At 36.8% G+C, this 134,849-nt stretch overlaps 13 protein-coding genes and 1 non-coding gene across 17 annotated transcripts; 7 read left to right on the forward strand and 7 right to left on the reverse strand.

Moving 5' to 3' along the window:
• The first annotated feature begins 3,565 nt into the window (after positions 1-3,565).
• On the forward strand, positions 3,566-8,055 carry LOC137748815 (mitogen-activated protein kinase kinase kinase 5-like). Its single transcript, XM_068489004.1, has 10 exons — positions 3,566-4,194; positions 4,518-5,144; positions 5,226-5,313; positions 5,694-5,756; positions 5,858-6,021; positions 6,176-6,251; positions 6,525-6,584; positions 6,663-6,788; positions 7,130-7,339; positions 7,413-8,055. Exons 1-10 carry the CDS (start codon positions 3,764-3,766, stop codon positions 7,512-7,514), a joined length of 1,947 nt encoding a protein of 648 aa, XP_068345105.1. The 5' UTR covers positions 3,566-3,763; the 3' UTR covers positions 7,515-8,055.
• An 8,861-nt stretch (positions 8,056-16,916) lies between these two features.
• Positions 16,917-20,464, forward strand: LOC137747180 (peptidyl-prolyl cis-trans isomerase CYP40-like). 3 transcript variants are annotated; one of them, XM_068487228.1, is made up of 9 exons: positions 16,920-17,461; positions 17,651-18,151; positions 18,248-18,335; positions 18,415-18,467; positions 18,914-19,018; positions 19,103-19,178; positions 19,569-19,606; positions 19,709-19,777; positions 19,853-20,085. In XM_068487228.1, the coding sequence occupies exons 1-8, from the start codon at positions 17,291-17,293 to the stop codon at positions 19,760-19,762; spliced, it is 1,086 nt and encodes a 361-aa protein (XP_068343329.1). In that variant the 5' UTR covers positions 16,920-17,290; the 3' UTR covers positions 19,763-19,777; positions 19,853-20,085. The 3 variants fall into 3 exon arrangements, 2 of the variants coding, with proteins under 2 accessions (XP_068343329.1, XP_068343328.1); XM_068487227.1 differs by lacking the exon at positions 19,853-20,085 and adding an exon at positions 20,226-20,464 and having other exon boundaries at positions 16,921-17,461; XR_011069926.1 differs by lacking the exons at positions 18,415-18,467; positions 19,853-20,085 and adding an exon at positions 20,226-20,464 and having other exon boundaries at positions 16,917-17,461.
• Positions 20,391-21,380, reverse strand: LOC137747841 (protein WEAK CHLOROPLAST MOVEMENT UNDER BLUE LIGHT-like 1). The gene has a single exon (XM_068487982.1). It carries the CDS (start codon positions 21,378-21,380, stop codon positions 20,391-20,393), a length of 990 nt encoding a protein of 329 aa, XP_068344083.1.
• Positions 21,381-27,439: 6,059 nt separating this feature from the next.
• Positions 27,440-29,499, reverse strand: LOC137747842 (patatin-like protein 3). The gene is made up of 6 exons (XM_068487983.1): positions 29,386-29,499; positions 28,965-29,146; positions 28,571-28,763; positions 28,268-28,429; positions 27,834-28,121; positions 27,440-27,694 (listed from the first exon to the last, which is right to left on the reverse strand). The coding sequence occupies exons 1-6, from the start codon at positions 29,497-29,499 to the stop codon at positions 27,440-27,442; spliced, it is 1,194 nt and encodes a 397-aa protein (XP_068344084.1).
• Positions 29,500-33,699: 4,200 nt separating this feature from the next.
• On the reverse strand, positions 33,700-36,014 carry LOC137747843 (patatin-like protein 2). The gene is made up of 6 exons (XM_068487984.1): positions 35,859-36,014; positions 35,585-35,766; positions 34,957-35,149; positions 34,550-34,711; positions 34,075-34,362; positions 33,700-33,921 (listed from the first exon to the last, which is right to left on the reverse strand). Exons 1-6 carry the CDS (start codon positions 35,970-35,972, stop codon positions 33,700-33,702), a joined length of 1,161 nt encoding a protein of 386 aa, XP_068344085.1. The 5' UTR covers positions 35,973-36,014.
• Positions 36,015-39,444: 3,430 nt separating this feature from the next.
• On the reverse strand, positions 39,445-41,782 carry LOC137748379 (patatin-like protein 2). The gene is made up of 6 exons (XM_068488526.1): positions 41,449-41,782; positions 41,164-41,345; positions 40,667-40,859; positions 40,402-40,563; positions 39,970-40,257; positions 39,445-39,830 (listed from the first exon to the last, which is right to left on the reverse strand). Exons 1-6 carry the CDS (start codon positions 41,560-41,562, stop codon positions 39,606-39,608), a joined length of 1,164 nt encoding a protein of 387 aa, XP_068344627.1. The 5' UTR covers positions 41,563-41,782; the 3' UTR covers positions 39,445-39,605.
• A 5,148-nt stretch (positions 41,783-46,930) lies between these two features.
• Positions 46,931-50,564, forward strand: LOC137747583 (phosphoglycerate mutase-like protein 4). The gene is made up of 7 exons (XM_068487715.1): positions 46,931-47,103; positions 47,278-47,356; positions 48,355-48,405; positions 48,515-48,625; positions 48,986-49,117; positions 49,713-49,788; positions 50,140-50,564. The coding sequence occupies exons 1-7, from the start codon at positions 47,084-47,086 to the stop codon at positions 50,361-50,363; spliced, it is 693 nt and encodes a 230-aa protein (XP_068343816.1). The 5' UTR covers positions 46,931-47,083; the 3' UTR covers positions 50,364-50,564.
• Positions 50,565-59,568: 9,004 nt separating this feature from the next.
• LOC137747159 (CDPK-related kinase 5-like) lies at positions 59,569-63,844 on the forward strand. Its single transcript, XM_068487190.1, has 11 exons — positions 59,569-60,435; positions 60,942-61,072; positions 61,170-61,211; positions 61,348-61,456; positions 61,715-61,793; positions 61,879-62,175; positions 62,254-62,366; positions 62,549-62,656; positions 62,737-62,799; positions 62,894-63,061; positions 63,264-63,844. The coding sequence occupies exons 1-11, from the start codon at positions 59,878-59,880 to the stop codon at positions 63,402-63,404; spliced, it is 1,809 nt and encodes a 602-aa protein (XP_068343291.1). The 5' UTR covers positions 59,569-59,877; the 3' UTR covers positions 63,405-63,844.
• An 820-nt stretch (positions 63,845-64,664) lies between these two features.
• Positions 64,665-68,602, forward strand: LOC137748571 (zinc finger CCCH domain-containing protein 62-like). Its single transcript, XM_068488740.1, has 10 exons — positions 64,665-64,945; positions 65,170-65,287; positions 65,457-65,518; positions 65,607-65,658; positions 65,760-65,865; positions 66,096-66,194; positions 66,286-66,400; positions 66,548-67,103; positions 67,189-67,265; positions 68,050-68,602. The coding sequence occupies exons 1-9, from the start codon at positions 64,705-64,707 to the stop codon at positions 67,202-67,204; spliced, it is 1,365 nt and encodes a 454-aa protein (XP_068344841.1). The 5' UTR covers positions 64,665-64,704; the 3' UTR covers positions 67,205-67,265; positions 68,050-68,602.
• Positions 68,603-73,724: 5,122 nt separating this feature from the next.
• On the reverse strand, positions 73,725-75,693 carry LOC137748553 (uncharacterized). The gene is made up of 3 exons (XM_068488722.1): positions 75,152-75,693; positions 74,708-74,801; positions 73,725-74,592 (listed from the first exon to the last, which is right to left on the reverse strand). Exons 1-3 carry the CDS (start codon positions 75,545-75,547, stop codon positions 74,294-74,296), a joined length of 789 nt encoding a protein of 262 aa, XP_068344823.1. The 5' UTR covers positions 75,548-75,693; the 3' UTR covers positions 73,725-74,293.
• A 3,946-nt stretch (positions 75,694-79,639) lies between these two features.
• Positions 79,640-79,838, forward strand: LOC137749077 (U2 spliceosomal RNA). The gene has a single exon (XR_011070154.1). It is a non-coding gene; the product is annotated as a U2 spliceosomal RNA (small nuclear RNA).
• Positions 79,839-84,627: 4,789 nt separating this feature from the next.
• On the forward strand, positions 84,628-97,957 carry LOC137746772 (uncharacterized). 2 transcript variants are annotated; one of them, XM_068486778.1, is made up of 25 exons: positions 84,628-84,761; positions 84,962-85,107; positions 85,478-85,587; positions 86,511-86,676; positions 86,880-86,980; positions 87,120-87,192; positions 87,336-87,471; positions 88,069-88,229; positions 88,515-88,639; positions 88,725-88,824; positions 89,852-89,948; positions 90,621-90,672; positions 90,931-91,032; positions 91,111-91,257; positions 91,392-91,554; positions 91,654-91,881; positions 91,973-92,127; positions 92,684-92,812; positions 92,932-93,049; positions 93,139-93,334; positions 93,519-93,630; positions 93,708-93,862; positions 95,120-96,557; positions 96,649-96,843; positions 97,116-97,957. In XM_068486778.1, exons 2-25 carry the CDS (start codon positions 84,975-84,977, stop codon positions 97,590-97,592), a joined length of 4,869 nt encoding a protein of 1,622 aa, XP_068342879.1. In that variant the 5' UTR covers positions 84,628-84,761; positions 84,962-84,974; the 3' UTR covers positions 97,593-97,957. The 2 variants fall into 2 exon arrangements, with proteins under 2 accessions (XP_068342879.1, XP_068342877.1); XM_068486776.1 differs by having other exon boundaries at positions 84,636-84,770.
• A 1,329-nt stretch (positions 97,958-99,286) lies between these two features.
• On the reverse strand, positions 99,287-103,453 carry LOC137748519 (uncharacterized). Its single transcript, XM_068488684.1, has 10 exons — positions 103,059-103,453; positions 102,441-102,548; positions 102,208-102,324; positions 101,525-102,061; positions 101,083-101,444; positions 100,892-100,991; positions 100,667-100,726; positions 100,393-100,476; positions 100,134-100,250; positions 99,287-100,029 (listed from the first exon to the last, which is right to left on the reverse strand). The coding sequence occupies exons 1-10, from the start codon at positions 103,128-103,130 to the stop codon at positions 99,724-99,726; spliced, it is 1,863 nt and encodes a 620-aa protein (XP_068344785.1). The 5' UTR covers positions 103,131-103,453; the 3' UTR covers positions 99,287-99,723.
• A 20,592-nt stretch (positions 103,454-124,045) lies between these two features.
• Positions 124,046-129,805, reverse strand: LOC137748831 (uncharacterized). Its single transcript, XM_068489020.1, has 3 exons — positions 129,604-129,805; positions 126,998-128,822; positions 124,046-126,469 (listed from the first exon to the last, which is right to left on the reverse strand). The coding sequence occupies exons 1-3, from the start codon at positions 129,663-129,665 to the stop codon at positions 124,358-124,360; spliced, it is 3,999 nt and encodes a 1,332-aa protein (XP_068345121.1). The 5' UTR covers positions 129,666-129,805; the 3' UTR covers positions 124,046-124,357.
• Positions 129,806-134,849: the final 5,044 nt, after the last annotated feature.

Consider the following 134,849-nt stretch of genomic DNA (forward strand, 5'->3'; position numbering starts at 1 on the left):
GGATTGGAGTTTGCATACGGAATTTGCAGAACTTGTTTTGCTCAAGAATTGGAACAGACTGACCAAATTCACTAGCCAACAAAGATACCAGGGCACCAAATGGGGCCCTCGGGATTGGCTAGCTGACCAAGTAGAACTGATTGTGATAGTTGTTTGTTTGATTTGAAAAACTAAAAGAGTGGAAAAATCATCAAAAACATGATCTGACAAAACTAAAAGGATTTTGCAAACCCTACATATATGGACAATAATATAGAATTTAGCGTTTTGTTTTGCTTACCTCATGAAGATTCAAGAGACTAATAACTTGACTTGTTGTAGAAGGCATCAAAATTTTGTATCAATCCAAGGCATGGAAGTTGCAGACCTTATCGGCAAGGGGGAAGATAGAGGTTGCCGACCTCCTTTCTTTTTCAAATTTTATGTTTTCTGAGTTTTATTTTTGTCTTTAATATTAGTTAAAATCTAGGTTTTGTTATTAGGAATGATCAGAGGAACCTTCTTCTGGTTGGAGCTTTAAATTTGAGATCAAATACCATCAATGTGTCTGAGGCTTTGGCGCTTCGGGAAGCTATCATTTGGGCTAGAAGGAAAAATTTTAGCCATATTATTGTTGAGGGCGATTCCAAGCTTATCATTGATGTGGTCCAAAGGAAGTGCCAGACTCCGTGGAGTTTAAGATCCATTTTAGAAGATATCAAGTGGTGTGACTCTTCGTTTCAGGAAGTTAGATGGAACCATGTGTTTAGGAAAGCGAACTTTTTTTGCGGATGCATTAGCTTCGGTTGGTATTAAGATGGATAACCTTCATATATATTTGGGATGCTTGTATCCCTGTGGAAGCATCTAATGCTCTTCTGTTTGAAGCTTCTGGAACTAGTTGTACTAGAGGTTCTTACATTTAATTGATTTTCTTTTCTAGCAAAAAACAAAAAAGGTTAAAATCCACATAAGCATCCATGTCATTTAATAGATAAATAATAAGGTTATCCATCTCCAACCCTTGGGTTAAAATCTAAAATTTTTAACCAAGAAAATTAAGCTTTTAACTCAGAAACAAGTTTTTTGCTCTAATCCTTATGGGTTAAATTTTTCGTCCGAGATTATTAAAGAATAAATTTAGGATTCTAAAGTAATTATTTTTATAAAAAAAATTATGTACACTATCCGAATTTAATTTTACGAACATTTTAACCTAAAAATATTTAGATTCTGCTAAATATGAAAAAGTCACTAAACTGGCACCATGAAACTTGCGGAACACCATGAAAGAATATGAAACACTTAAAAAATATTTTTTAATCATTTTAGCCATTAGATTTAAATTTAAACCATTAGGTCTTTTTTTTTATCATTAGATTTGATCATATATCTTAACTGTTGAATTAAATGAATTTATAAATATAAAACTAAAAAAAATACACATCTATGGTTGACCAACCCATTAACCCGAAGGAAATTCTGGGCTAAATTTGCCCCAAAAATAAGTTTTGGGTTAAAACTCATATTTGGCTCAAGGGTTGGAGCAAGTTAAGGTAGGGTTAGAACCTAAAATTTGAGTTTTACTCCAAGGGTTGAAGTAGGTTTTAGAGTTCGGCTAAGCCAAGCAATGTACAACCTAATTTGATATCGAATTCATCATCCATGAGATTCGAACCTAAGACTTCTCACTTCCAAATGAAGAGGAATACCACCAAATCATAGGACTGAGTAACATCCCTATCACACACTTAATCATTCAAATTTGAATCTCAATACATAATCGGAAAGTTTTTTTCTCTTTTGAAATCGTTAGTATAGGATTTAGATAAACTCCCCCAAATTTCTGGAATCTGACAACTCATTTCATAAACGATTTAGTGGCACGTGATGTACTTTGTGTGAAAATTAAGGACACGTAAATATCTGACGTGTAGGTGTGGTCTACTTATTGGGAAAGAGATCATCTTCGGATCTCTTCCTCCAAAGCCCAAGGATCAAGTGATCCGGGCCCTTGAAATTTGATCCAACGGCCAAAAATTATTATAACTTTTGAAAGTTTTGACTAACTTCTCTATTTTTAGCCGTGAGATCAAATTTCAAAGGTCCGGATCACTTGATCCCTGAGCTTTGGACAAAGAGTTCCAGAGATGATCTCTTTCCTACTTACTGACCCACTTATAAAGCGTAATACTAGTGATTTCCATTCAAAATATGCGTAGAAATTTAGACGGGCCCATATTAAAAGACCCCTTGAAACAAAAGGAATTTCCCACTTACTAATTATGTTTTGGGACTACAGACAAAATACTCAAAAGGGCAGAAAGATGGCCAATTGTTTTTGGATCCCATCCGGATTCAAATAGTGGGGATTCTAAGGATCCTCATATCTTAGTCATTCATTATATATTGTGCGGTCATAAATCATTTAAAATTTTTTATTTAAAATTAAACACAACTAATACTTAACGAAAACTGGCCGTACAGTGTACGATGAACGGTTAGGATATGAGGATCCCTAAGATCCCCACAGAGAGGATCCTCATCCCCAAGCAAATTCCTCTACACAATGAAGGAAATAAAGAAATTCAAACTCAAAGTAAGACTTTTTAGTGCAAAATTGACAATTTCTAACAAAACGTCTGAGTTTGTAATGTTTTAGGGCTGGTTTGGTATTGCTGTGCTTTGAAAAAAAAACTGTTTCTGTTATGCTGTGAGAATAAGCTCATTTTTGCTGCTTCACGTTTTTAGTTTTTTTTACCCAAAACTATGAAAATAAGTTGTTTTTAAGTGTTTACCAAACACCTTTTTGAGCTCAACTTTTTTTGATACCCATTTTTTATAAAAACACATCAGTACCAAATCAGTACTTAGACTAGTCATGTTTTCAGTTCTACTTATTTTGGTCTAAATTTGTCTCCCATGCTATCAATCACAAAAATATCAAGCATTTCAAAGACATTACTCAAGTAAGTTTGACGTGCATATGCATTCATATAGTCTAACTCTGTGTTAAATTGACGGTATAGTTTTGGACTTTGCACATTAATAAGTTTGATACTTTAATTAAGATTCCATTTATATCGTTAGATTTTGCTCATATTCGATCTTAACAGTTGAATTCATTTATTTATAAATTTTATTTTGATAAACAATTGAATCTACACCGTTCGTCCAACTACATGAGCCGCCCGATAAAAAAAATAGTCGTTAGTCTTTTTGCAAGTTGCCGATAGCTAGAGCCAACAATAGGGTCCCAGCCACTAACATTGGCTCATTTTTTGGGTTAAATTTGGCCCAAAAATAAGTTTTAACCCAAAACCTTTTTTCAGTTGAGAAGCTTTGGCTGAGTTTAAAACTTATTTAGAGTTTTAATCCAATTATTGGAGTTGCTCTAAGATAAATAAATAAAAAAATAAAAGTACAAATTTGAAATATAAACAACAGAAATAACGGCCGGAACACAAGAAAAACGAAAAAACCAAGCGCGCGCGTTGTTCAAACATGGTTAGAGAGAAAACAGAGCACAATAATATCAACCTCTCAATTCTCAAGCCCTCCGCATTTTCTAAACAAAAAAAAAACAAAAAATATCAAGGGAAGAAAAAACGAATTAACGACACCGTCTCGGGGAATTGATTCATGGCCTGCAGGTCTCTCGACGAAGATCCAGGCCTCTCATGGATCTTCTCCTGGACCTCCTAGGCCTTCCCCTCAATTTCTTCGTCGTCGTCGAATCCAAATCACCAACTTGTTAGGGTTTGCGCGGTTGTGATGATCATGAATGGTTTCCACCATGCGCTGGCTGTCTAACATTACCTTCTCTTCTTCTTCTTCTTCCTCCTCCTCGTCGGCGAAAGGGGAGTCGCCGAAAAAGAAGGCCAGCGATGACGGGGGAGGCTGGATGTTTCGGTCGAGGAGGAAGCTTACCCAACAGGGGAAGCAGCTTTTGATCGGTATTGGCGGTGGAAACCAGGAAGGTGGAGGAGGTGGAGTCATCAATAATCATAAATGCTCGGGTTCGAGTTCGTCATTTCCGGAAACTATGTCTGGGGCAGGGACTCCTCAGCCGCTGCCATTGCCGGAATCGGTGGCGGATTCGCGATGCAAAGAGAGGTGCCGGAGAGAGAGGTGCTCCGGATGCAGTTCCGGCGATTGTCGATTGCCCTCTCCCAAGGCCCGTGACGCTACCTCCTCCAACACTTCTATTCAGAGGTGTTAAAGTCTCCCTGTCTCTTGTTTGATTTTTCACATTGAGTATTAAAATTTGTTTTTTCTTGACAAGAGAACATTATAATTTTTTTTCATAGTTGTTTTTTCTATTGCTGGATTTGGAGAACTAAAAAGATTAATGGATGTTAATTACATGCTTGAAGTAGGAATCGAAAAAGATAGGACATTATGATTTTGAATGCACCAACATTTCCATGTTTGTCAGATTTTTGCGTTGTTTGTTGCAGATTTGGCCTTTGAACGCACCACATATGATGATACTTAAACTAGGAGACTTTATTGACATGTATGTCTTGCATTTTCAGTGTGTTCGCTCGCCGGGAAACGCGAAAGAATAACGAGCATTGTTTTGAACCTAGGTCAAGGTCTACAAGGAGGAATCGAGGTAGGAATGGTTTAGGGAGCTATCCTAGTGACTTCCGGCTTGATGTTCCGAAACCTACTTGGAGTGCTCCGGCTAGTCCTTTCTCAAGTCCTACATTCAGCCCGCACAGACCCAGTGCTGGTGATCTGCTCCCACACCTTGTTCCTGTTGGAAATCAAGGCTGGTCTGCGCCCGAGATGCCCACTTGCGATGTGCCTTCTGCGCACCCACCTCCTTCCTTCTCCGAATACTCCATCCAGAGCAATGATAATTCCCCTCTACAAAGTCCATCCAATAGAAGTCCCTGCCGAAATGTCAGAAGCCCGCCAGGTTCAACATCGCCATTGCATCCAAGATTATCATTTGAAGCCCCCACTGTGCGGCGTGAGGTTAATGGTTATGCTGAAGTCCATCCATTGCCTCTGCCTCCTGGAGCAAGTCTTAGCCTACCATCACCACAAGCTATACTCACACCTAAACCAGAGTCCCAGCCAGTCAAAGGTCAATGGCAAAAGGGAAAGCTTATTGGACGTGGCACGTTCGGAAGTGTCTATGTTGCTACCAATACGTATATACAGTTCCATGAATAGCTGATCATAGTTTCTATTTGCTTTGCTAAATGCTGACGAAGGGTTTTCGTTTGTAACAGAGAAACTGGAGCGTTATGTGCAATGAAGGAAGTCGAGTTATTTCCTGAGGACCCAAAATCCGCAGAGTGTATAAAGCAGCTACAGCAGGTTATCATCCGTTTACTCTCAATTTGTTCTAGGAATGTACACATAATGTAAGCTTGTTGACTCTACCCCCACAGATTTAGCTATCCTGGATTTTTCTGTTTGACATTACTTTTCCCTAGTCTACCTGTTGAACCTCTGGAGTATCAATATATCAGCGATTCAGCATGCAGTATAGCAGCCTTCAGTTTTTCAAATTTCTCGAACTTAAATTATTTTAGAGTCTAGATGCATGAAGACTAAAAGTACTTTTGTAGGCAACCAAAATTTTTGATGTAATCTTTTAGGTAGACTATGGTGTGGTGGTTCCTCAGGTGCATTGAGTGATATGTTATGATGTCACTGTGCTTCTTACTCATTTTCTGTAAACTTTTCTTTATCAGGAAATCAAAGTTCTCAGCCAGCTGAAGCATCCTAATATTGTGCAGTACTATGGAAGCGAAATAGTGAGTAACGGTGTTACATGCATGTTTAGGCATCCAGGCTCAAGTTTTTGTCCATTGGAGTTGCCAAAAATAAAGCACCAAATACTTTCATGTATATGCAGGTTGATGATCGATTTTTCATCTATCTGGAGTATGTCCATCCTGGTTCTATCAACAAATATGTCCATGAACATTGTGGAGCCATAACAGAAGCTGTTGTTCGTAATTTTACTCGCCATATTCTCTCTGGGTTGGCTTACTTGCACAGCACAAAGACAATACACAGGTACAATCACATTCTTAATCTAATAATAACGAAGTGCTCACCTATGCGAATTTTTATCATTGTCAAATGTGGAAGAATTGTTTTTGGTGTACGGGCCTATAGAATTGTGCTTGGGGTCAATTAGGCTGCATATTATTTCATTTTCTGTTGATAGGGACATCAAAGGGGCTAATTTGCTTGTCGATTCATGTGGAGTTGTCAAGCTAGCTGACTTTGGAATGGCAAAACATGTGAGTACTGTTTCTTTCTTCACCCTTTCATTAGATTCTCATTCTTCACTCTTTTTTTTTTTGGTGCTAGTAGCTCTTTTTACTCCTTGGCAAGGTCATCTTGAGATTTTGAGATGGTTTCCTTAATCTAGTCATCGAGCGGTTTTACACACAGCTCATGTTGCTATCATTACAGACGCCATACACATTGTTATAGATTCAGATCACTTGCTGGTATTCATTCTTTACCATCTGATTTTAGGCTCACATAGTTACAATTTGTTTGTTGCGTAGCTTTCGGGACACGTAGGTAATCTTTCTCTAAAGGGAAGCCCGTACTGGATGGCTCCAGAGGTAATCTTTTGCTAATTAGTATGTGGTAGCCTATGGGGTTATGCGCTCTCTAATACCGATACAATTTTCTTCCTGCAGCTGATGCAAGCTGTGATGCATAAAGATAGCAGCTCTGATCTGGCTCTTGCTGTTGATATATGGAGCTTGGGTTGCACTATTATTGAAATGTTCACCGGAAAACCTCCTTGGAGCGAGTACGAAGGGGTAAGCACATAATGCATTTTCTGTATTCAACCATGAAACTTGTTTCAATTTTGTGCTTTGAAGGGTTCTACTCCATTGTTTGTGTGTCCAAATCTGTAGTTTTTTGTCGATATAGTAGTACTGACTACTAAGTGGGATGCAGGGCATGCTATTACCTATTCGTACACAGTTTGATAAAATCATAAACTTCTTTTACGCCTCTTCATTGCCGTGTAGCTTTGCTCATCTGCCCTTCGAGTTGACATTGTGAATTTATATTTGGGTCCAAGTTTCATACATAATTTTCTGCACTACATTTTAAGTCCTTCCACAGTTCTCTAAATTCCTGTTTATTAATCCAGGCTGCAGCCATGTTTAAAGTTATGAAGGATGTGCCACCAATTCCTGAAACATTGTCACCTGAGGGTAAGGATTTCTTAAGATGCTGCTTCCAAAGAAATCCTGCAGAAAGGCCAACTGCTGCCATGTTATTAGAACATCGATTCTTAAAGAACTCACAGCAGCAAGATGCCCGGCCTGCCGCCCAGGCATCTAATGGGGTGAATTACACGGTAAGTATAAACACCATGCCACTTGTTTTATTAAAGTTTAGTTATTCTTTTACAGTTTTTGTTATGTCTACAGGATAAACCTCTGAGTCCAATGGAACTTGAAAGAAAATTTGATCAGTCGCTGGTGATTCCGGCCATACTTGGATCGCAGAGCAGTGCATTCCCGATTTGGTGATTGCTAAGCCTGAGGGTCCAGCCTTTTTCTCCAATGACCAGCATTTTTGTGTGAAACTTCCGACTTAAAGTGGCCTCCTGATCTTCTTCCCCTCATGTTAACCTTGAGGCGTTTCCTGGATTAATCTCCAGCAAAGTTTGCAATTCAAATACCACATCCCTCCTGTGGACACTCTGTGTTGTGCCAACCGCCATGCTGAAACGAATAACATTGTCAGACGGCTGGTGGAAAGGGGAATGATAGCTGCCTTCCTGTCCATAGTTCTGCAGAGAAGCGGCTCCCGAATTGTAGGCGTACTGGATGTGATTCTGGTGGGTGACTCGCAGCCATTGAGTGTTTTGTAGGTTCTTTCCATCATCCATTTCGATGGTGGAAGTTTATCTTGCCCTGGGAATTTAGCAGCCGTTTTTGTATACCATTAACTAATTTTAAAGCCTCAGCAGGAGAAGTCTTTTAACAAGGCAACGCTTTCGCCTCCATGTACAATTTGGTGGACTCAAAAACTGGGGTCTATATATCAAAAGAGATCAAATTATTTTTGGACTTGGTGTTTTTGTTTTGCACTCTCATGTATCTGTTTTTGCAAATTTGTTTTTTTTACCATCGTCTAAAGGTTACTTTTGTAAAAATTCAATCGACTTTAAGATCGTTTAGTCATTCACATATATAATAATTAGATGGTTATGGTAATAAATAACATTCTTATGATGAACTGTCGATTTCTTTGATACATATTAATTATTAACAAATATCCAAATATACTTTTTGAAAATGATATTTAAACGATGATAAAGAGAATATACAGTTCCTTGTACGGTGAAATGATATAATGTTAAAGGGGAAGGAGGGCTTTCCTACCCACTTGAAACTAGAAAGGCTCTAGTTTGGTCTTTATATCTTTAACTAAACATTTAATGGTTAAAATTTTCGGAGTATAAAATACCCCAAAATATACTAAAATATCCCCAAATTAGAAATCTTTGGTATGATGCATATATATCCAGTGTGACAAAATAATTGAAGTCATATTCGCCTAGAAAATCAAGTCATTAACCAATGAAAACGACATGCAACTAAAAACCTCAAAACGTTAAATCTTTGAAATGCATTTTTGTAGTGCAACGCATGCGCAGAATCACTGTTTAATTTCACAGATAAATGACCTTATCAACTCCACTAGTGGTCCACTACATGTTTCCAAAACCATTTACTTTCCTCATTAATTTTTAGTATTTTTCTACAAATAATGCTTGCCTCCACCAATGTATTAAAAGCGTGAAGCGTGAGTGAGGCGTTTGAGGGATAGTCCGGCTTAGGTGTGAGGTGTGAGGCATGAGGTGAAGCCTCACAGGATTTAAATTTTTTAATATATACACTGAGCGTACACATATATTATAAATATATATACACATATACATATACATATATATATATATATAATAGAGGATGAAAACACAATGAGCACATATATAACAAAGCACACAGACAGCACACATATATAAAAAAAATAAAAATCAGAAAAAAAAAAGAAAAGACGATAGTGCAAGGAAGAGGTATTGGGAGTTTAAAAAAAAAATAAAAAAAAAAACCAAACAAAGACACCTGAACGCCCTGAGGCGCACCTCCGCTGCCTAGGCGGCTCCAGCAATGTCTTCCGCCCACTCCCTCAAAACAAAGGCAGCAATCCTCTCGTCCAACCTCAAAGGCCCCCTAGGCGCACCTTGAAGCGAGTCTTTTAAAACACTGGGCTCCACAAATTGTGAAGAAATTGCACATGGCGCTTTATTGTAGGGGCAGAATAATTATACTTATACATCTGGTACAAGTTCGATTTTCACTAATCTTCCTCCCGTAACAATTAACAATTTATCTAACTAACGCTATCATTTGTTAAGGAAAAACATTGTGAATTTTTTTTTCTTAAAGCATCTTTAAAGAAGATATCAAAGCTCATACACCAATAAAATGGTAGCAAAACTCTGTTCAACCGAGCCTTCAGTTTTTTACATGGAGCTGAGTCAACTAAAAGCAAAGCTCTTTGTTGGCATTCATGACAGCAGCTGCCAAATTGATTTAATAATTTTTTTAATGGGTGCATTTTGCTCACCATTATAACTATAGTGTATGTTCATCATACACCTCACACTAAATGATACTTTTTCAATTTTGAAAAAAATTAACAAGGTTAAGTGAAATGACACTTGTTAGATGATTAGGTATATGGTGAGCGTACACCAAAGTTTAGGGTGATGTGCAAAAATGCTCATTTTTTTTAAAGGTGTGATGCAATTCATAATAAATGTTGTTGTGTGTCAAGTATTTGATTGGTTGTCCTAATAATTGAACCCCACAAAGAAATGAAAAAAATTATAGAATGACATTTTTATTTAGAGAAATGTTAAGAAGACTCTCTTAAAGTGGGACTCTTCATAAAATCTCCGTCACTTCATATTTTTTGCTCAATATTTTATAATGTTGGCACGGTAATTATGTAAAAAAATATGAGATGGTGGAGACTTTCACTTTTGAGAGAGTATCCTTAACATTTCTCTTTCTCTTTTATTTAACATATCAGTTGAAGCAAAGAATTGTACAAAATATCAAATTGCCACATACTCTATTACGCTTATGATCAAAAAATTTATATTATAAATCGCGGTAAAAATTCTTTCTAAAAATTTATTTATTGCAAAATTTATGAAAAGGACGAATCCGTTTTGGCACCATCGTCCTATATATGAATAAGACTTGGCTGCTGAACATTACAGCAGAAGGTCATACTTACATCCAATTTCAAGTAAACACATGTCCAAATTTTGATTTTTTTAATTAAATTTGAACACGTTTCTACCCAGAATTGGGTCTGCTAAAAAGCGAAGTAGCGTCCCCTGTATCAAGTGCGTTCACGTGATTCAAAACTCGAAGCCATTTTTAACATTCATATTTTCTTTTATTCCACCTCTCTTGTTTTTTCTCAGTAGAGAGTATTCAGAAGGTAGAGAGATCAGATCATACATGGAGCCTCCACCAGCACAAGCCATAGATACTTCCACCAACAATTTCCAGAAAGAAGAAGATGAGCAGGACAAAGTCATCGACGATTGGTAATCAACAAATTAATTTCTTGTTAAATATTTGTCTTTTTTTTATGGTTTAATTAGCTTTTCATTTGTAATTTTTATGTAATTTTGTGTTTGGATGCGCAGTTGTTCCTGCTTTTATGACTGCACAGAGACCTGCTTTGATTACTTATTCTGTAATCTCTGTTAGATGAATCATGAGAGACTAAGAATTTTACTTAATTATGTTGTATTAGTAATTTAGTGCTTTTACATTATCTTGTATTGGCCATCTACAGAAGAATCATCTTCTGTGTTTTGTTACAGTTTACAAATTTGATGTTACTATATTGTCAGGGTTATATGATATTATGATTTGACTTAATATTAGTTTTTCGATTTAATTTATTGCGAAAATTGTTTACTTCTGGACTATGATGATCACTATCTCAAAAGTAGCTGGCGTTCTTGGTCTGTGTTTGTGAAATTTGGATAGTTCTCTGCAAATTTTAGACATTGAAACATGATAATAAAACATACATAAACATACATCTAAGATTCAGGGTCATGAGCGATTTTTCTTGGGTCGTTAGCCCCATCCTCGTTTGTTAGGATCTTGAATAAGGATGGCTTGCCATGTCCACGAGTTGATGCAAGTGAGTGAGAAGTGTGAGGGGATGATGCGAGGGCTATGTGTAGCGGCGTCTCTCTCTTTTCCCTTTCCTTCCTTCTCTTATGTTATTGTCTCCTTATGGCTGATTAGCATATTCCATTTTCATACTAGTTGTGGGGACAAATAAAGTCTGAAAAAGGACTCAATACTATGTGTCACGAAGAATCAGAAAACCCTAGAAAATCATAATCACATAAAAAAAATTCAAATGTGTTGACGGCTTGTTACCAATTTGTTATCTCCCAAACATTATTCTTTTCATAATTTCATTTAGGTCAAAACCGATGAATTAAACAGACAAAATATACTAGAAAAAAGAAACAAACAAAATTTAAATCAAGCCTATCAAGGTATAAAATCAGGGCATTATGGAGGTTGACGATGAAGGTTTGTGGAGCTATTTGACGGTTGATGGAATTGACCTTAGTGAGAGAGTGAAATTAGGAATGATTGGGAGACAATTAACAGAGACATATCAAGCAAATTAATTAACCAAAAAAGAATAAAATCAAGCACGATTAGCTCTATGGTTTGATTCTATGAAGGCCATTGCAACACTTAATAGAACCTATTCGGACTCCTCGTCAATAGGTTTGATTGCGGATGATGTGTTGATGATGACACCCTCCTTCTTTATGGTGAATTTTATTCATGTTTCTTGTTTATGTAATGGGGCTGCCCATTGTCTAGAAAAGTTTGCTTTGAACAGTAGCAATAATTTCGTTGGATTGAGAAGCCTCCTATTCTTATTCAGGATCCCCTCCTCTAAGACATATGTAACTCTTTATGAGTTATTTTAAATCAATACAACGCTTTCCCTTCAAAAAAGAAAAAAGAAAAAAAAAAGCAAGATTAGCTCAATCTCGGCAGATATTGGTCAAGTAAAAAGAAAGAATCTATGAAGTGACCAAATTTAGCACTCTCTTCATGATTTCATTTTAATTAATTCTGAAAAAGCTACTCAGTATTACGGTCTGGTGATATTCCTATTCATTTGTAAGTGAGAGGTCTTAGGTTCGAATATTGTGGATATCGAATTTGATACCAAATTAGGTTGCCCATTGTGTGGTTTAGCCAAACTCCTCCATCCTCTTAATGTAAAATATATCATTGTATTAAAAAAAATCTTGAAAAAAAAAATCATTGTAATCCAAATCTATGTTGACAAAAGTTTCTCCTTATTTGTAACGTTCAAATGAGTCTTGCACTATTGCTCTGGTAACTTTTTGAGTACAACGATTTTTAACACTGAGGGGAGGAGAAAGTTCGGATAAGTCACATAATGGGGAACCTAATTTGGTATCGAATTCGCTATCCACGAGATTTGAACCTAAAACCTCTCACTTACAACTAAAGATGAATACCACTAGACATAGTATAGAGTGACTATTGCTCTGGTAACTTTGTTTTCACAAAGCCTAATTGGAAGCTTAATTACAGTGCTATTAGATTGCATGTCCGGGATTTTTCGCCTTCATTGATTGTCTTTAAGGTGCCTGATAGAATTGGCTTTTTCTGTCACATATGTACGTAGTTGAGATAAAATAAGACATTATTAAGAACGTACATAGCGTATGTATGTGAGTACGTATGTCAAATGTAACTAAAAAGGACTTCAACCCTAGCTTGGTTCCACCCCCGGCAAATGATGGCTCAAGCCTCAAGGGAACTTCAACCCTAGCTTTATTAGACAAATAGGTATCTCTGTTACATGTTTACTCGCAGGCGCCAATAAGTATTACCGTAATGATCATCTCCACTTGTATGTAAGAAATTTTAAGTTCAAATCTTATTAACAGCGAATTTGAAACTAGTTTTTATTCCCTCACCTCTTGGTTTAAAAATATAAATGTATCAAAAAACACTCTCACAGGCATGGATACACAAACACATGCATGGACTCCACATTCCAATCAGTCTGTTCCTCTTCCAACTGACCTATATTCTATTCCAAATTCCCACTTGCATATTGCTGGTGGTACTTGATCTCCAAAGTCCAACTCCCCCCCCTTCTTCCTGCTAGCTGCTTCCATATAGATCCATTTCACTACAGATTATTTATGTATATAAATGCCACCACTTTCGGCATCTAAATTTTCCTTCGTATAAAATGCCCTCCTACTCTAACGCTAGACTTATCTCCAACCCTCTAGGTAAATATAGCCAACACTTGGACCCAAAAATCTGTAGGCCGAAGAGTGAGTCGCAACATGCCTTCCGGATTTCGTGAAGCCCAAAATTTCATTGTCGTTGTAATTGTCTTTACTTTGTGGAATGATGTTTTAGATTCGATTTACATAAATTAATATGATATATGTTATATCATGAATTTGATACCTCATTGCAAATTGCAATGACATAACTTTGTTTAGTGTATATATTTGCTTTGCTGTGAAAATATTTTTGTAAATATCAAATCATTTGTCGAGAAAAAAAAATTAAGAAATTTAACTCGAGTATAAAAACTTTCTACTACTAAAATATATCATCTTACCACTTAGAGGAGAAATGTTCTAGTGTGCCAGAAACACGTCTTTATATACTAAGTCTCATAATACAAGTGGTTGAAATTTTTTTTTTCAAGTATCCAATCACTTATTCTGTTATGAAACTTAATATACCTAATCGTATTCCTGACAAACTGAAAAATCTCTCCACTCAGAGCGATATAAATAGTCCTAATCTAGCCGCACGCCTACTTAATCCCATTAATAACACAAATGCAGTTCTACCAAACTCAACTGAATAAAAGACAAATCTAGTGCCTCTATCACTGTCACATCCCGAGCTCGACTCCGCCGTAGCATAATATTGTCCTCTTTAGGCCTCGATCATGCTCTCACAGTTTTGTTTTTGGAAACTCACGCGAGAAGAACTTTCCAGTAGGTCGTCCATCCTGGGAATGCTCTAGCCCATTTCTTACATAACTTCAGAGTTCCTACGGAACCCGAAGCCAGTGAGCTCCCAAAATGTCTCGTGCTATATAGAGGTGAGCATGTACATATAAGGTATAGAGGATCCACTTTCCTGGACGATGTGGGATCTAACAATCACTCTCCCCATAGAATACAATTAACCGCATCACAATTTCATGCACTTTTCCTTTCAGTCTTTGACACTCTGTATAAATATTAAATATACTGCTTCTAGACTCAAGTACTCACTACTCACTAAAATTTGGACAGTCACAAAGTATTAGTGACAGCTTAATTAGAGAATTAATCTATTCGTATTCCAGAAAATGGAGCACAAACTTTCCTTTGTTATTACCTTGTTTTGCCCTCTTGTTCTTAAGCCCTGATCTTGTGTCCTGCAGTCAGCTTGATTTTTTAAGTTCTATGATTCAACATGTCCCACCCTGACCAAGATTGTTCAGTCTGGAGTTCGGTCGGCTATTGCAAATGATCGTAGGATTTCTTCCTCATCTTTTGAGGCTTCACTTCCATGATTGCTTTGTTAATATATTAATTTGACTTTAATCATTTCTTGTTCTTTACGTCTAAGTCTCGGGTGCAGTTTTTGACTCTCCAAAATATCATCCTACAAGACGTTTTTTCTCGGGTGCAGTCAATGATGGTTATGTTAGTCTAATTAAGCATTAGAATTTTTCTCTATACAACACATCTTTTTGTTAAAGAACAATTTTTTTTTAGCGATATATAATATGTAAATAATGTATCAATAATTCGCATAAGTTTTGCTAGTGACATGTTATCTACTAATAATATCAACCATTTATTGACACTATATTATCGATGCGTTCTTTAGTAAAAAACGAACGTCTTATCCAAAGAAAAAAACTCGTGTAAGCATAAGTATGATATGATTATTAGTTGTAGTTTATTATATGAGCCAAATTAAATTGACAGGAAACCTGATTTGTTTCATTTTGTTGGAGGTAGGGATGTGACGCATCATTGCCTACTTGATGATACCAGCAGTTTTAAGGAGGAGGAAAATGCAGCACCCAACAAAAATTCGGACCTGGCTTCTCTGTCCTCCCACTTCTTATGTATTTTCATCCTCTCTTATTTGTGCTGTCACGATTAAATCACGTTAATATTTTATATTACTATTTTTTTTTGTCTTATTATCTCTATAAAAAAAATAATATAAAATATTGACGTGATTTAATCGTGACCGCACTAAATAGAAAAAGATAAGAGTGTATGAGAAGTAAGAGCGCAGATAAGCCGGGTCCCAAAAATTCGGCCAGAGGTTTTGAGGTGATTGGCACAATCAATTCAAAGGTTAAGGAAGCCTGTCCATCCACTGTTTCTTGCACTGACATAATCACTTTTGTATCAAGAGCAGCTGTTTATTTTGCAAGAAGCTCGTTCATATAGTAACCCCAAGTAGTTGTTGTGCATGAACGGTCTCCTGCGCGCGTGTTAATGATTGATTCCAACAGTCTTATATTTTTGTTATTTGTTAGAGCGGAGGCCCATATATTGGCCAGTACCCTTGGCTCATAGAGATGGCACAACAGCAAGTGAAGATGCAGCTAATGAACGATTGCCATCCCCCTTTGAGCCCTCGGAAAACATCACTGCAAAGTTCACGGTCAAGGGGCTAGAGATGTAGTTGTGCTCTGATCAGGTTTGCTTCCCATATCATATATATCTACTTCTTAAAAGAATCATGAATATATCCTTATCTCATCACCATATAACACTCATAATGTAACTTGATCGTAATAAGTAATGTTTTAGCGTGATGCAGGGTTTTACTCAAAGTTTACCCTACTTTAGAGTTTTTCTTTGTTATTGCTCTTAGGCTCATAGAAATCTCAAGATCAACCATGTTATAACGATCCTTTAATTTTATATTATGTACTTCGGCTGATTAATTACAAAGCTGAACAAATCATATACACGCAGATGCACATACGCACCATATTGGGTTTGCTCAATGCTTCACTTTCAAGACAAGACTACACTAATGAAAATAGTTTGAAAACTTTGAGTTTTAATGAAAATGATAAAACTGTGTTGTAAGTGGATAGTACTAGGATTAACTTTTTAAAGTAAAAATATAATTTTTCGTTAAAATAAACAGTACTGAGAGCTTTTGTGTTTGTCTTAAATGTATGGACCATGGTGGTGCCCCCAAAATGTCAGAAAACTATGTTTACTAGTATCTAGTGAGAAAGCTACAGCCTATATCCCTGTCGGTAATAAAAAAAATTATGCTTATCATTGTTACCAAGGTGTCATGCTAAAAGTTAACAATGGTTAACTTAATAGTTGGACGAACAAAGTGTTAATGATGAAACAATTTGCAACATGCGTGTTTCTGCCTGCTACTAAAAGATAAGGGCTAAATTGTTACAATATAATAATGTATGAGTTTTTTATTGGCTTATTTTTTGCAATTTCCAAACTCAAACTTAATATCATTTTTCTTTATTCTGGCTTTTTTTTATTTGTCTATTAGGTTAAATTTATTGATGTGACGTCCATATAGCAAAAAAAACAATAAAAATATGACCGATTTCAACTCTAGAATTAACACAAATACGACGCAAATATAAACGATTAAGCTTAAACACAATACAATTAAACCCGAACACGATCCATTGCCACCCGACTAACTAATCATGTCAGCGTGACGCACACTACTAGTTGACAGTTCTGTAGAATCTGATCTGTACAGTGAGTTGCACCCAAATCTTTTCTCCTATTTCTCTCTTGTCTACCAAGACACCGTCCCGTTGTCAGAGTCAGTGTCAGTCCACATCTTAACCTGCCGACACGTCCCGAGCAGCCCTCAAAACCTCCAAACATATACAGACAAATCAAAACGCACCGCACGCACCGGCGCACATTAGCACCAGGCACTGATGACTCAACGAGACAGAGACATTACACACCCATAGTGTAGACGGCTGTGGACTGTGAAGGCGACCTGGTCTCACTGAGTCACCGACTCTTGCGCCGAGCTCTAACCAGTTCAAATTTTGTAAAAGCGGGATTAGGGTTTTGATTTTCATTCTCCTTTTCCAGTTTTTTATTTAAGTTAAGTTTCTTCTGGGTTATTCACAAATGGGGAGGCCAAGGTGCTACTTGGACATATCCATTGGAGGAGAGCTAGAAGGAAGAGTAGTGGTGGAGCTCTACAATGACATTGTCCCCAAAACAGCTGAGAATTTCAGAGCTCTCTGCACTGGTGAGTTGGGCATTGCCCCCCACACCAGTGCTCCTCTGCACTACAAGGTCTCTCTCTTCAAAAGATTCAATTTTTGTTTCTGGGTTTTCGTTTTCTCATCGTTACGTTGTTGGTTTTGTGTTTTTTCATTGTTTAATTGCTGGTTTTTTGTCTAATTTCTGTGTGCATTTGCAAGAATGTCCAATCTTGTCAGTGGGGTTGACTAGCAATAAGAATTCCATTCCATTTGGTTGCAGGGTGTTTGTTTCCACCGCGTTATCAAAGGCTTTATGATTCAAGGTGGAGACATTTCGGCTGGAAATGGCAGTGGGGGAGAGTCGATTTACGGGTTGAAGTTTGAAGATGAAAACTTTGATATAAAGCATGAGAGAAAAGGAATGTTGTCCATGGCTAATAAAGGCCCTGACACCAATGGCTCTCAGTTTTTCATTACCACCACTCGGACTTCTCATCTTGATGGAAAGCATGTTGCGTTTGGGAAGGTCATCAAGGGCATGGGTGTGGTTCGTTCAGTTGAGCATGTGAACACGAAGGACGGAGACTTGCCTATCCAGGAAGTCGTTATTGCGGATTGTGGGCAGCTTCCTGAGGGAGCAGATGATGGGGTGTGCAACTTCTTCAAAGATGGTGATGTTTATCCTGATTGGCCTGCTGATCTTGATACAAAACCAGAGGACATTTCTTGGTGGGTCACGGCTGTGGACACTATTAAGGCCATTGGAAACGAACAGTTCAAGGTAATGAGGTATCTAATTTAATATCACAACTATGGTAAATCATGTCATACATTTCATTCACTAATACCAATAGCATGATTTTTAATCTTTATACAGAAGCAAGACTACAAGATGGCCCTTAGAAAGTATCGCAAGGCTTTGCGCTACGTGGATATATGCTGGGAGCTGGAAGAAATAGATGAAGGTAAGCCAGTTGCTTTGCACTATAGATTGTCCCTTACTTTCTTTGATCATCTTACGACTTTATCTTTGTGATTAAACAGAGACGAGCTCCTCTTTGCGGAAGACAAAGTCCCAGATACTTACTAATAGCTCGGTAAGACTTTTCATTTATCAAATTTGAAAGCACCTGAATTTAAATGAAATTCTATAGGAAACCCTCTTGAAATGAAAACAAAATTACTTGTCTGGGACTCTGGATAAGTAAACCAATTTCAGTTAAGTAGGGTAAATGACAATTTGCTGAACTATCGTTATGGCGAAAGTGTACATTTATCAGTGGTAGTGATTGACATCGAAATTGTATAACAGTAACTTAATCATACTTAAATTAAGCCTGTTGGACAAAATGAAAAGTACTGTTGCTTCTGAGTTTCTGTGAAGAGTCCGTGAGATGAGAGATACCTAAAAGACAACTATGAACATAGCAGTTGGGCCTCGCTCTTTTCAATGTTAATACTTCTCTGAAGACTAACTTGATTATACTCAGGAGAAAGATATTTCCCTTTATCCAATTGATAGATAGGTGAGTTTTCTGTTCAGGCTTGCAGGTTGAAATTAGGAGACCTAGAAGGAGCATTGTTGGACACAGACTTTGCATTGCGTGATTGGGAAGATAATGTGAAGGCTTTGTTTCGCCAAGGCCAGGTAATAATCTTTAATTGGCAAGAATTCATAATGCCCTCTGGCTGCTGTTTATGATCTAACTTTTGTGCATCTTGCTGGCTGCAGACCTATATGGCACTCAATGACATTGACGCTGCAGTTGAAAGCTTCAAGAAGGCACTGGATTTGGAACCAAATGATGGTCAGTGGTGTTACATAATTTACCTAACTTCATACTGGAAAATAGGCTCTTTTATGAACTAGGTTATTCTTTCTTTTAATTGGTAATGTTTGCCAAGGTTGGGCTTCCTGAGATCAGAGAGCTGTTACATTATTGCCGTGCCAATCTTGAAGTGCTTTATATGTTATTGTCTTTCAGATTTGTAGTTAAAGTAAAGTTGCATATTTTTTCCCAAATGGCAAATCAGATTTTGTGGGAACCTCAATGGACATTAACTGGACTGTGGTTGGTTTGCGACTAGCTGCTGCGAATAATCAAACCCCTATGCTTTCATAGTTGATTTCCTAGACCAACTATACATTATACAATCAATGATAGCTTCCTGACCTTTCATGATTTTATTTTGCTCAGGAGGAATTAAGAAAGAACTTCTGGTTGCTAAAAAGAAGGTTAGTGAGCTTCATGTGTTCTATATTTTTTTGCCAAACAATGGATGCTTGCTTTGTTTCCTTCCCTTTTCCATAAGACTTGAAAGTAAAAAATTTGCACAGGTTGCTAATAGGTCCGAGCAAGAAAAGAAAGCATATTCCAGAATGTTTCACTGATTAAGCAGTCACATGGTAAGTTTGTTTCTATCAGTATTGCTTTGTTATCAACCAATTTTGGGGCTGAATGTTTGTTCATGCTATGCACAGAGGTTGCACATAGTACGGATAAATTTTGATTCCTTCTGCACTGTCAACTGGTTTAAAGCTATTCTGTTAAAACTCTTAGTTGGCCCCTAGGATATATCAGGTACCATCAATCTTTTGCCCATTTGTCATATTGTAAATGGCCAGACTCTTGTAGGCAACGCTTAAGGTTTGTGGTATTCCCGATGGGATACCTATGTCCTTCTGAAAGATTATTAACTTTCTTTCATGATCTTATCGATCTAATCGTTTGTTAGTTTTTGTAGTTGTAACAGTAATGATTAAACTCCATTTTGAAATGCTCTAAAAAAGAACCCAATTTTGAAATAGCTTAATATCTTTGCTCGACTTTTAACGGAGCTTGCTCGTTTTTCAGGCCCTGTAGGAAGGCCAAGACAACTAGCAGAAGACTAGAGGGAAAATCAGAATACTCTAGCTTAAATCAAATTTTGTTCCAACTGCATTCACCTTTTGTTAGACTAGCACATACGACTTTATTGCTCTTCGAAACTTGATTGCTAGTCTCTGAATTCCTATGAAATCATCCGAACAGCCCTTTTATCTTTCTTACAAAAAATTGTCTTATTTTTTGCAATACAGATGGTTTGTTGTTTGCAGATAACTTTTTATTGTTGATGCTTCTAGATCTTCGGTTTCTCTGATTTGTCTTGGCCATTGCCTTGTTCCGAGCTTGAGGGAGCGTATTCTCTCTGTCGTTCACTTGGCCTCCCGTCCTGATTCTTGGATCTCCATTGTGTCCATCTCCACTTATACTTTCTTCTTCAATTTCCCTTTCTCTTGAAATTTTCTCCGAGAGTAATCTGTTCAATTTTTCCAAAGCTTTGTTTCTGCTTGCCTCTGTTGCGAGCTTCTGTTCTGATGCAACCAAAACACGCCAGTCTGAAAGAGAATTTTCATCTTGAGCTCTTTTTGCCAAGGCATGGTACTCTTCCTGAGTGAGGCGGACTGTGGTTTTCTCCATTTTTGAACAGTTTATGTATCTAAGTGCTACTGCTTTCGATGCACCAAGCGCTTCTTTTTCTATTCGTACAGCTTCAAGTCCAAGTTGCAGTGTTCGCAGAGTCTGTCTCCTCAGATGAAGGGCTTGCTTCAATGTTGATCTTGCTTGTAATTCTTCATCTGCATCGCACTTAAACCTTTCCGTCTCTTGACGCGTTTGATCCAACGCCTGATTTATTTCATTGACCATCCCCGTCGCCTTGTGTTGTTCCTCCTTTTTGGATTTGATGCTCTGGATTGTCGTCTCAAGCTGTGCTTCAAGGTCCGAGATGATACTGGGCGTGTCACATCGTTTCTCAGCAATTTCAAGGCCGCATTTCAGCAGTTCAAGCTCATCAGTCAGAGGCCTGGAGTCTATCCACGCCTGCAGGGCGCTCTCTTTAGCTTTCTTGAGCTCCTCTTTGGTCTTAATCAGTTCCGCCATCTTGGAACCCACTTTGTCTTCGTTTTCATCCCACTCTTTCGATTTGTAGGAGTAGCTTTTCGCTCTTTGCTCATCGTACAACTCCATACGCTCCTCGCACTATGGGGGTTCGGAAACCCTGCCTGATCATTTGCCTTCATTGTTTGCTTATAACAACCTTTCCATGTTTTGTTGTTTGTGATATCTGTTGCTTCTGCTTGTTTAAGCTGTGAATGTTTTTGTTCGGCGGGAATTCCAACGTTTCAAACATGACATTCCAAGCTGTGCTTTGTTGTCACCGGATCATTGTCTGAAGAAATGTCCAATGTATTAGTTTTGCATGAAAGCCGTGCGGCACATAGTGCTTGTAATGCCCGACCAAGTGTTCGTGTGGCAACACAAACAAGCGGATCGTCGTATAGTTTGTATACCGCCAGTTGTACACAAGAATCTCTCGTGTTTCTTGGACATGAGTGCCCTTTTATACTTAGAATTGTTCTCCAACATTACATCAACCATTAGCTAGGTCTTTCTTGATTTCCATTTTTCTTGAATATTTTGTTTTAATTTAGGAAATTTTAGGAGATGGATATGAATTAGTGGCGGGGTCAAAATTCTTTGTGAGAGCAGACCTTTCATATTGTATTGAGAAAAATTTTGAACTCAAAACATATGAAATCGAAGTAATCTTCATAAAACTAATTAAAATAACTATTAAACTTAATAGAGAGAATCAAAAGAAGTTAATAATACAACTAAGTGGGAGGTAGAGAGAATGGAAACTAGTAAAAACTTTGAAATTATAGGAAGAAATACAAAGAAATTTGATTTGAATCGTTTAACTGAAGTAGGAGGGCTAAGAGGAGGATTGCAAATAATAGTTGATCAGGTTGCTTAACAAATAACATTAAAGTCAATTTTAAAATTTCATCCCTGAGTTTCATTAAACCATAAAGACAAAACAAACAAGTTACAAAACTGTTAGAAAGATGTAAGACATAACATCGTTCGACTGAGCTTCTTCACGAGGATCACTCATCTTCTTCCTCATGGTTCTACAACGGCAAGCTTGATACTTCTAGAAAATTCTTACAGTGGTCAAGATGGGACGGGAACCACCCTGCTCCCTTAGTGGCTCCACCCATAGATATGACATAAGAAAAATGGTCTGTGTTTTGGTCCTTGTGTTTAATTTAGTCAACTTGGTCAGTGTGTTTAATTTAGTGTGCCAATAAAATAGCTGATACTTTGGACAAGGAGTGTAGAATTTTTCTTTGGGGTAAGGAAACTAAAATGGCCCCCGTGGCCTGGAAGGATGTTTGTACTCCTAAATCTATGGGTGGTCTTGGTATAAGAAGAGCTGACCATTTTAATAACGCTTCCTTAGCGAAACTTGCTTAGAGGTTATTACTGATAAAGATAATTGGTGGGTTCAAATTGTCAAGCAAAAATATTTAAGAAACGAGAGTTTGTTTAATACTAAAGCAAAACAACATCATTCTTAGGCTTGGAGAGGTGTCCTGAATTCTATGGATATTCTTTTAAAGGGTATGAGATGGATTGTGGGAAATGGCAAAGATATTCAATTCTGGACCCATAACTGGGTTTTTCTTTTCTTTCTTTTCCATCTCTTACCTGAATCCCAAAGAGTGAATATTTATTGGAATGTGAGAGTTTGTGATTTTATTGCTAACTTTAGTTGAAAGACCTTATTAATAAGTATTTTGGGCATTGATATTGTAAGAAAGATTTGCAGTATTCCTCTTCCTTTGCATGAAAGACAATATGAGTTTATTTGGGGTCCATCTACTAATGGTGAATTCACTGTTAAGTCTGCAACTTGGTTGCAAGTTGAGCACCAAAGAGTACACCTTCAGCTGTTTTGTTGAATAAAATGTGGAAACTATTAATACCTCAAAAGATAAAAATGTTTTGTTGGCTTCTCTTCCGTGGGAGACTCCAAACACGAGTGAGATTGCATAAGTTCTTTCCTAATACTAATCCTGTTTGTCCTTTTTGTAATACTGATGAAGAAGATCAACAACATCTTTTTGTTAGATGTATCTATGCTCAAGAAGTTTGGAAATATTCTCTAGCCCTAGTCCTGTTGGTGTCGGGTTGGATTTAATTGATTGGTTATCTCAATTGAATGCTAATGATGAGACGGAATTGTCTGATCTTAGTAAGGCTCTCCTTATTTGTTGGCAAATATGGAATGATAGAAACAATTTGATTTTTCGAAATTGTAAGGTCCACCCTGCTAGAGTTCCAATGGTGGCTACTACAGTTGGTAGTGAGTACTACAACACTAATAAAAGCTCAAGATCAATTCATAATTTTGATGTTGTTCATAGATGTTCTTAGATTATTAAGTGGAAAGCCCCTCATGCGCCATGGCTCAAAATTAATTTTGACGGTTCAGTGGTGGAATCTCAAGCGGTTGCAGGTTTTGTCATCAGAGATCATAATGGGTCTTCTATTGTTGCTGGGACGCGCAATCTTAGAGAGAATACTATATCTGTTGCTGAAGCTCTTGCCTTACGTGATACGTTGAAGTTTGCAAAAGTCAAAGGTTTTAAGAATATATGTGTTGAAGGGGATTCCAAGCTTGTTATCGATTCTATTTTAAACAAGCGCAGAACGCCTTGGCGATTGAAGACTATTATCAAGGACATCAGATTGCTTGCACGATCATTTTCTTCTATATCTTAGACTCATGTCTTTCAGGAGGCGAATTTTCTTGTTGATGTCATTACTAGCGTAGAGGACTCTATTCATGATACTTTTATTTGGGATAGGACTTTACCCACTACAGCTAAAAATGCATTTCTCTTCGATTGTACTAGTAGCGGTTGTAATCGTGGTTTCTCTCTTTGAATGAATTTATTTTTCCATCAAACAAAAAAAAATTAGAAAAACAACACAACAAAAAGGATTGAAAGCCTCCCGCCTCATACCTCCTTGAGGCTCCACTGTCCACTCTAAACCCAGGCACCACAATTCCCGAACCGACCCAAGCCCACACCCCAACCACCATGAATACCCCGAGCAACTAACCATTCTACCTACCTCTCTTAAGAAATCTTCACAACACTGTTTCCCATCTGCCATCGAATTCCGTTTCGTTTCTCCATAGATACGTCATTGTTATCTCCATGGATATGTCGTCCATACGTCGATATCCACCTTCGTCTCCCATGCACGGTTGTTGATCCCATATGAGCCCTACCTTCACACTCTCATTCGGCCACCATCCTCCAACTACGTCAATGCTTTATTTATTTATTTAAACATTATTTTTATTTTTAAATTAAGCTTTTTATATTTATTAAAGCCTTAAGAGTATTAATAATAATTTGCAGTGATTGTCCTGGTCCACCTATTTCAACAACATGTTCAGTTGTGATGCCATTTAATTAACCTTCCTTGTGATTTGATTCTCATGATTGCCTCGGTTCACCTATTTCAATTCAAGACCCAAATTCAAATAAAATTTACTTACTCATCTCAATTCATTACTAGAAATTGGTCAATTAAAATTCAGAGGAGAAATTTCTAGTAATGAATTCTAGTAAACTTTTACATTAGACGTTACTAAATATGCAAATCAAATGATGTGTTACCAAAAGAAAATAAGCACGTTATCAACGGTTAAGTAATAATCCAATCATCAACAATCACATCATTTGGTTTACAAGTTTGGTTTAAAAACTTTGGTCTCCTTAAAGCAAATCCACCCCTAAAAAATGAGATGGCCCAAAGTCCATTTACTCCACCCAAATGAATAGTAATTGACTGCAATGAACAGTAATTGGTCAAGTGCATCTCATTCCTAAAAAATAAGCTGGGCAAGAGTCTAATCAATTCGTATTAAAATATTATTAATTTTTTTTATAAAATAATAAAAAAGGATTTTATTTATAAAATAATTAAAATATTATTAATTATACTCCAAAGTTCTTGCAACTACATCTCATTACCCGTAATTGGATCATGAGTAGCTTGAACTCAGCATTCACACAACGTAACATCTTCGATGATTGTCTAAGTAGCCATTTTTCTGCACACAAAAATATATGAAAGCTTTGGTTCAAAGTGTTGAAAATATTGAAATGTTGAATAAGGTGGAAGATGATGGTTAGGTATTTATAGAAATAAATAAATAAATTTTTGTTTTATTTTTTCTATATTCTTAAACAATTTTTATTAAGTTAATTAATCTGGACCGTTGGATTTCAAAAAGATTAAAATCCAACCGTCCAAAATTGGACACATGGCCAATGGTAAGATTTCTGGCATTTTCTTTATTTATTTTTTAAAAGTTTTTTTGCCGAAAAACCTGGACTGTTGATCTGAGAATCGAACGGTCCAAATTTTGCCATGTCACTAGCCGTTGAGTTAGAAATCCAACGACCATCGCCGCACCACGTGGCCCATGTCCAGCGTAAGCGTCCCATTAGTGCGCTTGCAGCGCAGAGCCCACCCTCTGATTGTTGTCAAGAACGTGCGCCCACACTCACATGTTACTTATGTGTCAGACGCAAAAAAAAAATCTCAGCCCATGGTTGACATCATGTTGGCATCAGCGTGACGTCATTTGGATCGATTCCTCACTCAGTCCATTCTAGGTCAGCCTAGAAGGTGAGACGGATTTTGGGCTAGCATATTAGGTGGGATGGAGTGATTTTTTTTTTTTTTTTTTTTTTTTTTTTTTGGGGTGGGGTGGGTGGGTTGGCATGAAAAATGAACTTTGGTCCAGCTAATTTGTTAGGGGTGGAAGTGCTCATAGCATTATCCTAATTTCATATGCAAGAATGACACGTGATATAATTACATCTGCAGGAATGACACGGTATATAATTTCATCTGCTTTTTTGCCCTTAATGATATATCATTGGAGGTAGATTCTCTGCCCTCCCACTTCCCGTGCCCTTCTGTTTGTGTGGTTACGATTAAGTCACGTCAACATTTTATATTACCATTCATTTTTGTCTTATTATCGCTATAAAAAAACAATATAAAATATTAACGTGGCTTAACCATGACCACACAAAACAGAAAGGTAGAGGAGAACACGGGAAGTGAGAGGATAGAGAATCTGCCTCCATATATCATTTACAAATGTCAGTTCACCTAATCATCTAATTAACTTTCACCTAATCATTTGATAGTGTCACTTCACTTAATGATGATTTCAAAACCATAGAATTTCTTCTTACAAAGGAAAAAAAAAAAAGCAGATGAAATTATATCAGCCGACTTCGTAGGATTTATGGGTTTCAATGCGGGTGACCCGCAGCTGGTCGGCACATTGGTCAATAACGGCAAACAACAGGTACAACAACGGAGCAGTAGAGAATGGCGGTCTCCAGGTTGAAGACGACCACGGTTCAAGCAGAGGAGTCACGCGTGTTTGTACTGTGGTGGTTTTTGATCGGCCAGATAACAGCGAGTCGGGTTTGGGGGCAGATGCAACAACAACGTTAAAGGGTGCAGGTGCCTCCGGGGATGTCAAATGTGGGTATTTGAAGTTCTGGGCTTCACGCTCGGAGTAGTTGAAGGCGATATTGTAGTTGAAAAGGGAGCAGTAGAAGTCGATTTGGGTCGTCTTCTTCTTGAAGATGGCGAGCATGACGTTGGTGGCGGTGCCAGAGGCGGAACACGCCATTTTTTGGGAAGTAGAAGAGAGTTGGATTCGAATCGATAAATTTTAAGAAAAAATTGCACCAAACAAAAGTTTTTTTTTTTAATTTAAATTTCTGGATTGTAATTGGTGGCAGAGTTGCTCGTCACGACGTTGAAGAAGAGATCGAATGCGCTAACATTAGGTCAACAATAATATCATTTAAATTCGTTTTTTGTGATAATCGAATCTAATACCTCTTACTTATAAGTAAAGATGAATATTACTAGACCGTAATACTAAATAACTCAAATTTATTTCTTTAATAATGAAATTTATTTTTAAATTTTTGTTTAATCTCTGGGGCACGAATTTTGTAGGGCTTGCTATAACCACATAAGTTGTTAACCGAGGAATTAAAGAGAAAAGAGATGTTGTACCACATTGATATGAAATATTGAGTTATTGTATAAAATTGAAAGACGTAAACATTGAAATTGAACGAAAACCTAAAATGACAAATTGTGAATTACTCAAAGTAAAATTAATTAGATATTGCTATTTCTATTGGACTTTGAGTTGTTTTATTGAGCTTCCTTCCCTCCGAGAGTGTTTTAGCAAAAATGGTTAATGCGTCTTCGTAGGTACCCTCTCCCTCCGATGTCTTATACCTTCCAGTATCGAATTGCACTCGTGACACTTGCTTCTTCAATAGTGCCTCCCCAATCTCCACAAGCCTCCTTAGATTCTTCTCAGTCGCTATATCAACCGATGCTTCGTCGCCGATCAATGAGTCTTCCTATAATTTTCACAACACAAAGTTAACATAATGCTAGTTGTACCAAATTTACTGGTCGCTTTGATAACTACATTAGATGTGCTACCTCTATTAGAGATGTGGTCAGTAAAATAATTAGTGAACGGGGTCCAAATAGTACCTGAATACGTAGATAGTTGTCCTTGACCTGAAGGGAGTCGAAGAGGGTGGACACATGAAAGTCAACCATATCACAACTTGCATCACCAAAAATGTCTACCAAAGGTGTGCTCCCATTGTCAAACATCCAATTGAGCAAACCCCATCTGGAAGCCCTAGCTGCATCGTACTTCCCTTCATGTTTGGCTGAGCCGGTGCCCAACGATAACACTTGCAACCTCGTTGCGTACATTGGCTCCGAATTGTTCTTCAACATCTCTCTGTTGATATGGCTTATGGCCATCATCGTCTGTGTACATTGAAATAATTAATTCCATAGTTCATTGCAATTGATCCAAAATCAAATGTACCTACGTTCTTTTGTCAAACAGTCTGACACGCTATGTTCCTATATAAGTTCACTTATCTCGTAAGAGAACATTAAACTATACTTACAGGATTGTTTGCAGCAACACCACCATCGACAAGATTAAATGGTCGAGTTTTTCCCTCGTTATCCTTGACCTCGAAGTAATGTGCCGGGAGAAAGGTGGGAGCAGCAGAGGTACTGACGCAGATATCCGAAAGCTTAGCATTTTTTTCACTTTTTTCTTTTGCCTGTACCATAATGTAAGAGGATACATAATTAGCACATAATAAGACAGTAGAATTAAATAACAAAATGTAATCCCAAAATAATTTGAGTAAAATCATGGCTTCGGCGTATTGTTTGAGGCCACAAAATATTTTTCATCATACATCGATGGTTGAGAATATCACAGGCTGAAGGTAATTGATATCAAAAGCTGGAATAACCACATTGGTTAGGGTTTGTTTGAGAGTGAGGTCACCAAGCATCCCTTTCGTCAATGCCCGCAGGTACTTCCCATCATATTTTGGCCCCTTCACCGCACCAACCATGCTTCTTATTGATGTCATGAAGTCATTCCGACTGCAAACATCAGACAAATTAGAAATATTAATATATTTTTAGTCGGAGATTTTGGCTTGACCAAGTTGGATAGAGCAGTATGCTCTCTTTGCACCCAAATTCGGATCCTTGTCCAGTAGTTTACATAAATTCTCTGTTTTATGAGCTTTTAACTGTAAACGTGTCTTATAATTAACGGAGATAAAATTTCGAAATGATAACCTTTTTTGAGGGAAAATCTTAGGAGTGTGATCTAAGTAGAAGTTGTTGATGTCCTTTGCTTCGTACATGGGTCGATTGTCTTTGTTGGGAGCTGTAAGCATGGTGGTGACAAGGCCGCCGGTGCTTGTTCCGGCAATTATGTCGAAATAATCTGCAATTCTTGCACTGGGGCCATCCAGTTGCTATATTGCATGAAAAAAAAATCATAACACTAAATTATATGTTAAGTATGGAAGACAAGAAGTGAAGGCTACTAATATATATAGAAGCGCAAGCAGTAAGTGGTATGAATCATGAAATGATGTTATCAAGTCCCTTGAAACAAGTAATTAGCACCGTATTAACTTACTAGCCAATTAGCACTTTGAGTTCTGCATGCTAATATAAATATGCGTATGTAAATATTGTGCTCTATACGTACCTGAAGCTTGGATTCAAGAAAGGCTAGGAGGGTACCGGGAATTATGCCCCGAATGCCACCTCCATCGATGCTTAGCACTGTCACCATCTTTCTCCTTGCCAAACCAGTCGACATTATTGCAATATATATGAACTATATATGATTGTGAAAAACGGTTAAATTCTGAAGCTTACAACAGCTCATTTATGCTTTTTTATAGCAAGAACCCTGTTGCAATATTTTTATGTTATTCCATAAATACCAGCCATGGCGCGCGGTTCATCCTTTCTGACTGTATGTTAGGTGCTCCTAGGTGGCTAGGATGACTTGGATTCAGTCATTCATGGTTTGGTCAATGTCTAACGTCTGCTCGTTTTATTCCTCTTTATTAAAGTTCATGAGGGTTTAACTTTTAATTAAAGACTTAGGTTTTGTCGTCAACCGCATGACTGACTAATGGGAGAAATTTTTCCTAGTACACGGTGCGTGAGACAGCTGGAGTACCCACCCAATAAATATCATGTGGCAAATCTGTTTTTTTATTAAATTTCATGCCCTTGTTTTTGTTTTGTTCGAGATAAGTCTATTAATAAAATCATCTGTGGCAAAAAGTTAAAAAAAAATGTTTCTCCATTAATTTCTCAATCTGTTCATCTTCTTTCATGGTAGAGTGCAGATTCGCCCAACTCCTAAACATACAAAATCCTTTTTCTTTGCCGGGTTCAAGCCCTTGTTGGTGTTGCGCATGGTAGACAACTTGACCGAGGACTTGACAGAGAGCATGTGAGCAAGATGAAGGCTGTGAAGGGCGAGGCGATCCGGTGCTGTCCGTTTTAGGCTGGTGAGGAGGGTGGGGAAGTTGATGGACGACAAGATCTCGTCGTTGATTAGGCGATGGAGGCTCTGAAGGTGTCGATGTTGGGGGATTGCACAGCCGACGGAATTGGGATTAACAGTGAAGAAAATGGTGGAGTGTTTGAGTTCAAATCAGACTGTGAATGTTCAGGTGCCAATAGCCAATTTCAACGATGAATAAAAGTCGAAGAAGATGAAGTTTCAGAATAAATTTTAATAAAAATAATAAAGAATGAATTAATTTTCAATAAAAAGAGCAAGAAAAAAAAATTATGTGTAAAAGCATATAGCCACGTGTCATATGCTTGTTGGTTCGGTATTCCATCTGTCATGCATGAGGCGGAGTTCCCAGAACAAGGAAAATTTTCTTGACTAAGGGAGAATTTTCTAATGTTATTAGTTATTACCATGTTTGGCCGGTGTGAGCTAACCTTGTAATTGTTACTGTCATTGATAAGAATGAGTACGTTTATCAACGATTAAGTAATAAATCAATAATCAACTTTCATGTTCTTTAGTTTCCAAAATTTTATCTACAAATTTTGTTTTCCTAATATTACTCTCTTCTTACTACAAAGGATTCTTGTATACCCAGTTAACTTGTAATCTCTATGTATGTAGCCTTCAAGAAAGAAAAATAGACATCAACGGTTAAACTCTAAATTCAGTTTATCTAAAGATCATAAATTTATTATAATATGAGTAAATTGATAATATTATCAGATAGTGTCTGGTTCTTTCATTTTGTTATATACATTTGGTTTTTAGCTACCAACTATGATGGATGGGGAAACTTACCAACCCAAGAGCTTTAAGGCAAGCTTTGCAAAGTGAACAAATCAAGGCAACTGTAATCTCACATGATTAGGTTTCATATAAGCAACATCACTTTAATACTTAGTTATTAGACAATGTTATTGTGACACAGAAGATTTAATTGGTTCATTGTCATGGCCAGTTGAATATGTTATTAGCTTCCAAGAAACCATTATCTCAGTACATAATTATTCTTTTTATTCTTGCAAGTTGATGTCTTTATACAAAAATATTGCAATTTGATGTCTTTATAAATAAAAAAAATTAAATAAATAAAAATAAATAAGCGTGCAAGCTGGTTGAAGCTACATATGAAGAAGTCGTTACCATGACTTCAAAGTCTTCAAAACATTATAGTACAGCTAGGGTTTCATGCATGTTTTGTATTAAAACAATTTGTTGAGAGTTGGTAAACCATCGATCTCTTTTCTCGGAAAGCTGCTTAATCCTACAATTGTGTCGATAAGTTAGTTTTCAAAAATAATTAATGGAAGACCAATACGCCTAATAATGATCGATCAACCTGATCTATATATATGCTTCTAATTAATTAACATCGTCATCTTCCTATACTATAATATACAAATAACTGGTTTATAATTAATCACAAGGGTACTGACTGATAAAATGAATCAATATCCCTTTCTTTGTATAGTCTGGAAAATTTGAGTTTAAACAATTTTTTTTCAGTCGTGAATAATGATTGAATTTGCATTCAACTTGTAACCCACAAGTGGTTTTTTTTTTTCTTCTGGAAAACAGAGGTTGGGGGACTTTCACAACTTGCAACCCACAACCATGGTGGTCACCGAAGTTTCCCCAGCGAACCAAGGGAATATCAACGCAAATGTTTGGTTTGGGTACGTTTCTGGGATCTTGGTTTGGAATTTTGGGAGCCAAGAACTCTCTTCGAAGTGGCCAGTGGCATTGGAGTGCCCGTAAGACTGATAACACTTTCGAAAGGAAATTTGGACTTTTTGCTGGCGTTTTGGTTGATGTAGATTTATCTAAGGACCAACCCACCTTTGCAGTTGTTGATCAAGCGTACGTTGCAATGGAGAATCAATAGAAATTGGGTTAGAATATGAAGATATGCCGGATTATTGCTACCATTGTGGGAATGTGGGGCAATGATCAGTCGCTGCTTTTGCATGTCTACAGCTACAAGTTTGCGCGACAAGGCCAAAATTTGATATGGATGTAAATGATGGAAAATGTGCTGGACATCAGCGTCACGGTCGTTCAAGGCGGCCTATGCTACTAGAAAACGCCGCACTGCCTCTGTTGGACCATGATTTTCCAATGTCGGAGTAAGGCGGATCAAAATACGTTAGAAGTTCGGTCTTGGACTTTGACAGCCTCCGCAGCGGAGCTGAATAAGCGGAGCAGCGATGCCGCTATCATACAGTTCCTTAATCAGAGATGAAGTCCAACGACTTTGCTGAGATTAACTATGTTTGTTCCGCAAAATACGGAAACTTATCTAGGAAGGAATCATCAAGTTTCCTATAATCTTGGAGTCCTTAAAATCTAAGACTTTGACTGCGCCTCAAGTAATCACATTCCTAAGTAAATGCAATATCGATCCCTAGATATCCTCTGGGATTCTGTTTGTTTAATAAGAATTCTATTATCTTAAAGGGTCTCATCCTCAACTAGTATAAATACACTCTTTTAGGATTCATCTCTAGTAACACAATTATCGCATACTAATTATTTTGCGCACAACTTAATCTTATTCTTTTACCTACTGCTTGAGTCTTATATCCGTACCGTACTTATTCTTTTGCCCATTGCTTTCAGTTTGGGTTTGAAAGTTTATTTGGTTGGAAGTCGATTCTGCTTTGGTTCTTGACTTCTTGCGCAATCCACAATTGGGTCCTTGGCAATTAAGGGTGGAGTGGAGGAATTGCTTGCATAGAATTTCTCAAATGCATTTCCGATCTTCTGACATTTATGCGGAAGGTAATCAAGTTGCCGATGCCCTTGCATATTATGTTTCCTCTTTTACTGGTCTTGTTTGGTGAGATTCTCTTCCTGATTTTATTTGTTGTATTATAATCATGATTATGTAGGGTTTCTACACTACCGATTTAGATATATTATCTTTTGTTGGCCTTGTTATATCTTATATTGGCTTTTGGAGGTTTTGTTTGTTATGACTATTATTATGGTTAAGGTTAGGCTTTGTATCCCCCCTTGACAGGTTATATTCTATCCTATTTAATAAAATTACCTCATTGTCATTTCCATGATAGCACTTTGTGGTTTACCCAAAAAAATGTATTTTTATCTGTTTATAATTCTGAATCTCATTTATATTTAACAATTAAGATGCCATATCAAGCCCTTTTTCCATAATACCATCAAGCTAATTATTTGATGACTAAAATTTAACACAACTATCGAGGAGTTTAATATATTTCTTAGTCAAAGAATCGGGAAAACATTCGAGCTAAGTCACATGATGAAGTAATCATAATTTGGTATATGTTGGACTCTTCATTTAGAGAAGTCGCCCTTTATATCCCAATCAAAACCATCGGTTGATGTGATGCTAAAACTCCAATAAACATGACTATTCTTTATTTTTTTTATCAAGGATTCACAGTTGAGTTGATGAACGTGACAAACATAAAAACAAATTATTAACATCTGCAATCTCTATACTGCAGTCTTCTTTACTTCTGATAACCTTTTGGCAAAATCGATCAGTGCTTCTTCATAGGTACCCTCTTCTCCCTCAGGTTTCTCATACCTTCCGGTATCCAACTGCACCCGTGAAACTGGCTTCTTCAACAACGCATTCCCGATCTCTATAAGCCTCATAAGATTCTTCTCCGTTGCTATATCTACTGATGCTTCATCACCGGTCAATGAGTCATCCTATAATTGTTGCAGCGTTAAGAAATTATTAGCATCATCATGCTTGCAACCGTAAAATCAAACATCAAATTTCAAAATGTTGTTGTTTTAACCATATTTACTTGCTGCATAACCTTAATGGAGATGGCATGTACCACGTTAAAATTAATGTACCTGAATACGTAGATAGTTGTGCTTGGCGTGGACGCATTGGAAGAGGGTGGACACATGAATGTCAACCATATCAGAACTCGCATCGCTGAAAATGTCTACCAAAGGTGTGTTCCCATTGTGCAAGACCCAATTGATCAAACCCCATTTGGAGGCCGTGGCTGCATTGTACTTCTCTTCGAACTTGGCGGTGCCTGTGCCCAACGATAGCACTAACAACCTCTTCGCATCCATCGGATCCGAGCCTTTCCTCAACATCTCTCTATTTATGTGACTTATGGCCATCATTGTCTATACATGATTGATGATTATGGATTAACTTAGCAGATTTTAAAAACTGATTAGCTGTTTTGAAGAAAACTGAATAGCTTATATATGTTGGTTTTGTTAGACATTCACACATGTTAGGTTACTTAATCAATTTATTGATCTTAAAACATGTAATATGTATCTGACTAGAAAATACATAACTACTTACAGGATTGTTTGCAGCAACTCCTCCATCGACGAGATCAAAAGTGCGAGTCCTTCCCTCGTCATCCTTGACATCGAAGTAGTGTGCAGGGAGATAGGTAGGAGCAGCAGATGTACTTACACAGGTATCCGAGAGCTTAGCATTTTTCAAAGGATGATCTTTTGCCTATACCAAAAATTTACACTCACTATAAGAAAACATAACTAGGTTGCTAAACTATACATAGTAAACAATTTTTCTTCAATGGTCCATACCATTGAGTCGTGCGAAAAATAAATGACTTAGATTGAAAATAAAAAATCAAACAGTTGTAAAAAATCAAATCTAACAGTTAAAACACTTAATTAGTAACATTATGTCTACGTAGCACAAAAGCTGGACCTGAATACTGGTGCAAAATGTAAACTTACATCAATGGTGGAGAAGACGACAGGCTGAAGGTACTTGATATCGAAAGATGGAATAAGCACATTAGTTAGAGTGTCTTTGAGAGTGATGTCACCAAGCAGACCACTCAACAATGTGCGCAGGTACTTGCCATCATATTTTGGCCCCATGACAGCACCAACCAAACTTTTTATTGATGTCAACAAGTTTTTTCCTCTGCAGATTCCAGATTATAAATTTACACTAATCAAGAAAAATTAACATATGAATTTATGTGAGACTCAAAACCAACTAGCAAACTGAAAGGTTGAAAATCTTTTAAGCACTGGAAATGCAAGAACTCCGTTCTCCAAAGTGTGATCACGCTCCCAACGTGAACCATCACTTCACGCGTGGCATCTTTTGAGCCTATAACACACTTTTTAACTGGCATTGGTTAACACGAGAGACATGTGGTTGACACATAAGTATACCCTGATACTAGTTAAATGTGAATATTCAACCTAAAACCAATCGAAATGGGTGACGACTAATAAGCTGTTATAGATATCGTTGGTGTTGAGTACCAAGTATGTAATAACCTTTTACATGTTACCCGGTAACAATCTTTTCCCTTGGTTTGTTAAGTTGTTATATATAGATCTCACTGACCTGTTCTGAGGGAAAATCTTAGGGCAGTGATTTAAATAGAAGGTGGTGATGTCCTTTGCTTGGTACATGGGCCGATTGTCTTTGTTGGGAGCTGTAAGCATGGTGGTGATAAGACCACCGGTGCTTGTTCCAGCAATTATGTTGAAATAATCTGCAATTCTTGCATCAGGCCCATCCAAATCCTACTCCATATGCACAGATAATTACACAAGATTATAAGCCAGTAACTAAAAACTGAAAACTGAAACGGTTATCAAACATACATGTAAAGTACCTGAAGCTTGGATTCAAGAAAAGCGAGGAGGGTGCTGGGAATTAGACCTTTAATGCCACCTCCATCGATGCTTAGAACTGTCACTGTCTTTCTCTTTGTCATACAAGTGGACATTTTCAGATTCAGATTTAGTAAAATCAATATCAGTAATCAGCTAGATATGAATTATGATTGTGTAAACAGTTTACTTCTTGTGTTAATTTATAGCAAAAACCCCATGGCCAACTATATTTTGCTAGGCCACGCCTTTAATAATGTGGTCAACGTCTTCGGGACATTTCAATTGAAAAAAATTGTCTTTCTACACACCATGCTCTTCACGCTTTAGGTGCATGGGGACTAATTTAGATCATAACTTCCAATCATGATCGATCACTTGGTTGATAGCTACGTAATTAATTAAATAATGATATAATACTTCATGTTATTTTGTCGTTTCAACCTCGTATGTCAACGAGACACGACGTTCCAACCCAAGGTTACTGATCTCTCTCACATAAATAATAACGCATTATTGATGCATTATTGTTGGAGTACTGCAGATGATGCCTAGTTATTGCCTTTTATTTTAGTTTTTATTTCTTAATTAATCCTAGTTGATGATCGAACGTGGAGAATAGTTTAATCCCTTCAACTCTTCAAAATTATACAGGAGCTTCTTGCATGCTTTGTATTGCTGGGGTAATGCTAGTTACACCCTTGCCATTTTTCCTGACTCATCGGAAAAATACTATAGACAAATTAAGCATCAAATTCAAGGGCATACGTTCAAATCCATTCACAATCATCTAAAAATACAAAAAAAAATATAGCTTCAAAGGTTATTGATAAATATGATATATAGATTAGAGACTAAAGCCCAATATGACCTGTTTATAACTTCCTGAAATATTAAAATCCCATTAAGCAAAAATGAACTCATCACATGTATTGATAGATTACAATTTTTCCAGATAAAGCACCAAAGTTGTGATGGTTGTATCAAAATACCTAATTATTTAATTGATTTTGTATTGCCTAAATAAATTTAATCAAGTCGATTTTTTTCCCGTCATGAATTTTATAACAGAATCCGGGACATTGCATTCAACCAGCATTTTACTGGAAAGAAAAAATGGGGGAATTCTACCCTTTTGTGTGAAAATACACGTGACGTTTGATGTCAATCCTGTGAGTGTGTTCATCTGTCAGTATTCGGATCGATCTGAATCTAATACATATCTTACATCTAAGATACTGGATCTTTTGCCCGATATCTCATAATTTGATTTCTAAAATTTTAAAATTAATTATGTTATTTTATCTGTTCGTATTTGATTTTTTTCTTTTTTTCAAAAATCTGTTCGTGTTTGAATAACTTATTCTATTATTGGCCCTTAATTATATTCAATGCAAACACTGAAGAGTTGAATGGTAGGTTAGGGCAAATGAAAACCATAAGAAATGGTTGGCATCCGAAACTTGTTTTTAACATATTCGCCACGGTGCGTGCTTTGAGCAATTTTTTCTGTAAATCTCGTTTCTGGAAGGGAGCATATATATTGTACGAATTTGTCTGATCATATCCAACAAGTAGAAATAAAAGTAACAATTGGGTATGATCAGAAACTTGAATTCTAACGGACTTCACTATGTGCTACAGCTCGAATCCATAGTCAATCCTATTTTCGATTCTGATAGAAACGGTTGACAATTGAATTCAATTTTTCCCATAATCAATCCAATTTTCGATTTTGATAGGAACAGTTGACAATTGAATTCAATTTTTTCCATTATTTTTGTATCCATAATAGTGTGAAAAGAAGGCCCAACTCCAAGTTGTTCAAGAATAGTGGCGTTGAGTTTCTCGACCGCTTGCCTTAGGATTAGTCAGTTCTATTTCTCAATGGGGGGCAAGGCAAGGCAAGGGATATAACTCTATAGGAAGGCTCAGGGTAGAGAGATAAAGATAGGGGGCGTAATCTTTTTGCGCTGAAACCTTACCCTTATGAAGGCGACCACTTATGTTATTTGTCATCCAAGTATGCTTTGCATTGCAAACAATGTGTGTTGTTGCGGCAAATGTTCATGGAAAAATAAATAAATAAACAAAACTTTGGGTGACGAAGAGTTTTGTCGCGCAAATGATGAAAAAATTTTGTGGTAAAATAAGAATTTGGCGTCATTTTTTGCTTGGCAAACAAATTTATTGCGCAACAAAGCACTCTGTTGCCCTTGAATAAGTGCACGAGAACTACTTTTAGGCTTCGTCGCACAAAGTCTTTGAAAAGGTTTGTGAGACAATAATGGTAAAAAAGAAAGGCGACAAAGATGGAACTTTAGATGACGAAGGCTTTGTCGCGCAAGGATTCACAGTATTCATTAAAATCCCAGATCTGCACCTTCCTCTCCTCATTTCCTCTCTTCCTCATCTTCTTCTCCAATTCCCAACGTTTTTTTTTCTCCTCCAAATTCCAAAACTTCTTCTCCCCCATATCCAAATCTTCTTTCTTTTTTTCTACTCTCACCGTCGACAATCGAAGATATCCACAATAAGTCTCTATTTCTCCCAATTAAGAAAAAAAAATTTCAGGTTATGAAAATTAGTTTTTAAATATTTAATCGTGTCTTAATCTTTGTGGATATGCGAATTTATAGAAATTATAATTTTATAGGTGTCGCATTTGTCCGATAATGCAACCATTGACCATTTCATATATAAGTTGATTTTCATAAACTTATTTGTCCACATCCCATAATATGTAAGATCTCACATCACCCAAGGGAGTGGATCATGTAAGCCTTATATGTATATTCTCATCTCTACCTACCACGAGACCTTTTGGGAGCTCACTAGCTTCAGGTTTCATAGGAACTCAGCGCGAGAGCAATCCCAGGATGGGTGACCCACTGGGAAGTTCTCATGTGAGTTCCCAGTAACAAAACCATGAGGGCATGGTCGAGGCCCAAAGCGGACAATATCGTGCTACGGCGGAGTCGAGCCCGGGATGTGGTGAGGGCCCAAGCCGGGATCTGACAATTTGGTCTCAGAGCCCATCCCTGGCCAGATGTGTGCCGACGAGGACGTCGGGCCCCTAAGGGGAGTGGATTGTAAGATCTCACATTGCCCAGGGGAGTGGATCATGTAAGACTTATATGTATATTCTTATCTCTACCTAGCACAATGCCTTTTAGGAGCTCACAGGCTTTGAGTTCCGTAGGAACTCCAAAGTTAAGCGAGTTCGGGCGAGAGCAATCCCAAGATAGGTGACTCATTGAGAAGTTCTCATCTGAGTTTCCATAAACAAAACTGTGAGGACGTGGTCGAGGCCCAAAGTAGACAATATCGTGCTACGACAGAGTCGAACCCGGGATGTGGTGGGATACCGAGCTAGGATGTGACATAATACCTTTAATCAAGTAGTGACGAGCGGTAGTTGGCATTGTAAGGGGAATCTATGATGATATAATCATATACATATAGGATAAGTTGAGGTCCTTGTCGGTTGGTCCTTACCCAAAGTTTATTGAATCGTAATATATATGCACTTATCTATTTAGCATGTTGGATGTTCCAAACAAAGACAAGTAATACAGATCATCCCATTCAAAATCATCAACAGATTTGATCCCAAAACTCCAATTTCTTATTCAATATTCTTTATTTTTCAATCAAGATTAACAGTGGAATTGATGAACATGATCATCACAAAGTAAACAACAAAGTTTAATAAGATATAATCATATTGCAATCTTTTGCACTTTCAGTTAACTGTTTTGCCTAAGCTTCTTTCCTTCCGAGAGCCTTTTGGCAAACTCAATCAGTGCTTCTTCATAGGTACCTTCTCCATTGGATTCCTCATACCTTCCGGTATCCAAATTCACCCGTGACACCGGCTTCTTCAACAACACCTTTCCGATTTCAACAAGCCTTTTCAAATTTTTCTCCGTTGCAATGTCCACTGATGCCTCCTCACCAATCAACGTGTCATCCTATAATTTTTACACATTAGGAAAGAATTAGCATGATCATGCTTGCAACCATAAAATTTAAAAGTTGCTTTTATACCATATTTACTGACCACAGTACATATATATTTGACGAAGATCATGAACCGCTTATAAAATGTACCTGAATACGAAGATAGTTGTCCTTGGCGTGAACGGATTGGAAGAGGGTGGAGACATGAAAATCAACCATGTCGGAACTTGCATCCCCGAAAATGTCTACCAAAGGTGTGCTCCCATTGTCAAAGACCCAATTGATCAAACCCCATTTGGAGGCGTTGGCTGCATTGTACTTCGCTTCATTCTTGGCTGCGCCTGTGCCCAATGATAGCACTAGCAACCTGGTAGCATCCATCGGCTCTGAGTTATGCTTCAATATCTCTCTGTTTATGTGGCTTATGGCCGTCATCGTCTGCATATGACCGTAGATTTAATTAATTTCCTTAGTGCATTAATTAGTTTCTAATTTTTTTTCTGACAGTCTAACATGTTATTTTCATAACTTACGATTAAAATGCATATCAATTGAGGGTAGATTATCAAATTAAGTACATACAGGATTGTTGGCAGCAACCCCACCATCGATGAGATCAAAAGTTCGGGTTCTTCCCTCGTTATCATTGACCTCGAAGTAATGAGCGGGGAGAAAAGTGGGAGCAGCAGAGGTACTGATGCAGATATCCGAAAGCTTAGCATTTTTCAATGGACTTTCTTTTGCCTGTGCCATGGATTTAAAACTATATAAGAATACCTACACAAGTAGCAACAGCAATCCTCAAAAATTGAGTAAAATTACGGCTTATTCATTGTTGCTGTCTTACATCGATGGTTGAGAAGAGCACAGGCTGAAGGTGCTTAATATCAAAAGTTGGAATAATCACAGTGGTTAGGGTTTGTTTAAGAGTGAGGTCGCCAAGCAGCTCCTTCGTCAATGTTCGCAGGTACTTTCCATCATATTTTGGTCCCGTGACAGCACCAACCATACTTGTTAGTGATGTCAAGAAGTTATTACGACTGCAAATTTCAAATAAATTTATATTAGAACTGGTTAACCTATGTTTATATGTTTATATATATATATATATATATATATATATATATATATATATATGTATGTATGTATGTATATATATGTATGTATGTATGTATGTCCCCATTAATGTCTAGTAAGTCGATTTGAGTGAGCTGATTGATTTGTTCGGATACGCGGGATCATGTGTTGTGACATTACCAAATCCGTACTTGCTACGTCCTACGTACTACAATACTGTAAATTGATACGAAACAATTTTGTGTTAAGTTGTTATAGAACACGAACCTATTCTGAGGGAAAATCTTTGGGGTGTGATCCAAATAGAAGTTGTTGATGTCCTTTGCTTCGTACATGGGTCGGTTGTCTTTGTTAGGAGCTGCAAGCATGGTGGTGACAAGACCACCGGTGCTTGTTCCGGCAATTATGTCAAAATAATCTGCGATTCTTGCAGCAGGCCCATCCAATTCCTATACCATATGCACAAATTAATGACGTTCACAATATTGTAAGACCGTGACTGAAAATAAAAACTGACAATTGAAATGGCTATCGAGCAGAATCGTAAAGTACCTGAAGCTTGGATTCAAGAAAGGCGAGGAGGGTGCTGGGAATTATGCCTCTAATGCCACCACCATCAATGCTTAGTACTGTCACCATCCTTCTCTTTGTCAAACCAGTCGACATTGTTATAACTCGAATTAAAGATCTTGTCGAAATCGAAATATTTTTGTGAAAAATCAGACCTTCTCTGTCGCTTAGATATAATATGAGCAATTGTGATTGTGAAGGAAGCTTGTTGTGTGAAGTGTACACAGATCGAGTATGCTATTTATAGCAAGAACCCAAGCACTCTTCTTACTGGTAGCAGCCATGGCGGCCAATGCTGTGTTGGTGCGCTCTTGGGCGACTAGTCAACACCTTCAATATAGTTCAATCGGTTTGGTCAGAGTCTTCTATAAGTGTACATATTAGTATTCATTAATTTGCTTGGAATTAAAAAAAAATTGAGGTTCTACCATAAAATTAATTAGTAATATGGAAAGCAGCTTAACTTACCTATAAGTTTATATAAAGATTCTCTTCAACGTGCGATTTATTCTTAACACAGGCACTCTAATATGAGACGAATTTTAAAACCTAACACATAAATAATACAAATAGGATAACGTAGAGCAAGTGTGACCGTTAAGATTCACTGATAAGAAAACTTGCTCTAATATACCAAAAGTTAAAATTCCCTCATAAAATCCGATTGATAAATAAAGAGTAGTAATTATTGGGAATTATTATTGGCACTCCAAAAAATCTCATTTTACACTCCAAACTTTTTATAATTAGAAAGAAAAATACATTTGTGAGGAATGTAGAATGAGATTTTTGAAATACTAATAACATCTCTCTAATTATTAATACTTATTAATGCTACTTTATGTATTTGTCAAGTACCGGATGACGTCCAAGTTGTTACATCATCTTCCTAAACACCACATTTTTGTAATGACGTAGAGAAATGATAAACCCATATTTTTACTTTTTTTTTTCTTTTCTTCTTCTTTTTTTTTTTTTGTTTCCTGATACACTTTTTTTTTCATTAAAAACTTCTGAATTGAATAATTCAACAAACAATAGTAGAGCTAGGAATTTTTCATCCGGTGAATTAGTTTATAGATTTAAATCTATATAAACAAATAAACATATTAATGTTTTTTCATAGTATCAGCTAGTTTAAGAAAATCTTCACGAGGTTAGCCAAGAATTTTCGTTATTCAAATAAATTCAAACTTGTAAATGTACAAGAAACGATGAGAAAAAAAGTAAGAAAAAGAGATGTTTTTAAACTGTATTATATAATTAAATTGAAAGAATTCCAATCAATAACTAAATATATGTGGGCTACATTCGAAAATGAATAAAAATTACATGTAAATTTTATGGGAAGTGGTATTGTCACTCCAAAAATCTCATTCTACACTCCTCATAAGTGTATTTTGCTTTCTAAATATAGAAAGTTTAAAATGTAGAATGAGAATTTTAAAGTACCAATAACAATTCTCAATTTTATTTTCTATCAAAAGCTACCTAGGCTATAGCCAAAGATAACCCTTAATATGGCTCCACCAATGTCAACAAAATCAACAAATAGAATTTAAAAAAAAATGTTTATAAGAGGAAAGAAAAAGTGTGTCATTACTATTTTCCATAACGCATATTGGTGCAAGTTGATTTTTTTTTTTTTTTTTTTTTTTTTTTCGTTAATCTTCTTCGAAGATTCGCTCACGTAGAAGCTGATGCTGGTGTGGGAAAACATTATGAATATTAGTCTTCAAAAATTTGGTACCATTCATTGAAAGATGTTAAAAGCAGTGTCGTTTTATGGGAAAGTTTGTGCCTAATGGTCCACTCGACCGCATAAAAGCCAGATTGTTAGCTGTCTCAATAATTAACAGAAGACCAGTACTAGAACCAGAAGACCAGTGGAGATGACATAATCAAGCATGTGAAGTTCATGGTAAAATGTATATTGATTTAATCTTGGTTGAACATTAACCATGAGCTGATAGTTTAGTGGTAAATGATGGATTATAAGACTTCTTTAAAACTAAAAACTGAAGATCTCAGGTTTGAAACATGCTGCTAATGTGAGATCCATACTTGTGGTCAGGGAGGCCTCTGTGAGTCTTCTCGGCTCCCGAAAATGATGGATAACTGTGATTTGTCACCAATTGTTCCCCTTTTAAAAATAAATAAAATCGTGGTTGAACAGTATTTGTGGTTGTGGGATTACATTTTTAAGTAAGCTAGTGTTTATAATTCCAAAGTTATCCCTTTCTTATGGTATTTTATAGTATTTATTGTGACTCGCCAAGAATGATGAATTGCTATTATCCTGTTATCATTGAATTATGTCACATTCACCTTTTGATCTGGAAAGTTTCTTTTGCAGGTGACCGTATGTGTTTGGCCTTTACTTAGATTACGTCGCGTTCACATTAACATGATCATTGCTATAATATTCGGAATAGTTTATTTTTAGGAAGGTTTAATAAAACACTTCCGGTACTATTAACTTTTAACAAAAAATCACATTTATACTTTCCTTGATACTATTCACTATACCTTTAAAAAAAACTTTTCATAAAAAGGGAAGTGTTTTTGGACTTTTCATTAGTTTTCCTTTATTTTATACAAGTCAAAACAATTAACGGTTTATCGTGAAAATGTTACTTATTTTAAGTGTCAATTTGTTTTACATATATCGATAGCTAAATGTTCTCAAATGCGAACTTTTCTAGAAATGATCTGTAGATGATGATAAAGATAATGAACCGTTCCGATATGAAAAGCTTGTTATATATTAACACCTCACATAACCTCACACTCTCAACAAACACATTACTTTTTCTACCTACACATTTTCTACGTGCACCCCAGAGTCTTTACATCTTAGGTGCAAATACATAAGCTCATTCAAGGCACCTTCATTGTGAACCTCAAGGTCAGTGAGATGCCGGATTTTTCTAATTTTATTCCAATACATTTTTGGTCTGATGCCAAAGACCGAAGCGAGTTTGAATCTCTTCTATTTCTCTATCTCTTCATATTGTACCAAATACCAATGTTCTAAAATCATTCTAGCAGCCGCCTAGGCATTCGGCGGTGGAAGCCCGTTAGGATTTGGGGCAAATCATTTTAAAAATCGGCGAGGACCTAAGCGGCCGCCTAGGCTCTCTAGGCGGTCCAGATGACACTAGGCGATGCTCTAGGCTATTTGAAATTCTTGCCATCGCACAAGGTGCTTTGCAACTCTCGCCACCATCGAAGGTTCTGCAACTCTCGCCGCCTCAAACTCTCATCGCATCTGCAACTCCAAGTTCCAACTCCCGCATCGCATCTCGCATCTCACACCTCGCATCTAGCATCTACATCGCAAACTATGGCTGCTTGTTAGAGGTTTCTGGAAAAAAAAAAAAAAAAAAAAGGGAGAGAAAGGGGGAGAGAGAGAGAGAGATAAAGGAGAAATAGTTGTTTTGGGTTTTTGTGCCATGGGCTCACGGGAAGGGAATAGGGTTCTCTTTCCTTTTTCCTCTTTTTTTTTTTTTTTTTTTTTTTTTTTTTCTTCCTCCCCTCCTATTTGAACAGTCATGGTTAAGTCACGTCAACATCTTATATATTTTTTTTTTATAGAAAAAGAAAGATAAAATAGAGAATGTGAGAGGAGGGGAGAAAATTCTAGTCCATGGAAAGAGTGAAAAATTAAAGTAGGAAGAGGGTTTTTGTTTGACTTTGCCACGTGTGTGAACACAAGGGAATAAATTTATTTTTAATGGGAGAAACCAGGTACAATTGTTTTTCAAATGAAAAGCAAAGTCCAAAAATGATTAATATATATGAGGTGAGTAAATGTTACAAAATTAACAAAAAAAAAAATCCTAAAATTATACACATATACTCATATTTTATAATATACATTATAAATTTATGTAAATCCGCTTAGGCTGTCTAGGCGCTAAGCCCCAGCCTGCCGCTCAAATAGCGCCTAACGTTTTTCATAATCTTGCTAAATACTAAAGTCCTACATCACTTAATACTTGGACAATGTGATGCCAACAATTGTTTGATCCTATTTGCACGTTTTATGTTCATATTGAAAGAGCTAATTGACTATTTTTGCTATATATCAATAAAGAGTTAGTTGAGAAGATATTGTCCACATGAGGAGGAGTGTCATTAAGTGAGGAAATACATTATCGAGACCTTCACAATGCAGAATTTGCATGGTTCAATACGAGGGAGAGTGTCATTAAGTGAAGGTTGGACCGATTTCTATTCACTTTACATGGTCCAAGAAAGCAAAAAGGATTATGGGTGAAAAATTAAACAACAAAGAAAATGAAGTTGAACTAATCATAGTAGTTTTATTTGTTAGAGTTTTGTTTTACGTTGAAGGGTGAGAGTGGTTTTGAGAGTTGAAGAAGATAAATAATCTTGGGAGATACTTAAGAAGATAAATTTGGGGTGTATTTAGATTTGTATTTTTATTTTTTTAACCTTATGAAGTCGAAATTGTCATTTCATATTAGAGTATGTAAGTCATTTAATATTAAAATTTTAACATGAGATGTATCTAACATTATGTACGGTGCTAATAAAAAAAGCCAATATGAGAACAAAAAATCAAAACCAAAGTCATTTGCCCTAACCATTTTATTATAATAAAACAAAGAATTTTGTTTAATTAAATAATTTTCCTCTAAGTCAATTTTTATTAGTTTCTCCCACAACCTTAACAAAAGTTCTTGAAGGGTTTATCCATAAGATAATGGTTCTTGGATTGGAAGAAGTTCAAGCATAAGATAATTTATCATACAACAAATGCAGTATGTTTGAACATTTTACTATGCTATGGAGTATCCTATACACAGAAAATTGTGGCCATTAGGTCTTAGTCATTGGATTTTTAAACGGCCAAAAAATCTTGATACAGTGTATAGGATGAGCCTAGTATTAATCCCGCGTTTTATATATTACAACATCAATTAGGACACTATCATGTAGCTGAAATTGTTTCTCTAATTGGGATGAGGGAAGTATTGTCCTTCCAAAAATGTCATAATCCACCCCTTACGGATGGAAAATAAATAAATAATGGATGAGTGCAAAATTATTTTTGGAGAGCTAATAATAATTCTTAAAAGTAAATATGCGTTTATATATGAAATGACAACATACGAAAACTAATTCCTAAAAATTGATATATATTGTCAAGTCATATATTATCACTCATGTGCCATTTTTTTCAAAACCTATGGACAAAACTGATGTCTCGTTTGATAACAATTTTCATTTTAACTTTCTCATTTCTTTGAAAAGTACAAACAAAAATTGAAAATTAAAATCGAAATGATTATTAAAGTCATTTTCCTAAAATAACATAGTTTAGCCCAATAAAAGACCATTACTGTTCATATGTATTGTTTCCATTTTGGGCTTAGCCCAACTATAAATTTCGCTTGGCGGGCAACAACGAATTAGACTCCGTGTTTTCTTCCCCCGGGAATTAGATTCTTCGTCGACTTGGATCCTGTAAATTAACATTCAATGCAATGCGTCCTCCCAGTCTCACACAACCCCCTTGCGCCTCACGGAGCTCGCAGCTCAGCGTTGACTCGGTACGGCGGCGGCGGCGGCAGTTCCCGATTCATCCATGGCGGAGGCCGATTCCAGGTCCGATCTCCCTCTCATTCTCCTTGCACCTCTATCCTCCGTTTCCTTCCAATCGTATACTTGGTCAATTAGGGTTTGTATATCAAGTCTTTGATTGCTGGAAAAGTAATAAATTGAAAAGTGATAGCTTTGGATTCAGTTTTATTTATTTTTAATCTTGTGGATTTGATGCAGCTGTGTGACTTCGGATTACGCGGAGATCATCGTAGTTCGTCATGGCGAAACGGCCTGGAACGCTGAGCATAGAATCCAGGTTCTCTTTTTCTCTTAAACTGCGTCGTTTTGTTAGTTGTTTGATGAGTAGAGGTGCATGATTTAGGTTAGCTTGTAGGCTCATAGCACAATCTAAAAAGTGATGTTCATAATTCTAAATTCTAAATTCCGCAGCTTGTTTACTTTGCGAATCTGCGATAATATTGAACTTATTAAGCAAATAGTCATTAAGAGATAAAAATGGTATGCAAGACTACAGGTGACGCAGTGTGTAGATATTCTATCAGAAATTGTTATGGGATTATAATGTTGTTTCTTATCCCAACGGACATTTTCCGCTAGTACGTGGCTTTGTCATTGGCATTGGCGGTTAATGAACATTTTCCCCTGAACTTTGACCCGTATTTGTGTTTAGTTCTCCTAAATTTCGAAATGGGTCACTTTACCACCCTGAACTTCAGTTAAATGGTTTAAAGCATCCCTTGGCATGACATCCGTTATCCTTCCTGTAAAAAAAGGCTATGCATCACACGCACCGCCCGTTCTTAGAGGCACTTCTGTCACTGCAAAGGAACCGCACGAGAAAAGAGAATGAGGTGCTTTAGACGGCTGCCTGTGGAACACACTACATTTCTCATTTTCATTTTAAGTAAGAGAAACAAAATCAAGTGTGTATCGATTGGTGCAATGCCAAGTTTGGCATTGGTTTCCATGGCAGCTTCCAGGCTTGGGTTGCTATTGTAGCTAAAAGAAATCCTATAGAAAGAGTGGCTGGCCATCCTAAGAACCTCATTATTTTTTTTTTTCTCGTGGTTCCTGTGGACAAAAGAAATATCCCATAAACAAGGCCAGGTGCCTAGTATGTTTTCATTTCTAATGGGAAAGGTTACAAAAATTATGCCAAGAATTTGATGACATTAAACAAATTCAGGGCTAATGTGAACTGAACTGGACGAGCAAAGTGAGACATGAGTAAATTTCCTGGATCAGTAGTGCAATTTACTCTTCTTATCTATAAATTAAATTCATGTTGTGCAGGGGCATTTGGATGTTGAATTAAATGATGCTGGGAGGCAGCAAGCAGCAGCAGTAAGTTACAAACTATATATGTACACTCTATTTTAGGAATACATATGACGGTTTTAAACTTATGCTTTGCTTGTTAATCTTTGACAAAGTTTTCGTTTACACCCTCAAGGTGGGTAATAGATTATCAAAGGATCCCAAAATCTCCCTTGTATATTCTTCTGATCTGAGTCGAGCTTATGAGACTGCACAGATAATTGCAGCCAGGTGTGGTGGGCTAAAGGTAGGTAGTCTTTTTGTACCTCCCTGTTGCATCTACTAAAGCAGATTCCATAAAGTAGCGGGTTTGATTGCAGTAACAAATAATGTAATATAGAGGGCCAAGTATTTTCTTGATGCTCTAACTAGAAAAACAGACAGATATGAAATTGGAAGCTGCATGATATAAATTTACTGTGGTTTGGCAATAAATAAAGTAAAATTATGGAGTCAAAATCTTGGTAATCACCTCATCTAAATACATGTCACCGAAAATTGGAATTGGATAAATCAATTTTTTAATATGAAGCCAAATGCATAATTTGGTCAAGAGAGTGTTTTTATTCGTTATATCACATGTAAAGACTGTTGGGTTAAATTTCAGGTTGAAACAGATCCTGATTTACGCGAAAGGCATTTAGGTGATCTTCAAGGACTTGTATACCATGAACTTGCCAAGCTTAAACCTCAGGCTCACCAGGCCTTTGTATCTCGTGAGACATTTCAAGAGATCCCGGTAAGCAATCTTCTTGTACGTTAACAGTTGGTACTTCTTTGAATTCTGTAAGTAAAATAGTACTCCAATGAGAAATTTTACGGAATTGGTCTGTGTGCCTTAATTTGGCTCTATTAGGCTTTATAATTGTCAGCTTGGCTTGTAGCCTAGCTCATCCTATGTAGGTATAAACAGGGTACCTCCTGCCCACTACAACTAGTCTTTTGCAGCTGGAGGTCTAGATTTGGACTGTCTTTCTGAAATCTTGGTACTACCTGTCTTTGCATCCAACAGAGGTTGATGTTCCAGTCTCTGGTTTGGCTTGGAGAGAGAGGACTCCTAACATCTAAGATTGTTTTATTAGTATTGTTCTTTCTTGCCTAATCATTCAATAGATGTCTAGTTGATGACCGTTATCTATGGACTCTGCTGTTTTTTTGTAGTAATGGGTAGCGTCACATGGCATGTTATATCATGGTTGAAAGAGTGAAAAATCTACCAATAAGTAATTATGATAATGGGTACCCTAAATCATTCTTCTCAGGGGCATTAATTTTCTTTGGACATCACAGTACAAATTTATGTTTATTCCACTATGACTATTCTACACATGCAGGGTGGTGGAGAAAGTCTTGATCAACTTCATCAACGCTGCACGTCTTCATTGCAGCGAATTGGCAGTAAACACAAGGGTATGGTATCACGGGGGAAGGTGTCATTTGTATCTTTACTGATATGGAAGCTGTAAAATCTTTAATCAAGTTTAGTTAGTTCGTGAACAGAATGTTCCAATATGCTTTTCATTTTAAGGTCACATGAGTCCATGAGCAAAACTAATAAGTTCCTTGTTGAATGTAGCTCAGGTCATAGAATGGAATCGCTATTTTGAGTTCTGACTGTTGATACTATTTTTGTATAAACTATTCTAATGCAATCAAGACCCTTTTTGCCTCTCAAATCTAACTAAGCTGCAATAACAATTGCCAATTTTAGATCACAAATTACAACTTGAATGCTTATATCCTGGTTTGTTTCAATTGCAGGAGAGCGAGTAGTTGCAGTCACTCATGGGGGGGTCATCAGAACACTTCTCAAGAAGGGTTACGCAAATGGCAAGTCTGTAGGCAAAGTAGGCAATGCATCGATCCACATATTTCACTTGTACGATGACGGCAAATGGACCGTGAAATCCTCAGGTGATGTTAGTCATCTCAACCAAACAGATTATCTGGAGTCAGCTTTCGGTGGGGATGAAAAATCTGGTTAGTTCATGTTTGGGGTGCTCTCGCAGTTTATAGTGATCAATTGAATGCTGGAAGTACCTAGCACTTTTCAGTACTAATTTCATTTAGCTGATGCTGAATTATTGCAATAAGTGCCGGCCATATGTTCTTACAATCTAACGATAACAATATGTTGTATTGATCGATATGATTCTTGGCTATGTTGCACGTTGCTTGCATCTTCATTTAAGTTGCCCACTTTCACAAATCACAAGCAGAATGCAAGTTGTAGAATCCTTCACCGGACGTACTACATGCAACCCTAAAAACCACAAGTTGGACAATGCTGACCCAGCGACCCGGCACCACCTTTCTTGGATTGGAGGAAGTCCAAGCATAAGATATGACTATGAGATTGTACTTCATATAATCTTATGAAGTACTTTGGAGTACCATAGAAAATTGTCTCTCTAATTGGAATGGAGTTGTTCTGAGATGAAAAATTCCTTAGGATGCTTATGTTTATTAGAATGGAAGCGGTTGTAGGCTGTAGCTCTGATTATGATTTGCTTTCGGCTTTTGGCTTTTGGTTTTCTGTCATTTATTGCTGGGTTTATGGAATTGTGAAGTTGGTGCAAGGTGGTTGTCAAGTAGATCATTTACAACGTTTTCTGACCGACCGTTTAGAACAGTCATGCAAACCTCCATGTCCATCGAAATATTGAGGAGCCGTGTAAAAGGTTGCTGGGTACAACTTAAAATGGGCAGTGGACCTGAAGTTACTATCAAACCTTCGGAATCTGCAAACATATGATTATAGGTTGCTGGTACTACGATTTAGTGGCATTCTTTTTTACTTGTAAGCGAGAGGTTTTAGGTTCAATTCTCATCAAAGGTGAATTTGAACCACATTATTGTTAATCCATTGTGAGGCTAAGTCCACCCATCTCCCCTTTAGTGGAGATAATATCGTTTATTAAAAAAAAAAAATGTCAGTGAACCTAAAAATAAAAAGGCAAGTCGTTATCAAATGAGTCCTAAGGCGTGCAAATTTGTTTTTCCCTATCATAAAATTTGATATTTAAACAAAAATTAAACACGATATGTTGTACAGGTGATATTCTACATGTCAACTATAAACAAAAGATGTTAATTGGCAATAGAAAGGATATGTTCAACTATAAACAAAGGATATGTTGTACAAGCAATATTCTACATATGTCAACTATAAACAACATGGTTCTTGAAATTTACATAACTCATCATTTTGGTCCATGAGATTTGAAATCAATAAAAGTGATCCTTGAGTTTGTCCACCATCAATCATTTTGGTCCTTTAATGAAAAATTATATTGAATAAGGACCAAAATGACAAAAATACCTTCAATTTAATAAACAATGGGCCACATGATTTGATAAAAAGTGAGGGTATTTTTGTCATTTTAGCCTTTTTTAATGGAAAATTTTCATGGAATGATCAAAATGATTGATGGTGAACAAACTCAGATACTACTTCTATTGATTTCAAATCTTAAGGACTAAAGTGAAAAGTTATGCAAGTCTCAAGGGCTATTTTTGTTAAAAAATCTTATGCAAAACTATAACTTTCAACCATGAGATTTATATTCTCAACAAATAGATTCCAAAAGCACCATGATTTTGACCGTAAACATAATCTTGCTAAACAAATGAAAGCAAAAGAGCATCCGAATATAAAAGCATCATCATAGAGCAAATTGACCTTGTAAAAAGATTGATAGAAAATGATTCAATAGCAATGATATATGTTATTCACTTTTTCTATGTTTTCTCATATAATTTCGTAAGCATGCGCGTCATGGATTGCGTGGGGGTTGTTCATCATGTATGTAATTACAAAATACTCAGGAAGTTATCCAAACGTGGACAACTTTTTGAATTTTGTCCACTAGAGAGGTTTGAGATCCTCTTTGTGAGGATTTTGTGATTCTCAAATTATGTACGTTTATCATATATCATGCGATCATAAATTATTTTAAATACTTTTATTTAAAATCAAATATGAATAGCATATTATATAAATTAAAAATATTCATTAAAAACTCGACTCAACTTTTTATAAAACAATTTTCACAAGCAACCTACATGCTACTTTTAAAGGTCACTGTTGAAAAGCCATTGCTTTAAAAATAAGCAGGATATTTCATTTTACCATATTTTTTTATAGCTTAATTTTAAAGTGAAATAGTTTTTGGTAAAAAAAAAAAAAACCCAAACAGAGCCTTAATTCGATTAATCAAATAAAGTGATTTTCATACTCTTTTTAACTTCGTGTCCCAATCCTCTTTGTGAGGATCCGAAAAATCCATGATACGTGTTTGTTCATCATATATTGTATGGTTATAAATCATTTTAAATATTTTTATTTAAAAATAAAGATAAATAATACTTGAGAAAAACTGTTCCCACAATATACATTAACAAACACAATTCACAAATCTACAAGACCCTCATCAATAATACACCCATCTTTTTATTTCTGTTTTCTCTTTCACTTTCCACTGAAATATCAATCTTTTTGACTTCTGCATACCTCTAAGATGCCTTTCTGACTTGACCACAAACTGATGGAAGTATTTTATAATTTTATCTTATAATGCCAATATCTTTGATTATATGAATGATGATACATTCTTATGGTCAACCGTAAAATACTTTTCATGCATCATGTTCTCAGGTTTTTTTATTTTTATTTTTTTCTATTTTATTTATTTTTCCTTATTTTATTTATTTTCGTTCAACGAGTGCGGCACCGCCCACCACCACATCCACATGCTTAACTTAAACCAGCAAAATCGATATTATTATCGGCAGCCTAAAACATGGTACATTGTATGCTTTATGTATATGCCATTGTGGAAGTCAGTGCATGCATGAGCTAGCCATCCCCCCTTCATTTGGTGCCAATCCAATGAGAGGCGTTGAGGTTGCACAAGTGACTCGTAAAATCCTACTCATATTTCTACACATTTAGATGCCCTTATTGCTGGAGAAATAAGGAAAATTTGAGAAAGGGAGGTGGTGGGGTGAATGTACGAGAGTTTTTAGTCTCGTTCGAAGTTCTGTGTTTGACTTGTTTTGTTGCAATGTCAATTCGATCAACAAATAAAAGATGTTATTATTGTATGTGATCGACTCTAAAATTATTGAATAATTGCTACCTGCTAAAGTACTATGCATTGGAAACATGCTAAAACACCATATCTCATGGATCAATTGAAGCACTCCGGTCAAAAACACATAGATCAACCCCACACAAGTGAGACTGTGGGAGTCACAACACATGACAACCATCTATATTTAGGCTTGGTAAATAGATCGTATTTGTTATGCTTGTGTCGTTTTTATGTCATGTCCGTTATCTTAAAGGGTCGTATTGTGTCAATCATGTTATCTTAACGAGTTCTTAACAGGTGACCCAATAATGGCATGATTCGTTAAGGGGTCATGTTCTTTCGTGTCCGGTTAGCGGGTTATGTAAGAAATCGTCATGAATATTGTCTAGATTTGGCAAACAATATTTTATTTGGTTCTTAATGGGTGATCCGACAACGACTAGACACGTTAACGAGTTATCTGATAATGACCTGATACGTTAACAATTGACTTGAAACCTATTATTTTCGTATCGTTTCGTGTCAGATTGACAAGTTATGTAAGAAATTGTGAGGCCTACATCTATTAAATATTATACGTATAACTAATGGGAGATCTTTCTCTAACCTGAAAACCGATGACAACCAGGCAAGTGTCAACGGCACAACAAACCTCACGAATCTCTTGCCCAAGTCTAAAAAATCTCCAACCATAATTTTATAGAAGGGCAGTCACTCTTACATTCTTTTATGCAATTACCATTCACTACTCTGAATACTGTTAATGTCTACATGACATCTTAATCACTGTTTGCTAAGCGGCGGAAGTTCTTCGGCCGGTACTATATCGGTAAAGATAGAGAAATTAAAATTTTAAATCAAATTTGTAAATCAAATGACGTGTCGTCAATATAAAATAAGCATATTAATCGACACTTGATTAATAACTCAATCATCAACAACCACATCATTTAATTTACACAATTTAGTTTAAAATTTGGGTAAATTACATAGAACTATACCTCAACTATTAGATCATTAACAATTTTATACCTCGTCTTTAAAAAGTTTCAATATCATACCTTATCTTCAAATTTGTTGCAATCTCATACATTCCGTCAGTTGTCTATCAATTCTTCTGTTAAATGCAGACGTAGCATGAGGTGAGGCCCACTTTATATTAAAAAAATTAATAAAAAAATTAAAAATTAAAAAAAATAACTGAAACCCAGATCCCATCACCCCCACCCCTCAACCCCCAAAACCCCATCCCTTTCATCATCTTCATCTTCCCATCCACCGCCCCTAAAAACCTTCCTTCCAAACCCAGAACCCCACCCCCACCACCCCCGCAACCCCCCATTTCTCCCTCTCGAGCCTCCCACCCACCTCATTCTCCTCCACTCTTTTCACCTTCCCTCCCATTCAAAATCTAACCAAAAAAAAAGAACCAGTTAAGGTGGTTTGACTTCGACAGGAAGGATAAGGTGGTCCGGGGAAGGAAGGGTTGGGTGGGGTGCGACGATGTGGACAATCTGGGTTCAAATTTGTTTCTGAATTTTTTTTTTTTTTTTTTTTTTTTGTTAGATTTTGAATGGGAGGGAAGGTGAAGAGAGTGGAGGAGGGGGAGGTGGGTGGAAGGCTCAGGAGGGAGAAATGGGGGGTTGCAAGGGAGGTAGGGGTGGGGTTCTGGGTTTGGAAGGAAGGTTTTTTGTGGGGGAGGGGGGTGGACGGGAAGATGAAGATGATGAAGGGGATGGGGTTTCGGGGGTTGGGGGTGGGTGGGGGTGATGGGATCTGGGTTTTGTTTTTTTTTTTTTTTAATAATTTATTAATTTTTTTAATATAAATTGGGCCCCACCTCGTCATCATTTAACAGAGGAATTGACAGACAACTGACGGAAGGTATGACATTGCAGCAAATTCGAAGATAAGGTATGACATTTAAACTTTTTAAAGACGAGATATGAAACTATTAATGACTAATAGTTAAGGTAGTTCTGTGCAATTTATCTTTAAAATTTTGATTTGCGTAGCATTACTTTTTTTTTTTTTTTTTTATTCCCTACCTTCATCTCCATATGCACCTGCTGAATACATTGAAGTCAACCTCATCCATTATTCATTGGTCAAAGCTTCGTGCATCAACAAAAGAAGCGGATCGTGGTAACCAAATTTATGTAAATTTGGACAAAGGTTGAACTAATAAGATGCATCAAATGTTTGGATGATGTTATATACAATGTTCTAAGTGGGTGGCTGAATCATGAGACCATGGTGTTTGGTGCGCAACAAGATGATGGATAATGAATGATGTTAGATTTTGGAATTAAGTTTGACATTGTAAGTGGGGAGTAATTGGCCCCTATGGGTTTTACAAGTTTATTTTATTATGAATATTAAATTTGACAAATGGTTTGTAGTTCAGTTGGTTAAAAGCACTCGTTCTTGCACTCAAAATTCTATGTTCGAATCTCTCTCCCTATAATTTATATAAATTTAGAGTAGATTATTTCATCGTTCATTGAAAGTGATCATATATAACATTGTTGCCGATTTCATGTGAATTGGAAAACCCACACTTAAATTTGACATCATGGTTTGAGATCAAAACACTAAAAGCACATTTTATTCATTGTCGCTCTTGATATTAAATTTAATAGTAAGTGATCACACATTTCTTGGTAAACAGGTAATTAGGAGCACATTTAGGATCAATTTATAAAGTCATTTTGTAAATTCATGCATCATCTAATAAAAATTAGGACTAACATAAAAAAATAAAATAAAATTTAGGACTATCACGCATGCACCCTAGCTTGTTATACCATTTACAAACAAAGGTGTTACAAATTTGAAACCAAAAAGACAATGAAATATGACCATCCTATTCCAATTCATTTTTCCCTCATTAGTAAACTAGGGAGTTGGTGATGAACAATCCATATACCTAAGTTTGTGCAGCTAGTCAAACATTTGAATCCTAACAATAATTTGTCAACCTAAATTACTTTGTTATATTCGTTGTTATTAGATACCTACCACAATTTTTAGTTAAGAAATGGTAAAGAGAGTCACTCGAAAGTGGGATTCTTCATAGACTCTATGTCACTTAATGTTTTTGGCACAATATTTTATGGGTCTAATTAGGTTATAAGTCCAGTCAGAAGCGAGCATATGATTTTTTTTTTTTTTTTTTTAAAAAAGGGATTTAAGCTCTTGTGATGAAATCTGTTAAGATTTAGGCTTAAAATTAAAAATTCCGTCAACTCTCCGTTAATTATTAGCATCGAAGTGCCCATACATATGAGGCTAAAACAGAACTCTTTGTTAATTGTTAGCACGTGAGGCTATGCTAACAATTAACGGAGACTTGACAAATTTTTCAATTTCGGGTCTAAATCCTAACAGACTTCACTACAGGAACTTAAATCCTAATTTTTTACGAGGACTATTTTTTGACTACCCTATCACCACAGAGACTAAAATTCAATTAAGCCATGTTTTATAATGTTAGCATGATAATTGACGTTAAACTGTAAGGTGACAGAAAGTTCTTTGAGAGTCACACTTTAAAAGTCTCCTTAACATTTCTTTTTGTAGAAAGTATACAATGTCCTTACGAGACTTAATTTTATGTAAGTTGTCATAAATGCCAGAACTTTTACTTCTTCTAACAACATGACATGACATGAAAAGAGCAAATTAATACACCAACTAGCCTTTTAAATTAGTTGTATTTCAGGTTGAGGATGTTTCTCGTTATTTGATTAATGAAATACCAAAAGTTTTTACAAGAAAAACATTAACTTATAAAATAATAAAAATTATTGTAAAACCGTTCGATTGTAAACATGCACAACACATGTAGATGATGTTTTACCCCATTGTTAGATTTCTAAAAAGGTACTAATTCGAATCTCTCATAGATAAATATGTTGTGTAGTATCTTCAGACACATCAGAGGATAACCTTTAATCCGAGAAGCATTAAGGGGTTAGTTGATAGATAATCGTTAATTAGAATTACATATTTAGATGGGAACTTTAACGAAAAATTTTCGGTACTATTCATTTTAACGAAAAACCACATTTTTATACTAAAAAGTCAATCCTGGTACTATTCACTTTACCTTTTATTTTGTCTTTATCATTAAAACTCAAAGTTTTCAAATCATTTTCATTAATTTTCTTTATGTACCATACTAATGATTCAAATTGACAACCACTATTTGTCCCATTTTTTCTATATATAAAATACTAATTTTTTTTTTTTTTTACCAAAAAAGCATTAACTTGTACAAAATTAATAAAAGTTTTGGTAAAAACGTTTTCTATTGTAAACATACACAACACCTGTAGATGATGCTTTACTGCATTGACGAAAAGAAATATTGCATATACACTCTGCTGCGGGTTCAATCTCTATTGGTTTCGTCCCTCTTAACATTTAAGAGTTTAACCTACTAACACTATTGTTTATTGAAAAATGCAAAACACATGGACTATTTTTAATGAGAATTGTTATTAGCACTCCAAAAATCTTATTCTACACTCCAAACTTTCTATATTAGGATAGAAAAATCATTGTTCTAAAAATCTCCGCCTAGCACCGCTTAGGCGCTAGGCGGCTGGCTACCGCCCTGATTAATGCCTAAGCGCTTGAAAATTAAGAAAATGTGTCTAGATCTGCTAAGGCGCCCGCCTAGACTGCCTAGGCACCTGCCTAGTCCGCCTAGACCCGACTAGACACCTGCCTAGGTTGCAACTCACTTGGATAGAAAATAAATAACTTTCATTTTACATTTTATTGTTTCCAATAAATTGTAAGAGACTTATTGTACACTTAAAATAAATACACATTATATGTTTGCTCCTCATGTTTTCATTATGTTCCATTACTTCATAATATATATGTCATTCTATTTTCTAGTTTATGTTGAAATTATATATATTTTAAGTATAAATAAACACTTATTTACACGAAATACAATAGATTTACTTAAATCCGTTTAGTTGCCTAGACGCTAGGCCCCAGCCTACCGCCCAACTAGCTCCTAACGTTTTTTAGAACCTTGAGAAAAATACACTTATAAGGAATGTAAAATGAGATTTTTGGAGTACCAATAACACTTCTCTTTTTTATTTCCTAAACTATCATGTATCGTATTTTTCTTGTACACTTTGGTTGAAATTCTGTTTTCCTTGAAAACATTAAATAAAATTCAGTGCGTATTTGCTTACTCTTTTCTTTTGAGAGGAAAATAAAATAAAATTTAAAAAAACCAAACTATAGTTCACATATGGGGAGTGAATATTTGACCAATACAAAAAGGTATCTTGTCCAAGAAGAAAGGCCGCCAGAAACGACGCAGTTTTGACTTTGGAGGGCGTCTCTATTTCAAGAAAAGCATCAATTCTAGGGATCTAGAGATCCCGTGATTGTGACCGTTTATTGTACATCGTGTGATTAGTTTTCGTTAGGTACTGTTTATATTTAATTTTAAATTTTAAATTTTGAAATAATTTCTGATCACACCATATACGATGAAAGATCACGATTAGGAGATTTCTAGAATCCTTAAGAAAAGGATTTCATGGATCGTGTAATTATATATGTTCATCGTACATCACGCGATCAGTTTTTATTAAGTATTATTTATATTTAATTTTAAATTTTAAAATAATTTCTGATAGCACGATATACGATGGAACGATCATAATTATACGATCCTCAAAATCCTTGGGAAAAGGATCCGGTTTTCCTCGCGGGATCCTTTTCCCTTTTCCTCTGTTTCAAAACGTCCATTTCATCCTTATGCCTTTTGCAAGCGAAAGTCGAGAAACTTCGCACTCATTTCTATCTCAACCCCCTAAATAAACGGCACCGCAAAATCCTAATTAACTAAACTAATCAAATATTTAATCACTAATCCTAACAAACCTGCCATGTGGTACGTCCATACGTACAGGCTGGACCACACTACCTGCTTTTTGCTCCAACAGAAGCTAACAAGGAGTTAATACGAACTCGAAGCTTAATCCGTAATCAAAATTAAATTAAATTAATTAGTTTTAGTTGCTCAATAAATAATTTAAAAAAGCTAACGTGTCGTCGTTTTCCTTTTTATCGCTTTCTCTGTGGATTTCTACCCAGCCTCTCTTCTTCTTCCCAAGTGCCGGAGACAAAAACCAACTCCCGGAAATTCAAATTTAAAAATCCGAAAGAAGAAAACGATTTTTTGGAAACGATATATATTTTTTATTTTTTTGCTTTTAAAATCTTGAGAGTTTTGGAAAGTGTTTGGGGTTTTTGAAAATTTTGATCCGGGAATCCGATACCCAAACGCGATGCTCTGACCTCCGGAATCGGGAGTTGAAATCCCCAGACACGGTCTGTTTGGGGAGGAATCGCCGATTACCAAATGGGTCTCTGCACCTCCAAACCCTCCCCAAACTCTCGTACTTACTTGCCGCAATCCGGTTCCCCAATAACCAAGGAGAGCTCCGTTCCGCTGCCGGACGCCGCCGGAAATGGGGAAAACCCTAGAGGTGAGAAGGCTGAGGAGGAGAACGTCAAGAAGTCTCCGTTTTTCCCGTTCTATAGCCCCAGCCCGGCGCACTACTTCTTCTCCAAGAAGTCTCCGGCGAGATCTCCGGCGAATGTGAGCTCAAATTCGACGCCGAAGCGGTTCTTCAAGCGGCCGTTCCCGCCGCCGTCCCCGGCGAAGCATATAAGGGCGGTTTTGGCGAGGAGGCACGGGTCTGTGAAGCCGAACCAGGCTGCGATACCGGAGGGCGGCGAGGTGGAGGGCCCCACTGGCTTGGATAAGAGCTTCGGATTTTCCAAGCATATTGGGAACAAGTATGAGATGGGAGAAGAGGTTGGGCGTGGTCATTTTGGGTACACTTGTAAAGCTACGTTCAAGAAGGGTGAGCTCAAGGGCCAGCAGGCTGCCGTCAAAGTCATCCCCAAGGCCAAGGTTTGCAATTTCTTAGTTTGAATGGATTTACTGACCAATTAAGCTGTGAATTTTAGTGGGTTGTATGGATTTTGATGATGAGTGACCTCTGTGATTTGATATGAGTCCTTCATGCTTTTCGAGTTTTCGAGTACATCGTTTGAATTGGATCTGCAGGCAGAGACTTGAATTAAAGGAAAGAAAAAAGCGATTCGGATGCGTAATTGTATACTCTCTATACAATAGAGATGCATATTAATTTGCAAGAATAGTTTTTTTTGGATGAGTAGGTTGAAATTTAGTCCTGATAATGTTGTCCACGGTCTAACTATGAATTGGTGAAATGATTTAGTTTGTCTCTAGATTTGCTAGTTTTACCTTCATCGGGAAGCAACTTCTGTTGTTTTGGCAGTTGGTTTTGTTCCAGTACCTTTCTATACTTTGTTTTCTGCTGTTTTCTGGATTTGTATATTTCGATTGTATTACTCGTCGTATTTTCTGATTCTGTTTTATGCTTTTGTTGGTAGATGACTACTGCCATCGCAATTGAGGATGTGAGAAGGGAAGTGAAGATATTGAGAGCTTTAAGTGGACATGACAATCTAGTGAAATTTTATGATGCGTATGAAGACCAGGAAAATGTCTACATTGTAATGGAGTAAGTCCTGATCGCTGCATTTTTCTTGCTCATGTTCTTCTGTTTACTTAACCTTCTTTCTTAGGGATTCTGTTGTTCAATTGTCTGTGTTTTTCAGATTATGTGAAGGAGGGGAGCTCTTGGATAGGATACTTGCCAGGTATTTTTTTTTTGGTGCCTGTTAGAGCTCAGGGCGTGTATCTTGAATGTGTTATGTTTTCGTTGTTCTTGATGAACTGGGAAGTGGTTCGATAGTAACTGGTGTCATATTAAGTATGTTCCTTTTCCTTTTGCAGGGGTGGGAAATACACAGAAGATGATGCAAGGACCGTTATGACACAGATATTAAATGTGGTTGCGTTTTGCCACCTCCAAGGCGTGGTGCATCGGGATCTTAAACCTGAGGTAGGATATATGTTTTCGTCTGGATTGAATTAAACTTGATGCGATACACTGAAAGTCGCTAATATGTGGTAGATGTTTACATTTTTTAAAGGGGAGAATATATCATTGCATGCAATTGCCTCCCTTTTGTTTCTTTTATCTCCTTTGTTGTCTAGTAAGAAGAATAACTGCATTTTTTCTCTTCCAGCCTCTGGGTGCTGTAGCTTTGCTTTCTTTTCATTTATGTATACGTATCTAAGCACTTAATTTCTGGATCAGAATTTTCTGTTTACGTCAAAGGATGAAGATTCACAGTTGAAGGCGATAGACTTTGGATTGTCAGATTTTGTCAAACCAGGTTGGTTGACAGTTCTTCAGTACATAGTCTGTACTATAATATTTGCTTTGGCCAATAGTTTCATATGGTTGAATTGTCCTTGCAGATGAGAGGCTTAATGATATTGTTGGTAGTGCATACTATGTAGCCCCTGAAGTTCTGCATAGGTCTTATGCTACAGAGGCCGATGTCTGGAGTGTAGGCGTGATTGCATACATTCTTTTGTGTGGCAGCCGTCCATTTTGGGCTCGAACTGAGTCTGGCATTTTTCGGGTTGTTCTAAAAGCTGATCCAAGTTTTGACGAACCACCTTGGCCATCTCTGTCCACAGAAGCAAGAGATTTTGTCAAGCGACTATTGAATAAAGACCCACGGAAAAGAATGACTGCTGCTCAAGCCCTCTGTGAGTGCCTTATTCACTCTAAAAATTGTGAGGTCATGGTTCTATTATCAAATTTTCACATACTACTTTCTATTGCAGGTCATCCATGGCTTAAAAATTCTAATGATATTAAAGTGCCTCTGGATATATTAATTTTCAAACTCATGAAGGTCTATATGCGTTCATCACCTCTCCGAAAAGCTGCTTTAAGGGTGTGTATATATCCATTTTCAATTGAAACTATATACTTATATGTTTGTGGTGACTAGTAGAGGGTATTATTCCTTCAAATTCTGTCTTGCCACCCTTTTCTGTGCATCAGTTTGCTTGTTTGTTTTGTGTTTAGCAATTTCTAGTAGCTTATTTGGTTCTCTCAACATTGGCATTTTGGCAGGCTCTTTCCAAGACATTGACTGTGGATGAGCTTTCTTATTTGAAGGAGCAGTTTGCGCTGTTGGAACCTAACAAAAATGGCACAATAAGCTTAGAAAATATTAAAACGGTGTGTTTCCTTCAAAATTTATTTACCTTTTAAACTTGATCTACGGTTAGCCATGTTCCTGAACTTCTTAATGTTATCAGACATTGATGAAAAATGCAACTGATGCAATGAAGGAGGCTCGAATTGCTGATTTTCTAGCATCGGTAGGTGCCTTGACTCTTGAATGGGTGTGGAAGGTTATTTTATTTGGTATGTTGTTAACTCTTATTAGTACATTATTTTTCATCCCTTTCGCAGCTTAATGCATTGCAATACCGAAGGATGGATTTTGAGGAATTTTGTACAGCTGCACTGAGTGTGCACCAGCTTGAGGCTGTTGATCGATGGGAGCAACTTGCTCGTTCTGCCTATGAAATTTTTGAGAAGGATGGCAACAGGGCTATTATGATTGAGGAACTGGCTTCGGTATGTGTGGATGCATGATAATTGTGCCTTTCTTTCATCTATAGTTGACTGATTGCTCCTACCATCCAATTGCTTTCTGTATCCACTGATTCACTCTCCCCTTCCTCGTAGTAGTTATGCACTTGGAAAGAACATTAAATTCTTCGTCGTGGTATAAAATTCTCTGCCCACTGATATGTGGCATTATGTGAACGTATTTCAGGAACTTGGCCTCAGCCCTTCCGTCCCAGTTCATGCCGTGCTTCATGATTGGATTAGGCACACTGATGGAAAGCTAAGTTTCCTTGGATTTGTCAAATTGTTGCATGGAGTATCTAGCCGGACTGTGCCAAAAGCTCAATAAAAGTTTTGATAAGATCCACGGAGTGTAGATTGCCCATGTGGTCCTGACTCGTGACCGATAAAACCATGGTCTTGGAAGTGTGATTAAGTTTCCTGAATGCAAATACTCTATATTTTCACAGCAGCTGCAATTTATAACCGAGCGAATCGTCATTTGATGAAGCTTCGGCATTGTGTGTACACTTGGGACTAGAGTGATATGACCCCTCTGCGTGCGTGCGCGTGGTTAAGCTATCAGTCGTGTTTTTCCACTGTAAATTTGTAGTATTAGTTTAGTGTGTCTAGTTGCAGATTAGAATAGTTCTCTACTTGTTTCTAAACGATCGCACTTCGATGTTTCTGACATTAGAGGGGCGGGACATGGCCACAATTGGGTTGTACCATCCCTCCTCTTGTAATACTACTATTTGATCAGCATCATATCTTTGTTTAACTTGCCTATTTCTTTCTCCTAGCCAAAATTTGACGCAACGGCTCGTCTGAAACTGCTTCTTCACAAAAGCATTTATGTTTGAAATGACAAAAGCACTTTCAGTAAAAGAGCTTATATTAGAAGCGGATTGAAATTTTTAATGAGCATTCAAGTGCTTCCGATAAAGCATTTGAAGTGCATCTTTCAAAAAGAGTTTTCTAACTTATTTTGTCAAACATGATTAGAAGAGTTTGGTGATTTAGAAACGTTTTAAATCATTTTAATATCACTTTCAAACAAGACTAACATCAATAAGATGGACTGAGTGGTGACAATCATCTATGCATGTGCGGGTGATCGTCAATTTCTGATGTGTTGTAGTGCAAGATTCGCATTGCATGCATCACCGGCTATTAGCCAATTACATAAATAGTTGTACTTAGCATTTCTTTAATATAAACGGACTCATTAGCTCTGGATCACCAAAGTTCCAACCATAAACAACTCGAAGAAGGCAAAGAGAGCTTCCACTTTTTAACTTTTTTTTTTTTTTTTTTTGGGTGAAAACCACTTTTAACTTTCTTAAAAGAACAAAAGAAATATTTGACTATCAAAGTGCTTATGCACAAGGAGCTTCCCGCTAAAATTCAGAGTATTGGGCTGCTGCGAGGCCCACAACCTGTTAAACGGCTTAAGTTAAAAGTAACGGTATTTATGTTTACTGTAGCAAAAGTGCCTCATATGGGCCCCCAGCAGTTATTATTAAATTTCCCATTTTATCCCTCCATAAAAATTTAAAATTTAAAAAAAAAATAATAATAATAATAATTGGTATCTGAATTTCTGAAACGGTGTTTGAAATATTTGTTAGTTTTTGAGTTGAAAGGAAATGGCAGGGAGGGAAGGCAAGCGCGCTTTTATTTGTATCTCTTCGTCTTCCGAAGAAGAAGACGACGACGGAACGGAAGACGGCGACTTTGGAGAAGAAGAAGAAGATGACGACGATGAAGACGGTGATGGTGACGACGGCGTTTATGATGATGAGGAGGAGGACGACGACGACAGCGATGAGAAAATTGAGGAGGGCGATGACGAGGCTCTCTGCAACAGCGTAATCCGCTCTCTCCAAGGTTCGTTTTTCGTTGAGAAATTTTTCGAATTTTCAATTTCCACAAGCGTTTCTCTGTCTCGATGCTTTTTTTTTTTCAGCTGCCGATGTTCGAAATGTTTGATTTTGATTTCATAAATTGAGTATCTGAGTCGAGTTTGTTTGATTGAGTGTTGATTAAGAACCCTAAACCCTGATTAACGCAATGCGTGTGATAAATTTGCTTTGAATTATTGTGTTTGGCAGAAGGGAGTGATTTGGTTTCTTTAAATCTCAAAGAGTGCAAGGCGTATTTGCGGAGGCACGGCCTCAGAATCTCCGGAACCAAAGCGGTTTGTATTCAGAGAATTGAAGAGCATTGGAGGTGAGTTCGTTCGAGTTGCGAGTCATTATTCAACTCTTTTGTTACTTTCATGGCATGTTTGCTAAACTGTAATCGGAAGTTATTTTGCTAAACGATCGGGAATTGGAGTAGGAATGGTACTGATTCCATATTGATTTGGTTATTGAATGATTGCTTCTTATCATTTTAGGTTGAAGGATGGAAATGGGGAAGCACTGTATCCGAGATCATCCTTCGTAATTAATTGTACAGGTTAATATCTTTCTTTACTTTCTTAATTTGTATCATTAGTTCTCCATCTGTGCACCATTTTTTGCTGAAATTTTGCAGTTCATTGCAGGTGATGTCTGTAAGGGAGATGTCGTGCTCTTCACCCAGAAAGTTTATGAGAAGTATCCACTTATCCCGGTTCTTTTAATCTCATAGTTTTGTCATGTGATGCTCGTTCTTCAATTATTTTGGTAGTGTAATTCAAACATTTGATTTCAAACAGGTTTGACAAAGTGACAAGGCATGGAAGGGTTCTAGGGAAGAGAACTGTTGCTGGCTGGGTTGTTAAAGAAAGCTATGGTGCAGCCAAACAGCAACATACTTTTACGGTGAGGCTTGAGGCTGAAGGTTCTCTTCTGGCTGTAAATTTAAGTTTATTTTGGGTATACATGTTGGAAGTTGGCAATATTCTAGGTTCATATATAAAAGTTAAGAGAGTAGGGTCAAGGAGAAATGAAGATTTGCGTTTAAGTAACCTGTTGTTTTGTATCGTAGACTCGTAGTGTACTGTGTAGTTGTTTGTGACTCTTTTAACCAACCACTGTTCCTGATGTGCAAGGTTGAAGTGCTATGGAGCAGGGGAATAAAGAAGCTGTGTCCACTATTTCCTTTGCTTGTGAAGGGTCGTAATCTCTACAAATTGAGAACATTTAGACAGGTAGCTGTGAATATTGTGTCTTTTATTTATTCTTTTATCTTTAAAGTATTAAGGTTTTGGTTGCTTGCATGTTTTCTTGACCACGGTTTAGCGTTGGAGTAATGAAGCTGAAAGATCAAAAGTGCTTGCTGAGAAGCACCGACGAGGTGAAGCAGCAAGGCGTGTTAGAGCGAATAAAAAATCAAGGAAGTGGACTGAAAATGGAGGTATTAGGAAGAAAACAAAGCAGTTTACTTGCATGTTACTTCTTTTACATCATCTATCTTTCTCCTGCTCCAGCTGTGAGCGATTGTTTATGTATTTCTTTGTCTTAGATGGGGATTTTTATGTCATGATTATGTCTTAATGATCAGGTGGGAAGCGTCGGAAACAATCGCATTCTACCAGACCAAATCAAATTAGAAAGAACAATGAATCAGAAAAGGGGAAGCATTTTGACAGACTCCAAAGACAGACATCCTGTGGATCTGCAAAGCATAATAGTTTCTCTCAACATCAAGCAGCCCTACCATCAAAACAGATGAGGAGTAAAGCCTCTCAACCTTTTAGGAGGCATAAAAAATCAGCACGCCCAAATATTGATAGAGTCCCCGCTCTTCATTCTCAGTCTGTCCCTCGTATTCCCCACCAATCTCAACTAGAATTTCAACACAGAAGTGCACCTTTCCAGTCTTTCGGTCATGTCATGGGCTCCACTTCAACCATGTTGAGATATCCTGTAACAACTAATTTTGATACATTTATTGTACCTGACTCACAATTTCATAGCCTCAATAACAGCAATTGTAGCCACCATGGTTATATAGATCCTGGACACAATATCACGAATCGGAATCACTTATCTGGCGTGAATGTCGGCAGGCCATTTCATCCTTATATTTCAGGAGCTGAGACATATGGGGAATGGAGGTACAGGGTTTGCTCTAGTCTACAATAGGATGTTATTACTGAAGCTCTGTATGCCGACTTATTTCTTCTCCTTGGGTTACTACAGGACAGGGCACAGATGATTTATGCACCTATTACATTCTCAACTGTTGGAATTAGTTTCAACTCGCAGCGTTTCATTCGGTAACTCCTTTTCCTTTTGGTGATGATCTGTTCATGATAACTCTGCAAGTTGAAACTACAATTGCATCCTTGTGTGGATACAATAATTATGTGTCACTATTTTACATGTGGGGATTGTTTCTCAAGCTTCAACCTATAATTGTTTTCATATAAACAACTATTAGACTGTTATTTCATTGATGTATGTTTCATGTGTGCCATGAATGTATGTACCTACTACCTATCTGCGCTCATTTTTAACTTGAACCAAAAGTACTGCCTTCGCCACCACACTCAAACTCCAAAACCTTTCCTTGTTAACGTTTTAACAAAAAAAGAAGGGGTACTCTTTTGTTCTCCTTTTCTTTTCAGTTCCGAATTATATCTTGTCAGTACACGCCTTTTGTATTCCATATACTTGACTCAGATATTCTTCAGTTTTATGTTTCCTTCATGTTGCAGGTTCCTTAAAATTAACATTCTAATGTTTGTAGAGTGAACCATGGCATGATAAAATCTGGGATTGCTGTGTGAGCGTAAGGAGTTGAAGTTTACGCGTGTTTCCTTATACGTTGATTTAGCATTATGTTTTTTCTTCATTCCCAAAGTCTTCAAACACCCGCTTCGTGGTTGAACAAAATTTTTCTTCATTATAATTGTGCGAGTTACTATTGGTAGATTGAAAGTAGTAGTCTTTACAATTGTAGTTGCTTAGTTGCTATTTTGCCTGTTGCTAGAGAAAGCATCAATAAAGCATTGTATTACAGTGCCAGATTTTCATCTTTCGCTGAATATGAAATAGCAGGCGATGACAGTGAGACGAGAGGAGGGTTTTGACTGCGAAGGCATACCCGGTGCAGCCATGAGATGAGGTGCACGAAACTAAAGATCACTAGAGTAGCGGTGTGGACTTTTCAAGGTGGCGACTGTATTAGTTTTCTTTCTTTTCTATGGCAATTGGTGATGGGTATAAGTTGAGAATCGTAGCTTTGGTGTAATTTAGCCTCGCATTCCTGGTAGCTCCAGTACAAATGCTTGATGCTTTCCAAAGGTAGTTAGGTCTCTTTCTTCCCCCGCCCCCCCCCCCCCCCCCCCCCCCCCCCCCCAACCTCACAAAGGGGCGGGACCTCTGAATGTTGACCGTGGGTATGGAATCCACATGCAGGTCTCACCCCTCGTGAGAGTTGCGTCAGGGAATAAATTGTTTTGTAACCAATGCAACATCTTATTGGCATATCTGTTCAATAGATATTTGTCTTGTGTTCGAAAAGTGAATTGTTCGTCAAAATAATGTTTGTCATGTGATGAATTAATGGCAATAAAGAATGGGTAAATTACATTTTATCCTCTCAGGTTTGTGGTCGATTGTAATCTCATACAGCATTTTAAAAACATTTACTTATCATTTTATTTCAATTTTATACATCTGTTAGAAAATCTGTGAAGTAAATCATTAAGTGATAGACGTGATAGATATGGGATCCACATTTATGCTAACGTGGTTATCAAATTTGTGCCATGTGGAAAAAAAAAAATTCTTCTTTGTATTTAAAAAATAATAATTTAATCATAATATTAAATACTAAAATAATAATTAATTAATGAAAAGTTCAAAAAAATAAAAAAAAAACCCTTAAACCCCGACCCACTCCTCCCTCTTCACCTCCCTGATCAACCTTCTCCCTCTCCTCCACTCTCTTCACCGCCCCTCCCTTCTCTCTCCCCAGAGACACACTCCTCCATCTTCACCTCCTCAACCCACCTTCTCCTTCTCCTCCACTCTCTTCACCTCCCCTCCCTTTTCTCTCCTTAGATCAACCTACACCCAACCCTAATCCCCAAAATTTTATTAGCCCCAATTTTGGGCATTGGATCGAGTTTTCGTGGAAGGACTCGATTTCAGGCAGCCAAAGTTTGGAATCGGAGGTTAGACAGGACATTTGATGGGGGTGTTGAGCCAAGTGTCGAGGACGTTGGAGTTTTTGATGGAGTGAGAGTTCTGGGCGTCGAAGGGGGTGAGGCAAGTGGGGGCGTACGAGTGAATTATTGGAGGGAAAGATGTTGCAGCGAGAGGAGAGGAGGTGATGGATCTCGCCTTCACCTTCGTCCCCATAAATGGGCTTTTTAGGGCTTTAAAAAAAATAATAATAATAACTTTTCTTTAAATTAATTATTTTAGCATTTAATATTCTAATTAAATTATTATTTTTTAAATGCAAAGAAACTTTTTTATTTTGTTACGTGGCACAAATTTAGTAGCCACGACAACACAAATATGGATCCCATATTTGCCACGTCATCACTTAACGGATTTTCTAACAGATGTACGAAATTGAAATGTTTTAAAGAGATTACAATCGATCCTAAACCTGAAGGGATAAAATGTAATTTAACCATAAAGAATCTATAATACATTAAGCATGCCTACGCAAGAAATTCTCCTTTCAAGAGTCCGTTGTAGGTAAATTTGGTGTTGCATCAGAATGAAGTTCCCTAGTAAAAATTTTGTAATGATTCACACCGAATGATTATAATAAGACGACAAGAAACTTGGGATAAGTCTTTAATAATTTGAACTATTGAGTGGTTTGATTTTATGTCACTGTCAAGTAACAAAAAGTAATCCTGACCGTTCGTTTCTAGCTCACTGGATAGTCTAAACTGTAAAATAAAATCTGAGAAATTAGATTTGGGTCACGGGATTTGTAAGAAACGTGGCGTGTCAACAGTGGACGGAGGTTGCCATAAGGAACTTTTGAGATGGGACATTTTTGTACAGTTGTATTGTATGTACCTCCTCCCTTTCATATCTGTCATATCTGCAGACGTCATTAGTCACCTAGTCCCTACACCCTACACCCTACTCACTACAGCTACTAGTTGGACATATTGGTTACCCTGGTCTTGCCACCTCCACCTAACTTTAATTGCTCGTGGGTCCCCCTAAATGACGGCCATTCTGAGAAATAATGTTTTTGTCGATCTTACTATCTTCTAATAATATGAGAAACAACAACGCATGGATGAATTCTGATCGTTAATGTAATTGCAGACTTCACATGCATCAGTAGTTATGAATCATGAATGTAAATGTATTGCGGGCGTTGAATGCATTAGTGATTAGAATTAAATTGCTCGTAGCATAATTCACGTTCACTTGTATGCGGGAAAATGGATTAATAGAGGTGGGATGGTTCAACGTGTATGGCCAATTACGACAGTTGATGTTATAGGAGCTTTGTATGCATCAATAGTTAGAAATTAGTATCATTTGCACAATTTTTTTTTTCTCTTTTCTTGATGAGAAAGACTGATATGAAACGTGTGTTATTGTCAATGTAACATTTTTTTTTCCGATCAACCAATCACATGTGTAAGTTTCTCAATACATATTATTGATCAGTCCACTAGAGTTTAGGATTCGATCTCTCATACACTGTTGTCGCCACCCGCTACAACTGACATCTCCAATGCAATGTCGCCATCACCACCCACCGCAATTGACTCACATCGTACCCTTTTTTTTTTTTTTTTTGGTAAAGTGCTACTTTTATTACTGACCAAAAGCAAACAAAAATACAACTAAAGGCCCAAAGCTAACACATGGACAAGCAAACAATGGGCCAAGACAAAACAAAGTACAATAGGGCCAACCAACTGTTGCGGCCCAAACACATAGACGGATTTACAAACTCTAGAAGCATCCACTGCAACCGTTGTCGCCACAGCAACCTTGATTCGTCCAATTCCTCATCCACAGCAGAGTATCTCCTCTTCAAACGCATCATCCTACCCCGATCTGCTTCACGAGCACAACCACAAAGAATGGATAACCATCAATAGCACAACGAAAGCCAGCTATCAGGATGAAGTCCGTGGAAGCCCACGAACAACGCTACCGGTAAAGGCAGATAATCAAGAGAAGGTGGTGGTGGTGGTGTTGGAAACACCCGAGGCGATGAAAACACCAGAGCTCTACACACGATCTCCACAATATTCATGGCTGGAAATCGAAATAATGATGAACTAAAAAGAGGGACACCAACTGGGCAAGAGGGATAAACCAGATCTAGGTTAAAAGAAGGGGGAAAGTGTAGTAGAAACAAAGAGCAGAGGAGAGAAATAGAGAAAGGAGGAAACGGCGACCAACCCCAGTCGCGGCTAAGGTTGGCGTTACGAGGTTTTCTTGATTTTTGAAGATTCACACTAGAAGGTGAGAAAGACTCTCAGTAGGAGAGAAAAACTCTCACTCAAAGAGATTGTGTTCGGTTGACAAGAGTGGCGGTTAGGCCAAATTTGGCTACTCTTCCACTTCCGGTATTCATTTGGCATTTAAGCCAAAATAGTTTATAAGATTGGCATAACTTCTATCATTGGTTTCTAAGATTTGAAATCGATAGATGAAGTCCATGAGTTTGTCCACCATCAATCATTTTTGTTATTTCATGAAAAATCTATGTTAAGCAGAACCAAAAAGACAAAAGTACCCTCAAGTTAATAAACAATGAGCTAAAATGATTTGACAAAATTTAAGGTATTTTTATCATTTTGGTCTTATTTAAAGGAGATTTTTCACGGAATGACAAAAATGATGGATGATGGACAAACTCCAAGACCACTTCTATTGATTTCAAATTTTAAGAACCAAAATTAAGAGTTATATAATTTCATGTACCATTTTAGCTAACAAAATTTATTTATTTACCTCTTAGGCTCTTGTATTTCACCTCATCAAATTCGGTGGTACGGTACAAAGGATCAGGATCCTCTCTTGATCTAAGGATCAGGATCCTCTTGACGAAGGAATGTGGACTGTTGGATGAAAATCCAACGATTATAATTATTATAACTTTAAAAGGATCTCCCTGTTTGTAGCCGTTGGATTTTCAATCAATGACCCACATTTCTTGATCAATCCTCATCCTTAGATCAAGAGAGGATCCTGATCCTGGTACAAAATATATAGATTCAGATACTAATTATTATTTTTTTTTTGTCAAGTAGTGTTTCAGAAACTTTAGGAAAAGGAAATCCAAGGATTTGTGTGTCCTTAGTTGGGACACGAAGTCGTGATATTGTCCATGGAACCAGTGTCCCTAGCCTAGTACGCCACTCCCCCTACCTTTTCCAATTCCGTGCCTTTCCAACTAGATACTTCATATCCTGGCCGCACATACAAAATGCAAAATTCTGCATCAAGCCGACAACGGATTCACTTTCAATCTTTCAAGCGTAAAACATCATTTCATTTGTACTAAAAATAAAACCGTCCTTTCATTTATAGAATGACAGTATCATTTATGGAATGACAATCACACGCATATAAACTCTTCAATTACATTAACGATAGTGTTATTCACATGTTCATTTTTATCTGTCATAAACTTTGATTAACTTTTGGTAATTGATTTTCTTCAATTCATTATATTCGACGGTTGAAAATTAAGAGGAGTGTGTAACAGTGTAAGAAGTAAAAATACATATATGGATAGCAATACCTTGACATTTTTTTTTTTTTAAAGAAACGATAGTAGATTAGGATCAAAGTTGTTACAATGGGCGAGTACAAAGAACCAACAAAGGCGATAAGGTATCCTTAACAAGTAAATCTATGATTACACTTGGTGGGGAAACTAACAATTCACAACAATGGCTAAGAGAAAGACCGAGACGGGTAAGGCGGTGAGCTACACCGTTGGTTACATCAACTCCAAATAATAAGAAAAATAACTAAAATGATCAATTTACAAATCTTAGAGCATCGTCAACAATTACTTTAAATTTTGTCAGTTTCGCTAGTCAATAGTGTCTAAAAACTATTTTAGCTATCCAATTTAACTTAGTATTTCCAACAACACTCTTTATTTTAACAAATAGTGTTTAAATTCTCTATCTAATTATTAATTTTTTATGTTAAACAAACTAGAGAGATCAAATTTTGTATGTTTTATAATGTCTTTCAATGTTTTAAACTCTAATTGTCTCACTCTTTAGAGTATTCCCTTAGCACTCCTCATAAAAGTAAGGTTCTTGGAGATGATCTTAATTTTTTTCAATAATTTTTTTTCAAAATATAACTAGATTGAGAGGCCAATACGTGCGAATATCGTGGAGAATTCCTTCCACGGATACATCAAAGATGGCCCCTCCTCCACCTCCTTCTCTTCGTCTTTACAATCTAGCTTTTGCATTGCTCGCTTTCAGTATTTGATCGATATCTTGTTTGTATTTGATGTTGGATTAGAAATCTTGTCTGCCCCCTCCTTCTCCTCTTTACAATCTAGCTTTTGCATCGCTTGCCTTCAGTATTTGATCGATATCTTGTATTGATGTTGGATTAGATATCTTGTCTGCATTTGATTTTGACTAATCCAAGAATTGATAATTAGAGAATGATCGTTGCATTCCATTACGAACAAAAAAAAAGAAAAAAGATGACTTTCTATACAAAAATGCAACCAATTCAATCATGAACACCAAACATCACCTGAGAAAGTAGCTTCCTTTACACTTCCTTATTTTATGCTGAGGAATTGACAAGGAACAACACTAGAAATATAGGAACACGATCGGGTCCCCTCAATCATTTTTCAATAACAGAACTAGAATCACATACGTATAATCTCATAAATCACATTAACACAAATATAATTATTACAAAATTATCACACTCTGTACACAACGAAAGCAATTCAATCCCAGACACCAAACGCGGTCTCAGAAAATATTCTTATTCACGCTTTTCTTATACTGGATTTAGGGTTTGGTTATGAAGGGAGAGGGGAGGAATGGTAGAGAAACATGAGGGGCCCCACTCTCATCTTTAAGCTGGACCCTACTGTTTCCGGGCCACTTGGAAGATAGATTAGGACCTCCCTCTCCAGCTTGTCCCTTGCTACTTGCTAGGTCAAGTGGCTCCCGGAAACTGGCTTCATAACTCTTTCTTCTTAAAGTAGGCTGAGGAAATAAAAAGAATTATAACATAATCATGATTAAGTAATTATGATCACAAGATTATGTAGACCCCTTTAATAATTGACATTAATTGGCTAACAGAATTTGGGGGGATTAGATGGACGGAGGTCGATTTCTTGGGTCCAAGCACTCCGGTCTTGGACGTGCAACTGCCAGTAGGTTTGAGCCACCGCATCGGGATCCATTATCACGTCAACCCCTATCGGCGTTGTACCTAACGTCGTCGTCCTCTGTGAAGCACTTGATGATGATTGGCCCCCTCGAGGTGGGCCAATCACACCATCAATGATTACATGCGCTATGTGTATCCCATGCGGTTGAAACTCCATCGACAAACATTGTGATAAAGCTCTCAATGCAAATTTTCCGCAACCTAATCATAATGTCACATGGGTGTTACCATCACGCGAAAAACTCTTTTCACCTTAAGACGGTGCAGTAATAGTTACACCTAGAAAATCGATGTTAAAACTAGAACTTGTACTTACAGAGTTCAGAACGGCCAGCAATGCCCTTGAGTGAACCTGAACACCCCGTAAACAAAATTGTCCCCCTTCCTCTTTCCACCATTCCCGGAAGCACCTTAAATTAATAGCATATTTAACATTAATATAAATTTGAAGCACATCAAACACGCATTAAGACGCTTATATCGTTTCTTAAAGATAGATTTGAACCACTAATTAATTAAACTTGTTCTTACCTCGAACTATTACCATGTTTAACATACTATTAATTTTATGTACTATAAACACAGTAAGTAGCATATATCCGTAGTCCGTACAATATATATTATCAAAGTGTTAATCTGAACTTAACTTGTTCTTAACTATATTCAGGTGCATAAGAATCTAGCTATCTATTTTTCAAACTGTCAAATTATATTGTCCGACTGTGAATCTGAACCATTGATTAGAGTTGCTCGGTCTTACCTGTTGAGCGCAGTGAAAGGCTCCGACGGAAGAAACGGTGAGGGACTTCTCAAACGAGTCGAGGCGGATGTCGGTGAAGTTGGTGGGGTGCCAATTGGGCGGCTGCTGGTACGCATTGTAGACCAGCACCTCCACAAAACCCAAAGACAAAACCCCTTCAAATGCCTCCCTCACGCTTCTAGACTCGGAGCAGTCTATCCTAATGGCAAAAACCTGGGCCTTCTCTTCCCTCGCGATCTCGTCTGCGAATTTCGAGAGCCTCCCGAGATCGCGGGCGAGAATAGCGACGGTATAGCCTTCGTGGACGAACTTGCGGGCTATGGAGCGGCCCAGCTTCGGCCCGACGCCTACGATGGCGGCTATACGCTGAGGAGCTGAGCTTGCCATGCTCTTCATTTTTCACGGTGTAGGTGGTGAAATATGAGGAGGGGTTGTGGGTTGGCTGGGCTACGATCTGCTAGGTCATGAGTCGGTCCTTGCCTCCTTTGTGAGAGGCATAGCATTTTTCTCCTTCGGCCTTGTAGCTGTAGGCGTCTGCCTTGCTTCTGGGTTTTGGATCCGTTTTTTATAACCCAGCCTTCCCTGCCTAAGCATTAGAAAACGTAAATGAAGAGTGCTTCAAAACTTTAAGTTTTAATCAAATAACAAAAAAGTATTGTAAGTGAATAATATCATAAATGACTTTTTAGAATAAAAATGTCATTTTCGTTAAAAGTAAACACTATCGGGAGTGTTTCATTAAAACTCCCGAACATGTTAAGATTATAGGCAGTGTTATCCATAAATTTATTTTTACTTCTCAGACTTCTTAATTTTTGTTTGTCGAATCGAATAAATTGAAAAATATCAACAGACAAAAATAACGAGAGTATATAAAAAGTAAAAATAAACTTATGAATAAGTTATATGTACAAAATTAATATAAAGCTTTTTAGTCAAAATGATCATTGATATTTGCATAACACATCACTTTAGTTTCTAAGATTGAAAATCAATAGAAATGGTCATTGAAATTGTCCACCATTCATTATTTTGATCATTCCGTTAAAAATTCCATTAAGTGTCCCGGAGCTCTTGGTCGAAAGTTTGAGCAATTTTCAAATCTTCGTAACTCAATCGTTTCTTAACCAAATTCGACCCATAATATATCAAAATGAAAATAGGAAAGTGTAGAACAAAATTATACTTAGAAGCCCAATGGTTGCCAGAGATGGCTGGAAAATAGCCTGAAAGGTGACTAGACTACGGAAAAATTGGAAAACTCTCTGGAAACTGGGTAAACTTTAAACGTTCACAACGTCTTCAATACTCAACGAAATTGAGTGATTCAAAAATGAAAATCATACTTCTCGACGAGATGAAGAGAATGGTACCTTTCTTGATGGCTAACTCTCCGTGGTTTTGCTGGAAAACGGTTCGAAAAAGGGTTGTCTTGGTCTCTAGTTAGCCACTTTCGAGCTATTTTCCAGCCAAACTACGTCGAATTAGCCGTCGATAAAGGTACCATTCTCTTCATCTCATTGAGAAGTTTAATTTTTGTTTTTGAATCACTCGATTTTGTTGAGTATTGAAGAAGTTATGAACGTTTAAAGTTTACCCAGTTTTCGACGAGTTTTCTAGTTTTCCCGAGGACTAATCACATTTCAGGCTACTTTTTGGCCATCTCCGGCTACTTTCCGGCCATCTCCGGCAATCATTGGGCTGGGCTTTCAAATAGGTATAATCTTATTCTACACTTTCCTATCTTCATTTTGATATATTATGGGTCAAATTTGGTTAAGAAATTACGAAGCTTTAAAAATTGCCCAAACTTCCAATCAAAAGCTCTGAGACACTTAACGGAGTTTTTAACGGAATGACCAAAATAATGGATGGTGGACAATCTCAGAGATCATTTCTATTGATTTTCAATCTCAATGATCAAAGTAATGTGTTATGCAAATCTCAGAAATCATTTTATCTATAAAGCCTTAATATAAAAATAAAAAAAATTATATAAACAGTGACTTGTACCAAAAATAAGGATAATAAAATATTTTAAAAGTCATTGTTGACATTCTGAAAAACTCAATCACGCTAATTAATGCTCTAAACAAAAGTATCAATTATATTGCGAATTTATTTATCCATATCATTTTTTCTTTTTGTAAATCTTATTCTATTTGTCTTTTAATCTTCCTATACTTAAGTCAATTCAAACAGTGTCTAAATTGACTTAAAGAAGCTGATAAGAGGGTTAATATTAATCACACATTTATAACCATACTAACGCATTGTTAAGGGTACATTTTTTTTTACATGATATTGCGTAGAAATCGAAATGCCATAATACCGGTAAATCGTGGAGATTGGAAGATCATAACAACCTCCAAATGTATATTTAGCTCTTTGCTTGAATCAAAGATCATAAATGAAAGGGTTATTTTTAGTTATGTTTTCTGAAACTTGATTTAAGCTCACTTTGTTCCTTAAAACTCAAAAGTCATCGCTTTAGTTCCTTGAACTCGATTTTTTATCTTATTTTACCCATCGAAACACAAATATTGCCATTTCATTCCTTAGTACTTGCTTTTGATCTCACGATCCCACTTTAGTCGAAACTTGCCATTTTACTTCTTAAAACTTAAAATTCACTTTACATTATCTTTTTTTTTATTTTTTAGAATAAGTTCATCCAATCAAAATTTATAATTGGTAATATGTCAAATTTCCCTTGAAATAAACAGAAGCCTAAATGAAAGGGGTGAACATGAAAAAGAGAGTGAAATAAACTTAAAATTCACTTTACAGTACCAAGCTTTTACAATGAATATAAAAATTTTATATGACCTGTGCTTATTTTGTGGAGAGATTTTTAGTTGTCTGAAACACAAAGTGAAACATTACGTGTTATTATATACTTGGAGGAATACTTAAAAAAAATTTCTCTAATTGTATAATAATATATAGTGTTCCGTCCTATGTTTTGGACACATTGAGAAAACTTTGTGGTGTAGGCATCATTAATTGGGATGGCAAAGGGTTTTAGAGTTGGATCTAGATTGTCTGCCCTCCTCATCTCATACTCTTCCCATCACCTCCTATTTTTGTGATTACGGTTAAGTCACGTCAACATTTTATATTGATATTTTTTTATAGAAATAATAAGGTAAAAAACAATGAAAAAATAAAATATTAACGTGATTTAATCATAATCACAAAAATAAGAACGAATGGAAAATGTATGAGATGGGAATGACAGAGAATCCATGCCGTTTAGAGTTGGGCATGTTTACCACATTTATGACTGAGCTAGTTCTAGCTGTACAAAGCTTGCTTCCATTACTCATCCTGTGTCAGCACACCAGTGACTTTGGTACATCTGTGATCTGTGCCTTCTACTTCTAGGTATTCAAGTGAGACACAAACGATTTACGACTAGAGTAAAAAAATGATAATAAAAACAGAAAATGATCCTAATAAGGTATTTTGCAGTGGTTTAAATGAGCGTAATGTTTATTTAAAAAAATCAAGCCCCGTAAATTTGCTTTGTACACATTATTGTCAAAGTGATGTGGATTTGATAAGGGTGAGCATTAAATGCAGGATTCGTCAAATTTTTCTTTTTTATATGTTTTATAATTAGTTATTTATCTTCTCTCCTTTGTCATATATTGTATAGGAATCACATATATGATTTTAATATATTGAATTAAAAAATAAAAATCACTCTCTCAATACTCAGATTTTTCAATCCATTGTAGGAATTTGATTCCTAAATTATTAGAATCATAGAATTTTCCAACCTACTGTGGAAAACCTAAAAGTTCAAGCAAAACATTAAACTCAATGATTAAACCATGTCGAGTTTAAGACATAGATCCATGAACAAAAAGAGTCGAGCTTACAATCATTTCAATTGGACCACTTAGTACTATGGTCTAATGATATTCTTCTTCACTTATAAATGAGAGGTTTTAGGTTTGATTCTCGTCAAAAATAAATTTGAACCACATTATTTTTAGCCCATTGTGATGCTAAGCCCACCTACTCCTTCTTAACGTAAATAATACCGTTTATTAAAAAAAAAAAAAATCACCTCAATTGGTTGAAGACAAAATTAAGTTGGACGGTTACTAAATTGAGCGTATATTGAATGAAGAAATTGATGTCTATCTAACCCTCGACACTTTAGTGCTCAACTCATAAATTTTGTGAGCAATTTCAAATTATGGTACTTTTACATTTAAGACCAATTTTGCTGGCCCAATCTTGACTTGTTCGGTCAAGATAAGTTGAGCTAAAGCTAAATTCACTCTTTAAAAAAAGGTAAACATTGCGATGTTTACTTACATTTTTGGGACGGAAATGATATGAGATAATGTGGAACTCATATCTAATTGTTTATGCATGAGAGAATCATATATGGACCTCCTTGGTAGGGATATCTTTTTTAATTTTGGTAAATGAACACAAACGAAAGATATATTAAAAATGATAAGGATACACATACCTTTTTCAGCTTTTTGGCTAAGATCAAGTGCAGTATTTGTTCTTATCAGTTTAATATCTGATATGTGGACTAATGATTCACGTAATATTAAATTAATTTTTTAATTTAGGGGAAGAGCGCATTACAATAGCTTGCTATTGGAGTTCTCGTGTGTCGTCCAGAAGTTGCACTACAGAAGCATGTAGTCCAATGTCTTAGCGGATAGGGTGTTGAGTTTCCACATATGAGTTCCAGGTTTGAAACTCTCCTCCTCTAAATTATTGTAATAATTTCGAACCATCTCTTTCCTCTAAAAATAATAAAATTTAAAAATAAAAAGATAAGGATACACATACCTTGAATTCTCATTCATAATAAGTAAATTTGTCATCATGTTAATTTTGATAAATTTGATTTGGACCGAGTTTGAGCATTTAGTACGTGCGGTTTATTTGCACCATCACAAATCCATCTTAATCTTAACTAAAAACGGTCTTAAGATTAATCTCACCCAATTTATCATTTGTGCATATCGATCACTTGTATTTTATATCTACTCTACCAATTGATATACATGTTCTAAAGATAGATAGTAGATTAAACTAAAGTAGACAATTGTGAGAGAAATTTTTTTAGTGAAGGTAAAAATGATAAATTAGTAAGTTATGTTTATGTAGATGTAATTAGCTAGGATTTTAACTATGGTGATTGGAAGAAGAAAGACATGCGTATAGCGTGTTCATCATCATCAAGTGTTACGATCCATTAATGTATTACACATGACAATGAATTATTTAATTGGAATATTACAATGCATGTAAATTGTTCTCGATTAAAAGAGGCACAACCTCAATTGAAGTCAAGTAGCAGCTTTCCTACACTCGAAGTGTTGACAGTTGAATATGTGTGGACAGTTTGTCCCATACCGGTGAGGAACAAGGCTGGTTAAGAATTTATATGGTGTTGAGCTAGTCAATTGACTTTATAGTAGAACCTCAATTTTATCATGGTATCAGAGTAGGTTGTCCTTTATATGAAAGCTAGAGGGCCACATCTGCTCACGTGTCATCCACTTGTTGTCCACGTGCCTACTTCGAAATCAGCCACACGTGCGGGGGAGTTTTGAGGGAGTTGAATATGTGTGGATAGTTTGTCTCACATCGGTGAGAGACAAGGCTAGCTAGCTAAGGGCTTATATGGTTTTTGGCTACTCTTCATATAACCAATTGATTTTATGGTGGAACTCCAATTTCATAAAAAAAAGAGCCCTAATCTGGCACCCTATCAATTGAGACTTCCCATGCATACCTGTATACAACCTTGGCATACCCAAAGGGTACCCTAGCTACTAGTCCCGGCTCTTCACGCAAGGAGGGGAAAAAACAAAGAAAACTTGATTTCAAGATAAGGACTCCAGCTACTCTTTATCTTTGATGTCAAGAGAAAAAGAGTATTTATCATTAATAATCTAAATTTAACACCCAAATTTATAAATATCATTTTTTATAAAAAATTTCAAATATATCAAAAAACACACATAAATAAACTTAAATACCCTTAAAATTCAAAATCATTTACATAGAAGTGCTTCACGAGAATTCTTAAGACCTCTGAGGAGAACTCTGTTATGACCCAATGGTGCTCTCAAAGCAAGCTAATCAAATGTCAAGCACTCTCCTACTGCCACAGTCTCAGTGAACCTCAGTGTTGTAACTTTCAATTGCAGAACTTCATAAACCCTAATGTCATTGACGACAGTCCCCACAACCACAAAAATCTTGTTGTCCTTTCCCTGCGTATACTTAATCAATCTCGAGAGAGAAAGGGTGCCGTACGAGAAAAACTCAGAGAAAAATGTGTATATATGAATGTACCATCTTAAATTTCAATCATGAATTGGGGGGACCGTACGAGGGAAAGACCCTACTAATTATTAGAATCTGTTCGTATATATCTTTGGTGCTGGATTGAGAGGCCACTTGCACCAAATTCATTTAAACCATAAGAAAAGGTATTTAAACTTTGGTACAGCCGAAGCACACTACTCTAGCTAACTTAACTGAGCTCGTATGTGCGGTTTAGATTTCTTTCTAGCTGAATATTGAGCTTTAGATAAAGCTTATCGGATCATCTTCAACCTTTATACCAATTATATATATATATATATATATATATCTATGTATCAATATCTGTCTGGTTATGTTATAATGGCTTGTGTTTTATGGGTACAAGTTAATAAATTGCCTAGAACGCAGGCAAATTTTTGTTTCCCTAAAAAAAAAAAAGGTAAACTTAAAAGAGAAATATTTTATTAAATAGTATTAGCATTCCATGGGTGAATTCTTTGGCAGAAGATATATATATGTTCCTCTAAACCGTAACCCTGCCTCTGCGTTGGTACCCATTTGCACTGAGCTTCCCAATATTGCTTCAGCTGCTTCCTGTTGAAGCAAATGCTTTAAGCAAATTAGCATCAAGATATATATGCAGGCAAACTGTCACTTTCATAATCCATAGGGTAAATTTACGAACAAAATAATATCAGTGCACGTATTGTCATTTTCTTCACATTCTATCAAGTATCAATATTCTCATTAGAGTATATATAGATGAAGACAAAACAGAGTTTTAATAAATTTATAGCTCTAATTCGAGGTGTATATATTGTATGGCTCCTGTCAGATAATACTTTGGTTTGTGGATAAATTTGGATTGGAGGAAAGGGAAGCAAGCTGGTCTACCATCTTAAATGAGCTCACATGTTTAGTGGCAGTGGCAGATATGGCGGTGGCGGAGCTGGTGGATATTTGAGTTGCCACTAGTCTTGTTGGGTGGCAGTGATGGTGGAGATATATGTAATGACTTAATGAGGGAGTAATTCAAAGTCAAATACTGCTACCATATATCACTTTCAGGACTTTTTGGCATTTAGAATTGGATTGGATTTCTCAAAATTCACTGTTATTAATTTATAGTTTTAGTTGGAGGAAGAAGTTAACGTACAACTTGAAAGTGGAAGATTTATTACTTGTTAAGCGAACTTATTCATTTCAATCCCCTTCAAATGTTAGGATTAGAAGGGCACATTTTGTGTCATGTCTAATTAATCACATAAGAATGAAAAACCGTTTGTTTTTACTTTCAGTATAACTTGAATGCAATGCGTTATTTATTTCAAAGAAAACTAGGTAACTATTATTTTGTATTCCAAAACTAGGTAATTGGTTTGAACCACCATAGTTTCAGCGTCTTCAATCAAACTCCTTCTGCCATACTCTAGCTCCTCTTATTCGCTCCGTCAACCTATTACTTACGACTTAATCATCACTTTAATATCATGAGTTGAAACAAGCTTATAAAAGCCATATGTATACTAGTTTTGACACTGTAACGTGAATACATATGCACTTGTTTACAACGGTTTATAAGAGTTCAAATAATACTAAACTTTTTGCACGCACTAATTAGCAGCAACTAGATAAATTCCAGTACTTGAGTTCTTATTGGGTCGTAGCAAAATAAAACCAAATAACCAGTATAACTTTTGCAATGTACCAAGAGAAAAAGACCAAAAAAATAGAACTTTGCATATGCGAGGAGTATTTTTGCAAATTTTGAATAACTATTGGGTCTCACGATCCGTCACGACCCCATCAAATCTTGAAGAACTATTGTGTCTCATCTCATTTAATGGATATGCAATGCAGTTTTTAACAAATGATATTATTTATACTAAAAGAAAGGAATGTACTTAACTTCACAATGAGCTAGTAATAATGTAGTTCAAATTCGTCTTTGGTGAAAATCGAACCAAGACATCTCAAAGAGAAATACCATAAAACTGTAATACTAAGTGACGCAATATAACTTTTAATTTCTCCTATTTTATTCCTCTCTTCTTCTTTATGCCTTTTTTCTTTTCGTCAACTGATCCAAATTAAGGAACCCTTCCATATATATATGGTGACATATACGGCTAGGAATCAAATGGCACTATTTGCACAATTTACTATGGTCTACAATTATGTTTTCGCTTGATATTGTGTTTTTTTCTCGTTAGTGGGTAGAGAGATTCAAATTAGAAATTGCTTTCAACATTAAAAAGAGATGTATTTCTAAATTAACACCTTGTTACCATTTAATAGCACCCTCCTCGACATGTTAAACGTAAAATAAGAACTTTCGTGTTTTGTTTTAAATTAGACCAACTATCTGGTGCATACCATGAAACAAACACGACATGGAATTAGAATAATATTAAGAATTATGAGAAGATTTCTTGAGTCGTAAGTCACAACTGTGAGTATGTGACCTTTTAGAATGATTATGCGAATTTTGATAGACTTTGCCGATTGATTATTCTATATATGAGCAGTGTGACTACTCTGGGATGATAACATATCAAAAAGTTTGATGGTGCTTGGGTGACGATTCAAAGTGGGTAAAATGTTAAGGGGAGGTTATACTTCTAGTTCAAATTAAGGGTTGTTTGAGACTATTTATTGAAGTGTTAAAAGTCGCTTTCTGACAATTATAAGCATTCTTACTATTCTTGGCATAAAAATTTAGGAAATCGTAGAAGCGGCTTTTGGAAAAGCACATTTTCAAAAAAAAAAATTTAAAGCACGTTTGGATACAGTCCTTAGTAAAAATGCTAGTAAATCCTGAAAAAGTACTCAAAGTGCTTCTTGAGAGAACCACATAACTGGTGTTTCCTGTAGAAGGCACTTTAAGTGCTTTTGAAGCTCAAAAATTATTTTATTTAAAAGCGCTTTCAGTCATTTTCTCTAAATGTGTTTTTAATAAAAGCACTTGTGAGCATAATAGCTTCTCATAGAATAAGTCCTAAACGGACCTTTAGTTGTAACGAATAGTTGGGTCCATGGAACCCCCAATTGCAAAAAAGAGGCCCAATAAAAATTGAACATTGGGGGTCCTGGCCCATCTTTAGCCCAAAGTGGCTTACTACTTGGGCCTTGTGATTCGGTCGTTGCAAAAGCGCGCTCTCTCCGTCTCTGTGCTGTGTTCCCTGTGTATTTTTCTCCATTTTCGTCAGCCCAGTCCTCCATCTTCTTTTTCTTCCTCGTCAAATCGATGAGCTCGCATTTCACTTGATTCTCTGAATCTCCGACTGATCAGGTATTTGAAGTAAGATCCAAATCCTCCCTCTCTCTCTCTCTCTCTCTCTCTCTCTCTATTCTTTCTCCATCGATCTACTCGTTTCATCACAACTACCAAATTCGGAACAAAAATGGAGATTTCTGGGGCAATATATATATATATATATATATATATATATGTACGTGTGTATCTATAGGTTTCTGATGCTGGAGTTTCAGGTGAAACTCTAAGATGGAGTGGACGACGGTGCAGCACCTGGATCTACGACATGTCGGACGCAGCTCAAAACCGTTGCAGCCTCATGCTGCTGCCTTTCATCCCCATCAGGCCCTCGTCGCCGTCGCCATTGGAAACTACATCATTGGTAACACCCTCCCTTCCCCTCTTTTTGTTTGTAATTATACCTAAAGCTTGTGATTTTCTACTTTGACTATGTTATACATGTATATGATGTAACTGGTGCATTTGACATACTTAATCAATCATTAGTTTAAAGTTATAAACTTCGATAAATCGTGAGGTGTTATGCAATGCTCGTGATCAATCATTAGTTTCTTTTAAGGAATGACCACATGGATGTACTCAGTGACTCCATGAATCCTAAATACCGCATAAAAGTTAATAGATTGAATGTGCTCTCGTGTATATGCCACGCATACATGTTTGTCCTTATTCGATTTTTGCTCCGTTTGCACTTCGGTGATTTTCAATTTATAATGTTTTTGTTTTTACAGAAATGGATGCGTTGACAGGAAGCAAGATTTCATCTATTGATATTGGTACACCCATTGTCCGCATGTCTTATAGCCCCACAAGTGGGCATTCTGTGGTAGCGATCCTTGAGGTTGGTTCCCTATAAGCCCTTGTCTGTTTGGATGTTTATAGATATAGATAATTTCTTCTTGGATCTCATCTTAAGGTTAATATGCGAGTTTTAGTTTTTGAATATGTTATGACTAATTGTTGGCCCAAATTCTCACAGCAAGTATTTTTGAAACAAAGTTAAATCAACATTGTACTTACCATTGTATCATATAAAGATATCTTAGCTCTTGGACAAAAATCCTTTCACTATATCTATCTGGTTTATGTTGAATTCCAGGTTTTTGTTCTCATGATTGTAGGTTTGTCTCATAGTAGCTTAAGCTATTGGGACCACCAATGGTAAACCAACAAACTTACTAAATCATTTTTTTGTAACATTATAACTGCGAAGAAGGGCTTTTTTTTTTTTTTTTTTTTTTCTGTGCACCATTCAATTTTCCAATCAAAAGCTCTAAAATCTAATTTCAATGTTTCAACATTGGGTTTATTTGTGTATTTTCTGTTCATTAAGTGTGCTTATCGGTATGTTCACTACATATTTTGGTCACTATAATAGATTGTGCTCATTGATTGCGAGACTGATAGAAGATATGTGATTTACTGTCTTGATCATTGGGACAAATATTATGTATATTCATGTTGTTAGAAACTCCACATGATTACTTTTCAGATAGATCTATGCATTACAGTGGTTATTAGTTAAAAGATATGTGCTGTAGCATGAACCAGTGCAATTTCATTTATCATTTTATTCCAGTACACGAGTCTTGAAGAGATTAGTCAAAGCACAACATATAGTTTGAGCAGATTTGTAGTCTCTTTGTTTGGTTAATGTAATTTGTCGGTTTCCTTGCTACTTCATTCAATTTGTGTTAAGTTTTTGTTGCTTTATGTAGTATTACATTTGATTTGGTATTTATCTTTATCCCCCCATTTTTGTAGGACTGTACCATTCGCTCTTGTGATTTTGATGCTGAGCAAACATGCGTCTTGCATTCACCTGAGAAGAAGACAGAACAAATTTCTTCTGATACAGAAGTTCATCTAGCTTTGACACCTCTCCAGCCTGTAGTATTTTTTGGTTTCCACAAGAAAATGAGTGTCACAGGTTTTCTTCTTTGTATTTTGTTTTTTTGTTTTTTTTGATTTTTTTTTCCGTTGGTAACTGCCTTACAACCACACAGACACCCCCCCCCCCCCCCCCCCAAAAAAAAAAAAATAAATAAATAAACACCCACACACACATACACACAATCATGTTCAATGATGCCGACTTTTCTAATTCTTGGAATTGCTTTATTATGCATGAAGTTGTTGGAACTGTTGAAGGAGGAAGAGCACCGACAAAAATAAAGACAGACTTGAAGAAACCGATTGTCAATCTTGCCTGCCACCCTCGCCTCCCTGTCCTGGTATATAGTTGTTTTGTTGAATTTCTTCCTATTGTCCTTGTAGTCAGAATACATTTGTGGCTTTTGGATAAATGTGTAATATGCGTAGTCCTTTTGTTTTCTGATATCACAATCATCCTTTTCTTTTTCCCGATTTCAGTATGTAGCTTATGCTGATGGTCTGATTCGAGCCTACAACATTCACACGTATGCGGTTCATTACACCTTACAAAGTAAGATGAGACCAATTATTATTATTATTATTATTTTGAGCAACCCGATTCTTTGTTGTTGAGTGTCTGAGACAATGAGAGTAATAAATTAATATCCTTTAAATGGTTCGCGTGTTTCATCATCTTTTGTTCTTGTCATTCAGTCGATAACACCATAAAGCTTATTGGTGCTGGTGCATTTGGTTTTCACCCAACATTGGAGTGGATCTTTGTTGGGGATAGACGGGGTACGCTGCTTGCATGGGATGTGTCAACTGAGAGACCTAGCATGATTGGCATGTAAGTCATTTATGGTAGTAATACTAGAAAGATTGTAAAGTGGAATAAAAAAAATTGTTGAACACAAGCCAATAGAGATTACATTTCCCTGTGGAAACTAATGAATTAATGCCTCATGTTCCTTTCTCTATTACTCATTCATTCATTCTTGTTTCATTTTCTTGAGTTTAGATTTCCAAAATTTATTTACTTATCTTTAGAGAAATGGATTTAAGGTTATAGTAAATTTTATGAACTGAGAGACCTAGCATGATTGGAATGTTAAGTATTTATGGTAGTAATACTAGAAAGATTGTAAAGTGGAATAAAAAAAAAATTGTTGCCCACAAGCCAATAGCGATTACACTTCCCATGGAATACTGTCAGTGGCTGTAATGGCCAATAGATTCTGGTTTTGTAGAATAGGATTGCTTGAAATAGATTGTTTTTCATATTTTCAGATACAAGAGGCATGTCTAAGTTGCTGTCAATATGATCTTACGGGCATGTCATATTTACTGCCTATATGATCTACTCTTGTTTGAAATTTGCTTGTTTTTGCCAATCTCATGCTGGCGTTAATTAATATAATAAGTTTGACCTTTTGTTGCAATTCAGTACACAAGTGGGTTCCCAACCAATAGCTTCAGTTTCCTGGCTCCCAATGTTGCGGTTACTGGTAACTGTGTCCAAGGATGGAACTCTTCAAGTGTGGAAAACACGGGTTATAATTAATCCTAATAGACCTCCAATGCAAGCAAATTTCTTTGAGCCTGCTGGTTAGTTATTATTATCGTTTACTCTTTTGCTTTACCATGTTAAGGATATGTTTCTGCTGAACATATTGGCATCATTTCTTTATTGTAATAGTGTTAAAAAAAACCACCACAAGGAAACTAGCAATATGTATATGATGTTTGCTTATAATATAAAGCAATATTTATAAATTATTGTACATGGCATGCTGTGCTTGCATAGACGCCAATGGGATCATCTTTGTTTTGACCAAGACTTGATATATTCCTAGCTTGCACTGACTTCCGTGTTTTCCTATTGTTATGCAGCGATTGAATCACTTGATATCCCTCGCATCCTTTCTCAGCAGGGTGGAGAAGCAGCTTACCCTTTACCGCGAATTAAAACTCTAGAAGTTCACTCAAAATTAAATTTAGCAGCACTTCTGTTTGCAGTTAAGCACAACCACTTACATAACACATGTCTTACTGCACCTGTATCAAAAAGTGCTTATTTTTAATGTTATATTTTTGTTATAGAATATGACAGGTGGAGACAATGTGAAAAATCGGGCTGCATACACTAGGGAAGGAAGGAAACAACTGTTTGCAGTTTTGCAAGGTGCAAGAGGATCTTCAGGTGAAAATAAAATTTGCACAATATAGTGTATTTATTGGTCTTATCCACCCGAGTTTTCCCCGTTAACTCCACAGCATCCTGAGGGAAATGCTACTTACTAATGCCTTTTATTAAGGAATCTAAGGAATCTACTTATAATTTGGTCTAAAGATAATTATAGCAAAATAATATCATATCTAAATTTTCACATCATTAAGTAAAATGTTTTCAGTAATTTCCACAAATAAATTAGTTCATCAAGGTTCTGGTGGTAGATAATACACTTTATGTTGGAAATTCATAATATCTTGATCATATGTATTAGTAGGTGGTCTTCACATACCATGAAGAAGTTATCCTGATCCGACTATTTTCTATTTTTCTACTATGCTTCTTATTTTGGTTATTTAAATTGGAATGGACTGTATACTTGTCTTGGCATTGCCTGAGAGTGGAACAAGACAAGCTGAGGATTCAGATCCATCTGGGAGTGGAAGGTTTACTAATTAAGTGCGTGTTGAGTAGCATATAGTACACCAAAGATCCTTAGTGGCACCTTACTCTGTTGCATGCTTAAATAGTTTTGCTCGTCTTTCTTGTATTTTATCTTCTCTAGTGACATCGACAATTCTGACAAGGAAATAAAATCTTCAATTTTCGTATTTATTATATACTTCTTAAGATACAAAGTTGATTATTTCCTTTTAGGTGCCAATGACACAGCATTTTCTTGGTCAATCTGTAGACAACTTTAGGGTGTAAGCTTGCTAATCTTTGACTTTTACAGTGACACGTTCTGTAACTCTGTATATGTATCATGGTGTCTCTGATGAGAAACATAATTGAAGTAGCATTTCATGATTTGTTTTCTCCTGAATAGTTTTGCTACTTTTACATTAATATTGTACCTTTTTTCCTTTTGATATTTTGGTTTTTAAGATAGCAAATTTTTTTGAAACTTGTAATGTTATGAATAGAACCTTTGTCAGTTCTTGTGTTTCTGCTGCACTTATTGACCAGATATGCTAATTGTCGTGGTATTTTGCAGCATCTGTTTTGAAAGAAAAGCTTTCAGCTTTGGGTTCATCTGGAATATTAGCCGAACATCAACTTCAAGCTCAGCTGCAAGAACATCATCTGAAAGGGTGAGATCAGAATTTTTGTAAACCAGATTTTTTGTCCTGGCCATCAGCGGAAGTTTGATTTTAAATTTAGAGAACATAAAAATTACATGGTGATTATTCCTACAATGTTGTTAGGTTGTTTTCAGGATCTTTTGTCAGCTGTCTTGACCTCGGATGCTTTACATTTGTAAAGTGTTTCCCCATTTACAGTTTTCAGCTTTTTGTTCATTAAAAAAAAAAAAAAGATGTCAAATTTGAGATACTGACACTAGGCTTAGTCGTATTTCTTTTTTTGGAAATTACTGGTGGAATAAGTTTTTTTTTAACCTTTTACTTCTTTTGGGTTACTACTAATGGCACACCTGCAGTTGTTAACTGAATTTTTGGTTAATCATTTTACTGCTTTTCTTCAAATCTTAAGACTTTCAATCATTTTCAACAAAAGAAAAAAAAAAGGACTTTCACTCATAAAATTTTCTTTGGGATTAAGGGCTTTGTTGAGTTAAATTTTTTTTTGTGTACATGTGTGTGTGTGTGTGATATTACTGCTTTTCTTGGTTCAGGTTTAGACTTGCACTCTTAAATTAGTCATTTGGATTAAAGGCTTTGTCGAGTTGAATTTGTTTGCTGCTTTGTACAATGTTGAACTTTATTAGTATTATATATTGCCTAATAATTTTTCATTTATTGCAGCCACAGTCAGCTTACAATATCAGACATTGCTCGGAAGGCTTTTCTCCACAGCGTATGTCACTTTTATCTTAAATATGCGATGTATAATTGTTTTAATTTTTAATTTTTTTTAATTTGGCTTGTAATGTTATGAGACCGTGGATAGGTTTTTATGTAATCAGGCCATAAAACATAGTCTAGTTTATTTTGTCCTGTCCCACTTCTTTATATTAGAACACTTATTGGGAACTTCCTGTCTGATCTAATCTGACTTCCTAAGTTGTTATAATTCAGTTTACTGTTGACTCAGTTCCTTGCATTATTGCTATAGCATTTTATGGAAGGTCATGCCAAAAGTGCCCCGATATCTCGGCTGCCCCTCATTACTATTATAGACACTAAGCATCATCTGAAGGACTTTCCTGTATTTCAGGTAAGTTGTCTTAGCAAAAGATTGATTGTGTCTTGTGTTACTTTTCCTTAATTTGTAAAAACTTTGGTTCACTTGCAGCCATTTCACCTGGAGTTAAATTTCTTCAATAAAGAGAACCGGGTTCTTCATTATCCTGTCAGGGCCTTTTATGTTGATGGATTACAACTTACGGCATATAACATTTGTTCTGGAGCAGACAGCATTTACAAAAAACTTTACACAACGGTAGTATTTTGACTTGATATGCTATCATTTGAATTAGTGTGACGTCATTGTAACTTTCCCGTTAGCTTTTATGAGGATTCCTGTTTGGTGGTGCTAATGATAGAGAAATAATCCTTTTCGCCTCTCTTTCATAGGTTCCTGGAAATGTGGAATATCATCCAAAGTACATGGCCTACGGTAAAAAACAGGGTCTATTTCTTGTTGTCTATGAATTTAGTGGTGCTACAAATGAAGTGGTGCTTTATTTTGAAAATACCAATACTCAGGCAGCAAACAGCAAGTGTACCACAATAAAAGGTTTGTCTGTCTATTGGATGCTTTTATTCCCCTGAAATGTCTACTGTGCATGCAAGAGATCTAGTAATCATTCACAAATTTCATCTTTGAGTTTTGTAGGTCGTGATGCAGCATTTATTGGACCTAATGAAAATCAGTTTGCAATTCTTGATGATGATAAGACTGGACTGGTTTTGTATATTCTGCCTAAAAAGGCCTCTCCCGAAGCTAATGAGAAGAATCTATTGGCTGAGGAAAGCCAAACTGTGGATACTGACGCTGGTCCCAAGGGTCCAATGCAATTTATGTTTGAAAGTGAAGTGGATCGAATTTTTTCGACTCCAATAGGTATTTGAGGGAAGAATTTTATTATCATGTTCAATTTGTAAAAAAGTTTTCATCAATAGTATGTGCTAATCATAGTATTCTGTGATTGTAGAGTCAACATTGATGTTTGCTTCTCATGGGAGTCAGATTGGCTTGGCAAAGTTGATTCAGGGATACCGGCTTTCCAATTCTGGTGGTCATTATATAGCAACGAAGGGTGAAGGGAAAAAGTCAATTAAGTTGAAACTAAATGAGATTGTACTTCAGGTGATCATATAATCGTTCTGGTTTAATACTTATTGTTGAACAATAGAAAGTAATTAGGGTGTGCTGCTTAGTGCATAACTTTTCTGCTCCTTTACACTTCCTCATTTGAAACTTGAAACTACCATTCAAGAAGAATATATGGTGGGGAGGGTAAAAACTTTCCACTCCCTTTTGCCTCTCTCACATTTCATAAGAAAGTTTCAGTTTCAAGCTAATGAAGTCTCAAGTTTGTGTATTTTACATGCAGACTATAGTTTTCCCATGGATAAGATAAAACTAGAGCAAATTTTCTTTGTGTTCGTAAAATAGAGAACTTTATTGTTGTTCGCTATGGTTGCATCTGACACATAGCCTTCCATATTTCTTCTGTATGTATATCCATTCATGCATAGTCGGCTACTTATTAAAAAAGAAACATCTTTCTCACAAGACATGCAACTATATTCTTCTGGAACTGTATTCTTGATAGACCGCACTTGTGTGGACTTTAATTTTTTTAATGTGCAAAACATTTTTAATCTGCCCCTTCAAGGCTCGAGCTGCTATAATTTGACAGGTTCACTGGCAAGAAACTCTTAGGGGCTATGTAGCTGGAATATTAACAACGCACAGGGTGCTTATAGTTTCGGCAGATCTAGATATACTGGCAGGCAGTTCCGCAAAATTTGACAAAGGACTTCCTTCGATATCCTTTACAACATTTTGGTGTAAAAATTTTTACGTTTTTTTTTTGTTTGCTAATCATTCATCCGACTGAGTTATTGAGGTTGTTACAATTTGTTTGAGCACTTGACCTCTATTCACTTTAGATCACTTTTATGGGTTGGGCCTGCACTTCTCTTTTCTACTACCACTGCAATTAGCGTGCTTGGCTGGGACGGGAAAGTAAGGACTATTCTCTCTATCAGTATGCCTTATGCAGGTACGTATCTCTTTGGCTGCTTATGCTGATACGGGAATGTATCTCTCTGCTGGTATCCTTCTGACTCGTTATGATGTATTTCTTTGCAGTTTTGGTTGGTGCGCTGAATGATCGGTTGTTGCTTGCTACCCCAACAGAAATAAACCCCAGACAAAAGAAGGGAGTTGAGATTAAGAGCTGTCTTGTTGGGCTCCTTGAACCTCTTCTTATTGGATTTGCCACAATGCAAGAGAGATTTGAGCAGAAACTTGACCTTCCAGAGATATTATATCAAATAACATCAAGGTTTCTTTTCTCTCCAGTGATCTATCTCATCTTATACACATGCTATCTGTTTTCAAAAGTATTTTTATGCTTTTTACATCATAAAGCAGTATAACATTATGGATTGTACTGTCAGTTGCTTCTTTTCTGAACCTTAATAAATATGGTTCCTTGAATAATTGCTGATGACACTTTGTAAATGAAGGTTTGACAGCCTGCGTATCACTCCAAGGTCTCTTGATATTCTTGCTAGAGGCTCTCCTGTTTGTGGAGATCTTTCTGTCTCACTATCTCAAGCTGGACCCCAGTTTACTCAGGTGAGTTAAAAACAATGTGGTGTTTAACAAATTTTGGTAGTTGTCCATTTTGTTACTGAACGTGTGAAATAACTTAGGTGTTGAGGGGTGTCTATGCCATCAAAGCTCTCCGTTTTTCGACTGCCTTGTCTGTCTTAAAAGATGAATTTCTGCGCTCCAGAGATTATCCAAGATGTCCTCCAACCTCTCATTTGTTCCACCGGTTCCACCAGTTGGGTTATGCATGTATCAAGTATGTAGATATGACAAAGTGTTCTTTTTATTTTTATTCCATATATTTTTTTTTCTTTCTATTTCTCTATGTTTCTAACAGTTTTATTCAACGAACTCATTAGGTCTCTTTTTCTTTGATGATTGCCGCTCAATTTTAAATTTTCTGATATCATACTCTCACATATCTAATAGTGCGTAAGATTATGAAATGAATATGTGTAACACAACCAGAGACGGATGAGTAAATGGTGTCTAATAGTGGTATCAGAAAAGAGAAAATTAACTTGTGAGAGTTTTCTGAATTTTGCATGTTGTACAAGATTATGAAATGAATACGTGGAACACAGCCAGAGACGGACCTAGGGCTGGCTGAGGTTGGCTGTAGCCCAACCGAATCTGAGCCCAAGAGAAATAACCTAGGTACATTAGCCAATCTAGCCCACCTGAGTTCTACTAATCCAACCCATTCAGCCTAAAAAATATTAAAGACATCAGCTTTTCTCTTTACTTACCCCTTCAGTCTTTCACTCTCTCTCCTCCTCATAATTAATATACATGCTCATCTCTTCTAAGTTCTAACTTCTAACCCATAAAAATTCATGGATGCAGTTTATTGAAAAGCACTAGAAAAAACCCTGAAATCAATCTTTTTATGTCTCTCTTTCTCACTTGTTTTTGCCCAAATTTAGTTACACCATTGAGTCCATTAAATGGTCAATTCCCCTAAACAACGGCATTAAATTTTGTTCTTGGATTTTTGGCTTCAAAGTTCAGCCCACCCAAGATATAGATCCTGGATCCGTCCCTGAACATAGCAGGAGATAAATAATAAAAGAAACTCAAACTCTCGAAAACCTGCTACTTTATAGGGGATTGACTCTGTTGTAGTGGTTAAAATAGGAATTGGTAGTATCTTTACCTTGTGCATGAAGGATTGTTGGTCTACCTATGCTTGGAGGAATTATTCAATCTGTGATAATGCTTGACAAAAGTTGTTCTGGTAGATCAAAATTCGTTTTCAAGTGCATGCTTATGTACTTGAATTTGTATTGAGCTTATATTTGACATCCCTTTTCATGAGTTATGCTTGTCAAGCGGCATTGAAGGTTTCTCTTTTTTGTCGTTTATTTAAATTGCTCCATCCTTGGTTCCAGCTCATTGCTAAAGAACTGATGGATTGATGGTTTTCATGTTACTTTCTGTGAAAAAATAGTTCTCAGTTACTAGGTTTTCGTTGAAGCAACTTTTGTTTTATAACTTAAGATAAACTTGGCAGGTTTGGGCAGTTTGATAGTGCAAAAGAAACCTTTGAAGTTATAGGTGATTATGAAAGTATGCTTGACCTCTTTATATGCCACCTAAACCCCAGTGCCATGCGGCGTCTGGCTCAAAAACTGGAAGAAGATGGCACAGATTCAGAATTAAGACGATACTGTGAAAGAATTTTAAGAGCCCGTTCTACTGGGTGGACTCAAGGAATTTTTGCTAACTTTGCCGCTGAGAGTATGGTCCCTAAAGGTCCTGAATGGGGTGGTGGGAACTGGGAAATCAAAACCCCAACAAACATGAAGGCTATACCTCAGTGGGAACTGGCTGCAGAGGTGATGCCGTACATGAAGACTGACGATGGCACCATTCCATCCGTTATCGCTGATCATATTGGTGTTTACTTGGGATCAGTCAAGGGAAGAGGCAACATTGTAGAAGTAAGGGAAGATAGCTTGGTCAAAGCTTTTAAATCAGCAGGTGGTGACAACAAGCCAAATGGTCTTCCGTTGTCTACGTCCACATCTAATATGTCCAAGGGAGTGCCCGGTGGTGATTCGCTGATGGGTCTGGAAACACTTAACAACAAACAATTTGCCAGTTCCTCTGCAGCAGATGAACAGGCTAAAGCTGAAGAAGAATTCAAGAAAACAATGTACGGTGCAGCTGATGGTAGCAGCAGTGATGAAGAGGGAACTTCAAAAGCTAAAAAGTTACACATTCGAATAAGAGACAAGCCAATTGCTTCTACTGCAGTGGACGTGGATAAAATCAAAGAAGCCACAAAGCAGCTCAAACTCGGTGAAGGGTTGGGTCCACCCATGACCAGGACCAAGTCATTGACTATTGGATCCCAGGACCTTAGCCAGATGTTATCCCAACCTCCTCCTCCAGCTAACGGTGGGTCAGTGGCTCCTCGTGTAGGCTCTGCCCCTGGTGATCTATTTGGTATGGACTCGTTTACACAACCTGCAACAGTATCACATCAAGCTCCTACCTCAACAGGTAAGGGGGTTGGTCCTGCGCCTATTCCAGAGGACTTTTTCCAGAATACGATACCATCCCTTCAGGTTGCGGCTGCACTGCCCCCTCCAGGGACCTATCTTTCAAAAATGGATCAAGCTTCTCAAGGGTTTGAAAGCAACAAGGAAGCATTTAACCAGGCCAATGCATCCAATGCCAATGTTCGTCTTCCTGATGCTGGTGTTCCCCCTCAAGCTAGTCAGCTGGCTGCTGCTCCATTCGAGCCTGTTGGACTTCCTGATGGTGGTGTCCCACCATCCTCAGGCCAGGTTGCCGCGCAGCATCAATCTCATATTCAATCAACTCAGTTCCCAGTTTCTACTCAGCCTCTTGATCTTAGTGTCCTTGGGGTTCCAACTTCTGCTGACTCTGGAAAACCTTCAGCGCAGCCTCCTTCTCCACCATCTTCTGTGCGTCCTGGACAGGTAATACATACATGTACATGTACACAAGTTTCCATAACTATTTCTCGAATTCCCGCAATCCATTTTAATTTCCTGGCTTTCCTCGTAACAGGTACCCCGTGGGGCTGCTGCTTCTGTATGTTTTAAGACTGGAGTTGCCCACCTTGAGCAAAATCAACTTTCAGATGCGTTGTCTTGCTTTGATGAAGCTTTTCTTGCACTGGCTAAGGATCAGTCTCGTGGAGCTGATATTAAAGCGCAAGGGACCATCTGTGCTCAATACAAGATAGCAGTCACTCTTCTTCGGGTATTTTATTCATTCTTCTAGGGAAAAAGAAAGAAAAATGGGTGTGCTCTTATTTTGAGGCTGAGTGAATGGACAATACAACCCTTTGCCAATATATTAACACTATGGGACTAAAAACTCTTGCGGGATTGATTTCTATTGGTCATCAAAGATCCCATAAAAAAGATTGATTTCTATTGGACATCAAAGATCCCATAAAAAAAAACTGATCTGAAACCTTGTGTTTTGAATAGTGGCACATAACTTATCTCGAATTTGGTTTTCATTTGCAGGAAATTGGGCGGCTGCAAAGAGTTCAAGGTCCTAGTGCAATCAGTGCAAAAGACGAGATGGCAAGACTCTCACGCCACCTGGGTTCTTTGCCTCTTCTGGCAAAGCACAGGATAAATTGTATTCGAACTGCAATTAAGCGGAATATGGAGGTGCAGAATTATGCTTATTCGAAGCAGATGCTCGAACTCCTGCTATCCAAAGCACCTCCAAGTAAGCAGGAAGAATTGAGGAGCTTAGTTGATATGTGTGTGCAAAGGGGTCTGTCCAATAAATCCATTGATCCATTTGAAGATCCTTCCCAGTTCTGTGCCGCCACACTTAGTCGTCTGTCAACTATTGGATATGACGTTTGTGATCTTTGTGGGGCTAAATTTTCCGCTCTCTCATCACCCGGTTGCATTATATGCGGTATGGGAAGCATTAAAAGATCAGATGCACTCACAGGGCCAGGGCCTGTTCCTTCACCGTTTGGTTGAGGTCTAAATTTCCGCATTGTGTTCCCATACGGGCACAACTTTGAGGAAATTAGCCCCAAAACACTCTCAGTACTTTTCACTTCAATGTAGTTGCTGCCATAGAATATCGTTCGGAGGAGGCTTCACCCACACCGAAGAGATCATACCACTTCCCGTTAGGTATATAACGTATCAAGTTTATTTTTTCTTGTAATTGAGTTTAAGTTTGTTGCCATGCCTTAATTTTTCTTTTGTGCGTTTACTCCCATTTTTTATCTGTCATTATCCAAATCATTGATATTCCCAGTCTTGTGATTACTTTCCCTCTGACTTTGTAAAGAACTGGATCCTATGAAATCCAAAATTCAGTTGCTCTGTGTGAATAATGATGCTTTCATCATTTGGCTCTAAAATTTACATGCGATGCGTGAATTTGTGTCTGTCTCTCTCCTCACTTGACACATGGCATAGCAGCGTATATCCTATGCCTCTCTCTGTCCTCTCGTGACACAAGTGAGGAAAAAGGCAGAGGTATAAACCCAGTTACATGTAAGTATATCTCCTAGTTTACGCGTTTTGATATTTCGTTCTATTGATCCAATTCTTCAGCAGCTGACAAGTGACAACCCACAAGCGATGACTTTTAGCAAAATAATACAAATTTCGGAAGGGAGGTGTGTGTGCGTATGTGTATGTATTGTACATTTTGGTTCAAAGTAAAGCAAATGATTAAAGTTAGAAAAGCAAACAACAGGGGCCTCAGCAATTTTTTCCTTTTGGAAAGCAAGATTCCAACTGTTTCACTTCACCTGCTTCATAATTTGGCAAGCGGGAATCCCTTCACAACACTACTATTTTCCGTTCAATTATTCCGAGGTGTAATTCAACAATTGGAACCGTTCATTTCAAATGTCAAAAATCATACGAATCAGTAAATTGTTTAGCCATTTAGTTATCAAAATTTCATTTCCGCTTCATCTACCAAATTGTGTTTTTGGTTGTTGCACGTCTTAGATGACCAAACAATTTGAATGAGGACCTAAAATATAAACGGTTTCAATTGTTGAGTTGCATTATAGAGTAGCCCGTTAATTGATTGGCCAATTTTGTTACCAACCGTTGTGTCAAGTTTGTCAAGGGCTGAAGGGAAAATCCAAAAAGCAACAAAAAGACTTACATGGAACGATTTCACTGTCACAGTGACGTCTCAAACTAATAATACAATGTTGTGTGTAGGTTCCCCTCCACAACACTACATTATACAATCACATGACAGGGAACACATTCCGTGTACATTACTCTCCGAAACAGTTCTCTCCCTACTTCTCTTTATTTCTCCCTTGGAAGCTAAAATGTACTGCCAATTTGTCAACCAGAGTTAAGGGCTAGAGTCCTAGAGGTCCCTTTTTTCAATGGATTGAATTATTTTGTTGGGTAGTGTTATCCACACACCCAATTTTATCACACTCTTATCAATTTTTAGCCGTCGGGTTAAATAAATTAAAGATCAATGAACAAAAAATAACAAGGGTGTATAGAAGGTAAAAAAACAGATATGCTAGCGATTAATTTTCACCCAAAAATATCATTTTAGAGATGCAAAATTATTGTACAAAAATCAAACAAAAAGACATCTTGGTCAGGTCATGTGGGGTGGGTTAGCTTATTAGCATACCAGAAATGCTTGCCTCTTTTACATGCTAGGAGTCATTCATTCTTTTCGACTAATCAGAATTTGATACATTTGGATAAACATGAGCCACAAGTATTCGTGTCCGCAACTCCGCATTCATGCATTAATCCTCATAGTTTTCGCTTCACCATCTTGCAAAGATACATAAAATTGACTCAAAAATATTGCCCTCTTTCCCAAACCCAATTTTATATGTACTTCAGTACCTTGTTTACTATACCAATATACAAACCCGAGAAAAACTCGCTTCAGGGCAACTCAGGAAAGCACGAACCTTCTGTATTTTGGTCACACTCGACCAGTACATTGGTCTTACCCGATGTGAGAGCTACCGGACCCTATCAAGTTTCCCTCATCAAACCCACCACCATAACCACTGTTCACAAAACTATGCATGCTAAAGAATTGGACCAAAAAATTTTGACAAAAAAAAAAAAAAAAAAAAAAAAAACGTGTCTGTCATTTCTGTAAGAGCAGCCTGAAGGTGAAATTGTATGGCATTATTTGCACCAACTGTGAAATGGGTTCGTCTCTTCCCCTCCTTTCAAGGCATTGAACTGCCTCATTTCTCAGTTCATTTGGTAGCTGCATGCAAATCCAGTCCACCAATGATTCCAAATCCTTTGCGAAATCGAGTAAATACCAATCCAAAAGCTTGGGGATGATCAGTTTGTTTGTCCTTGAAATGCCAACTGCTGCCTGTATATACTCCCTTTTTGCTGCTTCCAACTCTTCTTCCACATGAGCTGCTGAGTACACTCTCACCTTTTGTTTCACAAGAATTTTTGCATATCAGAACGAACCGAATGGGTTTATACAGACGATTTCACACAAGTTTCGAATCTGAATTAAGTTTGAGATTAACTTACTGCAGGGGAGGACCAGCTTCCGCACGAAAGTGCAAATGTAACCAAGGGTTCAGACCACTCTAATCCGAAAATGCTGCGAGCTTTCATCTCATCATTTTTCGCAGCTTTTGGACATGTCTGTTTTAAGAGTCGGAAGATTGTGAAACTTAATTTGCATTTTGTAGGCAATATGCATTAGATGAGAGTAACTTGAGTCACTCAACAAAAGTCAGTAGACCATAACCTAAAAGGATAATGAATTTAAGGTGAATATACTTACAAATTTCAAGTGATAAGGCAGTCTTAAAATGAAATGCTCGATTGTAATTGCGTTCAGTGGGTGCCCCCCGACACCTATTGTTGCCTGATGCAAGCACAGCCAATGTCAATTTACGAAAAATTATTGTACAATAGCAGTTGACACTAACAGAAACAGAACATCACATAACGAAGTACTGTGCATGATGCTATGGGCATATAAGGTTAAGGAATCCAATGTGTGTTCGTGTGTGCGTGCATGTCCAATGAAATCGGTAGAGATGGATTGATCTTACCTTTTGCATTAGTGCTACAACCATTTCAGGAGTCTCAGGTATCCCATGCTCTAAAAATGCCTACAATACAAACAGTTTCAAGTATGTTGTTTTCGTTTTAGATACACCAGGTAAAGGTCAAAGATACAATCTCTCAATGTACTGAAAAAAATGATTGATCAAACTTGCAGTTGGGACTATAAATATTTGGTTTTCGGTATTTTGGATAGAGAGATGCAGTATTACCTTCATCATGCAGGAATTATAAGTGTTGATCCAAAATGCAAGCTTTTGCTGATGGTTAAGACCTTCTAGACTCACTGTGGCAAGCTTTCCAAGTAGAAACCTGTTGATTTTTATAAAAGACAAATCAATTAAACACAATCGCAAGCAGTTTGATTATTGGAGGACCAAGATTAGACAGACTAAAAACTCACTTTAATCTGTGCATCAGAATCAACGCGCTTGTTGTTCTGTTGAGATCAATCGAACCAATATCAATTGAACGGAGGTGTTTATAGGGGCCAACGTCTATGTCTCTGAATTCCAAACAAATACCATAAGGATCTCGAAACCCTGTCTCTCCATTTGATGCATGAGCAGATAATGTTGATCTAGAACTTCCCAATTCCTCTACCTTGTCCTTCAAACTGCTCATCCTCACAAAAATGCTGGACAAACACTTCACAATGTCCTCAGACACTTTGTTAGGAGTGTTATCAGCTTCCAGAACCCTATCATCCGAAGAACTAGATGAACTCTCATGTATTCTTTCCTGGTCTACTAATCTGCACTCTGGCTGAACAATTACAGGCACAAATAAATAACCACAATGTGTAACAGATTGAGTCTAATTACAACTTTTACAGTACTACATACCTCTAACTTCAAAGAGTCCGAAGATTTTGCCACGGATTCATGTTTCATACGAGATTTTTTCACTGGGGTTACAATTTTAGCAGTTTTCTTGTCAGGAGACTGCTTGTCCTTCGCTGCATTAGGACATAACCAATTCTCTTTTCCTCTACCATCTTCTGCAATAGGTGTGAAGGAATTGGGTTTCCTGGGAGTTTGTTTTCCATTGACTTGCCTGGTAGAACAATTCCCCGTTCGATCAGAGACGATATGATCAGTGGACATCATCCTTCTGCTCGAAGCACAGCGAGCAAGAGAAGGTTGAAGCCTGCTGGCTGATGCTGCTGACATGAACTCATTGTGTGACAAAGATTTTGACCTCTGATGTTTAGAGCCTTGAATCGGGGTCTGCTCAATCGAATCATTCAAAGTTTCGACACTACTCTTGGAGGACAGATACACGGCCTGCTGATATAGGCCTTGTCGAAAATTAACAACCTGTTCTTCGAGCCGAACAACCTCCTCTTCCAAAACAGCTACTTCAGCCAGAAGTTCTAATGTCTGAAACAAAAAGCATCGCAATTTGCATCAATCCAAATGATGTGCATTCTTCATCAATTTCTAATCTTGGAAAAGGGTTCTTCTGGGTTTTCAGAGAGAGAGAGAGAGAGAGAGAGAGAGGGAGTGAGAGAGATAATTGTACAAACATGTGGAGGGAGATAAGGAGGAAGACGAGGCAGAGCACCCAATGGTCTTGTAAAAGCCCTTTCCAATGCTCTGTGGACATTCTCTTCATGTCTGAGCTTCTTCTTCAGCTTATCAACCTGCATATTTCAAACCAAACCAATAAGTCAACGAACACATATCAAATAACAACAACATTAAAAGAAGAACTATTTTGCAGATATTAAGAAACCCAATTGAAATGTTGGAAGATTACATCTTTCTGCAATGCCATTTTTCGTTCTCGGTTCGATTTACGCCGATTGATTGCAGTTCTATCAGTTCCCATTGCTCTGCTCTTCTGAGTCTCCATTTTCTTCTCCTTCTTTACAAATCCAACACCAAAACAATATCAATGTTATGAGCAAAAAAATGGGATCAGTGTGTCTGAGAAAAAAGGACTCCAAAGGGAGAAACAACAACTGTTCTTTTCTTGAGAATTAAAAGAATTTTTGGATAAAAAATGCCTCACTTTTCACAGATCAGTCGGAGATTAAACAAAAATGGAAAGAATATTTTGGAAGTAAAGAATATTTAATATCTCATTAGTTATGAAATTAAATGAAAAAAATGGACAAGAAAATTTAAAAGCCTTTACTTTTTCAAGTAAATTTTAAAACCCAATTCAGATGCCTGTTGCCCATATTCAAAACTCCATTTTCAGAAAGGTTTCAAGGTCTAGAAGGCTAGAAGAAGAGAACCCAGAATTTTCTTTTTTACTTTTTTCTCGAGAAACAAACACACTGGCCTCGAAATTTGTCAATTATACGACCTCTCAGCTTTAAAGAAAGAAGAAGAATTACAACCCAAAAATGAAAAAAGAAAAGCAACTTACTTTATTAATATCATGGTTCATAGCAGCAGCAGCTTTCATGGTCTGCAGATTAGCGCGTACTCTGGTATTCATCTTTTTTTATTCTGGAAAAAAAAACAGAGAAAACTAAACTATGATGCAAATTTAATGCATCCTGAAAAGATGAAGAGACGGATGACAACTAGAGAGAGAAAGAGCGAGAGAGAGAGATTATATTTCATAAATGGGTAAGAGAGCGGGAAAGTTGAAGTGGGTAAGACTCAGAAAAGGAAATGGCTACATTTGCATTTGGTGTTGTTGTTTGTTGGTTCTCTCTCTCTCCCTCTCTCTCCCTCCTCAAACAGAGGGAAGTAAAAGAAAGCAGCAAAAGAACACAGATGACAGAGTTCTGAAGGAAACAGCAGAAAACGACGAGGTTTTAGACCTTTGAATTTGATAAAGCGTCGTCCAAGAAAAGCGTACAAGATGGACAACAAGCCTACTGCCATTATTATATATAATATTATATTATATTATATTATTTCATACAAACCAATCTATTTTTTCTAATCGATTTCAAACAAACAATCGAAGCTAAAGATTGTAGGTTTTTATTATTATTATTTTTTATTTTTTTTGTCGAAAGTTTATAGGGTTTTTTAGTATGCCAAAGTTTAGAGGTTTTTCAATATGTATCGATGTATAATATACATCACAATTGTTAGCGGTTAGAGTTTTGTTCATTATATTTTTTATCACACATTTTGTTCATAAGATTTTTTATCGCACATTTAATTTTTTTGGGAAAATGAAATGTGCGATCTTATATCCTTAATTGTTAGATCTTATCAATGTCCTTAATTGTTAGATCTTATATTTGTTCCGGTGCATGTCATGCTTTGGTTTATGGGAAAATTTTTGAAGTTTAAATTGGCAAGCAATGTTTATATTATTAGGTTATAAAATGTAATTTGCCAAAGAAAAAAAGGTCACAAAATGTAGGTTTCTTTCCCTCTCTTTCTTTAAGTAACATTAAATTAAGAAACATGAAAGTTAGAGAGAGATAGAGACAAGCACTAAAAAACACGCTCTCTCCTCTCCCTTAAAATTTGAGCGTTTCTTCTTATGAAAAATATTAAGGAAATTCTCTTAAATTTAGACTATTCATAGATTTTCCATCACTTTATGTTTTTTTGCACAATATTTTATAATATTAGCATAGAAATTGTACAAAAAACATGAGATGCATGGCAGAAAATCTCACTTTTGAGTCTTCTTACCGTTTTTCTTTTGGGAAAGTGAGAGGAACAAGAATGTGATTTGAGTCGTGCTACTTGCAACTTTTAGCTTTTGTTTGTGTGACAACCCAAAATCTATGATGATGGATTAACATGCACAAAGCACTCTCCCACTCCAATCTTTTTGATTCCTACTAACTATAATTCATGACCAACCATTCCCTTCTTTTTACCTTTTATTTTTTTGCATCTTCTGTCTTTGGATTCCTTTCGTGAACTCAATTCTTTAATCAACTGCACTGGTTTTGTTTTAATTATTTAATTGGCAACTAATTGTCTTTCCAAGACACGTGTCCTACTTGGATAATTCATGCATGAATGATATTGTTCCAATAAACCATGGTCATTTGAAAATAATTATGGTTACAAAAAAGGCACTTGCATTTTGGAGGTATAATATGGTAGCAAACACTTCTAAGATAAAAAGATGCATATTACTATTCGGTTCATTAAGGTAATAATTATAATCTCAAAATGTATGGTATATGGTATACTAGAATATAGTTGTTATCAGTGCCGGAGCTAGCATAGTGTCATTGATTGTTCATGACCTAAACAACTTCAAAAACTCTATGTATGTTTGTATGTGTAGTGTATTTATCCCTATAAACAGCTAGGGCAAATTAAATCACAACTTCCTTCTACTTCTTCTATTTTGTTATCATCCATAATTACAACATCCTTCCTACTTCTTCTATTGTTTTATCATCCATGTCTTCCTCTTCTCTCTTCTTATGTGCAGCTCTATTGTGATCACCAAGTGATTGATGAAATGCCTTAGTTGAAAAGTCTTGGCAATCTTTAACATTACTCTAAAGTTTCCTATAGCCACCCTTGACAAACAAGTGTTTGTATACCATAGTAGTTGTTGACATATATTGGCATAAACCTTTAGTAAATGTTGGCAAGAATCAATTGTTCGCATCAAGTTCTCAACGAAATGGTCCAATGAAGTTTATTATTTTGTCGAAAATTACCCCATCATTTGAAAATTCTAGCTCCGCCACTATTCGCTACCAACTCACGTGTAAATTTATGAATAGACAATGAGTTTTTACCTTAGGGTATAATATTAATAATCAATTCACATATCATAACATAAGTGAATTATTTATACTATATTGTAGTGTTTCAGTATCATATAATAGTATTGCGTCTAAATCGTAGACAAATAAATATTAGGAAGTTGTCTACATTGTGATGACAACTACAACGTACTAAACATCTGCAAGTGTAAGAGCCAAGGTACCAGCAGCTATAGGGACAATAAACAACTTATCTTATCATTATCATTAATAAAGTTGTTCATGTACTTGGCCCATGTTTAGTGCTGTAATATAGCTCTCAGATGCTCAAAGATTTATTGATTAATTGTTTTGGTTTATATATGAAAGATTTATTGATTGCACAATAAATTGGCTTTTAACTAAATGCTTTTCAAGCAAAGCAAAAACCAACTTGCAAATTACTGATGGAGAAAGCCAGTTGTTATCTTCTCCATCGTGCAAGAGTATTAGGTAATTAGAGTCTCTTACAATCGACATATTTACTAGGGTAAGAGATTTGGATTAAGTAATACAAACTCGTTATTTTTAAGAGTTAAATTTAAGACCTCTTACTTATAAGTATAGAGAAATATCACTAGACCGCAATTCTAAGTGGTAAAATTTTCAAGGCTGAAATTTTGTAGTAGTTCAATATGTTGTATACACTTTGGTTTGACATTCCTTAAATCACTAGATATGATAGTTTTATCTAGAACATTTGAGCTTAGCCATACATTTTTTAAATGTATGTTGAGAGTGAATCCCACATCGAAAAAGGAAGAGATCTTACATGTACTTATAAGAGATTGAGCTGCTCCCTATATTGCCAAATTGGTTTTATGAAGGAACTTGAACTTTGTTCAATGTATTGCAAACATTGATGCATATATAGTAGAAAAACTCCATTCTACTACATCTTTGTAAAGATGATTTACAAACTATTGTAGTCTATGAGAAGATAATTGACAATCGAAACAATACACTGACCAACTAGCTTAACCAACATATATGTTACATCCTGACACTTCTTTGTTCATAAAATTTCATTTACTTTGTGATTATTTGGATTTTTATATTCTTTCCTAATTTTTAATTTGGTTCAAATAATCATAAATTATTAATTAAAATATTTGAGATTGCAGGGAACTTGGGTGTCAATAGAGTCACCTTTATAACTTGAATATTCACCTCCATATCTTTATGCATTATATATATAAGATGATTATGTATGTACATGGATTATTTATACATATATATTATCACTATTTTTTACCCAAAAAAATAATATTATCACCATAAAAATATGGGTCCAATTAATGTGGTTAAATATCCAAATGATTGTTAAGAGGCATCGGGAACATTTAGAAAAGGGATCAAACATAACCATCAACATACTCCACAAACATGCGTTAAGTTGCCCGGCATGTCTAGTTTCAGGACAAATTTGGACGATTTATTAGACGGCAATCCAAATATTGTTATGAAATTAATCTTCCTTGCTTCAAATTCAAGTAATTCATTGTGTTTTTCTTTGGCTGATTTTTCAGATGCTTTTGTCCGTAAGCTCTTTTTCTGTTAGTACACAATTTTTGGATCTTTGTTAGTCTTTTATTATTGCAGCTATTTGGAAAGCTCAAAACAAGTTTATTTTCAGAGTCTTCTAATTTTTTTTCATCGTCTTTCCATGTCTATCATTTATGGATTCGTTCATGGTGGGAAGTTTATTCCTTGATACTCTTAAGGTTTAGATACTTGTATCATTTCTTCTCTAGGGATTCGACCTATTTCTCGCAAGGCCCTTACTATTCTTCTTGTGTTACGGTCTCCTCCTTGGTACCCTTGGATTAAACTTAATACAAATGGTTTGTGTTAATAAAATCCTAGTCCTACATCTTGTGGGGGTGTTATTAGAGATTGTTGTGGTCGGTTTCTTGGTGGTTTCTGTCAGGGTATTGCCCATCACTGTTATTTCTTTTCAGAACTTCATGCAATTATTATTGACGTAGAATTCTTTATTAGAGGGATAGGCATTGTCTTTGGTTGGAAAGTGACTATTCTAGGGATTGGCGTTCAAGTTACTTTGTTTTTAGACTATGTTAGCTTGTCTGGCTTTCGGTTTTCAAATTAATTCGTACCACAACTTTCAAGTAACAGATTACTTAGCTAATTATGGAGTTGATCATCCTAGTGATAAACACCACTTTCACTTTGCAGGTACTGGCTTCATCCTCACTTGTATTTTTTGTTATCGCTCTTTTTTATTTAATAACATTTGGAAGAAAAGGAACAAGGGGTTGTTCTATCGAGAAATTAACCATTTCTAATCGCTTGGAATGAAGTAGCTTATTTTGTAGGCTACTTTTGATAGACCACTGACCAAGCCTATATGTAGCTCGACCTGCCTGATTCATTATCATCATTTTCTTAATTAAAAAAAAAGAAAAAGAAAGAAAGAAAGAGAGAGCAATAAAGAAAAGTAATTCATTGTGTGAGGATACGAATGGGATACAAGAAGATGGTTTTTAAGGTCAAGATGCAAGAAAATAGTTGGTCTCTTAGACCCTTGTTTATAGAAGAAATTGGCATATCAATTAAAATGTGTGACTATAGTTTTAATTAAATCACCTAATGCGTTTGGGATAGAGAGGGGGAAGCCAGTCAAATGTGGGATTCCATGGCTAGTAGTATCTGAAGAGTAGCAAAATGGGTATTAGGAGAGTCCAAGGGCTTTGCTCCACACCAAAAGGAATCTTGGTGGTGGAAGGAGGAGGTACATACAAAGGTTAAGGATAAGAAGGAATGCTGTAAAGCTTTATGCAAGGATAGGACTGAAGAAAACGATGAAAGGTATATAATAGTGAAGAAGGAGGTGAAGAAAGCTGTGAGAGAAGCTAAGCTAGCAGCTTTTGATGATATGTATAAGCGACTATATACCAAAGAAGGAGAGTTGGATATCTATAAACTAGCTAGAGCAAGGGAAAAGAAGACAAGGGACCTAAACCAAGTGAGGTGCATCAAGGATGAGAATGGAAAGGTTCTTGCTACAGAGAACACGGTCAAAGACAGATGGAGAGGTTATTTTCATAATATTTTCAATGAAGGACATGAAAAGAGTACTTCTTTTTTTTGGGGGGGGGGGGAGTTGAGTAACTCAAAAGAGTGTAGAAACTATTCCTTTTACCATCGAATTAGGAAGGAAGAAGTGGTTGTAGCTTTGAAAAAGATGAAGCATAGAAAAGATGATATACCCATCGAAGTGTGGAAAGTCTTGGGAGAGACGGGTATAGCATGGCTCACAAACCTTTTCAGTAGGATTTTGCAAACGAAGAAGATGCCAAATGAGTGGTGAAAGAGCACTTTGGTGCCTATCTACAAGAATAAGGGCAACATACAAAATTGCATGAACTATAGGGGTATTAAGTTAATGAGTCATACAATGAAGCTCTGGGAGAGAGTAATTGAGCATAAAATGAGGCAAGAAACACAGGTCTCAAACAACCAATTCGGGTTACGCCAGGGTGCTCAACCATAGAGGCAGTCTATCTATTATGAAGATTGATGGAAAAATATAGAGATATGAAAAAGGATTTGCACATGGTCTTCATAGATTTGGAAAAAGTGTATGATAGTGTCCCAAAAGACATTCTTTGGAGGATTTTAAAGAATGAGTACGAGTAACTTATATCCAAGCTATAAAGGATATATATGATGGAGCAAGGACTGTCGTAAGAACTCATGAAGGACAAACCGAAAGCTTCCCCATAATTGTAGGGTTACATCAAGGCTCATCTTTAAGTCCTTACCTTTTTGCATTGGTAATGGATGAGTTAACGGGACATATTCAAGATGATATTCCTTGGTGTATGCTTTTCGCAGACGACATATTGTTAGAATCTAAAGGTATTCGCCTAAGTCGGTCAAAGACAAAGTATATGGAATGCAAGTTCAGCGCAAATGGAGGCTCAAATGAGTTAGGGATGAGGATTGGAGATCAGGAAGTACCAAAGAGCAACCATTTTCGCTACCTAGGATCTATCTTGCAAAAGAACGGAGAGTTGGATAGAGACCTCAACCATAGAATATAAGTTGGATGGATGAAGTGGAAGAGTGCACCCGGCATGTTGTGTGACCGTTGTATGCCACTGAAGCTCAAGGAAAATTTTTATAGGATGACAATAAGGCCGACAATGCTTTATGGCACGGAATGTTGGGCAGTGAAGCATTAACATGTACATAAAATGGGTGTAGCGGAGATGAGAATGCTTCATTGGATGTGTGGGCACACGAGAAATGATAAGATTAGGAATGAGGATATCTGAGGTAAAATAGGAGTAGCCACAATTGAAGGAAAGATAGGAGAAAATCGGTTGCGATGGTTTGGACATGTGAAACGAAGGCCTACTGACGCTCCGGTTATAAGATGCGATTACAGGATAGAGGTTCAAGGCCGAAGGGGTAGAGGAAGACCTAAAAGGACTTTAGAAGATACTCTAAGAAAAGACTTAGAGTACTTGGATCTAACGGAAGACGTGACACAGAACCGTGCACAATGGCGTTCTAGGATTCATATAGCTGACCTCACTTAGTAGGAAAATGCTTTATTGTTGTTGTTTGTTGTTTGACTATAGTTTTAATTAAACAAAAAGTCTTTTAGTTTGGTCTCGCTTGTTAAAATCGCTTTATGTGAGCTCTGTTATAGGTTTGTTACGTCTATTATTTTTGCGACAGATTAATACTAGTGGTATTTGTGCTTGTGGTAGCCGTGTTACGTTTTTACTCTCTATATGTTTGTTTGTGCAGCTTATCTACAGATCAATATATTACTCAATTAAAGAGATGTACCCATATGATACCTCCTATAATTGTTCTTATTCATTAATGAAATATCGCCATCAATTGCTTGTTGTAAGTGACCAAAAACTATCAGTCACTTCACAACATTGTTTCAAAACATTTACTTGTAATGTTCATGAAGGATATTTAAGCATTCATCAAAATGCTTAGCATGTCCTCGATATTTGCAAAATAAAAATGAATAATTTGTAAACTACGTGATGTGTCACTAATATAAAATTTATTACTTAATTAATAATTCAATCATTTATAATATGTCATATTTTTACAAAATATCAAAATATGGTTTAAGCTTTAAATATATGCTCTCTCTAACATTACCCAATAAAAAATAAAAGCAACGAAAGCAATATAGTTGCTTTTGAAGTTGAGCTTCAAACTAATTTTTTCCCACCACAACTTTCTCACACCACACCTTACCAAACACTATAGCAATTAAAAGTTACAAAAAAGAGAGTACAAGCTGTCCCAAAAACTCAACTCCAAAGTCCAAACAGGCAGTAAACCACTTCCTTTAAATTTATATAAACTTCAAAAAGGAAAGAAAAATTACAAACAAAATTCAGAAACCCAAATATATAACCATTTGCATTCTCAATCTGGATGAACAACATGAACTTAAAGAGAACATTAAAAGGTAGCCACAATTCTTAAGTGATACCATCACAAGAGTAGCATTAGAAGTAAACTTTGAGAGACCTTCCCAATGCATTGTTGCATAAACAATACATATATATATATATACATACATACATATACATATATATATATATAAATATATACATATATATATATATATAAATATATATATATATATATAAATAATATATGCATATATAAATAGTATAATAAGCATGCATGATAATAGGACATGGTAAAAAAAACAAGATTAGGTACATGGTCTCAATGATTCATCTGCATTTTTCCTTTTTTTTATTTGCAGAAGCACGTGAGCGTGCGCTTCATTCATTCATGTGTACTACATGTGCGTGCATGGTTCAACTGTGGAAGCAAAGCAAGCAAGAGCATGCCCTCACTCAGTGACTTATCAGTCTCTCTCAGTCATCAGTCTCATGCGCCAGCTCGAATCGATCGATCTACCAACTAATTCAACATGATCATTCCTTAACTTTTTGGTCGGGCGAAAAGCAAAAGCTCTCTCTCATGAAATTTCTCGTTTTAACTTAAACAACAAATCATTTTCTTAATCGAAGCATCAATACTCTTCACTCTAAACATTTAATTAAATACTTGTTAGTTTTACTTTACTTTTCATGCATGTCCTCAGCATTTTATAACTTACAAAACAGATCAACTTTATGTCTAATTTAATTGGAAAGTTCGTGTATCAACATCATAACACCACTTGTTATAAAGTTATTAACTGAATGAATTGCAACAACGTATGTGGTGTGTCAAGGATATATTGAAAAAAATTCTTGTCCAAATGAATTCTTTGTAATCATAAGTTGAGGAAGTGACTATTCCGTAAAGTCGAACATGTTGAATGGTAAGTCAGGCATGTATTCATGCCAAAGAAATAATTGTGCGTACGACCTTAATTCCTCAGCCCTCACCTAGCTACCTTATTTCCTTCAATTTTTCTACGTAGAGTTCTATTTTACTTTTTTCGGGTCTATGTCAAGACTATGAAGAACCAAAGATTAATCTTTTTGCTGATATGCAACGAATATATATCCCCAAAGAAAAACCCTAAATTGCCTCATGAGCTAGGGTAGCCCTATATATTCCCACGATTTGGTAATATAGGTGAGAGTATCTTGTTTGTATAATTTAGCAAGAGAATTCAAACATCATTTAGGTACATATATATATTGGCATTAGTTGAGCCAACTATAGCTTATATGGTGAAGGTGGCATGTCACCATGTTCAATTAAAGAGGGAATGCCTAAACGTCTGCCAAATCATTCATTAAAACGCCATGATCAATGATTGCTCCATGTTTAATAAAATGTGCAGCAGCTAGTTAAAATTAGAATATAGTAATATACCACAGAACATGAAAAATGTGCAGCAGCTAGTGGGGCTTACATCTACATTCATTTCATGCTAAGAGTTTAAATAAAAATGGCGAAATAGTACTGTAGAAAGAAAATTAAAAAAAAACTGAAAAAGGAGAGAGAAGAGGGGGGGGGGGGGGGTGTTCTAAATTAAACATCTAGGAGGTTTTAGGGTTTCTTTATGGTTACTTAGGGTTTGTCTTTTGTAACACGCGACAATACTATAGAAATATTGAATTGAATTGGTTGATTTCCATGTATAGGGTAATCTCCTTTATATATACATCACAAGCCTTCGTCTACAAGGATTAGGATTCCTTTACGCTAAACTAATCTAAACAACGAAAAAAGGAATTCAAATGGATGAAGATGAGTACATTGTTAAAACCAATTTGACTAAGCCTCTGTGACAGAAAAAGAACTCGGAACTGACATTGTACAATTCTTACTCCAAATTCTAAATCCAAATCCCGCAAAAAATTCACGAGATGGTCCTATATAACGTGGCCCTTGTTTTGTATTTGAGGTTGATCTGAGGAGCAAGGTAGCGGTCCCAAATTTATACAGGGAGCAAGATGGCCGAGACCCACCATAAAATTTTGAGCTCATCAGTATGTAGCAGTAGTGTAACTGTGAAAGATACTGAAGATTGAGAGGTGAGGTCGAAAGCAAAAACAAAAAAGAAAAAGGAACTGTAACATTTGCTGATGAAGATGTTGATGCAGACTGAGGGAAAAAAGAAGAAGGGAAAAGCATGCAGCACATGCAAGTAAACTTTATCTAATCCCTTCTCCACCACTCAGTACCGGTGAGTGGTGAGATTCAATTCTAGATTTGGTCTAGGAACTCACTGACTGCGATGCTGTATACACACACACACATAAATATACACATATACATATATATGTGTATGTGTGTGTATATATATATATATGTATGTATGTATAGACAATTCATAAAAGAAAAGAAAATGAAAGAACCCAACCTTTTGTCTTAGTGGATTGATCAACCAACCACAAAATGGTCATCCCCTTTAGATTTTTTAGATAATATTCCATACGTAGGTGGTGAAATTTTGAAGGGAATTAGTTTTACATATTGACATAGCTATATATATAGGATCTCGTGCGTGCGATCGACCCAAATTCATTGTCTAACCAGCAACATATTCTATTTATTTGACAGCTTACAAGAAAGCATTATCCTCTTATACCCTAATATCATGAATGCAGTTAACGTATCACAATGCCATCGTCTATGTATAAGACGATCATGTACTATGCAAATGGATTTTTATTTAGAGTGCTAGAGTGGAAATCGCAAAAGAAAAAAACATGAAACCTTGTCAAATTAAAAGAATTGTGTTGATTTTGGTTGTCATAGTGTCACTTGTTACTTAAGGGTCATTAGGCAAGGAAGACCGATCCAAATAAGAAATTGACTATTCATGGAAGCTCATCTAAACCAATATCCCATTTTTGTGACAACTAATACTTCTTTTGTAGGGCTTAGTTAGGAAAGCTTTGATTTTATAGTATTACAATATCATATACATCAAAAGAAACTAAATTTTATTCTCTCAGTAATAGTGGTCCTAATCCTCGTTCGACGCTATTGATTATGGTTACGCACCACTTGAAAACATTTTACGATTATATTGAAAAGAATTAAATTTAAAACTTATCATAATCATAACTCATTATTTAACATCGTTTGCCACTTAATTTGGCTAACCCTAAGGGTATGCGCTATCATGAGCTAAAGTAAGATTAATTTGAGTGCAGATATTGAAAAACCAACCTTATGGTAGCTGAGAATATGTGGAAGATATTGGTAAATTTGGCACTATATGAGTATGATTGGTTTTGACTCTTGAGGCCTTAACTTGCTTATCCACCATTTAAAGTGCATATATACCAGTTAAGGACACCATCTCATTTGAGCTCAGTGGCTCAACCACTTTCTAGTGGGACTGTGGGAGGACAGCATTCACAGCAGTTTTCACATCCCTTACCATACATTTTACACCTTTTTCTGTTTTGGTTTAATCTTTTATAGAAATTATAATCCCCACGGCGTTCATCGTTCAATTTTTTTTAATGGTTGGTTTTAGAATTTTAGTAGTGAACATACCACTTCAAGAAATAAATAATCATTTTGCTGAAATAAAATTACTATAATATAAAATTTTGTTTCTCTATCTGCGTGGCATATTTGTTTTCAAGTGATTCATCTTATAATTTGAGTGTTATAAAAATAAAAAATAAAAAAACTGTTGTAGACCTATTTGACTAAACTATTTTAAGGAAATAAAGAGGGGGAGGCTGGCGGCAATAAGAGAGAGGAGAGAGATTTAATTGTGGAGTAATGCTATTCATACCATCTTTTGTATTACATTTTCATACCCCCTTAGGTGACATTTGATGTGAACAGCCACATCATTTGAATTAATCAAAATTTTAAATTTAGTTCATTGTTTAATAAACTAATAATTAAGAAAAACTAGTTAATTAAATAATGATTGTGGTACAATGAGTCTTTCTCCTTCATTTCCTTGGGTTTTGCATATTTTTCAAATGATGTGGCTGTCTATATCAAATGTCACCTAAGGTGGTATAGACATGTGGTATAAAAACATGGTATGAATAACATTACTCTTAATTGTGAGGTGTGTGTTGTATCACCCTATTGTGCCTTTATTTATGGTAGTAAGATATGTTAAATCCTTATCCTTTTAGGATTCCAACTCTAATAGGATATTAACCACTAAAAGAGAATATTCAAAGATATCCCTAGATACATTAGGATTTACACAATTACATTCCTATTGTAAATATGATTGCAACTCTCCCCCGTGAGTGTGTAAATATTCAAACAAAACATCGCATCAGATCTTCAGTAGATAAGGTAGAATAGTTGATGAAGTTGGCGGCACAATGGGCGAATGCGAGTCTCAAATTTAAGAAAGTATGCATTGGTAGTAAAACTCATAAAACCTGGCTATGGTAAAACTCATAAACTAAGGAGAAAACTGAGAAGTATGTATAATGTCTAAAACAAACGTCAAATAGAACGAAAGTAGTGAACTCAACGGAGTATGATCATCCCAAGATGGGTGCCTCATCAAAACCTCGTTAGGTAGCAAAAACCCAGTGGGAAAAATGCCCCTAATCGTAAGAAAAATAGTACATTAAGATCAAGTGAGTATGCTTCAGGATACTCCCCCTAAGTTAAACATAACTTCCAAATAAAAGAACTACAAGCAATTCAACTTAAATAATTTACGCATATCGACTCCTTTACTCTGTGGACGTAGCCAAACTTAGGGTGAACATGTACATCTTGTGTTTGCTTCCCTATCTCTATCTCTTTACATATTATCCTCACTAGGTGACCGGAGCAACTGAGCGAAGGTCACAAAGTTGACACTTTACGTTGTTCCAAAGTCTTCACTGATTTTGTGCATCAATAAATCATAAATCCGAAATGTGACTTCTTTATGAACACGCATGGGCATAATTTGTTGTTCACATAACCCTGACTTGTCAAATATTTATTCAGACGGTTATACCACATCCGCCTGGATTGTTTCAATCCGTAGAATGATTTCCTCAATCTAATAGAGAGGGTGTCATGTGGTCTAGAACTATTTGAACCAGTCAATGGAAGTCTTTATGGAACTTTCATGTAGATTTCTATATCTAGATCCCCATAGACATACGCGGTTACTATGTGCATAAGCTGCATATTCAGTTTTTCAAAAATTACCAAACTGATAAGGTAGCGGAATATTATGACGTCCATTACGGCTGAATACATCTCCTTGTAATCAATCCTAGGGCACTGAGAGAAGCCTTGCACTACAAGGAGTGCTTTGTATCGCACTATTTCATTTTTCTTATTACGCTTCCTCACGAGAACCCACTTGTAGCCCAGAGGCTTCATATGTGGTGGAGTAGGAGCTATAAGTCCAAACACCTTACGTTTCGCAAGCGAATCGAGTTCGACTTGGATTGCTTATTTCCAGTTTGACCAATTTGTTCTACGTCGACATCATCAACGGAACGTGGTTCAATGTCATTGCTAAGCATGATGTCAGTAGCTACTGTGTACGCAAATGCATCGTCGATGATCATCTCATTCTGATTCCAAACCTCATCCAATACTGCGTAGTGGACCGAAATCTTGCGATTATCTGGAGGTCGTGTTGTCTCATCTAAGACATCACCGTAATCTTGAATAACCTCATGCGTTGGAATAGATGAGTGAGTGATGGTCGGATTCAAACTAAGGTCACTAGTTTGTGCTGTTTTCCTCTTTTGGGGTTGTGAATCCTTTAAACCAAAGGGTTTGCCACGCTTCAGGGTCGAAGCAAAAGATTGGCTGGCCGCCAATGTACCGGGTTGTGTGGAAGGTGCAACCTTCCCATCTTCGGGGATGGTTCGGCCTTCCCAGGTAGTATTACGGCGTACTCGAGGTACGTCTATCCTTGTAGGTGCGTTTGCAGCAGGTATAGTATATTTGATCTTGTCACCTTAGCTAGATCAATAAAAACATCTGGCATGCTTTGAGCAATGCTCTGAAAATTTATAATTCTTCGTACCTCAGTTTCAGACTGGGTAATGCGGGATCTAAATAAGACATAGTGGGAATATACCATGACAATTCGCGGCGTTCTCGAGGAATGTTAACATGCTTATTTCCCCTAACGACAGGAAGACTGTCTTAAAATGATAATCTGCAAAACATGGGGTAAAGAGATCTCTTGTCAAAGGCTTCTAAATAGCGAATAATTGATGGCGAATCATAACCAACATAGATTATCATTTTTCTCTGAGGACCCATTTTGCTACGTAGTGGCGGGGCTATTGGCATATAAACTGCACACCTAAACACACGTAAATGTGAAGCGTCATGCTTGTATCCAGTAACAAATTGTAAAGGTGAATGAGGTTGTGTAATGGTGAGCCTTGGACGAACCAACATAGCTACGTGCAATATTGCATAGCCCCAGGCAGATACCGGTAGTTTGGTTCGCATAACCAAAGTCCGAGCTATCAATTAAAAGTGCTTTATGAAAGCTTCTGCCATGCCATTTTGGGTGTGAACATGGGGTACAAGATGTTCGACTTCAATCCTAACTGACATGTAATAGTTGTCAAAAGTCTGTGACATAAACTCTCCAGGGTTATCCAGTCGAATCTACTTGATTGGATAATCAGGGTGGTGAGCCCTAAGCTTAATAATTTGTGCTAAGAGTTTTGCAAATGCAGCATTGTGTGTGGACAATAAGCAAACATGTGACCATCATGTCGATGCATCAACCAACACCATAAAATATCTAAATGGTCCGCATGTTAGTTGGATAGGTCCATAAATATCCCCTTAAATCATCTGAAGAAACTTTGAAGAGTTGTGAATAATCTTTGTAATTGAAGGTTGAGTATTCAACTTCACCAATGAACACGCTTTGCATGGCGGGAATCCAACGTATAGAGGTAAGTGATGACCAAGTGATGATTTGAGGATACGGCGCATCATGTCACATCCGGGATGTCCCATATGGTCATGCCAAAGTAGTAAAGTGCTCTAGAACTCAGGCACAAGGCCGGCCACATGGTGGGCTTCTATGCTGCAAATGGTTGTGATGTACAATCCACTCGGGAGACGTTCCATGTTCTCATAAATATGTTTCTGGCTATACTTGTAAGAAGTGATACAAAGAAATTCAGATCCATTCTCTTCAGTGGTTTCAATATGATATTGATTATCTCGAATATCTCTAAAATTTAGATACGTTCTTCCGAAACGTGGAGAATAGAGGGCATCTTTAATGGTTAAGACAATACCATTAGACAACATGATACGGACGCTTCTGTATCTTTCAATTAGGTTAGATGAGCCTGAGAGAGTTGTTAGAGGTGCTTTCTAAGGTACAAAGTTAGTAAAATAGTGTCGCTCACACAATATGGTGTACATGGTAGCACTATCAGCCAGACAACTAACTTCCCCACTAGACATACCTAGAAATAAATTGATTGAATTGGTCACATGCATAAATATAATTCCATTCATTCCATTAATCAATTTGAGAAATAATATCCATAAAATAATTATCGATAATTCAAAACAAACCAAAACCAAACAAATTATTCCAAATAATTAGAAAATTTGTCCAAAAACTAAACCATAAACCGAAAAATTAAGAGGGGTCCGGCCACTCCTAGTGGGTTAAGCCACTAGGGGTAAAAAATACACCCTAAAAACATGTCTAGAAGAATAAAACTTATTCGTCCATAGGAGCTCATGCCTCCTGAAAATCTAATATATTCATGGATGTAGTAGCATATTCGGGATGTTCCACATGGGCAAAGTTAGACTCATGACGGGAATGATACTTGGCAATGGCCTTAGGGGTAGCTCTGCATACGCATGACCAATGATCCTTTGATCCATAGTTGTAGCACATGTTCATTTTAGTGGAAACCGATTGAACGGTAACTTTTCCCTTGTTCTTGAAGTTTGGGGCATTAAGGGCAAGGGATTGACACTTCTGTGTCAAATTTCCTCCCTTAGGTGGGCCTTGGCTCTATTGACCTTGGGCTCATGGTTAGGCTTGCTGCCTATTACCATGGCCACAACGATTTTTTTGTCATTTGTGGCTGCTATAATTGGTCGCATACGCTTTGGGCGCGGCATTCAAGCCAGTGAGTCAAGCTTGATGATTTTTCATCAAAAATTGGTTCAGCTTTTCAGTGAGAAGTAAAACAAAGATCAAATCCGAAAATTTGGTGAACTTATGTGCCCTATATTGTTGCTGCAGAACAATGGAATATCGAATAGGTCTTCTCCAGGAGATCTGCTTCTGTTAAGTCCACTTTACAAAAGTTAAGTAGTGATCGAATTCTACAAACTTCAGAGTTGTATTCATTCACGGACTTAAAGTCTTGGAAGTGTAGATGCTGCTAGTCGTGTCTTACTTCAGGCAAGTAAATGTCTTTCTGGTAATCAAAATGGTCGACCAGAGCAAGCCAGAGGGTGCGTGGGTCCTCCTCAGTGAGGTACTCGGTTTGCAGTGCATCATGGATGTGTCTTCGAATGAAGATCATTACAGTAACTTTCTGAGCTTTGTCATCGGTAGTTGCCTCGATGGTGACTCTAATACCCTTTGCAGTAAGATGAAGGTTCACATCTTGAACCCACTTCAATTAGTTTCTTCCAGATGCTTCCAGAGCGGCGAAATCGAGCTTGTTTAAGTTCGACATGTCCCTAATATGGAGGTACAACAAAATGTGGTTAGTCATATGGTAATCCATAAACATACATCGTAGAACATTCGGGTTATATAGACATGTATTGATTTAATTTAAGCATGAAAGCTACAAGTTTCATGTGGTAAGTTTTGAATGAAAACTTCGGGTTTCAAAGGCACTAAATAGGAAACTAATGGTTCAATTCAGTTTTATGAATGATTAGTTCATAAAGGAAAGATTCCTGCAAGAACACAGAATGCAATATGCTGATTTAAGTGTAATGGATTTGAGTTGCTTTGCGAACTCAAGTGTGAGAGCTTCGGGATTACGAAAGGATGTTAACGGTTTAAAGTATAGAAATAAATTATTGAATCGTTAATGTCCAAAAGTGATCTTCAGGTCAATAATTTTGGATTAATTATTAGATTAATAGACTGGATGTCACTTTTAATTAATTCAATAGATCGACATTGGGTCGAAAAAATAACGCAGCCCAGCCAAAAATAGGCTGGTAACAACACGGGGATAGGCCCTACATTTTGGTTGCAAGCTATTGGGCCTCGGGGAAGGTTGCAGGCCTCAGGCCGTGAAGTCTAGGTGAGCCCAGTAGCAAAAGCTACTGGTTTGGGCCCAAAACGGTGTGCGGGAATAGGCCCAACTGAAGGCTGGCTTACGGGTTAGCGCTCGTGAAGCCCAGCCAAAGCTGGGATCCGGTTTTGTGTTGGGGCAGGTCAAGCCCAGCAACAAAAGCTGCAGGCGAGTGGGCAGAAGGCTGGAACGAAGCTTAGCGAGCAACGGGCTGTTGCGAACAGGCCTGGGTATGGGTCAATAGAGGCCCAGCAGCTATGGGCTATAAGAGTTGGGCCAGGGACGCGCAGGATAGGGCCAAGAAGAGCTGCAGGCCTTCTAGGTTTGGGTTGGGGGCTTCAGGCTCATGTAACCCTATCAGGCCGAAGACCTGGTGTGTCCGAGTAGACGCAGAAAAACCCAAAAGGCTACTACCATGGGGTCCAAGGCATCAAACGATGTCGTTCCATAATTTGCTCCACACGGCTGGGCTGCAGGCCAGCACAGCCTAGCCACGGGTGGTCGGCAGTGCAGCGACCATACCTCATAATTCCCAAATTTTTTTTTTTCGACATCCTTAAGGTTTGAAAAACCCTAAATTGCTTCTGATTTATTTATATGCTTTGACTCACAAATTTCACATAGCAATATAATTGCGTAATGCATAAACATATATATATTGACAAATATATGAAACATATACAATTTATAGATCGGACGGAATATATAAATATAAGGGGTTCATACATCGTGGGGAATGTTTTCATGCTTCGTGGATGTTTCAATTATCTTACTTTATTTTAAGTGTACATTGGCAGAAAACAAATAAAAGCTTTTGAATTTTGTAGAAGAGAGCCTCCTCCTACAATCCTTCAACTCCTTAGCTTCTAGCAAAAGTGTGCTGATAACGTGTTGTAGGCCTATTTGACTGAACTATTCTAAGGAAATAGAGAAGGGAGGCCGGCAAGTGAGGTGTGTGTTGTATCATCCCATTATGCCTTTATTTATAGTAGTATGATAGGTTAAATCCTTACCCTTTTAGGATTACAACTCTAATAGGATATTAACTACTAAAAAGAATATTCAAGATATCCCTAGATACACTAGGATGTACACAATCACATTCCTATTCTAAATATGACTACAACAAAAACCTTATTCTCGCTTTATTTTGTTCAAAAAAAGAAAAATTTAGCTTGAAACGATTCATGCACGTGCCATTTCACTAAGATAAATATTATAAATCAGGAAATTATTTTCGACATCCTTTTTCATTTTTTGCACACACTTTTTTTTACCACTCAAGTAACCAAGTCAAAATAATCAAGGACCAGCCACTTGGTACTACGGTCTAGTGATATTCTTCTTCACTTATAAGTGAGAGCTCTTAGCTTCTATTCTCGCCAAAGGCAATATTGAACCACATTATTGCTAGCTCATTGTAAGGCAAAATCCATCCCCTCCCTCTTAGTGTAAATAATAATATCGTTTGTTAAAAATAAAAATAAAAAACAATCAAGGACCGTGATTAAGAAGGGGATTGCAAAAAATAATGTGCAAAAATCGGTTTTTTTTTTTTTCTATCTTTTTCTTTTTAATGTATAGGAGGTGAATTCTTACAATCAATATTCATTGTCGAACAACATAACATATATTCTTAGATGTAAGCATTACTCTAGTTAGCCATGATAGCATACAATGTTAATGCAGAAAAGCACTTTGTCAAAAAGACATTAATTGGTGAAAAGAAATTACAACTTGTGTAAATTTGATACCAACTCAAGTTGGGAGTTCATCTTCCCATGTGTGTTAGCATAAGCATGCTAAAAGTCAACCTACTTAAGAATCCATATGATTCGTTAGGCTATCAGAAAGAGGTCTCAAAGGTGAAAACCCAAAGAGACAGAGAGGGACAGTGTTGGTCCTCTTTGTTGTAGATCAGACATGGTCCAATAGTGGACCACTTATGTTCAGTATCCTTATGCCAAAACCAACTAGAAGAATGAATGAATGAATGAATGCAAAGCCTTAGCATTGTGGTAGAGCATCTTATCCCCATTTCATCAATTAGCTTCAATAGCATATAGTTAGAAACATTCTCGTGTACGAGATTGCTTATCCAAAAAGCACTTATGTTAAAAGTGCTTTATTATGTACATGTTGAAATTTCTTATTAAAAATCCAAGTGCTTATGCGTTGCTTGAAGAAGTCTTTGATAGACGTTTTTCCAAAAAATGCTATAAATAAAAAACGCTTATAAGTTTTTCTATCAATATCAATCAGAAGCACTTTTGGTTGTCATAGCTCATAAGCTGCTCTTAACCCTTCTAGAAAGTGATCTCTCATTAAACAAAATGTCATGTTAAGGATTCGCACAATCACTTGCAAACTATCTCATGTTAAGTAAACTAGGGTGATTTTACGCCCGTCCTCACTTTACCGCCGGGCATGTTGAGGATTTTGTTGGCTTAGCAACTGATCGGCAAGGTCGCTTTAGGTGCATGTAGTTATGGCAGCTCTAATGACAAATACACTACTTACACGATGCCAGCTCCACGACCAAATATGGTCCCCAAAAAAGTCCCTTTCCATGGATGAGCTTCTGCAAACAGACCAATTTTGTGGGGTTATCTTCCTCCGTTGCTGGCAGGCGCGCACGAGCCATCCTTCTCAACCATCACCATCACATCCATTCACGGACTGGAAATCAGTCTTATCCATGTCCGTCCTCTAATTTTTATTACAATGGAGGAACAGTAATTGAATGCAGCGCCATGATTAGGCAGCCACTATAATGTGAAAGTTACAATCTTACAGAAGTAGTTGCAGGAGATGTGATGAATACTGTGAATGTGAAGTTGCAATATTCATACCAAAATGTCTGCCAAAGCAACCACATGCCTGTGCCTGCGTATGGGGCATGCATGGACAAGTGACTAGGCTGTTAGACTGGACCGTTCGATCGAGGACTTCGACGGGAAAATGCCAACTCGAGGGTGAATATACAGAAGGTGAAAACCTGTTTGTCAGTGTCACAAGAATGGTAGGAAAGGACAGCAGAACTTCCATTTTACCTATTGTATGGGTGTGTGCAAAACGAACGAAAAAAACAAGAGCATATTTGATAAATCACTTCGACTACTGAGACATCACTATCCAAACTCCGCGGTACTAGTCTATGTTGCAATATCAGAGCTCAGATGAAATCTTATTTTGGGCTGAGATTTCTGTTTAGTAGTATGGAATCCAAGGCCCAACATCACAAAATTGCAATATTTCCACCCCATGGAAAATATTTATTTAACGGGCTTCGGAATAGCACATCTATTTCAGTGAAGTGAAGCCCGGTAAATAAGTATTTGTGACACATTAATGTAAGAATGTGATCTGAGATACATATGGATGACAACTAATCTATTCTCCCACCGTGCCTCTCTTGCCTTTCAACTCAAGTAAAAGCTCCTGAGAGGCTTGAATTGTTGCTGTATATGCAATTTATTGAAGATTGCATAAGCCACCTGATTATGCGTTCACTGAATATTTCACAAACCGTATACTAAACGTTACTAATTTCAAGAACTGATACGCACTGTTATCGCAGAAGTTCACATTCTCCATGCATTAATCTATCAGAATATTACAATCAAGCTCATATAAACGACTAGTCATTTACCAAATTGTTAAAAAGAGTAAACGATTCAAGAGTCGGACTTCCATGTAGCATTCATTCATAGTGATCTGCAATTTCAAACTCGAGAAAGTTTCTGCAAACCCATGACTATTAATTTACTATTCTACAACCGTAAGTTTTAATACTCAAGATTTTTTTCCCTCCCTTCATGCATGCCATTAGAAAATAATAGTGTCACACATCAGTTGGCTTATTCTTAACTAAACTTTCCTGGACAAAGACAACCAAATTCAGGTGTTCTTTTCTTTACAGAGTTTTAATGTTCTGAATTTTGTTAAGTTCAGGGTATAACAGCTTATCATTAAGAACGATCAGTTGACCTCTTTTCATCTTTACCTCATCAGTAGTGTTTAATGTCTATTTTCATCTTTACTTTCATTTTGATAAGTTCAGAGTATAACAGCGAATAGTCGTGCTCTTGTTGTAATTCCTAGGCCATGTTAAGCCATTCATCGTTTACAGCAGGGGCTACTTTTTTCAGTTTCATATTAACAGATGACAATGGTGATGGATACCATGTTTCTTATGAATGAAGAAATCTATAGACAAGCAGACCTAAACGAGATTCAGAAGCAGAGAAACATGATAACTTATTTGGATTTTTTTTTTATCAATAACCATCTTGATGGAAAAAACTTACAGATCTCGCTGGAGACTTTTCCATGAGGGCTTGTGGACCCTTTACAAAGAAGCTATTAGAGTCGTTCTCTGTAGTGCTGGAGGTCAGAGAAGTGACATCCTTTGACCTACCACCGTTCAACTTAAGCCTAGGAAAATGATCAGCCCAGATATCATATGTATATTCATCCCCAAGCCGAGCCTTTTCTTCTTCAGCAATTTTCCGATCACAGAGTTTGGACCCAGGGGCTCTAGCATGTGGAGAAATAGGTGAGGTTGAGGCCAGAAAAGAGGTTGAGCATGCCAAATTAGGTGCAGACCTACTGGAACCAGGAAAGGTGGCAGAAGGCAACAAAACAGGTCTAGCCGGAGGTTTTCTTGGTTCTGGTGGTTGCACTTGAGAAGCAAAAGTTGGATGGTTATTGCAATATTTTAGAGAGACCTCGGGCTGTGATAAGTTTGCCTTAGAAGCAGATTTAAAGACATGACTCTTCTGGAAGTGTTGTTGAGCCACTTGAGTAAATGGATTCCTGGCCTCCACAGCTTGGCTCACATCAGTTGATAGCGGCCAGGTCTGTTTTGGTGTTACAGATGTGACTGGAGACAAGGGTGATGAAGGTGTAGAATTTCCACTTTGACTACTTGAAACTTCAAGAACTCCTGTTAACTTAGCACCAGAACCCTTTCTCTTCTTACGCCTTCTACCCTTTTCCTGTCCAGTTTTGACTGTGAGGTTACCAGGTTGGGATGCTTCTAGTTCATCGGGATTCCCAGCTGACACAGATTTAGACACCAATGAGAAGGCCGTGGCTTTGTTCTTTGTTGTATCTGACAAAGAATTAGTTTGTTCATGACCTTGAAGAATTTGATTTGCATGTTGAGCAAATCTTTCCTGCTCTGAGGCACCAGCCTGGTCATCAGGATACCTACCAACAGATGATGCCTGCATTGAGGTTATATCTTCTCGAACTGATTTTACCAAACTATTTATCTCACCAGTCACAGAAAATCTACCGTCTCTATAGTTATGCACATGAGACGATTTTCCTGAACTACTTTTAGAAGTAACCAAGGAACATTTTCTGCTTGTGCAGAAACAGTCATCGGAACAAAAGGCGGGTACCTGGGGCAATGTATACCAAAATACTAGAAACACCAAGGAGACAACAAGAAATACTACTGAGGAGTATTTTTTAACGCGCATCCAGACCACTGATTTCTGGCATATACTGATCATATGCAAAGGGATGCTTGCCTTCATGGGTATCACCAGAATACCAGAATTCAAGACCAGCTCAAGATCCCGCTGTACCAAGGCTGCAGAAAAATCAGTGTGGTATGATATCAGAAGTTTTGCTGATTCTCCAGGTTCAAGAGCAAAACCTTTGCAAGTTTGTACCATAAACCCATCCATCCGGCACTCTTTTCCAGACACTGTGATTCTTCTAACCTCCAGAGGCAAGTCTCCTGTATTCTTCGCATAGAGCTGCCTTGATAATGGCCGTAAACAAGAATGAGTGACATCTTCCATGCGAAACATGTCTGGAGGAGAAAAGTTAAGAGGAATTTGTAAACTGAGGTTGAATTCTACACTCTGAACAGGCTCAGACTCTTCAAGGAGAAGCAAGGATAGCGACCCCCCAAATCCCCTCAGAGATAACCACTCCACACCAGAAAGATTGTTTCTTATCAGGGCCGAACTTCTCCATTCACATCGATTTGAAGGGTGAAACAATACTGGTCCAAGAGATGCTCTACCATTGGGTTGAACATAAGCCTCTGTCAGTGCATTTTCTGCTATTGAGAACCCATACCTACTTGGAGAAGTGGATCCGTTATAAACCACACTACCAGATGAAGGAGGCTGTACAAGACCATCTGGACTCTTACATCGATCAATAATCTCCCCTGAGTTCAGTATAAGCTGCATCACTACCGGTTCTTGGCTAGGATTCTTTACAGTGATCCATTTAGAGTTGTGACTTCCTACCTGAAGCATTGGGAAGAATACCTCATGATCAGTTAGCACAGACATGCCACTTCTGGTATCTTGAGATTTCCAGTTTTGTAGCACCAGTTCATCTGCTTCTGCTGCCTCCATTGCCTTCATGTATAGGTTCACAATAACATTTTGGTTACTATGGATGTTGATGTTTGTGGGTAAAAAAAAATCACATTACATAATTGGTTACAGATAGTTCATGGCTAAATAACCTCGAACAACACAAAAAAGAGTTAAAACTGATTCAGAAATATACAGAACAAATGCAGCCACAGTAACAAGCATGTTGTACATTAAAAAGTCAATAAAATTGGAAGAGACAAGCATGCAATCTTTTTATATATATCTTTTAAAGCGATTTGATCAATGGACACCTGCCGACTCCAATGCTGCCCTGAAGATGAGGAACCTTGACAACATGAAACTTTTACAAATAACTAAAGAGCATGCTTGATGCTAATAAATGAAAGGTAATATGCTTGATCATTTAGTCAAAAGACAAAGAGACAACAAATAAAGGCACCGCAAGAAGTATACAGCAATCAAACTTCAAAAGCTAATCCAGCTTCAAACACAAATGAGAATACATATACACACAGACCTACATAGAAAGATGTAAAATTTGCATACCTTGATTGGTGATGGCCACCGCGTGCCATTTTCAGAGGAGTCTGTCTGCATATCACCAGATTCACTACTTTCAGACTGATGTTCATATTCAATGGTGGAATCATTCCAATGTCTTGAACATATATGAATAACATCCTGGCAAGGAATTTCAATCTGCGAGCTACTTGAGTCATTTGTCTGTATAAGTAATTTACAGTGTCCATCTAATTCAACATGTGGCTCAGTACAAGCAACAACAGCAACATATGTTTCACTGCCAGGGAAAAGTAGCAAGCCTTCAATGTACTTAATCTGCAAAGTTCTACTATCCGCAACTTCAGTAACCTCAAGAAGTCTCAAGAGGTAAGGAGCAGAATTCTTCAGAGATATAGCAACAGCAGTAGTCTCATTGGCAGAATAGGGGACCAAAACCTCAAGATATGCTGAGATAGGTCCTGCAAGATCATCATTCGTCGCTGTTCCATCCACTTCAGCCTCAAAAGGAAGCATAATAGTATCAGACTTGTCCTCAGAAGGCCTTAGCAACTGCATACAAATTGCACCAAAAATTTTTCCCTTCGATTCAATTGAGAAGTCTATTTCTATGATAGTTTCACTGCTGTGTGGACCAATCTCCCAGTTCCTAAGGGGCCTCATGGCCAGAAAAGGCAAACCAACTTGGCCAGAACTGACAACCAGACGTTCATTAACACTCAGCAACCCAAGTTCATCAGAACCTTGAAGTTTTTCAGTACTACATGTTGCCTCTGCATGATGGGAGGTATGCTCCTGAGACACTGATATCCATGCTGTTACTTCCTCCACATGGAAAATTTGATCAAAGGAGTTAAACAACGACAAATTCTTACTCCACCTTCCCCTGGAAGAAACGTCCAGGCCTAATAAAGGATGAATCCCGTAAGGAGACTCTATGGCAAAACCTTTCGCCTGAACCAAGAAACCACCTGCGCTTGTCTGCAAAATTAGGCGAGCAGAGGACAAGCCCAACCATCTAGGTAAATATACATAACAAATTGAAGCTGTTTCACCAGGTCCTAACGTAGTCCCACTAAAGTTGCAAGGATAGAACTGCATGTCAGTACTGAATGGCTCATAAACATGTAAAATGGTGTCATTGCATGTATTTGCCACAGTTAAGAAAGCTAATGACGGAAAATACATATACTTTTGTCCCCAGTCTAATATAGCAGGCCTAATTTCTACGTGGGGTGAGGGTGAACCAGTGAAAGAACTAAATTTGGTCATCTCAATGTTCTTGTTTGGCCTAAAATTTGTGCTCTTCTGATAAAGTAAAGATCCTCTACACGAAGAAAGATAGTTTTGATTGGATCTATCAGCTTGAATGGATGAAAACTCTTTAGTAGCCTCTTTGGAGTTCAAAGAACAAGAAACAATCCCTCCATTAAATAACTTAAACACGCCATTGTCTGATGACCAACTTTGGTTATTTGTCAACTTGCTATCTTCAGTTGATCCTATAGATGATATATCATCAGACTGTTTCCCCGAAACTCCAAAATCAGCCACTTTGAGTTTATGCCCCAAGAAACCAGGTAATGTTGATGGAAAGCAGAATAAACGGGAGCTAGTACAAATCCTATCAATATTGAAGTGGGTTCTTGGAACTCCACAGTCCAAACTGGCGTCACCGAGAAAATTATCTGCCAAAGCCACATCCAAATTACCTTCATATGATCCACAAGCATCATATTTCGATAACATCTGCAACCCATCCCCAGAGCATTGCCCACACGTAGTAAGGTAAACGAGGGTGCATGCTAAAACCACAAGTAAACGGAATGCTTTGGTTGCATGTGACAATCCCCTGAACAATTGAGCAACACAAATAACATCATAAAATTACAATTTAACATGTAAGAAAATATTTACTGAACAATTACAAAATGCAGGTGGGACAAATAATCATCATTTACTGTACGTTTTAACACTTGATTACCAACATTTTCTCAGCAGCCAAACGGAGTCAAAGTTACACAAACGTATTTTCTGAGCAGCCAAACAGAGTCAAAAGTCATACAAACCTGCTGGGGCCAAATATCCTTCTGTTTCTTTTAAACAAATCACAAAAACAAGAGCAGAAAAGTATTGAGAAGAAAATAGAAAGTAGGTCCAACAAGTTCGGAAATTTCTAAACCTCACCATTAAAAGCTAAAACTTCCAAACTAACAACAAACGCATGCGAAAACCCGAAAACCCGCCATCGCTCTAAAACCACTTACGGAAAAATTTTAATCCGATAACTCATCCGAAACCACGACTCAGCTCAAGATATAAAAAATTAAAATTACCGAAAAATTATTAATTTCCAGAAAGAAGACGACGACAAAACAATCGGAACCAAACGAAGTCGGAAATGGAAACCAGAGAGTCATCTATCAGACTACCGGAGCTCCAAAAACGCCAAAAAGCTGTGACCTTCTTAACGATCGAGAATCCGAGAAGGAAAAGACAGAGGCGATGACGAGAAAGTAAAGCAGAAAACTCAAAAAATTAGACAAAAATTAATTCTTTTGCTAAAATAGTTATTGCAAACATCGAAAGTGAAAGGAAACGGGGGAACAGAGAAGGTGGAAGAGTGTTTTTACCGGAAGTTGACGACGGCGAGCTGGCGGCTCTGAGCTGTGACTGCTAGGGTTTTGGACTCCATGGATGAGCAGGACAGAGGAAGAAGATGAACATGCAAAGGATTTTGAGCAGAGTTTCTTTCTTTTTTTTTGGGTTTTCGATTTTTTTGGAGGAGAGTATATGTATATGCTTAAAGCAGCAGCAGCGCCAAACCACCTGAGATGAGCGAATGAAAGGCCAGAGGCAGAGTCACAGGGCACCAACAAAACCACAGATATCGGGCGCTGGACCAAGAGTGAATTTACCAGAATACCCTCGTGGGTCCTCTATGAAGTAAAAGGAAGGGAAAATGATGGATAATTTACGATTAAATTAAGAGGCCGTTTCTTAACCATTTGTTTTAAGTTTTTATTTATTTTTTTATTTTTTTGTTTGAAAATTTGAAAACTGAAACTTGTTGCAAGTGGGGGTGGTGGATAAGGCATCATCTTAAATTGAAAAATAACATTTAATATGAAAGTTAAGTAAGGTGACATGTGACAAATTATTAGAGATTTGACGTTGTCTGCATTCCTTTCAAACCTCAAGCGTCACAAATAATCTCGTGCGGTGGTTCGGAAAGGAATTCTACCTGCATGACTCGCTTTTTTATTTTGGCAACGTTAGAGAAGTTCAAGCTTTTAAAAAATAAAAAAATATATAGAAAAATAGAAAGAGAGTACAAAAATATTCATTATTTAACACGTTGTGAATATTGTGATTAGTAGGTAAGTTTAATGATTAGACGGCTTGGAGGGTATTAATGGAAAATCTAGATACGGGTTGAATGGAAGTTGGAAGACTGTAGTGTGGCAAGGGTGATGTAATTTCGGCACGCGGGCTGTTGTGCATGTTTGCGTTGTTTTAAATGGACATGGATACCTGCGGACCCATACATCTTAATCATAGTGATCCATCAATTCGAATCATTGAAATTTAATCCAACGGTTCACTTTAAAAGTTATAATACTTTAGCTGTTGGATCAAATTTCAATGGTTCGAATTGGTGGATCCCTAAGGAGTTTTAACGAAACACTCCAGGTACTGTTCATTTTTAACAAAAATGATATTTTTTACTCTAAAAAGTCACTCATAGTACTATTCACTTACAACACATTTTTGTCCTTTTAATTAAAACTCAAAGTTTTCAAATCATTTTCATTAGTTTTCTTTATTATGTAACCCCCAACAAAATGGTAATTTTAGTGATTATCCTAATCCTATAGGATGAAAAGATTGTAGAAATTATGGGGTACATTGTAATTTTCTCTTTTGTCATACAGCGTGGCATGTTAATTTTTCTGTTATAACCTATGTTATCCGACTTTTAGTTTGACTGATAAATAGGCAAGTTGTTTTATTTGACAATTATGTGAATTGTAAATAACATCTTTGATAGTTTGTTGAATTTTGGAAATAAGTTCAAATTTTGGAATAAAATGGTAATTAACCTAGCTTGCTTAATTTTACTTCTATCGCACTCTTGCTCATCTAGGTGCACAAGATATGCATCTTGTTTTAGTTTTGCATGCACGTGACGTGTGTGTGATATATCTGATTTTAGGTAAATATAGTCAAACTTTATGAGAGCATCACGTGTCTAGATTTAGATTTACACAACTGTATGCGTATAACGTGTCAAACTGTATCCAACATTCAATTATTGTCACATTAACTGAAAATGCATTCAACAACTTTATGTAACAGTCATTCAAAGTGTCAATCTCATTGTATTAATCACGTGATACGTAGTAAAAAGATATAGTTATATGCGAATAAAGTTTGTATAAGCACTCGCAGTTTTTCACTTACAACTTAGGAGGATACCACTAATTTCAAATCTCGTAGATGTCAAGTTCGATATAATTTATTTATAAAAAAATCCTTATTTCTCAAATATATCCTTTTCTTTTGAATTTAAGTGCTAACGAGCTTGTTTGGATATGCTTTTAAAATGACTAAAAACGTTTTTAATGAAAATATTTTTGGAACCAATTCTTAATAAAAATGTAAGTAAATTCTGGAAAAACACTTAAAGTGATTCATGAAAGAAGCATATAACTGATGCTTCTTGCAGAAATCACTTCAAGTGCTTTTGGAACCTAAAAATATTTTCTTTAAAAGCGCTTTTAGTTATTTTAAAAAACACATTCAAACGTGTCTATAGTTTTCAAAGAAGACTAAACTACATTGTCACGAAACATGAGGAAAATATTAGTAAAGAAATCAATAAGAATCCAATTTTCCAATAATATTTGCTTAGGAATCTTATTTTTTTAATAAACACCTCATATATTAAAAATAAATAATGACATAAAATATTAGGTCCATGAGTGGATCACCTAGACACGTTGTTCCTTCGAAGTCTACCTCATGCGCTTTCCCAATCCGTGTACCCCACTCTCTAAGACCATTGACTTCTTGCGCGTGGGTGAGTATTAATTTCCACATAAGGAAGTCTGAAGGCGCGACTGACAATCACGCCCACCCGTACTACTCGCGAGGACGCCGTCTAGCAGAAAAGATCAAGCAATACAGCACAGCTTGGCAGCGGTGTCACACTCACCTCAGATTCCCTTCAAATTGTTCTCAAATCTACGCCGTTGTTTCAATATTGGTGTTCCAGAGTCGTTGGATCCACGTAGCGTGGGGCCCAATGAGCTTTGTCATGCCACGCAGGACACGCCATTATAGGGGATCAAATATGGACGGTATAGAATTGATGGGTAAGATTTAGAATATGCCAGGTGGGTTTATGTGCGGGGCCCAATTGGCCACAGCCTTTGAAGACGATGTTATTTATACAAGTGGCTTTGTTTTAGGAAAGGATCTCTCTTCCATCTAATTCATCAAGTTCGAGGATCAGGATTATTAAAATTTGATTTAACGGTTACAAACAGGAACTCACTTTAAAAGTTATAATAATTTTAACTATTGAATCAAATTTCAATAATTCAGATTCCTGAACTTGGTGGATTAGAAGGAAGAGATCCAAAAATTATCCCTTTCCTTTGAAGACGATGTTATTGATACATGTGGCTTTGTTTTAGTGGGGTCATGAGTCCTACTGACACACTTCTTTCTATGCACGGTGCATCCCTGCATGTCATCGGTTGCCAATTCTAACGAAATTGGATCGAACAATTTCCAAACAAAAACACTTTGTGTTTTGGCGACATTTCGCGTTAATAAAATAAAAATATACGTGTAATTTATTTAATATTTTTATTTTATTGACACATAATATTATGTAACGGTGTTGTGTCTTGCAAACCATTCTCTTAAGATTATCCCAATTAAATATAAATATTAATTAATTTACCCAAAATGGGTGCAACAATAATAAAAACTAACGTTTGAGCATTGTACCATGCAAAATGTTTGTATGAAAGCTTTTTGGAGGCAACGCGACAATGTTAAGATTTGTGTTGGAAAGTGCTTTTAAATTACTAAAAACGTTTTTGGATAAAATGTTTTTAGAACCAATTCTTAGTAAAAATGCAAATTAATTTTGGAAAAACATTTAAAGTGCGTTATGCACGAATCACATAACCGGTGCCTCTTTGGAAGCACTTCCAGTGCTTTTAGAAGACCCTTTAGTCGCAACTTATTTCAAGTGTTTGTAATTTGTTTGGTTTAAAGCGTGTAATTAATTCATTACAAGAGAAGCTAGTTTATTGGTTGATTAGTTTCCCTTTTATCATATCATCTCCCATAATGCTACTTGCTAAAATCCAAGCCATGCATCAAAATCTATTGCAAGATAAACTTGTTTTGTTTATCCTATGTAGTGGGTTAAAGACCAATTTGTGAAATCCCACACAAATTAATTTGTATTTTCACGTTGGATAGGTTTAATTTGTTTAAAATAATATTTTTTGGTGTTAAATTGTGTGCCCAAGAGGCCCACCCCTGACTTTGGTCCCCCGGTCCCTCTTTCCTATTTTCCTTTTTGGACCCGTGAGTCCCCCTCTCCCATTTCCTTTTATTTTTTGAAAAAGCTCTCTCTCTAAACTCCCTTTCGCTTTCTCTATCTCAGCCCCCTTCGAGGGTTTTTCTCACCAACAAACAATACCACAACAACATCAACATCTCCATTAACATCCTAGTGAGCTTAGAATCGAAAGAGAACACCCCGAACCCTTCCCTTTCTCTTGGCCTACACTGTTCATCGAAGTTCCCAGACGAGTTTCCTCTTCCTCCGCAACGACGGGCTGACATGTTCGGAAAAAGGAATTATTTTAGTCGATTTGATGACTTTTAAGAATGGTCCACCTCAGAGAAGTCGAACCTCCTTGTTTGGATTGGCCAGTTCTCTTTTCTTTAAGCAGCCTTTGTCTTTGTAAATGCAATTAGTGTAGAGGGTAGCTTATTTGCTAGACGTCTGTCATCTTTATCATTAGTAAGCTTGTACCTGTCGGACTTATCATTGTCTTTTCATTAGCGTGTCTCTTCTCCCTTGTTTTGCTTTTGATGAATTCTCAGCAGTGCCCCTGGTCGAGGAGTTTTTCAATTTGGTCCCTTAATGTTTGGCAATTTCGAGTTGTATAGCATCAGGCGTCAGGAACTTCAGGTGAAAATAGAAGGAAAAACTCTGAACTTTCTTAAGCAAAAGACTAAGAAAATTCTGAAGAAGGCAAAAAATGATAGCCGAAGATATTTCATAATCATCTCACTAGGGGATTCAGATCGTCTCACCTCAAGATCAACAAATGTGATAGCTAGAGTTAATTAGAAAGCAACGGACAATCCTTTGTTCTTCGTGCACATGCAAATAAGACATCTTCAGCATTGTGATATTGATAGAACAATTATCAAGACAACACGCCCAAATTTGGAATGTCTCGATTGTTTTGCAGCATTCATAAGGCTGAATAGCAACGTACAGAAGATTTGAAACAATATGTATTCCATTTTACTCCAAAAGGCATGGTTTTTGAATAATTATCCATTCTCAAGGTGAACAAGTCATTTCCAGATTCATAGTTAATGGAAATTATGGGACCAATATTTTCCAGAGCTTGAGTAAGACAAATTAAAATACGAATACTTCAGAAGTTCGGTTATGGACTCAACAACTTCTTAGCGAAATTGTACAGACGGAGCAACGAAGCCACCATCATCTTGTTCCGGAGCAGTAGGCAAAGTCTGGAAACCTAATCCAACAAAGAATCAATATGTTTCCTATATTTTTGGAGTCTTTACAATCTAATGATTGGCGTGCGCT

The sequence above is a fragment of the Pyrus communis genome, chromosome 10 (genome assembly GCF_963583255.1).
Source record: "Pyrus communis chromosome 10, drPyrComm1.1, whole genome shotgun sequence".
Lineage (NCBI taxonomy): Eukaryota > Viridiplantae > Streptophyta > Magnoliopsida > Rosales > Rosaceae > Pyrus > Pyrus communis.

Bases quoted from the DNA above. Each gene is read 5' to 3' on its own strand.
- LOC137748815 (XM_068489004.1), top strand. From the start codon at position 3,764: ATGGTTTCCACCATGCGCTGGCTGTCTAACATTACCTTCTCTTCTTCT. The intron at 5,314-5,693 runs GTTATCATCCGT...TTTCTTTATCAG, and splicing joins GTATAAAGCAGCTACAGCAG to GAAATCAAAGTTCTCAGCCA. The intron at 6,789-7,129 runs GTAAGCACATAA...TTATTAATCCAG, and splicing joins CTTGGAGCGAGTACGAAGGG to GCTGCAGCCATGTTTAAAGT.
- LOC137747180 (XM_068487228.1), top strand. From the start codon at position 17,291: ATGGGGAGGCCAAGGTGCTACTTGGACATATCCATTGGAGGAGAGCTA. The intron at 18,152-18,247 runs GTAATGAGGTAT...ATCTTTATACAG, and splicing joins TTGGAAACGAACAGTTCAAG to AAGCAAGACTACAAGATGGC. The intron at 19,607-19,708 runs GTTAGTGAGCTT...AAATTTGCACAG, and splicing joins TTCTGGTTGCTAAAAAGAAG to GTTGCTAATAGGTCCGAGCA.
- LOC137747841 (XM_068487982.1), bottom strand. From the start codon at position 21,380: ATGGAGTTGTACGATGAGCAAAGAGCGAAAAGCTACTCCTACAAATCG.
- LOC137747842 (XM_068487983.1), bottom strand. From the start codon at position 29,499: ATGTCGACTGGTTTGGCAAGGAGAAAGATGGTGACAGTGCTAAGCATC. The intron at 29,147-29,385 runs GTACGTATAGAG...CATGCAATATAG, and splicing joins TTCTTGAATCCAAGCTTCAG to CAACTGGATGGCCCCAGTGC. The intron at 28,430-28,570 runs GTATGATGAAAA...ATTATGGTACAG, and splicing joins TGATATTCTCAACCATCGAT to GCAAAAGAAAAAAGTGAAAA.
- LOC137747843 (XM_068487984.1), bottom strand. From the start codon at position 35,972: ATGTCCACTTGTATGACAAAGAGAAAGACAGTGACAGTTCTAAGCATC. The intron at 34,712-34,956 runs GTAAGTTTACAT...TTTTTGGTATAG, and splicing joins TCGTCTTCTCCACCATTGAT to GCAAAAGATCATCCTTTGAA. The intron at 34,363-34,549 runs GTAAGTAGTTAT...AATCATGTATAG, and splicing joins GAGTTGCTGCAAACAATCCT to ACAATGATGGCCATAAGTCA.
- LOC137748379 (XM_068488526.1), bottom strand. From the start codon at position 41,562: ATGTCGACTGGTTTGACAAAGAGAAGGATGGTGACAGTACTAAGCATT. The intron at 40,564-40,666 runs GTAAGACAGCAA...TCCATGGCACAG, and splicing joins TGCTCTTCTCAACCATCGAT to GCAAAAGAAAGTCCATTGAA. The intron at 39,831-39,969 runs GTACATTTTATA...TAAAAATTATAG, and splicing joins ACAACTATCTTCGTATTCAG to GATGACACGTTGATTGGTGA.
- LOC137747583 (XM_068487715.1), top strand. From the start codon at position 47,084: ATGGCGGAGGCCGATTCCAG. The intron at 48,406-48,514 runs GTAAGTTACAAA...TACACCCTCAAG, and splicing joins GGAGGCAGCAAGCAGCAGCA to GTGGGTAATAGATTATCAAA. The intron at 49,118-49,712 runs GTAAGCAATCTT...CTACACATGCAG, and splicing joins AGACATTTCAAGAGATCCCG to GGTGGTGGAGAAAGTCTTGA.
- LOC137747159 (XM_068487190.1), top strand. From the start codon at position 59,878: ATGGGTCTCTGCACCTCCAAACCCTCCCCAAACTCTCGTACTTACTTG. The intron at 60,436-60,941 runs GTTTGCAATTTC...TTTTGTTGGTAG, and splicing joins AAGTCATCCCCAAGGCCAAG to ATGACTACTGCCATCGCAAT. The intron at 61,212-61,347 runs GTATTTTTTTTT...TTCCTTTTGCAG, and splicing joins TTGGATAGGATACTTGCCAG to GGGTGGGAAATACACAGAAG.
- LOC137748571 (XM_068488740.1), top strand. From the start codon at position 64,705: ATGGCAGGGAGGGAAGGCAAGCGCGCTTTTATTTGTATCTCTTCGTCT. The intron at 65,288-65,456 runs GTGAGTTCGTTC...TTATCATTTTAG, and splicing joins AGAATTGAAGAGCATTGGAG to GTTGAAGGATGGAAATGGGG. The intron at 65,866-66,095 runs GTGAGGCTTGAG...CTGATGTGCAAG, and splicing joins AACAGCAACATACTTTTACG to GTTGAAGTGCTATGGAGCAG.
- LOC137748553 (XM_068488722.1), bottom strand. From the start codon at position 75,547: ATGAAGAGCATGGCAAGCTCAGCTCCTCAGCGTATAGCCGCCATCGTA. The intron at 74,802-75,151 runs GTAAGACCGAGC...TATTAATTTAAG, and splicing joins CCTTTCACTGCGCTCAACAG to GTGCTTCCGGGAATGGTGGA. The intron at 74,593-74,707 runs GTAAGTACAAGT...CATTATGATTAG, and splicing joins TGCTGGCCGTTCTGAACTCT to GTTGCGGAAAATTTGCATTG.
- LOC137746772 (XM_068486778.1), top strand. From the start codon at position 84,975: ATGGAGTGGACGACGGTGCAGCACCTGGATCTACGACATGTCGGACGC. The intron at 86,981-87,119 runs GTATATAGTTGT...TCCCGATTTCAG, and splicing joins ACCCTCGCCTCCCTGTCCTG to TATGTAGCTTATGCTGATGG. The intron at 88,825-89,851 runs GTGAAAATAAAA...GGTATTTTGCAG, and splicing joins AGGTGCAAGAGGATCTTCAG to CATCTGTTTTGAAAGAAAAG.
- LOC137748519 (XM_068488684.1), bottom strand. From the start codon at position 103,130: ATGAATACCAGAGTACGCGCTAATCTGCAGACCATGAAAGCTGCTGCT. The intron at 102,062-102,207 runs GTTTGTACAATT...TTTTTGTTTCAG, and splicing joins CTCCTTATCTCCCTCCACAT to ACATTAGAACTTCTGGCTGA. The intron at 100,992-101,082 runs GTGAGTTTTTAG...AAAAATCAACAG, and splicing joins ATTCTGATGCACAGATTAAA to GTTTCTACTTGGAAAGCTTG.
- LOC137748831 (XM_068489020.1), bottom strand. From the start codon at position 129,665: ATGGAGTCCAAAACCCTAGCAGTCACAGCTCAGAGCCGCCAGCTCGCC. The intron at 128,823-129,603 runs GTAAAAACACTC...TCAATTGTTCAG, and splicing joins CTCGCCGTCGTCAACTTCCG to GGGATTGTCACATGCAACCA. The intron at 126,470-126,997 runs GTATGCAAATTT...CTATACATGAAG, and splicing joins GGTGGCCATCACCAATCAAG to GCAATGGAGGCAGCAGAAGC.